General features: G+C 38.9%; 2 protein-coding genes across 4 annotated transcripts; one reads left to right on the top strand and one right to left on the bottom strand.

Annotated features, from left to right (window-relative positions):
• The first annotated feature begins 29170 nt into the window (after window positions 1-29170).
• Window positions 29171-82172, top strand: APPL2 (adaptor protein, phosphotyrosine interacting with PH domain and leucine zipper 2). Its single transcript, XM_060025528.1, has 21 exons — window positions 29171-29385; window positions 35883-35981; window positions 46632-46691; window positions 47240-47311; window positions 52064-52151; window positions 55689-55730; window positions 55847-55905; window positions 57008-57154; window positions 60498-60580; window positions 64236-64394; window positions 65862-66050; window positions 67180-67222; window positions 67304-67360; window positions 67461-67549; window positions 72670-72825; window positions 72988-73040; window positions 74688-74862; window positions 78527-78563; window positions 78779-78919; window positions 79718-79765; window positions 81043-82172. Exons 1-21 carry the CDS (start codon window positions 29332-29334, stop codon window positions 81175-81177), a joined length of 1986 nt encoding a protein of 661 aa, XP_059881511.1. The 5' UTR covers window positions 29171-29331; the 3' UTR covers window positions 81178-82172.
• A 6700-nt stretch (window positions 82173-88872) lies between these two features.
• Window positions 88873-140585, bottom strand: WASHC4 (WASH complex subunit 4). Of its 3 annotated transcripts, none has more exons than XR_009521252.1 (34): window positions 140448-140585; window positions 137112-137251; window positions 136120-136173; window positions 135958-136023; window positions 135157-135202; window positions 134625-134692; window positions 131318-131400; window positions 129649-129691; window positions 129100-129203; window positions 128381-128501; window positions 126829-126952; window positions 126597-126724; window positions 125602-125762; window positions 120639-120765; window positions 116606-116731; window positions 114455-114562; window positions 113794-113940; window positions 113590-113669; window positions 112142-112247; window positions 111467-111583; window positions 110150-110318; window positions 109719-109873; window positions 107944-108018; window positions 106142-106246; window positions 103431-103565; window positions 101424-101532; window positions 99263-99329; window positions 98676-98762; window positions 96598-96745; window positions 94210-94306; window positions 93427-93623; window positions 92984-93083; window positions 90476-91047; window positions 88873-89739 (listed from the first exon to the last, which is right to left on the bottom strand). XR_009521252.1 is itself a non-coding variant. In XM_060025527.1 (34 exons), the coding sequence occupies exons 1-33, from the start codon at window positions 140506-140508 to the stop codon at window positions 90980-90982; spliced, it is 3522 nt and encodes a 1173-aa protein (XP_059881510.1). In that variant the 5' UTR covers window positions 140509-140585; the 3' UTR covers window positions 88873-90633; window positions 90972-90979. The 3 variants fall into 3 exon arrangements, 2 of the variants coding, with proteins under 2 accessions (XP_059881510.1, XP_059881509.1); XM_060025527.1 differs by having other exon boundaries at window positions 88873-90633; window positions 90972-91047; XM_060025526.1 differs by having other exon boundaries at window positions 88873-91047.
• Between the last annotated feature and the right edge of the window lie 3594 nt (window positions 140586-144179).

Here is a 144179-nt window from a genome sequence, read left to right as displayed (position 1 = left end):
ACACTCATCCTTCCCAAGTCCCAATCTCTCAACCTTCACTACTGGCACCTCCATCCACCCAGCTTATATCAGTCCTGACTCTGCCTGCCGTTTACTCACTGCTAACGTTAATTTCTCCAAATCTCTAATGTCTCATTTGTAATATGAGACTCATAATATCTGCCTAATAGAATTGTAGGGTTTAAGTGAAATAATGTGTGTGAAGCACTCCATGCGTAGTTAATGCTGACAAAGCAGCCTTTGATATCCAGGCACTGGTGTGCTCTCCTGCTGGACATAAACCATCTCACAGGATATTAACATCAGACAAGGCCACTCTGAGACCATGATAAAGCAAGATAAATGAAGGTTGCATGTAGCCCACAAAATACCAAACATCCCCCGTCTCTGCTAAAATCAGTGACTGCTACTTCCTTACCAATTACCATACAGCTTCATCCCTGACTCTGGTCTGCCTTGCCTAGAGATAAGATTTATTGAAATGCCCAATCGTGGTATTTTGTCCCTGCTTCCTGATAGCACTCAATCTAGAGTGGGCTCTTGCTTTATCAGACCCTCCCCAAGATTACCCAACCAACACCCAAATCCTGTCATAGTTTCTTTCTAATACCCCTTACTGAGATGCCCCATGGTTTCCATGGTGTGCATTGTCCCTGGCTGCCATGAACAGTCAACCCAGCCTGTTCAACCACAGGTGTGTTCCTGATGGACTGAAGAAGCTCCTTTGGCTAAAGGATGTTGACGGTGCTCAATTAACGATAGTTATTATTTTGGAGAGTCAGTTTCTCTTCCTCTTGTGATGTTGGAACATGCTTACAAAAGGTAAACACTGTGTTTCTCATGGGTGTTAAATTGGAAAATCCAAGATAGTCTTAGCTCTATGGTTCTGAAAGTCTGTGATTCTGAACTTGACACTCCCAGAGATGAATGGAGCTCATTAATTTACTCTATATTATTTCATTTACAAATATATGAAGACCAGACCTTATTGATATGCCCACGTACAGCACTGTTTAAATTTTGCTGTTGTAAAAATCAATTTCAGAAGAATGGCTAAGGCTGTGTGTCCTACATTAAATTGATGACATTGTGGGTTAGTTTCATGAAAAAAAAAATCTTGGTGGTATTTTTAATCTCCTCTGGGATCACTGAGTGCTGGCTAAGAAGGAATCTCAAGGTATTACAGAATACTTTTCTCTTTATCTAGAATTCCCTGCATGGCAAGTGCCAGCTTATTATTTGGCTTACAATCACTCTGTCCTTGTTAGTTCAGTATGTCCCAGATTTGAAATGATACAAAGTTTTGGCCTTGTTTGTGTAAAGGCCTATTCTTGATTCAAAGGCAGTAAAAGCCCCATAGGTCTGTAGGGCATGTTGGTCCCTTAGAGCAGGGAGGGAGCCAGTGACCTTGGCATTATGAAGGTGCACCTGAAGCGACTGTCGATAGACAGCTACTACTCCCACTTTAGTTTTCCTCTCCTCATATCCACTAGAGGATGGTTAAGGTTCCTTTTAATTCTAAAATTCTATCAGCCTAATATTATACTTTAAGATCCTTGCTCTAACTGACTGCCACTTTATTTCTCTCCATCCTATAATATAATATAAATTCAGCAAACATTTTCTGAACACCTACTATATGCAAGGCACAATTTTAGACACTGTGGAGACTACAAAGACGAAAAAGACATGTCCTCACTCCAAAAGATCTAGAAAGTGGGTGGATGGAGGTGGATGGCACAAGGATACAGACGAACAGGTTCATGCAGAACGTGAAAAATGAGTTTGTGAACTCCTGTAGGGAGGAGCCCGGTTAGAAGGAAACTGAGAGAGAGAAGTTGCCATGTAAGAGCTGTCAGCTGCTTCTCCAAATGGAAACAGCAAATCATCTTGGTGCAGAGTTTCTCAGCTCTGGGAAGAACTATGTAGGTGGCTTCTCCTACCAGTGTAAATGGAAGGAAAGTTGTTACCTGTTGTCCTGGGGGAGGGTGTAACAGGACTCTGGTCTGACAAGGGCTACCCTTTGGAGGATCAAGGGTACTAAAAACTGTTAAAGAATGAATAATTTTTTTAAAGATGGTATAATAATGACTCTTATACAAACGTATAATGAACATTTATCAAAGATTTTAGTTAACTCATTAATTAATGAAGTAGCCATAAGATGTTGCAATCAGTTCAGAAGAGAATTCAAAGTATCCCACTTACATAGGTCAATCATGAGTGCAAAGATAAACTTAGAAATAGGTGCAAAACAGGCTTCTTTGGGTGAGGAAGGGGAAACAATTGTCCTTACAGCAGAGAGAATTTGCCTTTATCCATGGAAAAGTATAGTTTACATTGCTATTAGCGGTCTTCAGATTACAGTTATAAAATCCCTTAAAGACAGCAGAAGGCACAGAGCTCCCATACAATCAGATAATCCAGAAAGATGTGCCAGAAAACACCTTGTTTTTCACTGAAGACAAATAGTACTCTTTTGGTTCATCTTAATGACTTTGACAATTTTCCCTACAAAACTCTAGGACACTGGGATTGTCCTGACTGAATTCAGTACTGAGAGAAAAGCAACAAAGGCCCAAGGAAGAGCTCTCCAGAGGGAACAGGAGACATAGGCTCAACAGCCAGGTCTAGGGTGTTGGTCCCAGCATGTGGCAGAAGTGGTCCCTTTGCTCTGGAGACCGCTGGCATGGTGGACATGCTACAAGAATGGAGACAGAGTATGTGAGTGTGAGTCTGGGACCTGGAATGTTGGAGACCATGAAAGAAGTCTGTGCAGGTACTTGGGACAACAGAGGTGTCCTACAGCAGTGGACAAGGACCCCCATGACCCAGGTGGGCCATCAGTGGTGGTACTGATAATACAGAAAATTGGATCCTAAATAGACTGATTAGATTTTCTAGTTCTTCAGCTTCATGAGGCATTTGGAAATAGTCCCCTGGAGTCTGAATATTTCAGAGGAGGCAGAATTCCGAGAAACTGTAATGTTTAAAGAATAAGTAAAGAATTGCATTTACAAATTTCTTAGACAAGAGTTCCAGGAGAGTGATAGGTATAGGTGCCAGATTGTAAATGGTTGAGGAGTGAATGGGAGGTTAAAAAGTGATGACAAAATGTAAAATAGATAGGTAGTGGGAAGCAGCCGCATAGCACAGGGAGATCAGCTCGGTGCTTTGTGACCACCTAGAGGGGTGGGATAGGGAGGGCGGGAGGGAGACGCAAGAGGGAGGGGATATGGGGTTATATGTATACATACAGCTGATTCACTTTGTTATACAGCAGAAATTAAGACAACATTGTAAAGCAATCATACTCGAATAAAGATGTTAAAAAAAAAAGTGATGACAATGAGTGAAGTAGTAGTCCTAGTGATAATAATAATAATAATACAGTAGATGCCATTTTCTAACTATATAAAGCAATTAGAGCTGGTTATTGTTTAGTCAGTTAAAAAAATAACTGAAGCATGGAATCATAAAAATTAGTTCATAGAGGGCTTCCCTGGTGGTGCAGTGGTTGAGAGTCCGCCTGCCGATGCAGGGGACACGGGTTTGTGCCCCGGTCCTGGAAGATCCCACATGCCGCGGAGCGGCTGGGCCCGTGAGCCGTGGCCGCTGAGCCTACGCGTCCAGAGCCTGTGCTCTGCAACGGGAGAGGCCACAGCAGTGAGAGGCCCGCGTACCGTAAAAAAAAAAAAAGAAAAATAGTTCATAGATGCCTTAGGCATTATCTGAATTTAAAACACGTAACTGTGTATACAGTCAACAGTCAACTGATACACTATAGCCAAAATTTTTACTTGAGTAAAGGAAAGGTCTGTGATTAGAGTTCTGTATCATGTTTCTTGAATAAACCACACTCATAAACCATTTTGTGGGCAGAATCCTTCTAGAACTTTACCATTTTTCCCAATCTTTTACACTAGTTTTGCCCATCTCTAATTTTGTAGCAATTCTTTTTAGTAATTCACTTTTATCAAATCTTTCCAGAGCATTCATAAAGCATTCAAAAGACATTTCACAGAAACAACTCTCTTTTTGCACTTCTATGGCACTGGTTTAGTAATAAATATGTGATTATTATAACAAGCACAAGTGGGATATACAGGTTTGGTTTAGGAACAATTGCAACTCAAAAGGTGGGAACAGAAGTGTCCAGAAAGCCATAGGTGTGTCCTGGGTGTCTATCTGTATGTTTTAAGAGAGAATGGAGAGTGAAGTTTAATCAGATGGATGAATTAGGTAGATGGCGGTTAACAGAGCTTCTGTGAAATATAACATTGGTTGTGTTCTTACTAGGCCCAAGCATCCCAGTGTTGCTTTAGCCTTATCTCATTTAATCTCAGCAACCAATGAAGCTCAAAGAAGTTAAGTCATTTGTCCAGGGACACACCAAGTTAGTAAGTGGCAGTAACAGAATTTAAACACAGGATGTCTTACTTCAGAACTGGTATCTTAACTTTACAATATTTACAATATTTGCTTTTGAGAATTTTGGAAGTGAACCAGAGGAGAGAGGTGAGGTAGCCTCAGGGGTGTAATATATATCAACTGCTTTGCCTCTTGGGAAGAGCACCCTAATTTTCCTCTGGGATCACACCCCTTCCTTACTCTAAGGTCCACATACATCAAATAGAATTTACCTCCTGGCCCTAGCTCTAGCAATGAACATGACCCAGAAATGGCCAATGAGAGTACTTCATTCCCCTAACCACAGTGATTGGCTAAGATATGGGCACATGACTCAAGTCAGGCTAATGAGGGTCAAGCTCTAGTAGAGTACTTTTCCACACCTTAACCCCCCACCCCCAGGATCACTAGCTAGGGACCATGGCAGCAGTCATCACTGATGCTGGCAAAATCCTGTCTGAACATGAAGTCAACATAGGAAAGCAGAGTGATGAAAAGAAAGAGACCAGTAAGTAATCAGTTTTTGAGCTCCTGGATCTGGCCATACCTGAACTCTGCAATTCCTAATGATGTACAAAACCCAATTTAAAACCCAGCTCGTATCCTCAAGGAGCTGGTGGTTGAATTCAGATCTCATGGATATGTTAACCTTATATCAAACAAAAAATGTTTTTAAAATTCACTTTCCTAATCAAATGTGCCTTGTCTATCTGTCTTTATTTACCTCCCTTTTTCCCTTATACTTCTCGTCACTCCTCCATTACCTTTCTGACACACTAAGATGACTAATTATAATTTTCTTCTTGTCTGAAAATATATTTCCTGTCTAAGTCTACAGGAAGACATGCATGTAAAAAAGCACGAACATTTTAGCTGTGCAACCTCTTTTCAAATGAAATCTTATCTGGAATTCCAGGATATAAACTTGTGGCTGTTTAAGTTGAAGGTGGTACTGGGGCCCTGAGGAGCACAGACTGACAGCCTCTGCTATGACAGTGCTTTTATCCGACCAGTCTCTGATTTATAATAAATGATGATGCGTCTTGACAAAGTACAGACTAGAATTTTGACAAACCTAACAATTTTTGAAAACGCTTTGTCAAATCTTGTCAAATACTACACAGATCCACCAAAATGACAATCTGCACACTGTGCTGACATCATTACTTCTTTAAAACAAGCAGAAAATTCATTAAACTAAATGAAAAAAGAAAATGTAGAAGGATATGTCTAGCATCATCTCTCTCTCTCTCTAATTATGTGGCTTATAGGACAAAAAGTAGATATGGAACCAACAAGGTAATTTGACCAGGGCAACAATTTCAAAAAGACTATGTTAGAAAATAGAGAAGGGAGTACCTTTGGAGAGTTCAGGTCTGTATTTTAAGCACCTGTGGCTGCAACAGCACCTCTGAAAAGAAAAATGAACAGCTGTGATACATCAGTGTAGATCATTTTAAGCAGTAAATCAACAAAATCATCATTGTCACCATCACCATCCTCATTACCACCATCACCACCATCATCATCAGTAACATCACCACCATCATCCTCACCATCATTATTGTCGTCATAATCACGACCATCATCATCACCATCTTCATCATCTCTAATGTTCTGACCACCGAGCCTGTGTCAGACACTGTGTTAAGTGTGCCATGTGTAACATCTCATTTCATCTTCAGCGTGGTCCTCTGAGGTAAATACTGATATTACCCCTAAGCAATTAAGTAACTCGCTCAAAGTCACATAGCAGGCAAGGGTCAGAGCTACGACCAGACCTCAAGTCAATCTGTTTCCCAAGTTCTTCAATGCAACCTAAGCTTGTGAATTAGTCTGGTCTCCCACCTTTTTACTCACCAAAGAAAAAGGACTGTATGTGTAAAGTTGCACAAGTCTGAGATTCGTGGCACCTTATTCATGGCATTGTTTAGTTCAAAGACCTTGAGAGCAAAGATCATCTCCTTCATTTTCTCATTTTGTGGGTTAAGGAGACGTGGGTTTTTGAACTCATAGAAATAGGCAATAGAATAGACAGGTGGTTGCCAGGGGCTGAGAGTGGGGGAAAGGGGGAGATGTTGGTGAAACCGTTCAAAATTCCGTTATGAGATGAATAGGTTCTGTGGATCTAACATGCAGCCTGGTGATGATAGTTAACAAAATGTATTATATATCTGCAAGTTGCTAAGAGAGTAGATCTTAAATGTAATCATCACACACACACAAAAGGTAACTATGTGAGGTGATGGAGGGGTTAACTAACCTTATTATGTTAGCTGTTTTACAATATATCCATGTATCAAATGATCATGCTGTACACCTTAAACTTACACAATGTTACCTGTCAATTATATCCCAATAAAATTAGAGGGAAAAAAAAGGAGAGGCAGGTTTTGTTATTACTTACCTCTATCCTAAAGAAGAAAACACAGGTACAGAATATTGTGAAACTTCCCAGGGTTATATTGATACAAGGAATCCTCACCAGTAATAGTGAGTATTATTATTATTATTATTAATATTACAGAGAGTAATCTCTCTGTAATAAACCACTGGATTTCATGCTAGAAGGGACTTTGGGCCTGAGTCCTGATCTTTCTAGTTCCCAACTTGTGTAGTCTGGGGTCTAAAGGGCACCTTAAGAACATGATCATAATAGCTAATATCTTTGAGTTTTTACAATGTGCTTTACATACATTATATCATTCTTATCTTTCAGCAACCCTTTGCAGTAGGTACTATTACTTCCCCCATGTTAGAAAAGAGGAAACAGAGGTTCAGAGTGGTTTAGAAGCTTGCTCAAGATGACAAACCCAGGTGGAAGCAGAGCCAGCATTTAGAATTCAATTAATCCTACTTCCAATCCATGCTTTTAACCTGGCACAAATCAGCCACGTCCAATGTACAAAAGGATTGTGTTCCAATTTGTTTGTTTAGAATTGGAACATGTTTTCTCATAGAAACAATTTCTAAAGGGTAGGGCTCCCAGATCAACCCCCAGAGACTTATTTATGCCTTGGTGTTGTTCAAATTCTATTTGCAGGAAAAATTGCGGGAGCAAGATGTTTCAGTGATGGTAATGAAAGTAAATATAAAAGCAAATACAATGAATAAAGAATGTTTTTTATATCTTAAACATTTATCTTAGGGAACTCAAAAGTGACTAGAAAAGGTAAAGGAGGTAGGTGAAAAGTTTTGTTAGATTATGAAAATTTCTCCCAACCAGTTTCAAGCACTTTAGAATTGATTACTGCTGGCCATGAACATCTGCTGGTTATGAATTTCCTATTCCTTGGTCCTGATACACCAGCAACATTCATCATATGAGTATCAGAAAAGAGAAGGGTTTTTTTTTTTTCCAGTTTTGCATCCAACTAGATAGGTATTTGATATAAAAGAAAATGCATGAACTTTGGAACCAAACAGACCGGGATTAAAAATCAAAGTTCTGTCAAAGCAGAGAAGCAATTCAGAAATCTCAGCCCCATTTTAGTAGGGCTTAGGTAAGCTTGTAAGTGGAAAGCATTAAACTTCAGATTTTCTGGTCATTTTTCCGAAGAAAATAGGGTGTAAGACCTTGGGTACCATATGTAAATAATATGCAGTTTGATGTTATTGTAAATTGAATTATTTTCCTTAATTCTTTTTGGATTATTTATCGTTAGTGCAAAGAAACACAACTGATTTTTGTGCATTGACTTTGTATCCTGCAACTTTGCTTAATTCGTTTATTAGTTCTAACAGTTTTGTGTGTGTGTGTGTAATCTTTAGTTTTCTGCATGTAATATTATGTAAACTGGAAGAGAGATAATTTTACTTCTTCCTATCCAATTTGCCTTTTATTTATTTATTTTTGCTGTACGTGGGCCTCTCACTGTTGTGGCCTCTCCCGTTGCGGAGCACAGGCTCCGGACGCGCAGGTTCAGCGGCCATGGCTCATGGGCCCAGCCGCTCCGCGGCATGTGGGATCTTCCCGGACCGGGGCACGAACCCGTGCCCCCTGCAGCGGCAGGCGGACTCTCAACCACTGCGCCACCAGGAAAGCCCTTGCCTTTTATTTTTGTTTCTTGACTAATTTCTGTGGCTAAGACTGCCAATACTATGTTAAATAATTGTAGCGAAAGCAGGTATCCTTGTCTTGTTCCTGCTCTTAGAGAAAACGTTTTCATTCTTTCACCATTGAGTATGATGTTAGCTGTGGGCTTTTCATATATGGACTTTATTATGTTGAAGTAGTTTGTTGAGTTATTGTATCATGAAAATATGTTGAATTTTTCAAGTTTTTTTTATCCTTTCAGTCTGTTTCTGTGGTGTAATACATTGACTTACATTTGTTGAACCATCCTTGCATTGCAGGAATAAATTCCATTTACTCATAGTATATAATCCTTTTAATATTCTATTGAATTATTTTCGCTAGTATTTTTGAATATATTTGCATAAATATTCATATGGGATATCCATTTGTAGTTTTCTTGTAACATTTTTGTTTGGCTTTGGTATAAGAGCAATGGCCTTATTAAACGAGTTTGGAAGTGTTCCCTCCTCTTCGATTTTTTGCAAGACATTGAGGAGGACTGGCATTTATTCTTCTTTTAGTGTTTGGTGGAATACACCAGTGAAGTCATTTGGCCCTAGGCGTTTCTTTTTTGTGAGGGTTTTGATTACTGATTCAATCTCTTTATCAGTTATAGGTCTGTTCAGATTTTATATTTCTTCATGAGTTGGTCTTTGTAGTTTGTGTGTTTCTAGGAGCTTTTCTATTTCATTTCAGTTATCCAACTTGTTGATGTACAGTTGTTCATTGTACTCCCTTATAATCCTTTTTATTTCTGTAAGATCAGTAGTAATGTCCACTTTTTCTTTTCTGATTTTAGTTATTTCATTTTTCTCTTTTTCTTTATCAATCTAGCTAAAGGTTTGCCAATTTTGGTGATCTTTTCGAAGACCCAGCTCTTGGTTTTGTTGATTTTCTCTAACATTTTTCTATTCCCAATTTGGTTTCTCTCTGCACTAATATTTATTAGTTCCTTTTTTCTGATAGCTTTGGGTTTATGGGCTACTTATTCTTGATCTCTGCTAATGGACATTTTCAAGCATTATCTTAGATACAGTTTTCAGTCAATTGCTCAGGAGGTTTGGCACTTTCCCTGTGGAGGGGAAGAGATCCAATTCCATTACTTTTGGTAGACAGTGTAACTTCCTGGATAGAAGTCAGGAAAGATTCCTCTCTGGGACCAGATTCCAGGTAATATCATCAACTATAGCCTGGCACCACAGAAGTTACTGCTCAAGGCTTTCTTCTTCATTTCATTTTCAATCCCTTTCTTGCTCAGTATGCCGTGAAAGCCAGTGGTTCTCAATCTCATTTATCTTGTGTCATTTGAGAGATGATCAAGTTTTCTAATGATTTACACTTATGTTTTTAAATTTTAAAAGATTCAAGATTATCCTTCTAATAACTGCATTTTCACTTGTTTTCCAAAGTGCTTTCTTTAGTAAGAGAGAAAGGAATGGAATTGAAGCTAAACTCAAGGGACCTAAAAATTTCCTTAGTACGTGGGAGTGTCATGGGGAGGGTTAAGAACTCCTGGGAGGGCAGGCTTCAGTCTTATGAGGTAATGCTCAGCATTTGGGAAAGCTGATATGAGGTGGGGGAAGGAGGTGGTGTGGGAGAACCCTTGACGAATGACTCCACTTGAAAAAGTAATACCTGGGATAATATTAGGCAGACACAAAATATAAAATGCTTAAAGCAATCACATGGATTTTGGAGATGAATATAAAGTGCTAAATGAATGACTTTGTTAAATGAATGACTGAGAAATCATCCCGTTCTCCATCCCCCTTTACATTTTATGGTTGAGAAAACTGAGGAACAAAAACAAAACAAAAATCTGATTTGCCCAAAGTCATACATTTAGAATGTGACAATGCTGAACTTCAGACCAAGATCTTTTGACTTCAATAACTGGACTCTCCACTTCAGGACATATTATATTAAAGAAAACATTAAAGAAGCATTTGCATCAAACATAAATATCTTGATGGAGTATTAGAACACAATAATGATAATAGCTAACATTTCTTTGAGCACTCACTATACACTAGGCACTCATTTAATCCTCTCAGCAACCTTTGGAGGTAGGCAACTGAGACACAGAGAGGTTAAATAATCTGTCCAAAGTCACACAGCTAGAAAGTGGCAGGGCCAGTATTCAAACCCAGGATCTGCATGCTTAATAACACACAGCCCCTCAGGCTAACTGAGTCTGCCACCTCTCAACCTCTTGTGCTGGAAACCCAGGTGTGGCTCAGCTAGAGGAAGACCCTGGCCAGGAGGTTGGTGGGTTCTTAAGAATCAAAAACAAAAGTTCCCAAGGAAAGTCCAAAAGAGTGAGAGTAAAATTGTATCTGATTTATGGGATGGCAATCGTTCTCTCAAAAATGCAAAAGCAGGGCTTCCCTGGTGGCGCAGTGGTTGAGAGTCCGCCTGCCGATGCAGGGGACAGCGGTTCGTGCCCCAGTCCGGGAAGATCCCACATGTCGCGGAGCGGCTGGGCCCGTGAACCATGGCCCCTGGCCTACGCGTCCGGAGCCTGTGCTCCGTAACGGGAGAGGCCACGGCAGTGAGAGGCCCGCGTACCGCAAAAAAAAAAAAAAAAAAAATGCAAAAGCAGAAGGGAATTAAAAGTAAGTTAAAAGATAGAGAAAGAGAATTAAACCATCTAGAATACAAAACCACTGGGCAACAAGAAGTTTTATAAGTTAAAGGTGACATTTAATGTTTGGGTAACTTTTATTGCATTTCCTTGACAATTACATAGTGAAATTATTTCACAATAGGCCATTCAAGTTTATTAGCACTAAAAAAAAAAAAAAAAAACCTCCTTCACATGGAACAAAACAGCCTAACACCATCGCTACTTTAATTTTACTTTGCCCTTATTTTTCCTGCTGAGAGCAGCATATTTTGCACACGGCACCTTGTATCTTTCTCTTGGATGAACTCCGGGTTTCTCAAAGGCTCCCACCCCAACCGCAGGGAGGGTTATGTCACACTTAGCAGTGCCTTGGATGGCTGAATACTTCTTCTCTTCTTCCCTAGATTCTAATGAAATGGAGTCATTCTATGCTCTTTTAGAAAGAAGTGTCTTCAAATTATTTTGAAGCCAGTTTTGACATGTGATGGCTTCTACGTTTATAGTGATGGTTTTGTAGCATCACAATCTATGCTAATTTGTTACCCAGATGCATGATGAAAGCTTTATCAAGACATTTTTCGCAGTTAACTGTAGGTCTTTTTTCAGCTTGTACATGTGAGCTTATGTTAGAATGTATGCATGCTGGAACAAAATAGAAAACAAATTGGAATTTGAAACGTCATATGGGTTAACCAGAATTTTAGACACAGAGACCTGATTGAAATAAAAAGGTGTTTATGTGGGGTTTGCTGGGACTGCAGCCCAGGACACAGATTCAAGAAGCACTTGAATTGTGTTCTGCCAGACTACAAAATGGGGGAGGCTCATAAAGCCAAAAATCACAAGGTTACAGTTAGTTACATGAGTTATTCACCAAGAATTATAATGGGAGCTGGCAAGAAGTAAGGGTGTTTGTTAAGTAAAGATTAGTTGGGGTCTGAAATGGTTGCATCGATACAAGGGGAGACCTTGAGACCATAAGGTTGTAGCTGTCAGGTGGTGTTCTGAATATGGCCGGTGGTGTCCTTGGGTCTGGTATAGTACAAAGAAAGTTCAAGTTTTCGGTGGTACAGAGACGTATCTGAGACCAGATCCTCAATGGTCGCCCATTTCTGTCTGCCCGAACTGTGATTACTCCATAATGGAGTATTATTATTATTATATATTATTTATTATATATATAATTATTATATATCATTATACAATTGTTATAATTATTATATATTATTATTTCAATTTGTCATCCCATGTATGCAGTATAGAAAACTCCATGTCTATATTCAAAAGAGGCTTAGTAACTGAGGGAACCCGACATTGCCAGGAATGAGAAAATCTGAGTTCCTTCCACGATAAAGCCCCATGATTTGGGAAAGCTAGCTAAACTTATCAATCCATTTCCCCATTGGTAATTATAAACTGAGATTGATTTCATTGCCATCATTGAAGCTTTTCCCCCAGAGCTTTGATTACTCTCTCAATGAGATTATTTTCTATTATTTCAGCAGAAATTTCCTATTGTGCATCCATCAGCTAAGTCTGCAATGTAATACTTTTAATCTGTCTCTAAAAAGGATCTCTCCGCCCCATTCACATTATGATAAATCAGCTCTCTGTGAAAAGTATCCAGTATTTCAGGGGGAAAAAATTGGGCTAGGGCCATAAGTGTTCTAGCCAAGTTTCATCATTGAAAGTAAGGAATGATCATTGTATTCCACTCTTTCCTTCTGGTTCCTTGGGGTGCACAAAACAGGGAGGGGGAGGGTTCTCCTTATCCATTCCCTTTCTCTCTAACTCTTTGCTTGAATGTACTTTCTTGAGCCAAGCATCCCTTGCCTACAGTGGCGAATGCTCCCAGCAGTTGGCTTTGGGCTTGTATCTGCTCTCTTTATCTATGAAATAGATAAAGGTTTTTATCCTCTTTATCTAAAGATAAAGAGGATATCCTCTTTATCTAAAGGTTTTTTTTATCCTATCCTCTTTATCTAAAGGTTCTTTATCTATGAAGTTCCCAAACAAAAGTTGTTTTCTATGAGGCCTCCTCAGGACATCCCCCGTGACACTCTTCCCCAGAAGGTTTAATCATTCCTTCCTCCAAATCCAGTGACACTTTGTAACCACCACTGGTACAGCACATAAAACATTGTACTCTTTTTTATTTGGGGAGGAACTCTTCCCTATTTGTCTCTGTATCCCCCGTGCCAAGATTTATGGCATGTATATCAGTGCCAAGCATAATGTTGGGATTTATTATTGAATTTATTAAAAATAATACAGTGAAGTTTTAGGGACCTCACTTCATGTCCCTGATTATAATAAATATCATGAAGAGAAAGGTAGGTTTTCATGGCAGAGATTGTTTTCAATCTTCATCTTCCCTTTCCTCCATTGTAATAGAACACCTGATTTGTGGCTGGGCATATGGCAATGCAGAAGAAAGGCTGGGTTCCTCAGCCTCCTTTGCTGCTGGGTAAGGCCCTGTGACTCAGTTCTGGCCAATGAGATCTAAGTGGAAGTGTCATGTGACAGCTTCCAGGAATCCTCCTTAAAAGAATGCAGGCTTGCACCATTTACTCTTTCCACTTTGCCCCTTTTTTACTTCCTCCTGCCTGGAATTTAGATTTGATGGATGGAGCTGAGAAGCCCTCTTGGATCATGAAGTGACCTTTGGAGTCTCTGTATGGTGAAGCATCAAGATAGAGGAAAAACCTAAGTGTCTGTCTGTGGATGGATGAATGGATAAAGTAAATGTGAAATAGTTAAAGATATATTATTCACTTAAAAAAGAATGAAATCCTGCCATTTGTGACAACATGGATGAACTTGGAGGGCATTATGCTAAGTGAAATAAGCCAGACAAGGACAAATACTGTATATTCCACTCACATATGGAATCTTAAAAAAAAAAGTTAAACTCATAGAAACAGAGGAGAATGGTGGCTGTCAAAGGCTGGGGATGGGGTAAATGGGGAGATGTTGGTTCAAGGGTACAAACTTAGTTATAAGATGAATAGGTTCTGAGGATCTAATATACCTCATAGTGACTATAGTTAATAATAATGTACTGTATACTTGAAATATGCTAAGAAAATATATCTCGAACTTCCCTGGTGGCGCAGTCGTTAAGAATCCGTCTGCCAATGCAGGGGACACGGGTTCGAGCCCTGGTCCGGGAAGATCCCACATGCCGTGGAGCAACTAAGCCCGTGCGCCACAACTACTGAGCCTGAGCTCTAGAGCCCACGAACCACAACTACTGAAGCCCGCGTGCCTAGACCTCGTGCTCTGCAATAAGAGAAGCCAATGCAATGAGAAGCCCTCATGCCTCAACGAAAAGTAGCCCCCGCTCACCGCAACTAGAGAAAGCCCATGCGCAGCAACGAAGACCCAATACAGCCAAAAATAAATAAATAAAAGTTAAAAAAAAAAAGAAAATATATCTCAAGTGTTCTTACCAAAAAAAAAAAAGTAACTGTGTAACATGATGAATGTATTAATTAACTTGATTGTGTTACTCATTTCACAATGTATACATATATTAAATAATCAAGTTGTACAATTTAAATATATATAATTTTGTCAATTATACCGCAATAAAGCTGGGGGTGGGAATTAGAGAGAACCTAGATCCCTGAGGACCTCACAGAGTAAAATGTTATCCCGGCCCTAGACTGCCAATTCTGGGCTTTTATGTAAAGGAGAAATTTCTATGTTGTTTAAGCCATGGTGATTTGAGGTCTTTGTTACTCACCGCTGAACCTAATCCTGATATTGTATTGCATTTTGCTGCTTCCAGGTTGGCGTGTTTTGTAATAATATCTAGAAACCTTCCCCCAGAGGTTTAGATGAATCATATCTAGAATCTCTAGACTAGAAAATTAAATTTATTATATCATCAATTATACACCCACATGCCTTTGGGACATCAATTAGTAGCTTTTGTTATTGAGCTTACTGTATGCCAGATTCAATGCTACACTTTAGATGTATAATTTTATTTAATTATTTTAAAAAGCTTATGATGTAGGGACGTTTATTATCGTCTCCCTATCAGCGAGGAAGCTGTAGATTAGAGAAGCTAAGTAAACAGCTGGCCGGTAACCAAGGCAAGGCAGTCATCCCTCTAAGGCCATGTATTCACTGGATACTTGCTGCACGAGGGGCTGAGGAGAGACCCTTCCTCCACCCGCCCACCAGAGATCTTTATTTGCAAATCCATTGAACGCCAATGCAAATACCAAGAATTCCAGGAGTGAAATTCTGCTATCAGTAAGGTGACCTGGATACACTCCCGGGAGAGATCCAGAGAAAACTGAAGAGCGAGGAATCCATCTGCTGACCTCTCTAGAGAGAGCCAGAGGCCAGAGACACTCACCTCTTCATGAGTAAATTGGTGGGGGGAGTGGGAGGTGAATGCGGGATTGAGGGGGTCTCACAGCACAGACAGATATTGTATTGCATTTTGCTGCTTCATTTGGAAATGAAGTCTGAAGTCAGAATGACACAGGCACGCAGAAAAAAACATCAAATCAGCTCCATATTTAAAGATTAGAGGGTCAAATGCCTGAAACTCATATTCAACAAGAAAGGCATTCAGGAAAAAATGATTTATACCTTTTGCTACTCTGACCACAGGGGTTAACACCCCAAACATACTGAAAGAGTAATGCCAACTAAAAATTGTCACTTGCCATCTACCTCTACAAGGATTAGGTCACTAGCCACTGTAGTCACTGACCTTTAACATACTCTGAAAGGAGTTCAAGGTGGAGATTAGGAATGAGGCACTCTGTGTTCTGGGAAAAACTGGCAAAACAGTGTTTCCGATAGTTAGATATTTTCAGGAGAAGATTTTATGAGCCCAATTCTTTTATCTTCGCATATCTAGGAAAACACTAAAATCATTAACAGTGACATCTGCTCCTCGTGACCAGCCACAGGCCTCTGCCACAATGTGTGTTTGACTGCATGTCCCCCCCGCCCCTTCACTAAAATCATCTATAATACTGACCTTGTCCCAACACCTCTTTGGAGAGGTTCCTCAGAGCTATCTGAGATGCTGTCTCCCGGGGTATAGTCCTCATTTTGCCCCCAAAGAACTTAACTCACACCTCTCACGTTGTGCTTTTTGTTTTTTTTCAGTTGACAGTGATTCCTTTAATCATCCAAGGCACAAATGCTCATTCTTTCAAGAAATATGGGGTTTCCCTGGTGGCGCAGTGGTTGAGAGTCTGCCTGCCGATGCAGGGGACACGGGTTCGTGCACCAGTCTGGGAAGATCCCACACGCCGCGGAGCGGCTGGGCCCGTGAGCCATGGCCGCTGAGCCTGCGCGTCCGGAGCCTGTGCTCCGCAACAGGAGAGGCCGCAACAGTGAGAGACCCGCGTACCGCAAAAAAAAATAGGTACCGAGGGACTACCATGTGCAGTGGCTTTGCTGAGCAGGGACTGGGACACGCGGAGGAAGGAACCCTCCAGGATGGCGCTATTAGGTGGGATACCCATCTGTAAACAGATCTTTACAGTGCAGGGTGCCACACACTATCATGGAGGTATGCACAGTGAGAAGAATCCCACCTTAGGGTCAGTGAAGATCTCCAAGACGGAGCAGGAGGGATGACTAGGAACAAGTGACAAAGATGGGAGTGTACGCACCTAAGGAAGGGAAGCGCAAGTGCCAAGGCTCAAGAGAACCTGTCGCCTTCCAGGAATTGTGCTTTCTTAGAAAGCCTGGAGCCCAGGTGTAAGGAAAGAGAGTAGCACTTGAAGTGATCAGCTTTGTGAAAAGCTGTAAAAAATTTACATTTTTTTGGTTGATAGACGTTCGGAGTTCCTTCCTTTGCTTTTCATGGTATTTGAAAAAGTCGGTGGTTTCAAACTCCCCTCTTTCCAAAAACAATGCAGTGAATCACATTGTCTGCAACTAGCATCCATTCCCCTTCCTTCCTAACAGACCACATTTCCTCGTTCTTCACACAGGTCCACTCCTATCCCGCATGACTCTGGAGATGCGGATTCATCAGTAGGTTCAGGGGTGGATGCTGGTTAGTCTACGGAGATTGGTGAACTACCAGTGGTCCTGCTACCTGTTTTTGTAAATAACATTTATATGAAAACAGCCACACCCATCATTTCCTATGGCTGCTTTTGTGATACAACAACAGAGTTGAGTTACAGAGACTGTATGGCTGGCAAAATCTAAAATATTTACTGCCTGGTCCTTTACGGAAGAAGTTTGCTGACCCCTGGTCTAAGCCAATCAGAGCATTGAATTTCCCTGGCAGATGGCATTGTTCCAGAGGTGGGCTTGTTGCTTACATTAGACCATCAGATTAAAGAGAAGAATTCATATTTCAAGCTTATAACAATGATTCCCTCACTGCTCTCAGATGGTGCCTCAGCTGCTGCTAATAGCCATCTTATAACAATGAGCTGTTCTAGACACAGCAAAACCAAGAGATGGAAAGTCTGGGTCGCTGATAATGCTGTTGAGCTATTAAAATCAAGCAACCCTGAAGTCTGCCCTATCTCTGGACTTAGTGTCATGTGAGATGATACATTTCCTTATTATTTAAGCCAGTTGGAGTAAGGCTGTCTCTTCCTTGGAAGTAATAGCATCCATCATTGCTATATGAGTAATGCCATCTTGTTCAAAGAGCAGACTCACAAGAAGCTATGATACCTAAAGCATTGTCACAAACCCAGAATAAAACAAAAGAGACGGTGATAAGAATCAGCACCATCATGAATCCACACATGTTGGCTACAGGGAGAGTCAAGAGGTGGCCACACACCCTTACCCACAGTTGACTGAAATTTTTTGAAAACTAAAGTTCCCAATTCAATTAACTCAAGATGGTTTTCAAAGAATAACAGATTCAATAAAGGAAATTGGAAACTGGGGGAGTGGGGAGGTACTACCAGAACAAGTCCCTTTGACTTCAGAAAAAGTGACAGGTTACTGCCTAAGAGGAAGGAGAAACAAGAAACAGAAATGAAACAAAACAAAAAATGAAACAAAACCAAAAAAGAAATGAAACAATACCAAAAGCTCATGCCAGTTAATATACAAGCAAGAGCTTCCTACAGAGCAGCTTGCAGTAGCCCCAGGGATGACACTATTTATGTTAGATGCTCACATTTCATGCTTATATAAAAAATGGTCTTGACATACCAAGAGTAGAATTAGTTATGTCCAATCTACTCTGTTTAATAAGGCAAAGAAGATCAAAGTCTCTTTTTTTTTCCCAAGATTTTTGACCCTCCTCAAAAAAGTTTTCTCTTAATAACAAACTGACAATTCAATGACATGGGAAGCACACCCTGTTCCTAAAATGCTAGATCAAAGGAATCTTTGCAAGAAGAGTCCCAGTTCAAGACACCTCTTCACTGGTTCCTGGACCAGAGGATTGGACTTTTCTAACTATCAAACTCTGAGTCAATTATAGATTTTCCCAGAAAGTAAGGCTGAGGTATAGAATCACATTTTTGATTTGCAGGGTGGGAGTGGGAGTGCAGTGTGGTGAGCAAAGCAAATGCATTGGAGTCAGGTGGACCTGAGTCCAAATCCTAGTTCTACCTCCAAACTAGCTATGTGGGCCTCTCTTTCCAAATACATAAGACAGGAATAATGGTACATAGCTTGCATGGATGCTGTGAGACCTCAATTACATGTAATATATTATAAAGTATTAGCACACCATCTGACATATATTAGGCCTCCATTTATGGGAGCTATCATTATCTATTATTGTTGCTGTAGTTCCAGGTATTCCAAAATATTCTATTTGATAAGTGAAGTTGCTATAGTGTTGCCGAGTCCAAGCTCACTCTGCTTGCCCCACCACAGGCCAATGAATCGGGAGATGAGGTGCTGAGGCAAGGAATACGACTTGATTCGGAAAGCCGGCAGGCGGAGAAGATGGCGGACTAGTGTCTCAAAAGAGCCATCTTATTGGGGTTTGGATGCCAGTTTCTTTTATAGAACAGAGAGGGGGCGGAGATGAGGAAGTAAAGTAAAAAGGCCATAAGTTTTGCAAATATCCCCTGGAATGGCCGGCCTCGGGGAGGGGATGTGTTAATTTCTTCTTTCTTGTAACCATCCACAGGTGGACAGGGTCCGGATGTTTCCCTGAACAAAGGCATTTTGGTTTAACCTTCAGGCAGAGGGGCAGGGTTCCCAGAGGCAGGCCATTATGTACAGACAGTATCCTTTCAGTGAACAAAAGCAATGGGAAGCAAAGGTTAAAGTAAAAGAAACAGATCCAGCATGTAGTCAGATTTGGCTCTTCCCCATTACAACAGGGCAGTCTCAAGCTGGAGATGGACCAGCCCATCTGCCTCATTTAAGTCTTCAGTGACCTCCTGGGGAGCAGAGTGCGCCAAAGTGCTGTGACTGAGAGTTGAGTCCTCCATGTCGAGATTCTCCAGTGAGGATTCTGAGTCCTCCAGTGTCAAAAATAATGATTTAACAGCAGTTTATTCAGGAACAAGAATTCTATGACATCCTATTCATGGATTGGGAATGATTGCAAGTGGTCATTGGATCCAGCAACCCACTGCCACTTCCAAGTTGTCAGAGTTCAACTGGGGTCATCAGTTGAATTTAAAAAGTGCAGTGAGAGAGGGGCTTCCCTGGTGGCGCAGTGGTTGAGAGTCCGCCTGCCGATGTAGGAGACACAGGTTCATGCCCCGGTCTGGGAAGATTCCACATGCCGTGGAGCGGCTGGGCCTGTGAGCCATGGCCGCTGAGCCTGCGCGTCCGGAGCCTGTGCTCCGCAGTGGAAGAGGCCACAACAGTGAGAGGCCCGCATACCGCAAAAAAAAAAAAAGTGCAGTGAGAGGCTGAGGTAGTTGATGTGGTCAGTCTAGCCTCTAACATGCCCTGGAGGGACCCAAACTATTCAACAGTGACTAGCACTTAACAGAGGTGTGTGGAAATTAATTATGACTTCCGGAGACTAGGAAGTCCAAGATCAAAGTACTGGCTAATTCCTGGTGTGAGCCCTCTTCCTGACTTGCAGAAGGCCGTCTTCTCACTGTGTCCTCACATGGTGGGGAGGGAGCGACCTCTCTCTCTTCTTCTTATAAAGCCACTAACCCCATCATTAGGGTCCCACCCCCACCTTATCTAAGTCTAATGACGTCCCAAAGGGCCCATCTCCAAATACCATCACACTGGGGGTCAGGGCTTCAACATATGAATGGGGGAGGGTGCCTTACTGGGTCCCTAGTATGACCCTTACGAGAGTTCATCACTTAAACAGTTCCACAATTCTCTAAGTCATAAATAGCTGCTGAAAGTGAGACTGGTCAGACTTCCCCAAAATTTGTTTTTTAGCCATGATTAAGTGTGAAACATTTCATCTCAGCTAGGAGAACATGGGGAAAATCAGCTCTGTATGAGTAAGAGTTCTCTAATACAGACACTTCGTGACATTCCTCTCTCCTGAAGAACACTTAGAAATTACACAAGGGCAGAAGGTCACAGACAAGTGAAGGGAGGATGGAAAATTGGCCTATGTCACCCAGAACTCAAGCATCCAAACAGTTCTGTTCTCTCGCTCCTTAGCCTGAGCTGAGCTCTGGAGCCAACTGCACTCCAAACGAGACACACACAGTTTTGATTACCAGACATGATATATGCTACGAGGAAATAAACCTCTAATTTGTAAGAGAAACAATTAGGGGAGGGGAAGAGATTGAAAACATTGGTCTGCACTGAGTGATCTCCTTGAGCCTAAGGGGAATTACCTCTGGAGTAATTTAGTGAGAAGGCCTGAGCTGGTGCAGGGGCCAAAGAGCTGATCTCTGCTGTGGTTGAAAAAAACAAAACAGAACAAAACAAAACAGCTCTGGCAAGATCAAGCATCCATCTCTTGGTACCTGAGAGCAAAGCAGAGAAAGAGAATCCCCAGCAGAAGGTGGAAGCAGAGAAAGTCTTAAAATATGTAGGACTGATTTGGTTACCTCTTGGGAGGTGCAGAGGAAGAGAGAGGAAGTGAAATCACATTTCTCGAGGGCTAACAGGAATATAAGGTCTTAGAAAGAAGGGGGCCTGCCTATCTTGTTCACCAGTGTGTTCCCAGCTTCTATCATAGGCCCTGACATGCAATGGACACTCACTCACTATTTGTTGAAGGAGGGACAGATATGGCACAGAGTCCATTATATAGTGGCATCCAGTAACTACTTTTGAAAGAATCAATTAATTAATGAATACCTACTGTATGCCAGGCATTGTCTCATTCTTTCATTCAATTTACAAATATTTTACTGTGTGAGCTCCTATCATTTGCCAGACACTCTGCTGGATGCTGTGAATTCAAAAAAGAAAAGAGACAGTTCCTGCCTTCAAAGAGCTTACAGTCTTGGGGACATGGACCCACAGGCAATGGCGATGCAATATATAATGACCACAGGCTATATCAGAGTGCAGGCAAAAGTAGATGAGGTCTTAATCTTCCTGGGAGAGTCAAGGCAGTCTTCACAGAGGAGGCAGCCTTTGAACTGAGACTTAAGATGCATGGAGAATCTCAGACATTTCAGGCAATGAGGTTGGTGTGAGAGAAAATGATAAGTTCATCCTTGGAGGAGAATAAATTCTGTGGGGCAAATAAGTGGGAGAGTGAATGGAGAAAGGAAAGAAAGGAAGCTTCAGCCTAATTGATTATAAAGGGTCTGGTATTTCATTTAAAGCAGCTTGAACTCACCCATTGGTTTAATGCTCTGCTGTCGGCTGTCTTGAAATTCTCAATAATTTTATTTTTCTTACTTTATTTTATTTTTAAAATTGAAGTACAGTTGATGTACAATATTATGTAAGTCATAGGTGTACAATATAGTGATTCACAATTTTTAAAGGTTATACTCCATTTATAGTTATTATAAAATATTGGTTATATTCCCTGTGCTGTACAATGTATCTTTGTAGCTTACCTTATACATAGTAGTTTGTACCTCTTAATTCCCTACCCCTATGTTGCTCCTCCCCCCTTCCCTCTCCCCACTGGTAACCACTAAGTTGTTCTCTGTATCTGTGAGTCTGTTTCTTTTTTTTGTTATATTCACTTGTTTGTTGTATTTTTTAGATTCCACATATAAGTGATATATATGGTATTTGTCTTTCTCTGTCTGACTTGTTTCATTTAGCATAATACCCTCTAAATCTATCCATGTTGTTACAAATGGCAAAATTTCATTCTTTTTTATGGCTGAGTAGTATTCCATTGTATATGTATATGCCACATCCTCTTTGTCCATTCGCCTGTTGATGGAAATAATTTTATCTTTGAACTTGTGTTTTGTAAGTGAAGGCCAATAAGACAATGGAGCATACACACAAGCAGAGGAGGTATACGCAAGGTGCACATCTGCATTACCTGCTGCTTCATTCACATGTAGTGTCTGTGGTGCTCCATGAGCACAGAACTCCAGTGGGCCTACTACATGTGGGAGTTTAGTGACTCAAAGCTAGTACAAGGTAAGCATATTATGGAAGGCATCAGCCCCCACTGAGTGTTGATAGACTATGTGCATTTTAAGAAGTGAGAGAAAATAGTTCAGCTAGTTTTGTACAATGGACTATAAAAAACAAATTGTATCATTTCAGTGATTCCTCATATGAGTTAAACACTCACGTTTGCATTTAAAATGGGCATTGAACAATATAAAGATGGACAGTAAAGTTCACGCTAATCATTTCATTCAACTTTTTCTTTCCTTAGGACATTAAGTGATAAATAAAAGTATCATGACATGTTGAGAGACAGACTGCCAAAAAAGGGAAGAAACTTTATATTTTAGTAAACTTAATGACACTTTCCCCTTGCTTTCTGAACATTTTGCACCAGCCTCCACAAAGTATGTAGCTGGCCTTAGTGGAGAGCCATTAAAAAAATCCTGAGCAGGGAAGAAACATGACAAGACTATTACTTTAGAAAAATAACTCTCAGCAGAGTGTGGAAGTTAATACAGAGGGAGGCACAACAAGGAGAAAGAAGATCCGTTATCATGGTCACACTGGCAAAGGATGGTACGGTCTGTGCTAGGGCAGGGCAGGGGGATAGGGAAAAAGGGGTAGAAGTGTGAGGAATTCATGGGCAGAGTTCTAGGGCTGGATAAGTCATTCCATGGGGGAGAGGAAGATAGCTTGACTCCAGACTTCTGGCTTCAGCCCCTGGGTGAAGTCATTCACTGAGACGTGGAATAGAAGAAAGAGTGAGTATGGGATGGTGAGGGAGGAGGGATGGGTTGAAGGGGAAGTGTGGTCTGCGGGGAGAGGGGGTAGCCTCTTCATGCCTGGATCTATGCAGTACTTCTCCCTCTGCCTTCTTTCATCTCAGCTAGGAGAACATGGGGAAAATCAGCTCTGTACGAGTAAGAGTTCTCTAATATGGAGACTTCGTGACATTCCTCTCTCCTGAAGAACACTTAGAAATTATACGAGGGCAGAAGAATATAGTTCCCTGTGCTATACAGTAGGTTCTTGTTTTTTATTTTATATACAGTGGTGTGTATCTGTTAATCCCATACTTCTAATTTATCCTTCCCCTCCCCTTTCCCCTGTGGTAACCATAAGTTTGTTTCCTATGTCTGTCAGTCTGTTTCTGTTTTGTAAATAAGTTGATTTGTATCATTTTTTTAGATTCCACATATAAGTTATATCATAATAATTGTCTTTGTCTGACTTACTTCATTTAGTATGATAATCTCTAGGTCCATCCATGTTGCTGCAAATGACATTATTTCATTCTTTTTTTTTACAGCTGAGTAATATTCCATTATATATAATTCCAATCCCAGGCGTGGGATTACTGGATCGTGTGGTAAATATTTTTAGCTTTTTGAGGAACCTCCATAGTGTTTTCCATATTGGCTGCACCAATTTACGTTCCCACCAACACTGTAGGAGGGTTACCTTTTCTCCACACCCTCTCCAGCGTTTATTATTTGTAGACTTTTTAAAAAATAAATTTATTTTATTTATTTTATTTTTGGCTGCATCGGGTCTTCGTTGCTGTGCACGGGCTTTCTCTAGTTGCGGTGTGCAGCTCGAGAACGCGGGCTCAGTAATTGTGGCACACAGGCTTAGTTGCCCCGTGGCATGTGGGCTCTTCCTGGACCAGGGATTGAACCCGTGTCCCCTGCACTGGCAGGCAGATTCTTAACCACTGCACCACCAGGGAAGCCCTATTTGTAGACTTTTTAAGGATGGCCGTTCTGACTGGTGTGAGGTGGCACGTACTCTTCTTTATAGAACTTTCTTTTCCTTCTATTCCATTAACCTAAACGTAGCCTAAAGAGAATCTTTTCTGACTAACTCATTCTAGGGAATTGTGGCAGAAACGATTGTCCCTAAATTATTACTCCCTTCTCTTTTCTTTCAATAATAGAACCCCTGAATTTAAAAAATTTTTTATTTATTTTTATTGAGATAGAATGCACATATCATAAAACTCAGTGTTTTAAAGTATACAACTCAATATTTTTAGTAGATTCACAAGGTTGTGCAACCCTCATCACTATCTAATTCCAAATTATTTCATTAGCCCCCAAATAAACCCCATGCCCATTAGCAGTTTCTCCCCATTCTCTCCTCCCTCCATCCTCTCTGGCAGCCATTAATCTATTTTCTATCTGTATGGATTTTCCTATTCTGAACATTTCCTATAGTTGGAATCTTATATTAGGTGATCTTTAGTGTCTGGCTTCTTTTATTTAGTATGTTTTTAAGGTTCATTCACATTGTAGCATGCATAAGTACTTTATTCCTTTTTATTGGCAAATAATATTCCATAGTATGGGTATACCATAATACCATATTTTGTTTATCCATCTATAGTCGACGGACATTTGGGTTGTTTCCCACTTTTTGGCTATTATGAATGATGCTACCCTGAACATTCATGTACAAGTTTTTGTGTGGACAGATGTTTTCAATTCTCTTGGGTTTACACTAGGAGGGAGTTGCTGGGTCATACGATAACTTTAACATTTTGAAGAGCTGCCAAACGATTTTCCACAGTGGCTGTGCCATTTTACATTCCCACCAGCAGTATATGAGGAGAATCCTTGGTTTTTAGCTGGGCATACTAAGTCTGGGAAAAGGTCAATTTTCCAGCTTCCCTTGTAGCTATATATGGCCACACAACTAAGTTCTGGCTTATAGGATGGGATGTAAGCAGAAGTGGTATGTGCAGTTTCTGGTTGAAACATGTCCTCTGTCGCTTTCTCCAACCTTCTGGTTTGGAAGGTCGACTTAATGACTGGAAGGCCAGCAGCCATCTTGGGCCATGGAGTGACTTTGGGAAGGAAAGCCAGAGGACAGGATAGAAGGAATCTGTGACTGACACCATGGAAGGCCATGCTACCCCCTTGGGCTTTTTAAATATGGAAGAGACATAAACTTCTATGGTGCTTGACACTATTATCTTTTTCTTATTAGTTACAGCCAAATCTAACCCTAACTGATACTGTTACTGAATTCCTTCACTCACTGAGCAAATTTTCATTGAAAGTCAATTAAAAGCCAGGTCCTGAGCTTGGTGTTAAAGAAATAAAGATGTATGAAATAAGGACTGACAAAACAGAAGCAATCAGAAAAGAATTCCTTCAGCCTCCTCCATTTCATCCACCAACCTACTGTCTCATGTATCAGCCTGAATGCACTGTCCCTGCTTCCATCATGTGTGACTTGTATCCCACTCCTTTTTGTCTGCTCAAGGACTTTCATCCTGCAATTGTCCCTTCACCCTCCTGTATCTTCAATTTTCCTCCCTACTGTATTGGATTATCCTCATCAGTGTACAAATAATCTAAGAAATACAGTCTTCTCACCCCTCAGTTTCTCCCAGACTTTTATGTTTTCTTTAAGCAAACTGGAGTTAGGTTTCTGTCAGTTGCAACTGAAAAAATCCTGATTAATACAGGACACATGGATAGGTACCTATGGAAACAGCCAGTGTACTTTTCCCCATTCGTCTTCAATGGGTAAAAAGAGTATAGCTCCATAGAGTTCATCCTTTCTCTCCGCAGAGGACATGGCAACTCTAAATTGTTCATTTGTGTACTTTCTTGTCGCCAACCTCACAGCTGTCCAGGGATTTCAGATATAGTTGTGTGGATGTTTGAAATCCACCCTCACAATAGTTTAATAGGGACCAATATTTTTAATGGAACATTTTTTAAAATTTCTCATGTTTACATGAAAATTCCTCTTACATAGTTTTGCACAGATTATCTGTTGAAGAGGAGAATATTTGGCTTCAGAATTTAAATGAGGGTCATAATAAAGACAGTAAAATGAGTGAGAGATACAGTGCTTAACATCGAGCATATTTTTTTAATTATTATATTTTAACAATATATTTATATATTTAAATGAATGAATAATTGGATGAATATTTATTTATATATAAATTTATATAAATAAATAAATGAATAATATTTATAAATTATATTTATTTATATATAAATATATATATATTTATATTATTTAATATATTTATTAAATGGATGAATTAATGAATGAAATTAATTAAATTAACAGTTTGCAAATGTGTTGTATTCCCAGAATTGGTTTTGTAACTTAGTTGGTTTGAATTTGGGATGCATTTTCCCACGGAAACAATTTTATAAATGGTACTTAAGTGCCAAGAAATCCCACTAAGGCTGTTTAGCCAATAGTGTAGCAATAAAATGTAGAAAAGTAATGGCATTGTGTCAGAATGCGGTTTAAACAATTTGGAATACTGGTGATTGAGGAAAAGTAACTTTAATTAGGAGATGAGGTGGTGCATGAAAAATGTGGTAATTCCAAAGGGGACTTCTGAGACCTTTCAAGTGTTCTGGAGGGTACTATCTCCTTTTTTTTTTTTTTTTTAAGAAGATGTTGGGGGTAGGAGTTTATTAATTAATTAATTAATTTTTGCTGTGTTGAGTCTTCGTTTCTGTGTGAGGGCTTTCTCTAGTTGTGGCAAGCGGGGGCCACTCTTCACCGCGGTGCGCAGGCCTCTCACTATCGCGGCGTCTCTTGTTGCGGAGCACAGGCTCCACACGCGCAGGCTCAGTAGTTGTGGCTCACGGGCCTAGTTGCTCCATGGCATGTGGGATCCTCCCAGACCAGGACTCGAACCCGTGTCCCCTGCATTAGCAGGCAGATTCTCAACCACTGTGCCACCAGGGAAGCCCTACTGTTTCCTTTTTACATCTATTTTCAAATAAAAATGCATGCATTTCTCTCCCTTGGCACAGTCTTATACTATTCTTATCAGCATGATCATTATTGTTTGCTTGGTAGGCAATTAACAAATGTTGAGTTTCCAGTTGGATGGAAGGGTAGGAACAAAGCAAGATGGAAGGTCGAGGGAAATTTCTCTTAATTGGAAAAGAGTTGGAAGAAATGAACATGTCATAAACAGCAAACTTGTATTTGTTATTATGTGTCTCAGTATTCAGAATAGAAGGAAGGTGACACAGAGAGGCTTACTATTTATACAGGAAGTAAGACCCACACGTAGAAAGAAAAAGTACTACTGGGTAAGTCATGTTGGATGACAATCAAGGCGATGCCTGTTCAGTGATCTTTGGGGCCAGGAAGGGAGCAGGAGGTGCTTGAGTCTGACCTTGTGCAAGAGGATTTCAGTGAGAAAAGAGTTGGGAGAGTATATGAGGTGAAATTAACTGAATGGTACTTGATAGAAAATACAGAAAAAGGGGCTTCCCTGGTGGCGCAGTGGTTGAGAGTCCGCCTGCCGATGCAGGGAACACGGGTTCGTGCCCTGGTGAGTGAGGATCCCACATGCCGCGCAGCGGCTGGGCCCCTGGACCATGGCCGCTGAGCCTGCGCGTCCGGAGCCTGTGCTCCGCGACGGGAGAGGCCACGGCAGTGAGGGGCCCGCCTATCGCAAAAAATAAAATAAAATAAAATACAGAAAAAGGGTGAAACACGGTGTGAGCATGGTTCTACCCAAGAAGAAGAAAGAATACGGTGGGGAAAGGATGCTGGATGATTTCCCCATGGAGCCTACACGATGGCTCAGGAAAGGTTAGTGCTGATCTAGAGCCAGACGGAATAATGAATGGCCTTGGAGTTTTCAAGTGATCAGGCAGCATGTGATCAGACTTTCAGAGGTGTTGGCAATTCAGATTGTGCCTTAATATACCTAAGTGTTTCTATAAAACACAGAATTTGTATTATTTTACCATATTCTGACCGTTTTTGTTTGTTTTTGGTTGCGTGTCCTATTACGCAAATCTTACAGATTCCTAAAGAAGGAGATTCTGAAACCCTTGCCTTTGGTATTAAAAGATGTCAAGTACTTCCCCTTACCTCCTTCTCTTCTTTCTTTAGCTTTCTTTCGTTAATTGACTCTGACCAAATCACTTCATTCTTTGGGTCCCTGATTATTATTATTATTTAATCTCTAAATGACAACACTGAACTAGATTATCTATCCCTTCCACTTCTAAAAACTTGATTATGAAACTTTCCAAAATGACAAAACACAGCAATCGACGAGGACGAGCCCTAATCATATTGGCCAAATTAAATAGCTGTGGTTTCCCAAAAAGTTACTTCTAAATATCACAGATGATTCAGTTACCCCCTTTTTTTCCCCTAGAACTAGTTGATCTCTCTGCTCTCAGAGCTGTTACGAGGGCACTGAGATTTACGTAGAAAAAGTGGTGCGGGAAGCGCGGGATTTTCACACAGCATTTCACAGATTTTCAAATCAGCAAAACTGTTAGCTCCTATCTCCCTGACTCAAAAAATCTGGATAGCCACAAGTAGATAAAACCTTATCTTTCCGCTCTTGAGTTCCCCCTCCTGGGCTTTAGATGCATTGACCGGCATAAGATTCGGCCCCTTAACTGCTGAGCCTAACACCCTAGACGTTCACTTGGCGCCTGGCTGACCCGTGGGGGTCTGCGGTTTCCCGCGAGAGGTGGGCGCGGGGGGAAAGCGGGGCCGCCACACTTCCGGTGTCCGGGTCGGGCGCTCGCCACACTTCCTGTTGATCCGGCTCCGCTGAGGGCTGGGAGGAGAGGAGGGCCGGCGGGCGGGCGGCGGTCACTCACTGGCCAGGCGTGGGCGCACGCGGGGCCGCCCTGGGCACAGAGCGTCGTCCGCCTCGTCGCCTGATCCTCGAGCACTCTCGGCCGCCGCGTCACCTGCCCTCCGTGCTTTCGTCCGGCCGTCGGCCCCGCCGCGCGGCACCATGCCCGCCGTGGACAAGCTCCTGCTAGAGGAGGCGTTGCAGGACAGCCCCCAGGTACCTCCCGCCGCCCGGGTCCCCCTCGCCCGAGGGCTTGAGGCCGAGGAGGCCCTACCAACCCCGGGGTGGAGGCTGGGAGTACGCCGGGCCCCCTCGGGGGCGAAGAGGGGGCGGGCCCGGCCCTGTGTCTTGAGTCCGGGGTGCTCCGGGAGCCGGCATCCCTCAGAAAGGGCCGGAGACGTCGGGAAAGCCCCCCGCGGCCGGAGTCTTTGTGTCCCGACCCCTTTCCAAACTCAGCTGAAACCGAGGCTGCTCGGCCTACGCTTGGGCTCCACCAAGTGCCCCGGGCAAATAATCTTTTCTTTGCCTCAGCTTTGTCGTAAGATAGGAATAATTGTGCCTGCCTCCTAGAGTTGTTAGAATTAAATAAGGAAACGCCTGTCAAGTTGTTCGCTGGCAATGTCTGGTACAAAATAAGAAATCGGTCTTACTTATTATTACTACTACTGATACGATGGGACCTGGTGGATTTAGGACCGGAGTGGGATACAGAGAGCCTAGACCTCTTCCCCAGCGGTGTCAGACCTCCCTTTGGCCCTGTTTTCCCATTCGTGAAGAGGAAATTACAATACCTGCCCTATTTGCCGCACAGGGGAACTTCATTAGCGCACCCGAGATGAGAATCAAGCCCTTTGAGCTCTGCAGATGAAAGCTGGTGTGCAAATGTAGTAAATGTATGCAGAATGACATTACTTCATAAGTCAGTGCACCTTTCCCCAGGGAACCTTTGTTCTTCATTAACATTTCCCCAGCTTCATATCTGCCCTAGAGGCTCTGCATCCTTGGGCTATTTAAATACCTCTCTTTATTCCCTAGTATCTCAACTCTTGAAAAATTAGAGTAAGAGTAACCTCTTTTCCTTTCACCGTTTCTCATCCCTTTGTGCTTCCTTTCCATTTTCTTCTTAGTGAATTGTGCCTCCCCGGGATGATCCTCTGATGGATTTACCTACACCCACTCTGCATCTCTCCAGTTCAGAATTAGTAGTCAAAAGGACTGTGTGCTTAGTTGCCTTGTGCCCATTTCTTTGTGATCTTCTTTACATAGGCAAGTAAGAAAGTGTAAGCAAGCTGTGATTTTTTTCTTTTTTTTAATTGTTTTCTGCTGGTCTGATTGACTTCTCAAAGGCCTCTCTGAAGCCTCTAAACTTCTGGCATTTTAATGGGATCAAAACCCTGGGTAGAAGTCATTTTGTCCATCCTCACACCTGTTGCGTGCGATCTGAAGATAATATTGTGGAATTTCTAATGATATCATTTTGAACAGGGGTTTCCACTTGGTTTGTAGTTGGAGAAACTGAGGTGCAAAGATATATTGCTTTCCTAACTGGACATGGTGATGGCTGAGCCAGGTTAAAGAAGTGGCACTAACTGATTCTCCATGTTGCCTTCACAGAGGAGTGACATTTGGAATTTTTGGCTCTCACATCAGTGAATAGGCACTGGTTCTGAGTTGTTTATAGGATGTGCTCAGCAATGAGGTACGAGACAGCGGACTGGCAAACGAGTCAGGCCACTTGGGTCCTAATTGTGGCTCTAACACTAACTTATCATTTGATTTGGGCAAGTCACTCATCCTCATCCTGTGACTGGCTGGGTTTTCTCATCTGCAGAATGAGGGTCACGGAGCAGATAATATTTAAGGGGCTTACAAGTCTAACATATCTGCATGATTTGTAACTGAGCTTGTATGAGGAAGAAGAGGTTAAGAGGCATTGTCATTTCTATTTAATGTTCCTCTTTATGTAGGGAATTTGTCATTGCTTTTGAGACGTGGGTGTCACCCTGTGAGGGTTCTTGGTGAGGTTTGAATGGAAGCAAACTTCCAGGAAGGTCCTTGATAACCATCAAAACATATTTAGCTCTTTTGTATGGGGTATGTGCCTAATGCAGCTTTACTGCCAAGGAGATTCATAGACTTGTAACTGGAAGGAATCTAATCCAACTCCTTAGTTTTATCTGTAAAGAATAAAAGCAATAGCAAACACCTGTGTCATACGTGCATTTTTATGTGCCAGGCCCTGTTCTCAGTGCTTTACATATGTTAACTTAGCTAATCCTTTCAACAGTCTTTTGAAGTAGGTACTGTATTAAAATTACCAAGGAGCTGAGAAGTTAAATAACTTGCTCCCAAGATTATACATTATCAAGTGGCAGAGCCGGGATTGGAACCCAGGCAGTCGGCCTATGTTGTTCAAGTTAGCCCAGCTACCTAGCACCTGGCTTTTCTGTCATCAGTGACCTAAAATGTTTCACTAAAAGGAAGTGATCTTAAGAAACCATCTATTGTTTCCTCTTGTTTTATGTAGAGTATTTATGAGGGTTGCTCCAGTAACCTGGTTGCACAGGATTCATTAAATGAACACAAAAGCTTTTATATTTGAGCTCAGTGACCCAAGAAGAGCTGAATAGCAGTTGACTGACCTTATACACATCTATTCATGCCCTTTTAAGTTCACAGTGCTGCACAGTGTATTATAAGACAAGTCTTTGTGCATACATGTATTATTTCTGGTTACCTCTGGTGTATGAAAGATGAAATGTTTTAGGGATTAAGCTACTTGTCTCCATTGCTGTTTGCGAGCCTCTGCTCCTCGCTAGGTGCTGCTAGATGCTGGGAATGTAATGACAAATAAGATAAGAATGCCTTCCCTCCGCTGGTTCACAGTCTGTTCTGGGAGACAGATAAGGAAAGCAGCAGTTGCAGTACTGTGTGAATGCTGCTGTGATAGGAACACAAATGCTGCTTTGAGCTGCTGCAGTTCACACCTCTCCAGGGGCTTATTCTCTTTCCTGTAAGTAGTGTGCTTTTGAGATAAAGTGTAGCACTGTTGCTTGCTGTTTTGTTACGATATTTGTTTGTTTCCTTTGCAGTTGGCACAGCTGAAGCACAGAGAATTTAAAGATTAAGTTCTGAGATTATTCAGTGAGAGGTCCAGCTGGGAAACCAGGCCTTTTTTAACTCAAGCAGGATGCCTCAAAACATTACCTAGTGGTTTTGTCTTCATTGTGGAGGGCTTTTGTCCTGCTGTACTCTTTGTTTATGATACATTTTCCTTTCAGTAGGCTTGGTTCTACTGAGACATTTCTCTCCCTCTCCCACACTATGAGAATAAGAGTTTTAATTGTTTTTACCTTAAAAAATATATATATGTATAATATTTATACTTATATATGATAAATATTAAAACATTTAAAATATATTTAAATATATATAAAATATACACGTGTGTGTGCGTGTGTATATTTTACAATCACAGCTGTTAAAATTGTGCCATTATATAACTAGATGCTATTCTTAGGAGTGAAAAATGTCTAGAACTAGTTTATTAGATGACACCCAGTTTCTTTATTCTAAGATAGAGGGTAATGTGGAGCTAAGGCTAAGGTGTTTGGTTTCGTTTTTCTGTCCATGCATACTCTTGAGAGTGTAGGGTAGTAGAAAAAGGATGGAATTTAAATCTTGATTCTGCAGGTTACTCAAACACAACCGCTTGTGTTTCAACATGGGTAAAATTAGAATAAAAATAGTTGCTTAATTCTTATGAAGAATAAATAACATATGTAAAGTATCTTCATGCCTGCATATTATAGTAACTCCATAAATGATTGCTGTTATTGTCTTTATAAGTGATATGCACCAGTCTTTCGGATTTTTTTTGTGGAACTTTCGAGCAACTGGTATACCTGCCTGGTCCTTGGTCTTATTCCTTCTTTAGGTCTCCGAACATTCTTGTTCTTCCAAATATGTTTAAGCAGATGCGGAGCTGATAAATGTGGATATTAAAACAGTGTCTGAGATAGCTGGGTATATTTTTTTTCAAGGATGATCATGGCCTAGTTAAGTTAGAAAGGGAAGATGGGAGTGTTTTTGTCAGTTCCAATGGATGTCATGGTAAACATGTTCAGAATATAAAGAAAAAAAAACTTGTGATGTAGTTTTGGCAGTTATCACAGGTGAGAGCATGATAGTAGAATGACCCAAGAGAAGTCAGCTCCAAGCAGTCAGCATCCTGCCTCCAGACAGAATGGTGGGCTGTGGGCCAAAGAGCATGCCCACTGATGAGACCCACCTTTGCTAGGTGGTGGATGCAGCCTCCTGCGGTGGAGAAAGCATGGCCATTGGTACCAGCCAGACCTGGGTTTACATTGCAACCCTGCTGCTTCCCAGCTGTGGGAGGTTGAGCAAGTTTCTTAACCTTGATGAGCCTCAGTTTCATCATCTCTAAAATGGGATTAATGTAACTGTGGTGTCTACCTCATAAAATTGTCAGAAGGATTAAATGAAGTAATATTTAGTGCTCAGCACAGTGTCGGACACATAGGAAGTACAGAGTAAATGGTAGTTTTAGTTTTCTTTTTACTCTCTTTATGGAGGACATTTATACAAGCCCTCTCTTTTCATCCTGTGGCTCATTTTCCATTCTATGTATTTTATTTCTAAGAGTATTAAAAACAATAAATAGGACTCAACTAAATGGACATCAGTAGTATTTAAAAAATTAAATATCCTCAATCCAGTTGTATCACTCTTTTTCATTCTCTTAGATATACTGTTATAGCAAAGAAAGGAACGAGAATCATCATAAACATAGAAGGACTTCTCCAGCATTGGCACCACAAATACCAAAAGATTCTCTCCTATTAGATGACATTTATAGATAACTGTGTAGATAATAGTGTTGCTTTAGTGTTGAAATGAAATCGTAACATGTGAAACCCTTAGTGTCCAACATGTTATAAGCAAAGTTCATTATCTTCTTCATAATCAGCATCATCTGTGTATTAGGCACTGGTAGGCACTTTATGTAATTCATTACCTCTAGTGTTCCCTGCAAATTAGTGTTAGAGCCTAAATTTGGACCCAGGATTGACACGGTCCCAAGGGGATCCCAGATCCTTTGAGAGGCCCCAGTAGACTGTAAGCTCCTGGAAGACAGAGTTGGTTCTGATCACCTTTGAATCTCAGATCCCAACACAACGTTTCATCAAATATTGGATGAAGGCAGAAGTATATACATGAATGAATGTAGAGTGATAGACCAATCACTGTAGGTTCTCAAAACGTCTTTTAACAATCTTTGTTTTTCAAGTAGTGTATTTTAAAGAGATGTAATAAAGAATTCTAAACCAATGTTTTTCACCTACTCATTGACATCCATTAATGGGTTATGAGATCCAGTGGGTCACATCCATGATTTTTGTTTTGTTTGTTCTGATCCTTCTGTTGATAAGAATTGGTACTGAAGAGAGTACATTGGTCTGAGAGCAGGTATTTTTAGCCTTAAAGACCTCGGGCAAAACCAGGATAAGCATGTACTACTGTGAAGTCCACCAGAGTTTGTCAACAAAATCAAAGGTAGAATGATTCAAACGTCGGGGTTCCTCTTCCAGTTTATGGGGGTGCTTTTGGGTCAGTTATTATTCTCTTACCTGAGATAGGTTAGAAAAAGAAAGAAGGAATTGAAATTCATTTGCAGGAAAATAACGAACCTTAATGGATTGTTCTTTGTAAGGTGCCTTTGGTATCATCTCATTAAAGACATTTCTATAGCTTACTCTCCATTCTATGCCTAATGGGTTATTTTCTGAAATGTAGATCCCGTTATCACTAATGTAGTATTTTAAATTCCCACTGTGCTGGACACATTAACAAAAGTCCCTTGAATAGATATGGTCTCTTATGTGGTCCCTTGATACTTCTTTAGGCACCGTCCAATATATAAATATTTCTTTAGTGCTCAGAGTATCAGGCACTACGCATGAAAATGAGAGGAAATACCTTTCATCTAAGACATTGCTCAGCTGCTCTCGAAGCACTGAGTAGTCTTCCCAAAGGAATTGAGCTAGCATTCTTAAGTTGCTATTTGAGTTTTGTGCCCAGAGCTTCCACTGGTGGGCCCATGGTACATGAAATTTCCTGGTCATGAGTTTGAAAATTGGTTGAATAGAATATGACGAAAGACATGGAGCCTGACTGTAGTATCTTAAGTGGAAAGAATGACACACCCCTGCAAGACTTCCAGGATTGCAGAAAACCGGACAGATGGTTAACTGCTGTGATGATGCAGTGCTGGGTGACCACACCCCAGGTATACAGACAGGCCAGACATTGAGTACAGTTTATGGGCTTGAAGGGAGAGACTGCCCTTTTTAACACTTATTTTATTGGATGGACTTTACTGGTACTTAGGTAGAGGCTAACGTCAAGACACATAATAGCCCTTGAGTCTTCTTAACCCTTTAAAAATTGGCTTTCTTTCCCTGGCCCCAGTACTCAAACTGTATTCAGTTTGCCCTCGCAATGTAGTCTAAAGGATTAGAAAAGAAGTTCTGAATTAAAGCTCTAGGAATCAGCTTATATTAGTATTAGCAATAAAAAAGTAAAGCCAGACAACAGACATCTTCCCTCCCCATATCTCTGTGTGCGTGTGTTTGTTTTACCTCCATTGTAACTTCTCCACTTAGAAATAAAATTGACCTCTTTTCTTGCAGACTCGCTCTTTACTGAGTGTATTTGAAGAAGATGCTGGCACTCTCACGGATTATACCAACCAGCTGCTCCAGGCGATGCAACGCGTCTATGGAGCCCAGGTATCCTCCTGCCCCCTCACCTGGAGAGGAACAGAGTGGGAGCCCTCTGCCCACCTTGAACTTCTCTCAGGAGGTTGAGAGATTTGAGTCAGAACACCACCATTTAAACTTTTGAAATAAAATCACAATTGTTTTTCTTTCTGTTCACCTCAAAAAACTGAGGACAGTTCATTTTCACAGGTTAAGAAATAGGGTAATTTTTCTGTAACTAGTAGACCCAGTAGAAAGGTACCACATAACTGCTTTTTAATTTTTAAAAAATTCTACTCCAAAGGGAAACATTTGAGTCTCCTCTTCCTACTTGTGAATGAGTGGGTTCAGTATTCTAAGGCATGGCTCTTTGTCTTTCTCATAAATGGTCAGTCTTAGATGTCAGTGCAGGCGAGTAGAGATGTTTTTTCAAGGGCTTCCTCTGAAAAGACTTGAGTCACAGTTCTGGAACTGTTGGGTGGCTTCTTTGTTTTGAGGAACAAATATCTCTGCCTTGCAAAACCATGGAAAATAAATTGCTGAGTAGCAAAAGTGGATCTTTTTAAGATCAAGAAATGCCCATGTATGTTACTTTCTAAGAGAAAACTTGTGAGTTACTTAAAAATAAAATTTGTTATGTTACACATCAAAATATTATGGCAACCGATACTTTTCATTATTGATTCCTTGCTGACTTAAGCCTGTATCTGTTAATATGTTCCTTTTTCTCATTGACGATCTCTAAATAAATACCACATTCAGTATATAATAATAATATAATATATCAATAATCATGTATACTCATTTATTTTACATAGCTCTTAATATTCATATATAATCATTTATTATTATCATGGTTTTATTAATCATTCATTCATATCCTATATGGGGAAAAAACTCAGCTCTTGCCATTAGGGAGCTTACAACTGGGTTGGGAGACAGACAAAAATAATTACCAAAGAGTGTTAGAGGTGCTAGGAGAGAAGGGTCACCTAACCTGGAGGAATTGTGCTGGGCACCCAAAAGGAGGATGATTATGATAGTTGAGACTTATTGAATACTTCATAGGTTCCAGGTGCAGTTTCAGGGGCTTTTACATGTAATCAGTTCACTTCAATTCCCTAACAACTCTGAGGTGGCTGTTGTTACTATATCTTCATTTTATAGGTCAGGAGATTTAAGGATTCTGATGATGAAGGACTTTCTAATTCCACCCCATTAATACATGGTAGAGCAAGTCAACCTGAAGCCAAAGCCCAAACAATTAACTACTAAGCATAAGGGTGGTAGCCTGAGCTAGGGAAGCGGCAGTGGAATTGGGAAGAAGTGGATTGGTGACTGATTCTATGTGAAGGGGTTGGATGGGTGAAGGATGAATCAAGAATGATGCCCACGTCTTTGACTTCAATAACAGGGTGCATAGTTGGGAGAATACAGGAAGAGGAGCAGGGTGTGTGTGTGTGTATGGCAGTGGCAGGAATGGCAGGGATGTCAATCTTAATTCTTTCCTTTTTTTTGGTCGCACCATGGCTTGCAGGATCTTAGTTCCCTGACCAGGGATTGAACCTGGGCCCTTGGCAGTGAAAGTGCAGAGTCCTAATCACTGAACCGCCAGGGAATTCCCCTTAATTCTTTCTTGAGAGGCTGATTTTGAGGTGTCCATGGGGCATAAGAGTGGGGAAAGAGATCTTGTTGAAAGTTCAGGTCCAGAGTTCAGGCTGGAGATAGATATTTGCAAACTACTGTATTATAGAAGTGTAACTTGATTAATTGGAACTAATTTTAACGACCAAAAGAATCATGTGCACATTTGTGATTTTGCTCGTTTGTTTAGGTAAAACATTTAAATACTGGGACATACTTTGTCGATTTTTTAAAGCCCTATTTATTTCTATTACATGTTTTTGTATTTTTCCCTAACGATTCAAAATTTAAGAGAACAGAAAATTTTTTACTGAGCTTATACCTGCTCTTTAGTAGTTTGAATATTGTTATTAAATGATTTTTCTCATGTTTAAGAGTCCCAAGACTTACGGACTGTGACTCCACCACTCCCAAGAGTCTCTGTTCTGCCTTTCCATGTCTGTCAGAATCATTTACTTGGAGATGTCCAGATGCTCTCTTATGCGTTTTTTTCTTTTGAGCCAGAAAACTGCATTTTGCCAAAATTAAGTGGGTCTTGCATTCCAAGAAGCTGTAACCAGCTTTTACTTCACATCACATGATCATCACATGGGTTACTGGCAGAAGCCCTTCCTTCTGCCTCGGCATTTCCTGCAGCAGAAGCTAGCAAGAACGTCTGGCTAGTGCTGCCCACTCAGTGACAGATACAAGCAGTGGTCAGTGGCATTCAGGTCGGCTGGGTCAGGGTCAGTTGTTTTTCAGGTTCATTTGAACATGTTTTGTTTTGTTTCTTTTCAATTAAATTAAAAAGAAAACTTTCTAACTCCTCTTTGATCAGTTTGTTTATATGTATGAGGGTGGGAAGAAAGAGAAAGAAAGAAAGAAAAGAGTTACCAATGTTTTCATTCAACTTTTTCCCCCAAAGTTATGTTTACCTGCTTTTATTTAACATTCTTCCTTAAATATTTTACACCTAGTTGTGTTAAATTGCACTAATAGAGTTTTATAATTTCATTTTTAAAAACAGAGGCACTTAGTAAGATGTTGTTTTTCATTATTATATTTTTTAAACCAGATTTATGCTACTGATAAATGATAAATGTTCATAAAAGATACTTAAAATCAGGCCACATGGTAAGTTTCTGGATTCTGATATAGTGAATACTATTTGGACCTTAGTTTTAGAAAGAGGAAGAGTAAAAAGAACTAGAGGAAAGTTCTGTGAACAAACAGTTTTGCTGATTTTGGCTAGTTTGGGGGAGATTTTAAATTTTATTTGGCTTAAGCAGTAGAATGAAGCTATAGGCTATAAGCTGTTTTCAGCATTTTACAGCAGTCTCTGGTCACATCTGGTCTCCTAATTGTCAGATGTGCCTTTGCACATGGGGGAACTGAGTACTCCATCATGGGTCATCTGAATGAAGGAAGCCGTACACACTTCTCATGCAGCAAGAGACGGGTTACTTAGAAAGCTCTGCTATCTTTCAAACTATTGACTAAATTTAAAACTTCTATAGTGTCTGAATAGATGCATGGGTATACTTATTCAGTACTTATTCAAATTTTGCATTTAATACATTTGGTATACTTGTTTTGATTCTGTATATCTACCGTGATTTTGTTTCTTTCCTAGAGAGGTTAAAATTTTAAAAAATCTTTTCGAAATGGATTTTTTAGGGTTTTACAATGAAATTTACTTACGTAAATTTCTTACTTCTCCTCTCAGACATTGTATTGTCTGAGAAGAACAGGAAGGTCAAATGATGTTCCTAGCAGTACTAGTGAAACCTGGCATCTCCTGGAACCTGTCTTTCTCCTCCAAAAGATGACAAGCCTCTGTAGTTGGTGCCTTCAGTCTGGATGGAATTTTTTGTTTGTTTTGTTGATTTTTTTTTAAGTACATTTTGGATGGAATTTTTCGAAGTGAGAACCGTGGTTCAGGCTCTCTCACTTCCTTTCAGCAAAGCAGGCTTACACAAACACAGTCTCATCTCTGCAGCTGCTCTGAACCAGACCTTTGGGAGTGCAGAACTCCTGATCCTGAAATGTAAAAGCCCGCATTGGAGTTGGGAGTAGTATCTTTTCAAACTGGGGTGAGACCGTGGGAGGGGATAGGAGTAAAATACCTTGAAGGGAAGATATGCATAAATTTGGTATTATAAAGAAGAAAATATTTTTCTTTAGAAATGATAATATATATAGATATCAAGCTAAATAAGTTAATGTTCCTCTTGGGAAACAGAGTAGTGGGCATCCAGGAGTGTGAGCTTGTGATAGGGGAGAGAGAAGGATTTGGGAGGCAGACAGGATCAGAACTGTATATTTTAATAATAAAAATATTATTAGGCACATAAACATACCACACACTAGGCAAGGCACCACCTGTGCATAATCTCATTTAGCTTTCACAATAAAGGAGAGGTATTATTATATAAGAGAGGTTATGTAACTCGCCTGTGGTCACACAGCTGATGAGTGGCAGGAACAGAATTTGAACTCAGGTCTTTGACTCCAAAACCTCCACTGTCACTCTGAACCCCTTTGCTGTACTCTTTTGACATACTGGTCTCTAGAAATGGCAGCAGAGGCTAAGGAAGTGGGAGTCTTCAAAGGTTGTTCTTGTCACCATAGAACACCCACACTTATCAGCCTAACAGCTTTGTAGTGTGTTATGGGTGGGAGCCAGCTCCTTTTTGTATCCCAGAGTAACTTCCCTTGTTTAATTGGTTTTTATCCATAATGGTTTCAATCAGTGCATTTTAACAGCTCTCAAAAACAGTCAAATTGAGGTTTCTGTGACAGGGACAGAGAAATATGTGTGTAGCTTAAGGCATTTGGGAGTAGAGAGCCCCTGAGTGGTTTCTGGAAGCACCTTCAGAGACCTGAGTTTTTGCACTTGATTTGCATGTGGGATCTACAGCCTTCCCTCATTCTGTCATTGAAGGCTTTCAGATTAGTATGGAAGATTATTCTGGGCCAGGCTCATTCATTAGGTATGAGGTTAAGTATGTGACCTTAGATGCATCAGATCTGAGTTCCAGTCTTGACTTGGCCACTTGCTGTGTGACCTTGGGCAAGTCACGTGATTGCCTGAGTTTCCTTGTTGGTTAAACAGGCCATAATAATACCCACCTCATAGGTTGTTATTAGAACTAATACCTGTAAAGTATAAGATCAGTCCCTGGCACGAAGTGCTCACTGTTAACGTAACCACCTTCTAAGCCTTAGAATAATAGTAGTTATGATAGCACTGTACCCTGGGACTGCTAGTTGGGTTAAATAGAAGCTTGGTCCTCTGATCTTGACCTTCCTGAAGGAGCAGTCTGTACATTGCTCACTTCCTCACTGTGTAGTTGATATTTGCTCCTCAGGTATCTCAGTCTGGGCTCGATCCCCCACTGGCAGCACAGGCTGCTTAATGCCTGGTTCATAGCCTCTCTCCACCCTCCATCACAGGTAGCACCGGATGCTATTAACAATGACCCCCTCGAAACTGTCCTTCTTTGGTTCCTGTGACAGTGTCTGTCCCGAGTCTCTGCCCACCATTCTTGATTTTTCTCCTTTCCTGGCGCCCTTATGCTGCCTGCCCCTTAAGTCTTGGTGTTCTCCAAAATTCCACAGGAGTCCTTCTCTGGTTAGTCTGTACTCGTTTCCTGGGCAAGGTCACTTCTTCAGCAAAGCCTGGCCATTCAGAATCTATTTCTAGCCCTCGTCTCTAGGTCCTTATTCCAAACGACTTTTGCCTATTGTCACTGTGGAGAGTGAGTTTTCAGCTCTTACCTGGGCTATTGCAGCACCGTCCTAAGCAGTCTTCCTGTCGTCAGGGGCTTGTTTTCCCCTTCAGTCCATCCTTTACTCTCGAGCTGCCACATGCAAACCTCCCTTCCCTCCCTGTCTTCACCTGCTTCTGTGGCTCCCTGTAACCACAGGCAGAGGTAAAAACTCCTCATCAAGGCACGCAAAGCTCTTCATGAGCTGAGTTTCAGCCTACTCCTCTAGCTTCGTCTTTGGCTGTTCCAGAATGTGCCAGGCCCTCTGCACATCTCGAGACTTAGCTATGCCCTTCCTGCTTCCAGGACTCCACATGGACCCCTTGCCCTGGCAAATGGCCTTCCCAGCAAATGGCTTTTAAGACTGACCTCAGGTCCAAGGTGTCTGACACCTTTTCTTTCTTCCTTTTCTCCCTTCGGACGAAAGCACCCTTCACCCGTGTGCCCAGATGCCCTGCACTCTTGTTGGTCAGAGCACTGAGGGACAGTGGGGGATTTTCTTTCCTCCCTGTGCACTGTGAGCTCTGAGAGCAGATTGTCTTTGTCTCCAATGGCCAGCACCTTCCGTGGCCCCGCTCAGTGTTTGATAAATAGGTGTTAAATGAAAGACTGCATCCGGGCCACCTCGACCAGACCGTCGGCACACCCCCTCTGTGCGATTTATTGTCCCTCCCAGATCTGTGTCCCGTTGTCAGCACCTTAGCTTGGTGCACTGCCATCATGGGTCATCCAGTCTAGGGTCCATTCGTCTTGGACTCCCCCTCCTTCCTCATTCACTCTAGCCTGTTGTTTTTGCCTCAGCGATACCAGGCATATCTCTGCTACTTTCTGGCTTGGGCTCAGCCTTCTTTCTCTCTCACTCGACTTCAGGTGGTCTCCTGACCCTCACGTCATCCTCTTTTTCCACCACAGCCATTCATGATTTTTCTTCTGCTCACATCTGACCTTGTCATTCTTCTGCCAAAGTTCCTTGGGGCTTCCCTGGTGCTGGCAGAATAATGTCAGAGTCCTCAGCAAGCATCCCCACACGGCCTGCCCCAAACACAGCTCTCCAGCCTCTGTCCTTGCTACATTCCTCGCCACTCCCTCTGTGCACAGCCCCCCCCCCCCCCCCCCCCGCCGGGGCTCCTGATCCAGTGCGACCCCCTGACCCCAGCTTTGGGGTAGTGCTGTGATGAATCAGACTCTCAGCCACTTGGCTTTAGGTAACATTTCTGGCCAGTTGTTTAGCCTAGATCAAAGCAGTGCCTACACTGTGACTCGGACTCTAGTGGATTTCCTCTACCCCTGCTCCTGGCCTCTCCATTCCTGCCCAGAGGCCTTTGGGTAGTTTCAGGTGACAGTTGCAGTTAGCGAGCGCTCTGTGCCACCATAAGGTAAACATTCCTTTGCCCAGAGCTCAGTTTTCCTTCCGGGTTTGTTAACCACTGGTCTTTCTGCCTTGGCGCCAGCCTTGGGAAGCTCTGATGAACATAGGATATTCTGTCGGTAAACCCTTCGTCAGGTCATCTCTTAAGGCTTCCTGTGAGGTACCCAATAGCATAGATAGTAACCAGAGAGCTTTTCCAGGGTGTCGGACTCTTACTCGCAGAACTCCATTTAGAATCTACATTTTACGCCACCACTTTTGCTGGACTACAGCTAGAAAAGTATGGGATTTATGCTGGTATCTGTAGCGCCTGTGAGGCCTGCTCACTGAGTACAGTACTATTAAATACAGTTTTGGACTTCAGATCAGAATAGTATGGTGTTAAGCACTTGGACTTTAGATTTTGAGTCTGACAGATCTGAGTTGAATCGTTGCCTTGCCAGTTACTAGTTGTGTAATTATAGAAAGGTATTATCCTTTCTGAACCTTTTTCTCCTCATTTGTAAAATGAGGGTAAGAATATACCCTGCCTCATAAGTGCCTTGTAAGAATTAAATGTAATAATATATAAAAAGTGCTTAACAGCAATGTCAGGTCCTAAAAAAGACTCAGTAAATGTTAGCAGCTATCTTTATTATTGTTACTGCTAATATTTACTCTTCACGCAAGTTCCAGTTTTGCAAGTCTTATTGAAGAGATAATTAAGCAGGCTTACCTCACAGGGTGTGTATTAATTAGGTAAAGCATTTCATAAAACCTTTGTGTACAGTAGAATCTTACAGTGAGTAAGATTAAAGTTGGTCTAGTTTAAAAGACTTTTCATGTCAAGTGCTCTGTATAGGAGAGGTTCATTTCTTTTCAGGGCAGATGACAGGCCATTTTGTACATGTATTGTTTGTACCCAGTGGAATCATGCTGGTAGAACAGAATCTTGCTGCCTGAAATCACACACATCTGAAGTACATAGCACTTTCAGAAAGTATTTCTAGGGGAGACCCGGCAGAGTCCACTGTACACAGGAATTTTGGGAGCAGTTGTCTGTTGTGTGCTGTGCCCCTTCTTCCTGGCCTCAGTGGAGTTGTGCGCATGGCACACGAGTGCCCCCCATTGACCTGGGCACAGTCGGATGCCAGCAGCTCCCTGGCAGGTGTGTCCACTACACGTGGGGTGCTTGCCAGTACCTTCTAAAGGAGAGAAGAATTCAAGTAGCCTGTGGCACTTGCTTGTTATGAAAGCACGGAGGGCGGTTATCGTATCTGTTGACCGGTCTCTAAAGAATACAGATATGGGGGAGTAATATTTTAGACTTAGCTAAAATAAAGAAAAGAATGGACTAGAAGAGTAGAAACTAGAAGAGTAGAAGAGTAGAATTCAATCCTTCTTGAATCTGAAGGATTGTAGCTTCATGGAGAGCCTCCTGAGGGAGCTGTGGCAGAGGACAGCTCTTTTGAGACAGTTACTGTCTAAAGCAGGATCAGTACTTTACAGCTCTTGGACTGGCCTCTTATTTTTGTAAATAAAGTTTTATTGGAACGAAGCCATACTCATTTGTTCATGAATTATTTATGGCTGCTCTTGTGTTGTGACAGAGACTGTATATCCCATAAGCCAAAAATAATTGCTATCTAGCCTTTTACAGGAGAAGTTTGTCAACTCTAGCCTAAGGCAATGGCCTTCTCAGGTCTTTTCTCTTAGCAGGACTTGGGATCTTAGAGAGTAGTGTTTAAGAGTGTGGATTTTAGACAGACATGAATTCACATCCCAGCCCTGCTACTAACTAGCTGTGTGACCTTGGGCAGGTGGCCTAACATCTCTGTGCCTCCATTTCTTCTGTAAAATTGAGTTACTAATTAGAACATGCCTGACAGGGTTGTCAGAATTAAATGACATAATGCCTGGATTGCAGTTAGTTGGTATCTGGCATGAATTAAGTGCTGTGTAAATGTTAGCTGCTGTTGTTAGGATGATTCTGTGGGTCTGCAAATCATAGTCTACATGGGGCTGCTTGGGGAGGCAGATGCCAAGGTAACTTGAACAAATCCATCTTAAACGCACTGCTGCGAACTCAGAGAAGAGGAGATGGGGATTTTCTGATACAGCAGGGTAGCAGCTCAGTGAATGGGCTAAGACCCTTGTTCCCATGCGCCCTGATCTTCAAAACAGCACTGCTAAAGATGGTCAACTGGCTGTTTCCTGGCTGACTGCTTTATGCCGGTCCACTCTGTATTTTATCTCCCACCATTTGTGATGTTGCCTTACAGGGTTAAGAAGTATTTCTCCCCTCACACTATGATTCCAGGTATTGTTTAAAAACTTGAAATTTATATGAATCTTCTAACCTTGTTTGTTCCTTCATTCATCAAACATTTGTGGAGTGCCTGCTCTGTGCTAGGTAATGGTTGCATGCTCTTGTCTAGATCCAGGACATAGTACTTCTGGACTTGTTTGTTTGCCCTCCTCTTGGCTTTGTGACTGCCAGCTCTGGTTAGTTTTCAAAGTGGTGGCACCCCAGTAGGGTGCCAAAGCCAGGAATTATCATTATGTTTGCCTGACTTTATTCTGGGGGAGAAGAGAGAGCACCACGTTTCAGGGTCTACTGATGGCTGTTTCTTGGGGCAGATGAAGGAAGTCAGGGAACAGGCTGACCAGTTATCTGCAAAGAAGGCTCAAAAAACATAGGATTAGGCTCTGATGGGTCTTGCAAAGGAGGCCCATGAAAAATAAAACAAGCTCCAGCAGAGTTCAGGCCTTACCCCTAAGGAACAGCAAACCCAGGGGAATTAGAAAGGAAGTGGAGGCCAAGGCTGGCCAGTGCCCTCCCCTTATCTGCTCCAGGTCAGACCCAGTAGCTCCCTCCCTCTCTTAGGAATACACCCTGAACTGGAAAAGAATCCTTAACTGAGCTTTAGAAACGTAAGACACGTTTTCTAGGCTGGATGTATTGATGATGGGAGGATAGTGGTAGACAGCTGCTGTGTAGCCGGAGATCAGAGGGATAAATATGAGAAGAAGAAAGTGGACAGTATTGGTCAGTGAAAAACAGCACAAAAAGGGCCTTCCCAGGCATTGTAGCTGTGCTTCTGTGTTACCATCCATCATTACTGACCTAGTGCTATAAGTTTGGTAGAATCTGACTGTGTCATAATGTTGCTTAAATTCCCACTGCACTTAAAGTCTGCAACTGGGCCATGGAGCCCCACATGCCCTTGCTCTGCCTATGTTGCCAGGCTTGTCTCATTTCCACGCCTTGCACCCCATGTTCCAGCTATGCCCTGCTTTACAGCTCTTCAGACAGGCAGGGTGGTTTTACTACATGCTTGTCCCTTGTCCCATGGGGAAAGCTCATCCCCATGGCTAGCTCCTGGTCTTTCTCCAGGGGTCTGCTTAGAACATCTCTTCCATGGTCTTCTTGAGGACCATGCAGATCCTCCAGTCAGAGCCTCCTACTGCACGCAGTATTTCCTTTGTGGTTCTCATGCTTGTAACTATTTTTTAGTGTCAGCCTGTCAGGGAACAGGCTGACCAGTTATCTGCAAAGAAGGCTCAAAAAACATAGGATTAGGCTCTGATGGGTCTTGCAAAGGAGGCCCATGAAAAATAAAACAAGCTCCTGGTCTTGTAAACCCCATGAGGGCAGGGACCACGTCTTTGCTGGAGGTTTGGCACATGTTAGTTGTTCAGTACATTTGTTTACTGACTGACCAGAAGGAACGTCAGTTTATAAATGATGGGGAGGAAAAAGCAAGCTTTAACCTTTTAATTTGTTTTGGTCTTGTTTTCCAAATAATTTCTGAACAAAATATTTTATTATTTTACAGATACATACATATTATGTTTAAGTGAGTCTCTGAGGTGGCATTTTTCAGTGACTGTGTATGCACTGGACAAATCTTACTTGTTTTTCTCTTCTCCCTACAGAATGAAATGTGCCTGGCTACTCAACAGCTTTCTAAGCAACTGCTGGCATATGAAAAACAGGTAACTTGATATATATGTGGCATATAATGCTGTGCTTAGGACTCAAGCGGAGTTCTTATAAAGGAATTCTCTAGAGGCAACCTTTAGAGACCTTCCTTCCTTCCTTTCTTTTTTTCCATAGGCAATTTCCATTTTTTCTTTTGTCTTGCCTTTTCCTATCCACTGATAAATTCTGATGATTATCCCAAAGTTTTTATGATGTATTCTTATTAGCCTACAGAAGTAATCAACTGCCCTGAGGGTTCATATTTTCCGAGGGAATACAAGTGAATCAACACTAAGAATTCCAGGAAATAAACTGAAAGATACCGTTATATCTCAACAGAAGGGTGCTGACCGACAAAGGAATAGCCTGGGAAGGGCGGTTGACTGTGTGGCTGGGGCAGAACAAGGGGAGAGCTCTAGTTCTCCGCAGACGCTCTGACATGATGTGCTCTTGGGAGAAGAGAGGAAGTCGAGGTGGAGGGCAGGGTATTGTGGGGTAATGCTATGGTGCTGAATTCCCTAGCATTCAGTTAACACCTGCTGCTTTTCTTCTTTGGTGGTAGAATTTTGCTCTTGGCAAAGGCGATGAAGAAGTAATTTCTACACTCCACTACTTTTCCAAAGTGGTGGATGAGGTAAGATAGCCACATGGCAACATTTTGTTTGATTCTTTTTTGAACTTTCTTTCATCTTTATTTTGGCCCACTTTTTATTTTTAGATATCTACTTAAATATCTGAGAAGGTATCTCAACCTTATCTTCCAAGGTTCATTTCATAAAAGAGGTTGTATGCTGTTCCATTTGTTTCTGGTTTGAGGGGAAAGGCTTTGGTATATATATGAACAATAGACTGAAAGAAAGACTTCTAAGAATTCAGTTTCCTAAAGAGGGAGAATTAGTTTCTCAGAGCTGCTGTAATAAAATTACAAGTAGGTGGCCTAAAACAATAGAAGTTTATTCTCTCACAGTTCTGGAGGCCTGAAGTATGAAATCAAGTTGTTGGCAGTGCCACGTTCCCTCCAAAGATCTAGGGGAGAATCCTTCGTTGCTTCTTCCAACATCTGGCGACTCTGGGTGTTTCTTGGCTTGTGGCAGCATAACTCCAGTCTCTGCCCCTGACTTCACATGGCCTTCTCTCCCCACGCCACCCTCGTGTTTTTTCTCTTCTGTCTGTGTCTTTTCTTCTTATAAGAGCTCTTGTCAGTGGATTTAGGGCCCACCAGGATAACCTAGGGTGGTCTTTTTTTGAGATCTTTTATTGAATCTGCAAAGACCCTTTTCCCAGATATTCACATGGTGTTTGGTATAAACATATCTTTGGGGGGAGTGCGATTGAACCCACTAAAGAGAGATTTCTTACAACTGTTTTTGTAGCTGTATTGTATAATACATTTGGAATATTTGTGAAAAGCAGGTATTGTTATAGAAAAAGTACATAAATCGTAATTGTAAAAAACATGAGCTCATGCTACAGGTGTTGGGCAGAACCCTCTGCCAAATTAGGTAGGTATGAACTGTTTCACCTTCCAAGGAGTGTGTAGTACCTACAGTAGAATATCACCATAGAGAATAAGCAAAAAAGGCAATGTACAGGTGCCATTTCACTGTGCAATCATTGATACGAACGTAATGCTATCTTCAGTTCATAAAATGAGAAATTAACGTTCATATGAAATTGTACCAGATGCCTGTTCATTCATTCAACAGATCCATTCACCGAGGCATTATTCATTCAACAAACATTTACTGACCACCTGCTATCTAGCAGATGCAATTCTAGGCACCGGGGATATAGATACAAACTGTCCACTTCCTTGTGAACTTTGTCCTCTGTCCCACTGCTGTGGCTCTTTGAAGTGTGTGATAATATGGATGCATATCTATTCCAGAAGAGGAGGAGGATGAATGGAGAATGGAATTAGAGAGGAGCAGAAAGTAAATTTTTTTGAAGGTGGGGAGAAGAATTTTTCTTAATTAACAGTGAATGAATAACCCAGGGGGAGAAGCAGTAGTCTACTACCACTGAAGTTATGTGTTTTCTTGACTAGAGGAGATTTGCTCAGGAGATGCGATTAGTTGTCAAAACCCTAAACCAGGATTTCTACTTTAAGATATTTACTCAGAGCTGTATTTTCATAAGTGGGAATGATGATTCTTTTTTTTGAATTAATTTTTTATTGAAATATAGTTGATTTACAATGTTAGTTTCTGGTGTACAGCAAAGTGATTCAGATATATGTATCTTTTTTTCATATTCTTTTCTGTTATAGTTTAGTACACGATATTGAATATAGTTCCCTGTGCTATACAGTAGGACCATGTTGTTTATCTACTTTATATATAGTAGGCTGTATCTGCTAATCCCAAACTCCTAATTTATTCCTCCCCTCTTCCCCTTTGGAAACTATAAGTTTGCTTTCTATGTCTGTGAGTCTGTTTCTGTTTTGTTAATAAGTTCATTTGTATCATGTTTTAGATTCCATGTATAAGTAATATCATATGATATTTGTCTTTCTCTCTCTGACTTAACTTCACTTAATATGATAATCTCCAGGTCCATCCATGTTGCTGCAGATGGCATTATTTCATTCTTTTTTATGGCTGAGTAGTAGTCCATTTTGTGTGTGTGTGTGTGTGTGTGTGTGTGTGTGTGTGTGTGTGTGTGTGTGTATACACACCACATCTTTATCCATTCATCTGTCAATGGACACTTAGGTTGCTTCCGTGTCTTGGCCATGTAAATAGTGCTGCTGTGAACATTGGGGTGCATGTATCTTTTCGAATTAGAGTTTTCTGTGGATATATGCCCAGGATTGGGATTTCTAGGTCATATGGTAACTCTGTTTTTAAGTTTTTTAAGGAACCTCCATACTGATTTCTTTAGTGGCTGCACCAATTTACGTTCCCACCAATAGTGTAGGAGGGTTCCCTTTTCTCCACACCCTCTCCAGCATTTAGTGTTTGTAGACTTTTTAATGATGGCCATTCTGACCGGTGTGAGGTGGTACCTCATTGTAGTTGTGATTTGCATTTCTCTAACAATTAGCTATGTCGAGCATCTTTTCATTTGCCTATTAGCTAATGACAGTTCCTTTAGTGGGGGGTGAATCATTCCAGAAGGATGGAAGCCTAGAATTGTGGTTTAAAGGCAGTGTCATGGCCTCCTGGAAGCTTAACACTGTGAGTTTTTAAACAAGCCTCTTGATGTCAAGACCTAAGCCAGGGAAAGCAGTTAACTCAGGTGGGAAGAGTGGAGTAGCTTTTGAGGTGGTTTTCTCAAAAGGTGGGCCTGCATCAGGTTGAAAATTTTTCAAGAGAAGTAACTTGACTCAGAAATTGAAAAATCCAACTAAAAGTAGAGATTTGTGTTGCTTATATTTAATAGAATGCATTAGATTCAGGTATTCAATGTCCTAGGCATACAGAGATTTTTTTATCCTTGGTGATTGTACCAAAAGCAAGGTTTCTAGATTACTTCCTTTTAGTGCATCTGAGACAGGAAATCTTTGACATTATGGATTTCATTGCCCACTATGTGTCAGGCCCTCTGCTCTGAGTGTTTCCTATTCATGTTTTGTTTTATCGTCAAAAGAGCCATGCAAGGAAGATGCTGTTATGCCCATTTTCTGTGTGACGATACTGAAGTGCCAAGAGGTGGTCTGTGCTCTTCGCACTCTCCTCAGCAAAGGTGCTGTGTTTGGAAGTGATCATCCCTTACCTCTCAGAGCCCCAAGGCAAAAAGTTGGTGACATGGACCACTTGATCCTTAAGAAGCAGTAGTAGAGTAGCTAGGAAGTTTGCCATTCTTGAAGTGCATAACCACTGGAAAGAAAACCATTTAACCTCTCTGAGTTTTGTTTTTTTACAATTTTTTACAAAATCTGTTTTTTACAATTTTTTACAAAATTAGGCTGTTATAAAGGTTAAATTAAATAATTATATCAGAGCATTCGGCGCAGAGCCAATTCATCTAATTAACTGTTAGTAAAAAAAAACAAACAAAAAACAGTACATTTCTTATTGAAGCTATTCAGGAAAAGTAGTTAACACATTATATCCTAATGCATGTTTTGGCATGGCTGTCTTCATGTGTTCCCCTCAGAAAAAGCTGCCATTCTTTGGCTTGATTGAAAGATAGGGAGAGCATTGACTTCTTGGCCTGTCACTCCCTGGCCCGACAGATGGTTGACCTGAAGCCAGTCTTTAAGCTTGTCAGAGCAGCCTGTGCAAGCACAACCCTGAAGGACCAGATCTGTTGCGGGGAGATCCGTGTGCAGAAGGGGGATTCGGACACGTGACTGCTATCGCTGCCGAAAGAAAACTTTGCCAAATGTTTACTCCACAAGATGACTGCTGGGTGACCTCCCCTTATATACCCAGCAGGAATCCCAGAGCACCCTCACAATATCCGGAAGTCTGGGCCTTGCACTGTGTTCATTACTGACTACCACGTGTTTAAAGTTGTGGCAGCTTTGTGAGCATGAAAGACACACTCTCTTTCCAACAGTGTGTTGGAAAGAGCATAGATTTTGGATCCCAGTAGCCCAGGATTAAAATCCCAGGTGTGTCACTTAGTTGCTCGCTGGATTTGGCGATTTATTTGCCCTCCTGTAAAAATGAGGATAATAACTAACAGCCGTCTAACAGAGTAGGTGGGAACTGAGTGGTATAAAGCATGTAGAGGCGGCACACAGAAAGAGCTCAAAAGTGGTAGTGCTGATGGCGATCATTTTTATTTCTCCTAGACGATTTACAAAGGCAGGATTTAGTTAAGGCCTTGAGGTAGAAGGGGAGAAAGAATCAAGGGCTGTTAAAATTATCTAGTGAGGAGGAGCACATTTGAATACAGCTTTCTTGTGCTCAGAAAGGTCAGATGTCTGAAATCTGGCTGAGTTATTTCTGCGGGGAACATTCTTTCTCCACGGCAATTCCCGGGCCCCCAGTGTCTGTAGTTGCAGGGTTAGTAGGTTCCCAGCAGGCCTGTCTTTCAGGGGTGACTTCAGCCCCCTCTTAGGTGGGAGCACACAGAGGCCCGGCAAAGTGCTGACCTGTGCTGCCAGCACATCAGAGCTTTCTCCCTGTCTAGGTGGGTGTGGCTCACATCAAGAGCACAGAGCCACATCTTGCACAGTTAACAAACAATAACTGTGGGCTCGGAGACTCTTAGCAAACTTAACTGATGCCCCGGTCAGCTGGAAACTTGCATTTAGTTTTTAATACCTCTTAGCTTATGTCATTTACTGCTTTGTGAAGGGTATTTATTTGCTAAGGAAGTGTAACTGAGCTCTTTAACCACATGGATGTGTTCAGTGTGATCCCTCAGTGAAATAAGACAGTGTCAGTAATAGTGGGTATAATTTTCTTCAGTAGATTTCTCTTTCTTTCAGCTTAATGTTCTCCATACAGAGCTGGCTAAACAGTTGGCAGACACAATGGTTCTACCTATTATACAGTTTCGAGAAAAGGACCTTACAGGTAAAGTAACTGAGTTCAGTGCCATATAATTTAAGAATATTAATTCATTTAATAGTAATTTTTACTGCAATTATTTGTTTAACTGTGTGGATCATCGAGAAATGCCCTCTTTTTCAGCTTTTATTAAATCTTCACTATGTTCTTGGCTCACCTAAAGGAAGTCACAGGCCAATAAGAAAACAGACTTGGAAGCAGACAACTGTAATATTATGTGATGAGGGCAGCAGGACAGAGATGTACAAGGAATAGAAATGGCACACAGTAAGGCGTGATTACCCTTTGAGGATGAGGTGCCAGGGAAGGCTTCCCAGAGAAGAAGATCTCTGAGCTGTGTTTTGATAAATAAATGTTTACTAAGTAGACAAAGACGGCAGGCTTATATTACAGGTTAGGGGACATTTGTAAAGGCGTGCTGTTCTTGAGGAGCCATGAACACTTTGGAATGTAAAGTGGGAGGCTTGGAGAAGAAAGGACAGAGTGGGGACCATGCTTTATCTCTGCGAGACTCTGGGGATACAGCTGTGAACAAGGTAGATAGGGTCCCTGTTCTGATGGAGCTCCATTTTAGTGAGTGGGAGTATCTGTGACTAGTTCAGAGAGCCTAGTTGATCTTCTGGATTAATTTTGATTCTTCAACTAAAATAAAACTTTAGAATAATTTTATATCATTTGAAATCAAGGTAGTCAAAAACTAAATATAAAGAATAAATAAGGGCTTCCCTGGTGGCGCAGTGGTTGAGAGTCCGCCTGCCGATGCAGGGGACACGGGTTCGTGCCCTGGTCCGGGAAGATCCCACATGCCGTGGGGCAGCTGGGCCTGTGAGCCATGGCCGCTGAGCCTGCGCGTCCGGAGCCTATGCTTCGCAATGGGAGAGGCCACAACAGTGAGAGGCCCGCGTACCGCAAAAAAATAAATAAATAAATAATCTTGAAAAAACTTAGTTGATATTACAAAAGGGAATGCAGATTTTCTAGTCCTTTAGTCCTTTCTTATGTCATTGAAAATATTCATTGCATAGAGAATAAAGAATTGTATTTTCTAGAACACTGATTATAAAACATTGCTGACCAAAAAAGTCTAAACCTGAGTGCTGAAATATCTGTTGTTCAGTATAGTACTTCCTGTTTTAAAACAGGAAGTTTAAAACTTTCTTTTTAGGCAGAAAAGATGCAGTAAATGGAAGGCCAAATCTTAAATATGAAGCTTTTTTTCCCCTCACTTTGAGATCCCCTGTGATCATGTCATCTGCAGCCTATGGGGGAAATAGCAGAACTGGCATAAACTCTACCCAAGGGCAGAGTGATAGCACTAACACTTGATAAATAAAAAATAATAAATAATATGTAAGCTTGTATAAAGAGAAACCTTGATTGAGCAGGGCTTTTAGTGTTTTTTAGTGTTACTCGTCTGTAATTGCATGTAAAACCCAAACTTAAATGCAGTCATGTGCTGATTATCCAGTAGTAACTGAAAGCCTCATTGTGTGCATTTTTAAAAAAGATTTTCTCTAAATGAAAACATTAGAAATGTGTGGGGATATCATTTAAGAAACAAACTCCAAGTCTTTTAGAAACAAAATAATTACCCCCTAAGACTTGTATTGTCAGATTGATGTCTTTCAGGTTTGTTTATAGGAACCTAGGATTGAGAATGCCCAGTCGTGTTGATGATGTGGCCTTTGTTCGTCCAAAAGGGCTCAACTTGTGGATTAGTAGTATCAGTAATATTTACCCAGGATGATGATTTTTTTTTTTTTAAGAAAATAAAACTATCTAGTAGTAGTAAAAGGAGAAGCTCTTAGTATCTATGAAAAAAGTTAATCAAGGTATACTTTTCTGCTGACACCAAGACAGAAATTTTAAGTATCTGGCTTGGGTCATACCTGAGTCAGAATCAGAACCAAATTAGAATCTGGCATCCCCTCTGCTTAGTGGTGTTTTTTTTTGTTTGTTTTGCTTTTGTTTTTTAACATCTTTATTGGAGTATAATTACTTTACAATGGTGTGTTAGTTTCTGCGTTATAACAAAGCGAATCAGCTGTATATGTACATATATCCCCATATCTCCTCCCTCTTGCGTCTCCCTCCCTCCCACCCTCCCTATCCCACCCCTCTAGATGGTCACAAATCACCAAACTGATCTCCCTGTGTTATGCAGCTGCTTCCCACTAGCTATCGATTTTACATTTGGTAGTGTATATATGTCAGTGCTACTCTCTTACTTCATCCCAGCTTACCCTTCCCCCTCCCCGTGTCCTCAAGTCCATTCTCTATGTCTGCGTCTTTATTCCTGGCCTGCCCCTAGGCCAGGACCCAGAACCATTTTTTTTTTAAGATTCCATATATATGTGTTAGCATACAGTATTTGTTTTTCTCTTTCTGACTTAACTTCACTCTGTATGACAGACTCACTACAAATAACTCAATTTCGTTTCTTTTTATGGCTGAGTAATATTCCATTGTATTTATGTGTCACATCTTTATCCATTCATGTGTCGATGGACACTTAGGTTGCTTCCATGTCCTGGCTATTGTAAATAGAGCTGCAGTGAACATGTGGTACATGACTCTTTTTGGGTTTTTTTGGGTTTTGGGGGTTTTTTTTTTTTTTGCTGTACGTGGGCCTCTCACCACTGTGGCCCCTCCCGTTGCAGAGCACAGGCTCAGCGGCCATGGCTCACGGGCCCAGCCGCTCCACAGCATGTGGGATCCTCCCGGACCGGGGCACGAACCCACGTCCCCCGCATCGGCAGGCGGACTCCCAACCATTGCGCCACCAGGGAAGCCCCAAGACTCTTTTTGAATTATGGTTTTCTCGGGGTATATGCCCAGTAGTGGGAGTGGTGTTTTATTTTACATTTTGTTGCCTTTTTCATTTACCCACCAATATAAGTACATAATCTGAAGAGAATACAAGAGTTATTTAGGAAGCTATTTAAAATTGATGAGGAAGAAACTCTAAAACTGCTCCATCAGGAAGTAGAAGATGAGAAAGAAATGAAAAATTAAAGAAGAGAAAGGCAGAAAGCAGCCCCCTATCAGAAAGAGTAAGAAAAATGTGAAGAGAAATTTAAAAGCTGGAGGCAGTTTTGAAACAGATCGAAAAACAATGTAGAAGATGTGAAAAATGCTTTGCTCTGTTTGACAAAGTAAAAATGGATTGTTTTAGAATCGAAGAAAGTGTCACTTCCTTTTAAATATCTCTGTGTTTTTAAATTTTTAACCTTGGACAGTCATTGCTCTCACTAACTTTTTGTTTTTTTGGTCTTAGACTTTGTTAAGCCGTCTTTGTGCATGATGGGTGTGGCACCCACATGGAGTAATATTTATTGGTGTTGGCTTGTCGCAAGTACAGTATACTAGATTGCTTCAGATTTCTTTCATTAAAACAAGCATCCCCAGGCACCAGGACCCGAGGGTGCTGGCGGAGGTTCCCCTTTCCACGCACATACCTTTATTTTCTTGGGAAAGCACAGAGCTCCAGGTTAGCATATTTTATTTTTCTTTGCTTTAAGATGTTTCTTTTCTCTTGTTCAGAAGTAAGCACTTTAAAGGATCTTTTTGGACTCGCCAGCAATGGTAAGCATCTTCTCTGTTCTTGGTATGTGAGTTTAGTATGTCTGTGGGAGGAGATGCTGAATGAATGTTCTTGCCTTTCAGCCCATCTAGGTGCTAAAATATCTCTTTATTTTTAGAGCATGACCTCTCAATGGCAAAATATAGCAGGCTTCCTAAAAAAAAGGAGAATGAAAAGGTACGAATACCTACCTTCCATTTTTCACTTCATTTACTTAAGCTTCTTTTATGTTTCCCTATTGTGAATTTGTGGCATTGAGGGTGTCCTGATGAATTCTTTTTTTTCTCCTGTACATGGATTTAAAAAAATAATATATTTATTTTTGGTTGCGTTGGGTCTTCGGTGCTGCGCATGGGCTTTCTCTAGTTGCGGCGAGCAGGGGCTACTCTTGGTTGTGGTGCATGGGCTTCTCATTGTGGTGGCTTCTCTTTTTGTGGAGTATGGGCTTTAGGCGTACAGGCTTCAGTAATTGCAGCACGCAGGCTCAGTAGTTGTGGCTTGCGGTCTCTGGGGCACAGGCTCAGTAGTTGTGGCACACGAGCTTAGTTGCTCCGTGGCATGTGGGATCTTCCCGGACCAGGGATCGAATCTGTGTCCCCTGCATTGGCAGGCAGATTCTTAACCACTCTGCCACCAGGGAAGTCCCTGGATTTTTAAAATATTTATTCCAAATCTCATAAGTAGACTTCTTCTCTGTTCTAGCTTTTTTCAAACTGGTTTATTAAATGTCAACTTGGAACCATTGTAAAATGATAATCACATAATGATTCTAACTTAAGCTTGATAGCTCATATGGTTATCTGACTCACATATACTTGGGCACTTGAACTCCTTGCCCTGAATGTTGACTCTGATTTTTTAACTCATGCTCTCTAGCTTTTTAGCTGCTATAGATAATATCGAATATTTTCAGGCATATAGCTTTTACTTCTGTTCCATGATTTCCTGAGAGTACAATCTTATGAGTGAACCAAAATAGTTACGGCTTCGAATGCACGCTGCCATATTGTTTTCCTAAAGGATTGTAGCTCTTTGTAGTGCTACCAGCAGAAAGTATTGTCTTCACCCCAGTGCAGCCTCACAAACACTGAGATGCCATTAATTTGGTATTTTTAATTTGGAATTTTTAAAAACTTGAGGTGGAATCTCATCTGTTTTTTATTTGTCACAAAAATTGTTCTAATGAATAAACAAACATGTTTTGAAGTTGCATGCTCTTACAGAATTGCCACTTGCTTTGGACAACTTGATGTTTGTTTTCCTTTCCCCTTTTAACCAGGTGAAGACTGAAATTGTAAAGGAGGTGGCAGCTGCCCGGCGGAAACAGCATCTTTCATCCCTTCAGTACTACTGTGCTCTCAACGCGCTGCAGTACAGAAAGCGAGTGGCCATGATGGAGCCCATGCTAGGCTTTGCCCACGGACAGGTAGGGTGATCCCTTTCCCTGAGGCGTCAGACCTAAGCCAGCTGTGGAGAACAGCATAGCATTCTGCTGATGTAGCCCTTAGGAGATACTGAGGCATCATCAGAGAAAGAAACACAGGTGCACAGCCTCCCTAGAAATTTCTGAGATTCAGCACTTGGAGAGCTTCCAGAGGGGCTGGGTCATCATTAGTTGGACTTACTAGGCTATACGTGCAGGAAATGATGGCTTTGATCTCAAGACTCCTATGGGGAGGAGCTGGCATGACCCTTTGTGTCGGATTCAGATGAAAGCCAGGCCTGGTCCAGTTTCCTGAGAAGCAGCTGACTCCCAGGTTGGTGGAGCTAGGCCTACAACCCAGGACTCCGCACGATCCTTTGCTGCTCGGTGTGGTAAGGGTCACCCTCAGCTGGGCTGTTCTTTAAAGATACGTTGCTGAGGTTATTGCTGGCACCTGGGCATCTGGGGCGTGGGGAAATGTTGCCATTGCCTGGTGAAGTCTCTGTAGAATATTTATCTGGCTGCTTCCTCCCATTTCGTGGGCTACTGAACGTTTGTTTGCAGGGAGGCTCCAGTTTTGGGATGGGCCCTTGACCGTGCGGCACTAGCCCTCACCCTCCATCCCTGCCCTGCTTTAGCCCCACTTAGGTTGACCCCACTTAGGTTGACTTGGGCATGTGAGAAACACAGCTGGGAACCTTCTCTCAGTTGACAATCTAGGAACAGAAAGGAATGTGAGGAAGCAAAATGTTGAGAAGAAAAAAAGCAACTTAAAAAAACCCACATGTGAGCATCTATTTTTTTAAATACATTTTAAAAATACATATATTACAAAAGAATACAGTTTCATTCAGGGAAAAGGAGAACAAGAGAGGATCTTTAAACATCTAAGCTCAGCTGTCTGTCTTCTTCATATGGTTATTTTATTGTTGAGTGATAGGGACACTAAGGTCAGCTTGGTGTCTTTAGAGGTAGTGTTTAACTAGAGCAATAAAATCTTTCTGTGTCAGCTGAGTAAAGCTGGATTAAACCAGAAACTAGCACTGTGCAGCTGTGGGCTTCAGTCCTCAGCAAATCCTTGGGAGCTTCCCCTGCTTCCTCATAATGGGCACTGTGTCCACACGTGTATACTCGCTCACTCTCTGTCACCCTCCCCTCTCCTGTTGCACCTGTGCCCCTGCCGATGTCCTTGCTTTGTTAGAGAATGCCAGTACTCCTTTGCTCTCTGTGATTAATACCTCCTTTCACATCTGTCCTCCCTGATTGACATTTCTTGCCTTTGAAGCAGTAATTCCTGCTCAGTTGGAGACCCTGAGTCAGGGAGGGACCTGGACTCAGCATCTCAGAAGGATGAACTGCTCCAGGCCTGATGGATCAGTGCTTGGGGAGCTTGGTTGTTTAGAGGAGGGTCTTCACAAGTCCTAAAGGATGGGTTTGATACTGGCTGGTTTCACTCGCTTCCATGGCCAAGGACTCCACCACCTCTCCCAGCCTGGACACAGTGGGGAGGACAAGACATTGGGTGCATTAGCACCAGTGTAGCCCCCGTGCCTAGGAAGTCAGAACAGAGCACACCGTCGTTGTTGGGTGGTGGCAGCAGCATTTTTGAGGACCGAGGATGGCATGTTTCATTTTTCATATGAAAAGTATGCAGATTTCAAGACAGAAGACCAAATAAAAATCTCACCCTGCAGACTTTTTAATCCTGATGAAAACTATAGTTCCTTCCTAAAGACCAGGTTGTTGTCTGACACCATGAATCTTTGGGATGATTCTAAAGCATTTGCTGTCCTACTGCCTCATCAGCCCTCTTTAACCAATGCCCATTGAGCATCTACTTTGTCAGTTGATGGTCATATGACCATAGTACTTCCTGCTGTTCACAAAGGGCCATGAACTTAGGTCTTTGGATGATGTTGCACTGAACGAGACTTCTCAGCACCACCCACCTTAGTGGAGGTGGTTTGACTCCATTTCTTCCTTCCGTGGCCCTCATTAAAGAGGTTTCCAGTTAGACCATGATTCATTCCTCAGGCCTTCATACAAACTGAGGTTTTGTTATCTGTGTACAGGTTCATGAGAACACAAAAATGAACCCTAGTGTCATATTTACAGGGTAAGTACTACATAATGTGGCTGTAGAAGCCAGTGTCATATCCCTTCCTTCATCCGTTCATTCATCAGGTTTTTTTTAGGGATTGCATGAGCCCCTGCCCTAGGCATTTACAGAGTAGTAGAGGAGCTAAGACATGGACTTAGAGTATAAATTCCAAGGAGTTCAGGGAGGGGAAGGAGAGAAAAAGCCACCTTGATGTTGTGCACTTAGAAATGTAGAATGCTTATTTAACAGACCTTGATATTCAACATTTCAGGGACTCAGGATGGCATTTACAGTGTTGATCTCTGTATGGTTCAAAGATCATGGGGCCAGAACATCTCCCTGCAGGTATACCTTGCATTAGGATAATCATGATCATCGTGTTTCTGTACTGTGAAAACTAAGTACCTTGGTGTACATACTTCCCCAGGGTGTCTGGGGAGCCAGGTGTAAGGAGTCAGACTGTGCTGATGACACCTACTAGCCTTCTAGAGGTGAGAGGTCGATCTCCATGCCCACCACCCAGGGCCAGGGCTGCTTCCAGATCAGAATGCTGGGGAGCAGCAGGGGCCTTGTCCCCCGTGTCCAGCACCTGTGCAGTCCTGCTGTGTCCTTCTCATACACAGTCACTTTGAAGTTGATGTCTGGGTTGGAAGAGCCTTTTAAGGATCTTCTGCCCGGTCTTCCCTCTGCAAGATCGCAGCCAAACCGCCATCCACACAGCCTGTGTTCAGAGCCGCACGTGGCTCGATGAGCAGGGGCAGTCGGTGGTGGCCTTCACTTCACTGAGAGCCGCACGCTGCTTGTCTGCTCCTTGCTGGTGCTGTGCATGTCATTGGTCACCAGTTTAGCCCCTGGAGATGCAAAGGTGAACAAGACCTAATCCTTGCCCTCAAGAAACCGTTTACTGTCTAGAATTCACACAGGAAAAAGGCTGCTGATGATAATATCAAAATAATTATCAGTAGTAATTATGGATGAGGTGGTATGTACCAAGCACTTATATTATCCCTGGTCTTTACTGCCTTGCAGCAAGTTAGGAGGCTTCACCCTCCTCCCTCTACAGATACACCAGGGGCTTTGGGAGTCAATCTCAGCCAGTGAGGTGGGGCTCAGCAGAGAGGCAGCAAGTGCGTGAGGCGGGGCCAGCCAGTGTCTGCTGCCCCTGTGCTGTTAGTCTCACATGTCATGAATTCATCGATCACCTTTCTTAGACAATTTTCAGAATATCATAATTATATCTTTCAGATTAACTTTTTTAAGAAGGGAGCAGAGATGTTTTCCCAAAGTATGGACAGCTTCTTAGCCTCCGTTGCAGACATGGTTCAAAGGTAATGCTGCGCTCCGGTTTACATCTCGTGTGCCTTTTGCCTCTCCTGCTGAATCAGTCTCTCTGGGAGGTGGGGGGAGGGCCCCAGAGAGCCCCCTGCCCCCTCCACTCCATGAACGCTCAGAACAGCGCCCTCCTCTTAGCTGCTGCTCTTGGTGTGGTTGAAAAGTCATGATTTCTGCAGTTCTTGACCCGTGTGGAGCCAGAGTCCTATCTACTACATTAAAAGACTAAATAAAAGATTATAATGTCCGCAGGAGTACTTTCCCATTAAGTCCAAGTTCCTATTCTTAGGATCTCCTTTTGTTAATATTCACATTTCACATGCTATAAGCCTATGAGTCCAGTTTAGAAGAGATGCTTGCTTTTTTCTTTGAGAGCTAATGGGGTTAGCGGCCAGAAGTGCTGCAACTTTTCAGGAAACTTAACATCACATTGATTTATAATAGATAAATAAGGCCTTAAGCCTTTTTTTGAATTAATTTAACAAACTGCAGTTCAGCCTTGCAAATGTTTATTTTTAACAAATACAGTGTCATCTCTGCAGACTGTCCTGCCCACGTTTAATTAAGGCTGGGGCTGCCCTGAGTCTTCTTGCTTCCTGTCATCAGCGTCTGCGGTACTGAGCTCGCGGGAGGCGCCCAGGCGCTGCCAGCACCAGGCTTATTTCATTAACAGCGCAGACGTGTGGTTCCTTGAGTACTCCTCATGATTCCTGGAGTATAGAAATAACGTCTCTCTGTATATACGTGTGTAGTTGATAGGTAAATATACAAAACAAGTATAAGTATAGGATTTTGTGTGGAAAAATGAAGAGAAAGTTGTTCATTTTCTTGAGGATGTTGCATTTCAAAATACCTTAAGGAGGCCAAGCAGTAAATTTATTTAGACAGAAGTTTCCGTAAAATGCTGAAGATAGAGAATGAATCCCAAGGAAGACCAGTGCTGAGCATCGTACAGGCACGAGGGGAGAGCTGTGGTTTAGGAAAGCATATATTCCTTCCTGAAAGTCCCTGAGCTGTTTTCTTCCTGATCGTTGGATGCAGGTTAGATTTATAATTATGCTAGAAGGCAATTTGTGAAATCCGAGCTCAGTTTCCTGCCTTTTAATTTGATTGTTAGCCCCTGGAGGGTTAGGAGAAAGTGAGAGAAGGGAGCCTATTAAATTGTCATTTAAAAACCCTCTCTCCCTTGTCTCTCACTGTCTTTCTCTTACCTTCCTTAACTCTCAGAATCCCATGGTTTTTGTTTCTGAGAGAACTACCTGTGCTTCAAATTTTTTTCATGTACTAGATTTTTTTATTAACTGGTGGCAGGACATTCATGCCCATTTCCGAGATGCTGCAGTGTGTATCTTTCCACACATCCTGCAGCCTGTGTCCTCTCTCCTTGTCAGTGTCTCTCTTAGCCGTTACTAGGCCACCAAAGTGCAGCACCGGCTGTTTCCACAGTTCTGTGACTGGCGTTGAAAGCCCCGGCCACACAGCCTGCTCCCGAGGGCCGGGTCTAGTTCTGTGAGTCGTGCTTCTGCTGCCTGACCAGGCACATCTTGTTACAGGGGCAGCAGGCAGAGCTCCCAGTGGAACCTGGGAGCACAGGAACCTCCTGGTTCAAACGGCTGAAGCATTCAGCTAAGAATTCTAGTTTTCTTATCCCTTACGTTGTACCCTGGTGAGTAGATAAATACTGCTGCGCCTGTGCCACTAGGTGGGGTCTTGCTGCCACATTGCTGGGCATCAGCAGCCAGCCAGCCCGAGTGGCCAAGGAACAACGTCTAGTGGTGGCTCTGGGCTCTGCAGTCCTTCCCCGGGAGGTGGATGCCTGGTCTCACTGCGTCAGGGTGTGAGAGGATTCAGAACCCAGCCTAAACCCAGATGGGTGGCATTTCACACCACCCCACAGTTCCAGGGGCTTTTCTTTCAGTCCCTACTTCACAGTGATACACTTCAGGCTTTTTTCTTGGCTCCTTCACACACACACACACACACACACACACACACACACACACACACACACACACACACACGCACTTTTTTTTAATTAAATGAAACATGATTTAAAATAAAAATCTTCGAAGGGAACAGTTGAAGGGAGTCACTTTTCTACCCTGTTCTTTGAGTTCTGGGAGGCTTGGATTAGCTCAGAGTTTTTTGTTTTTTTTGTTTTTTTTTCGGTACGCGGGCCTCTCCCTGCTGTGGCCTCTCCCGTTGCGGAGCACAGGCTCCGGACGCCCAGGTTCGGCGGCCATGGCTCACGGGCCCAGCCGCTCCGCGGCATGTGGGATCTTCCCGGACCGGGGCACGAACCCACGTCCCCTGCATCGGCAGGCGGACTCTCAACCACTGCACCACCAGGGAAGCCCTAGCTCAGTTTTTGAGCCTCCCTGTATGGATCAGGGAGCAGAGGGGGTACAGTTACTAAAAACTCCCTGGAGTTGTGTGCATGGTGTCACGTTGGTTCACATGAGGGCTTTTCTGGGGGAGACAATCCTTACCTTTCATCAGATCTTCAAAGAGGCTCCTCACAAAAGCTGAAGGACCTAAGCGGTTCTGTATACTTCTGGCTCCCTCCGTCCACCTCTGTACAGCTTAACTTCTTTTTTCCCATTCCATTCTCAGCCTTGGCAATGACAACCCTGTTAAACTAATGAAGTTTGTTGGTGGAGCCCCAGATTGTTCCATTCAAACATCAAAATAGCCAAAATTAACTTGGACTGACGGCTTGCCTTAGGGTCGCATTAAACAGGATACAGGTGGTATACACTGTGAACCTCTAAGAGGAGCATCTGGAACACACAAGCCCAATCTCACTCACCTACAGAACACTTTTGAAAGGAAATGCTGAGGAGCTCACTCTGTAAAACACTAGACTCCCTAGCCCCTAGGGTGCCTCCCGATTTCAACATCGGAATTCAGTCCTACCTCCTTTACACAGTGGAGAAGTGGAACAACGCCTCTAGAGTTTGTTTTCTCGGATGGAGGGCGCATTTTGGCAGACTATGTTTAGGACTGTCACCCAGGCTGTCACCCCTGGGTGGGGTAGCTGTTGAGGCCTCACGTTATGGGGAGAAAGGGCAGCTGCTTATTTCAAGCTAAAGCTTCCAGCTTTTCCACGCCTCAGACCATGGGCAGACGGGCCGGCCAGCCTGCACCGCCTCAGGGCAGTTGTGAGGCTCTCATATAAGGAAAAGCATTGCTCTTGGCTTTGCTGTCGCGCCTTGGTACCACCTCCTGGTCACCTTCCGGTCTCCAGTGGCCGTCCCCACCATTCCTGCCTAAACCTGGGGGTGGGGGCCACAAATGACTGCCATTTCCTTCTTGCCTTTCTGGCTCTTTCACAGGCTGCCAGCACACGCGGCTCCTGAGGATGGGTTCATCTTCTAAAACTTGCATCGACAAGTCTGAGACTGGATACCACTGTGTCAACAGAGAAATTATTTAGCTGGGTTCAGGCATCGTCCAGTGGTATTCGTTATGCTCTGTTTGAAAACAACAGTCATATAAACAATTTGGTAGCACAGACCGGAGTCCCTGTGATCTCCAGCTTTCAGAGCCTCGGAGGTGGAGTGTCGTGCCCCCCTGTGTGAGGCAGGAAGCCATGGGGAGGCTCCACCATCTGCTGTGACAAGTGACTGACCTGAAACCTTCTGTCTCAAGCATCCAGGTGGAACTGGAAGCGGAAGCGGAGAAGATGCAGGCATCCCAGCAAGAATTACTTTCTCTTGAGGAAGCTGTTTACACTCCAGATTTCGATGTGGCTGCACCCCAGATCAACAGGAACCTCATCCAGAAGGCTGGTTACCTTAACCTTAGAAAGTGAGAGTTCATTGCCTGCCTCCTTTTCTAAAATCTGTGTTCCCTGGGAGTGGCTAAAAAGCACCTGTTAAGTGCCCCATCAGAGGGCGGGGGTGTGTGAGGTTGGGTTATAGCTCCCGCCACAGCGCCCCTCCTGCCTGGGACATAGGAAGTGTCTGGGCCGAGGTCCCAAACTGCACTGAGAGATGGGGCTTGAAACAGTCGTGTGAGTAAGAACCCAGTCAGTGCGTAGACTCCCAAGACACCACAGGCCGCCCCTCCCTGGTCACCGTGGCCGTTTGACATAGACTGCTCTTAACTGTCACCATCCTAGACCATTGAGACCCTTCCCCAGACCCCCTGATGGGTGAGAGCAGTGTGCCGGTGATGCAGCACTGAGGCCAGAGCCTGAGGGCCAGGAAGCTTCCAGAATCATCTAGGTTCATATAGACTGAACCCCATGTTTAACCCTCAGGTTTCAGATGTTCACTGTGAATTAAAGAGGTGCCCAGGTTTGACTGTGTCTGAGAGCAGGTGGGGTTGTTGTCAGGTGTGGTGGTGAGCTCTGACTTTGGTCAGACATCCTGGCCCAGCTGGGCCCCGCTGCCCCGGCATTTCATCTGTAAAATAGAGCTGAAGATTGCACCTACTTCATAAAGTTGTCTCAAAGATTGAGTGAGGTAATTCCTAGCAGGTATAAGTACTCAAATGTTAGCTGTTACCATTATTGAGGCAGGAAACCTAGTGCCCCATACATGGTCGCTACTCAGTAAATACCAAATCAAATAAATATATTTGATATCCCCCAAGTGGAGGATGTGTGAAGAGGAATTGCCAGCTGTTTTCTTACCAGGTTAGAGCCTTTCAGAGGTCTGTAAAGCGCGTTGAGATCACAAGCCAGAGGTCTCCTTTAGTTCTGTACAGATAGAAAACTCCACAAGGTTCTGGTTTTATTTGCCAGGAACTAGATTTTTCTCTTGTAAACAGCCCACAGAAGAAGCATAACATGTAGCTGGAGCAGAACCCAATCTGGTATAAAGTGCCCAGGATTCTGGGGTGTGCGCTGTGGCCGGGGTAACCCTGGTCACTCTAACTAGACTTAGAGCAGTTCAGCTCTGTGTCTTAGAGAAATGATCTTCCAGGTTTTCAGTTCCCGATGGTGATGGACTAATTCTGTTTCCAGATCCTGGCTTTAGAAGCCAGAGACTGGCTGCAGTGGGGGTGGGCGCCCCCTGCCCCCACCCTGGAGTTGGCTGTGGACCAGCCTTTCCCGTCTGAGCAGAGCCCATCAGCTCCCAGCTCATTCAAGCTAACCTGTGCCTCTCCTGCTACTCTTTGCACTTGAATTCTTTTCAGAGAAGTTTTGCTTTAATGTAAAGCAACACATTATTTCTAAAATGCTACCAATACCCATAAAGAGGCAGCAAGACTGAGGTGCCTCTTATGCTTCCTAGGACTAACGAGCTTTTCACAACACAATTCTTACAGTAAAACAGGGCTGGTCACCACCACCTGGGAGAGACTCTACTTCTTCACCCAAGGTGGGAATCTCATGTGTCAGCCCAGGGGCGCCGTGGCTGGAGGCTTGATCCAGGACCTGGACAACTGCTCAGTGATGGCGGTGGACTGTGAAGACCGACGATACTGCTTCCAGATCACCACTCCCAATGGAAAAGCGTAGGCCACACGGGTTTTATGTGGGAGGAAACAGGTGCAGTGACCCCACTTCTGCCAAGGGCCTCCTAGGTCACTCCTCTGTGCCAGCCCTCCACAGGGGAGGCCCTGTTCTGGGTGGTGTTGACCTTTCGGGAGGGTGGTTTTATGTCCTCTTTAAGCAAGCACACATGACCATATGGAATCCAGCCTGCCTTATCTAAGAGGTCCCAGAGAGGATTTGTCTGTGGCTATGGAGAAGAGGTGACCTCCACGTGTAAGACGGCGATAGGAGCTGTTTGTCAGCGGAGACTCAGAGAGGGGTGGGGCCATAGCCGCTCCTCGTCTGTTCTAGACAAGCCTTTGTGTCCACATCACGGGGTCTGGGGGCTGACGGGGAGAGTGGGTGCCTGCCTGAGGAGTCCGCTTCCCCAGCTGACACAGGAGATGTGAACAGGACATGCCGCTGCAGCAGAGTTATTCTTCAGCACTCTGTCCCCACATCTGCCATGCACCTTGGGCCCGGGAGAGGCCATGTTTGCAGAATGGCAGCCGTGTGTCATCACAGTAGATCCCATCCCAGGGGGACCCCCTCTCACTTAGAGCAGTGGTTTCAAACTGCTCCAAGGAGTTTGGAGCCCCATGAAGTGCTCCAGGCTTCACCTGCTTGAGGGAGAGGAGTGGCCCCGTTCTCAGAGCTGCTCTGCTTGCGTTTGCTTTCTCTGTTGGGTTTCTGAGTTGAGATTTTATTTGAACAATAGCACATTCTTGGGGGGGGGGGGGCAGCGTTGGTATGATGTAGACCATCTCTTCTCCCAGAATGGCAGAGCATTTTTAGACATCATCCTTCCTCTCTGGGTGATGGTAAATGACCTGGGAACGAAGCTTCTGGATTCTAGTCACAGTCCCAGGCAGTTACTTAACTCCTCTGGGCCTTGGTTCCCTCAGATAAGAAATAGGGATAAAGTCCATGTTCCCCACCTCCCACAGATGAGATGAGGAACAGAGGGACTGGCAGGTGTGGAGTCCCTTTAAGAGTGACGCCTTCGCAGAAGTAGAGCAGAATTGTTTGTGTCTTATTCCTGGCCCGCTGCATGCAGATATTCAGTCACTGAGGTCCAGGAAGCACTTACTTAGATGTACTTTATTTCAGGGGAATAATCCTCCAGGCGGAAAGCAGAAAGGAAAACGAAGAGGTAAAGTTTTGTTTGTTTCACTTCTGTTCTGGTATAGTGGGTGACTTTGGGATTCAGCACTTGTTTTAATGTCATCTACAGTGGATATGTGCAATAAACAACATCTCCAGACAGATCTACCTGACTGACAACCCAGAGGTAATTCACAGCTGCCCTACATGCGTCTCAGCTCTTTTCTCAATGTGAAAGGTAAGCGTCCACCTCTTGGAACTGAGCCTGTCTTCCTCTGGATTTTTAGGCAGTCGCCATCAAGTTGAATCAGACGGCTCTGCAAGCAGTGACTCCAATTACAAGTTTTGCAAAAAAACAAGAAAGCCCTTGCCCCAGGTAACTAAAGGACAGAAAAAAACTAGCTTTCGTGGAGCCAAACTGTGTATTAGGGATTTCATCTGTACTAGGAATTTCATCTTTACAGCACTGTGGTGTTCAGCCCTGTTGTACAGAAGCAGTAACTCTGACCAGGAAAGGGTAAATACTTTGCCCATGTTCACACCACAAATGAGGGGCCAAGTCAGAATTCAAAGCTGTCTGCTTTCAATGTCCACCTCCTTCCCCTGGACCATGCAGCTGCAGCCTGAGCACATAAGACATGCACTGAGTATCCTGCTAGTCAGGAGTTCTCCCCACATTTCGTATCAGCATCAACAAAATCACGAAACCAAAACAAAATTTTTTTTAAATAAGGAAGAAAATCACCTTTTATGTGTCCATGTTATGGTGCAGGGCTTATCATATGTGCATTTATTTCACATATATATTTTCACATTTTTCGTAATTGTTCCTTTACACACTATCCATCATTTATTATTATTGACTATGTGAATATTTAGTTTGCTTCCCCTTCCTTTGTTTGCTCTTGTTGTTTATAGTGAGCATTTTCACACATACAGCTTTCCTCTTGTTTTGAATACTGCTTTAGGATTTATTCCAGGAATGCCATCTTAATGGGAGTTTCCATTTGATTAAATAATAGAAGGCTGTATTATCTGTTATGCTAATGAAAGCATGGCATCACAGGGCAAGTTGAAATCATGACTGTATTAGGCCTCCATCTTTAGTGGCATGGTAGAAAGAATCCCATTACATGTTTTACAGATACTGTCTGATGACTCCAGAAGAAAGTTGTCAGAAAGCTCAGAGTGGTTGAGTAACTTCCCAGGGTCTCAGTGCGGTGCAGTGTGGAGCTAGCGCTCGCACACCCAGCCCTGGGACGCCAGGAGGAACGGCCCGAGAGAAAGCAGAGAATAGGCTGAGTCCGATGGTGAAAGAACTAGGTGCCCTGCTGAGGAGCCACAGGCAGGGGAACAGAACTGCAGGCTTTGACAAGAGGGGAGGCATAGTCAGAACCAGCTGGAAAGACTGCTGGGCGGCACCTTCTGGGAGAGAGCGGGTGGGGCGGGAGAAGGGAGGGCAGCGAGGCCCCACGGGATGTCCCTGTGATAGTAGCTGTGAAACAGAACATGAGAACCTGAGCAAAGGGAATAAAAATGGGGACGGGGCAACAAGTCTGAGAACACTCCAGTGCCATAATTTAAGGGTAACAGTTTACACAAAAGTAGCATGTTTACTAAGTGCAGCTTTAAAGAAAGCACTTTATAAATGGAAATGGAAATACAGATCCGGCCAGTGGGGCTAACCTGTGAGCATTGTACTGGCTAAATGTGTCTGTCTTCTCTCTGTACAGCCACACGAGTGTTAGAGGGACATAGTGGAGAACCCTGCACTAGACTTGGAGTTAGGAGACATGGTCTTAATAACAGCTCTGAACACAGCTAGATGTCCTTGAGTGGGTCGTCAGCACTCTGGGCCTCTGTCTCCTCAACTTTGTGATATAAGATGAGAGAAATCAGACCACCTCCAAGGCCTCTTCCAGCTCTAAAATGCTGTCTTTCTGGGGTGTAATCAGAAGGTGTGATTGGTTTTCTAAAAAAACAGTCTGCAGCTCAGATTTATTTATTCAGTAACTGATTTTTCTCCTCTGTTCTACAATAGAATAAGTAAATCACATGCTTAGAAAGGAACCCATAGAAGGGATACAGAAGAATCCCTAGGAAAAAAAAAATGACTGTAGCCAGACAGCTGAATCAATGCAAAGATCGGAAGGGTGACAGATGTGGCTGCCAGATGATGGCCCCAGAGCAGTGGAGGGCCGGGCTAGCATCTCTCTTAGGGTCAGCTCATTAGGAATAAAGAGGTGTTTTGATGACAGTGGGAGAATGAAGCAGAGAAACTCTGTTCTTGGGAACAAACTGCCGTTCACTTCCAAGCAGATTTCCTACGTGGCCTTCCCTCGTTCTGCGGTTACTTATATGTAATATTCATTCACTTAATCCAGCTGTTCAACAGATGTATGTTTCCAGGCGCTGAGCTAGATCGTGAAACTTACAGACTTGTAGGAGAAGACAGGCAAAAGGTAAACAAATAGTTAAAATACAGGAAAGCACTATTATGTTAAAGATGAGGGTGCTGTCGTGGAGAATAAGGAGAAGACCTATTTAGGGCCTGTCTGTAGAGATAATTAAATTGAGAAGTAAGAGATGAGAAGTAGCCTCTCTTGCAAAGAGCCAGAGGCAGTGCATTCCTGATCCCAGCTGTGGAGGCTGAATGGCAGAGAAGAGCTTGGTGTCTTTCAGGAACTGAAAGGAGATCACTGTAACTAGACAGTGGTCGGCAGAGGGAGGTCATAGAGCAAGATGAGGTTGGGAGGGAGGGGGGTAGGGACAGATCATGAAGGAAGTCAGGGCAGGGGTTTGGGGAGCTCTGGAAGGGTTTTAGAGGTAGGGGTGTGTGTGTGAGAGAGTGAGAGAAAGAGAGATGATCCACTTTACATTTTCCACGGTCAGCTCTGGCTGCTGTGGAGGATACACAAGGCAGAGCTGGGCAAGCAGGTGTCCAGTGAGGAGTCTGTAGCAATAGTCCAGGAGAACACGATGGTGTCTTAAACGGATCATGGCAGAGGAGATGAAAAGTAGGTGGATTGGGGACTTACTTTGAAGGCAGAATCTGTAGGACGTTTGTTATGTGAGATGCGGAGTGGAAAGAAAGGAACAAACAAAGGATGACCACAGTCTGGGTTGAACACCTTGGCAGTTGGTGGCGATATGACACCACCATGAAGACATGAAGAGTTGGTAGTCAGTATCAGGAGTTCGGTTTATGACAGAAGTTTGAGAGGCTTGTGAGACATTCCAGTGAATTGTCAAGTAGTCAACTGATATATGTCTGGAGGGCAAAGAAAATGTCTGGGCTGAGTCTGAATTGGGAGCCCATCAGCACGGAAGTGGTGGTAGAAGAGGTCAGCTAGGGAGAGTGTAGAGGGAGGGAAGTGGAGCCTGGGACAGAAGTCTAAAGAGCTCCAACATGTGGATTAGAGGAGGAGCCTGCAAAAAACACTGCAGGAACAGCAGAAGAGTAGGAGGAAAACCTATAACGTGTGGCATCAGCACAAACCAAGAAGGAGAATCTCACGGAGGAGAGGTCAGTTATGTTAGATGCTTCGGGAGATCAAACGGGATGATGATCCCAAAGTGTCCATTCGAGTTGGTGACATGCAGAGCACACGTGATGCTTTAATTTCTACCATTTCACTCCTCTGTTCAAAGAGTCTTCAGTGGCCGCCTACATGCAGAGTCAAGTTAGACCTCACCCGATGGTGTTAACAGCCCGGCCCCATCCTGTCTTCCTTGTGTGGTCTCCCCTCATCCCACTAGGGAGCCAAAATCTTGGGACTCGCTTCCTTCCCTTGAAGCTTCTACTCACCCCTTCCTGCAGTGCTTCACTTACTGTGTCATACTCCTCTCTTAAAGACTGGACCATAGAGCAGATGTGATTGATTTTGGTTACTGAGGCAGTGTGACACTGTGGGAGAGCGCTGTGCTGGCAGTGAGGAGACCTCAGTTCTTAATCTAGCTGACCCCAGGTAACTGAGTGCCTTCAGGATTACCACTCAACTTCTCTAGAGGCCTCGGTTTCCTTTTCTGTTAATAACGGAGGTTAAAACTAAGCATCTCTCCTTGCAGTCTACCATTCTGTCTATTGTGCTTGTATCCATTTTCCATTCATTATGCTCATTCGTCAGCTGATGCTATAACAGTTCCATACAACCTATTTGTTTTTAATTAATTTATTTATTTATTTTGGCTGCATTGGGTCTTCGCCGCCGCGCATGGGCTTTCTCTGGTTGTGGCGAGCGGGGTCTACTCTTCGTTGTGGTGTGCCGGCTTCTTGTTGCAGTAGCCTCTCTTGTTGTGGAGCACAGGCTCTAGGCGCACGGGCTTCAGCAGTTGCAGCACGTGGGCTCAGTAGTCGTGGCTCGTAGGCTCTAGAGCGCAGGCTCAGTAGTTGTGGCACACGGGCTCAGCCACTCTGCGGCATGTGGGATCCTCCTGGACCAGGGCTCGAACCCGTGTCCCCTGCGTTGCCAGGCGGATTCCCAACCACTGTGCCACCAGGGAAGCCCCATACAACCTATTTACTTATTGACATACTTGAGAAATTTGCAATACTGATATACAAAATATCAAATGAATGGAAAGATATTGAGAGTCTTCTTATGGTTCAAACAATGTAAGAAATCAAAATACTTTTACACGATTTGCCCCTCAAAGGTTTTTACACTCTAGCTGGGGAGAAAAGATTATAAACATGAAAGGTTAAATTACAGCATTCTGACACTGGAAGAGAAACATGGAGGCACATTAATTACTACAGACCGTGCTCTCCTTTTACGTGCCACAGTCTCAAAACAGTACATGTGGGCACAGTGCTAAGCTCAGGAGGCACATAGAGATCCAAGACTGTCCTCGTGGCTTACTGAGAAGAACCACAGGACTGCAGAGGAAGGAGAGGGTCAGGCTGGCTTGAAAGGCCTAGCGGATGAGTGGCGATTTGAGCTGGTGTTTGAAGTGCAGGAGAGAGTGAGTGAGCAGCAGACCTGCGATGGAGCTGGAAATGAGAAGCACGTGCGTGTTTGGTGTAGCTCTAGTGGAGGATGCATTAAGGGAGGGGAGAGGGAGACCTTCAGGAGAAAGGACAGCCAGGTGGTTGAATGCTAGGCCAAGATGTATTATTCATTCAGCTAACGGTTTTGAGTACCTACTACGTACCAAGTAATAAATATGATTTAGCTATATAGCTCCCACCCTCAAAAACCTGTCTCAACGAGAGAAAGATACAAACAGGAAATTAACAGGTAATATAATAAGTAGTCTTAACAATGCAGAATGCTGTGCACCAGAACAAGCTATAGGTAATGTGGAGATCTGAGGGATTTTAACCATGGACGTAAATGACATTTTACGAAGATTTATTGGTAGAGTGGGTTAAATCTTCTCCCTTATCTACTTGTAAAAGTTACATCGGCATTCAACAAGTATTCATTTGATTGTAAAAGCTTAAGGTTAAAAGGGATTTAAAAAAAAAATTTTTTTTCCTATTTTGTACTCCAGCCAGAACATGAAAAATTCAGAGGTGGAAAATGACAAGATTGTTCCCAAAGCAGCAGTCATACCTGAAGCTGAACAACTAATTGCACCTGGAACACCTATTCAGTTTGACATTGTACTTCCTGCTACAGAATTCCTTGATCAGAACAGAGGGAGCAGGTATGGGCTAAGGGGGTTTATCTCTGGGAGAACTGAAAATAAATTTAACATCTCGTGTCCCTACCCACCTCCAGAGACTATCACCTTCTGACTTAGAGTTCAAGTGTCACGTGTCCCTTTAGCTGAAACTGTCAGGATGTTTGACTCTGGCTATTCCCCTAGGCGTATCAACCCTTTTGGTGAAACTGAGGATGAGACGTTTCCAGAAACAGAAGGTAAGTGGCTAGTTCTGTGTTCTTATTCTTTCCCCGGCACAAAATGACCAGGGCCATTGAAATAAGATGTGAAGTCATGTTCTAAAGAGCTTTGACTTGAAATATGAATTGAAATTATGATCCACAGATGTGTGTTCTCTGCAGACTCACTAGGACACATGCAGTTAGGACCATCCTGGCATAAACACTAAGGGGAGGCTGACAGATTTCCTGCAGCTGTCGTACCATCAGCCACATCCATGCCCTTTTTGTAGCTCCTGCAGAGAAATGCTGCCAAATCTAAATTTGCTATAACATTACTGCAAAACAAAGTCCAAGAGGATAAAATCTGGGTGAGTCACAGACTTGCTATTTCATTTTAGAAAACCAAAAACACAAATAACTCATTCTTAAATTTGAAGATGACATGAAAAAAATATGGTATTTAATTTGTTCAAATTCAGATTCTGATTTTTGGTGTTTGATTTACATTCTTACAAGGTACATAAGAACATACTCAGTAGAGCTGACCAAAACCTGCTACTCCCAAGAGCTACACTTCCCAGCCAAGGCAATTTAGAAGTGCGGGCAAGACCTCATTTTAACACAGCCCTTGACTGAAGCCTGAGAATGTCATTAGAATGAAATGCCACTTATTTAAATTTAAAAGTAGGACTTGAGAACTGGCATTCCTTACAGCTTTAGGTAAAAAAAGAAAAAATGATGTTAATAGGCTCTGCATCAAATCTGACTCTCTATCTAGCTGACTTCTCACACAGTCCAGTTTCTTAACTGTCTACATAAAAAACTTTCTAACTTGTAAAAACGAGCTTCATATGGGAGTAACCATTTACAACATATCAGTTATATTTTCCTAATAAGTTTTTTTAACCCTTATTTTTTAGGGGCAAGGATACTCATAGGGAGAACAAGTGAAGAAAAAGTAGCCTTCTTAGTTTCAAATGGTGGATAAGTGAATTACTGTTCTTACAGAAAAAAAAAAAAAAAAAGGATCTTTTAAACCTTCTTCATGATCTTCCAGGTGTGGCTGCTGTTATTCAGTTTGTCAGGTTACGTGCCATTATCAAGAAGCCAATACTGCCAGCTCATTAGCATCAAATGAGCTGATAGTTCTGCATTCTCCATTAGTTTATGGAACGTCATCACTGCCCTTCAGTAATAAATGATGTGCATGATTTGAATGAAACCCAACATCAGGTCTTATTTCTTCAAATACATTTTCTTCTGTAAGAGGACTTTACAGCGGGCCAAAGTAATGAATGAGTTTTCTATTGTCTAGTGGAAAAGCTCTTATTTTCAGAGAAAAAGTAAGATGCATATACTGCCACTTACGTGTAGTCAACCTAGAGTTTTCATGCTAGAAGGATGTTCATGTGGTTTCATTTTATAGATGAAGAAAAAGAGGTGCTTTTCTAGTCTAATGAATAGTTCCAAACAGACAAAATATGGACAATAGGAGATTCAGAGCTTTGGCAATTTGTGGCTTATATAAAAGCAGAGTATTCAGGAGTTTTGGTAGAAAGCCCTCCAGAAAGCAAGGCAAACCCTAGGTCTTCAGCCTGTTCTCAGACCAGCACATGTGCTTCTGGTATGCGCATCGACAGGCAGGAAGTGAAATGATCCTGAGCAGAAAATGCTCTCTTGCAGATTCTCTTTTGCAACAGATGTTTATAGTTCGGTTTTTGGGATCAATGGCAGTTAAAACAGACAACACTACTGAAGTGATTTACGAAGCGATGAGACAAGTATTGGCTGCTCGGGCTATTCATAACATCTTCCGTATGACAGAATCCCATCTGATGGTCACCAGTCAAGCTCTGAGGTACATTCAGTTTCGTTTTCAGATTTTCTTACAGCTTTGACTGATTCCCCTTTGAAAGCACATTTAACCATCGAGAATGTTCATAGTAAGTAAAGATGCTACTCATGTTTCTGCTGTTTTTTACATTTTGGTTTTATAAGATACATTGGCTAGACGAAGTGCCCTTAAAGATATGAGCTGATATTTTTAGCAACTGGTATCTTTAGTGGTGAGTGAATTCTACCCTGTTGGGCGTAAAGACGCCATCACTCGAGAGTTACTCTCTGTATCTCAGAGGTTGCAAGTGGAAGTGTTTTTGTTTTTTCTCTTCCATCTCTGAGAGTACTATTTATAAAAATTAAAAACTATGAAAACAGAACATGAGCCTGCCTGAGATAACTAGACCACCACAAGGAAAATCTGATTAATGTTTGTTGGGCTGAAAATAAAGAAGCCAAGTCATGTTAGCTACATGATTTGTGGTTTCAAGTAATAAGATCCATATGAATGATGGCAAACGACAGTCAAGCTGTGGCTGCCATGGGCATTAAGACCTGCGCTGTACAATACTGTAGCTACATGTAACACTTGAAACCTAACTCATCTGAATTGAGAAGTGTTTTAAGTGTAAAACACATACCAAACATTTAAGATCTCATACTATCCCCCCAAAAAAGAATGCAAAGTAATTTTTAAATTAATAATGCACCTAGCTGGTAATATTTTCAACCTATTAAAGTGTATTAATTTCAGCTGTTTTCACTTTTTTTGATGTGGCTGCTAGAAATTTTTAAATTACATATGAGGCTGACACTAAATTTCTGTGGGACAGCAGAGCAGCACTGCTTTAGAGCCTTATTCCTGACTTCGGCATTTATTAGCTGTATGAACTTGAGCAAGTTACTTAACCTTTGTGCCTCGGTTTCTTCAGCTATAAAATGAAAACAACCATATCCACACCCCATAGTATTGTCATGAGGAATAAGTGAGTTAATTCATGTAAAACACTTACAGCTGTGATGGGCGCACAGAAAGTAATAAATGATAGTTTCAAAAAAGTTAATGAGCAGTTTGGCAAAAATCAGAATATAGTTTCTTCCATTTATTAAAATCAGTCCTTTTCATTTGTTATAAACCTTTTACTGAGAATGAGGTTCTTATGAATAAAGCCTTGTATTTATTTAAAGATTTTCTCTAAGTATGTCCTGGACCTTTCATAGGCATTGAAAGCTTTCATAAGCTACAAAGCTTATGATAATCTTTCTTAAAATCACCACCAAAAAGATCAGAGTAAATATATGTAAAAGCAATGTGAAAAACCATAGTACATCAAACAACACTATCCCCAAAAGTGCAAGGACAACCCACAGAATGGGAGAAAACGTCTGCAAATCATTTATCTAATAAAGGTATAGTACCCAGTACAAAGAACGCTCACAAATCAACAAAGAAAGAACCCAGGTAAGAAATGGAAGAATGTCTACTTGAGTTGACATTCCTCCGAAGATATATAATTGGCCGACAAGCACATGGAAAGATGCTCAGTGTCATGAGTCACTAGGGCATGCAAATCAAATCCAGAACCACTTCACACCCACTAGGATGGCTATGGATTTTTTTTTTTTTAAAGAAAGTAACAGGTGTTAGCAAGGATGTGGAGAAATTGGAACCCATTGCTGGTGGGCATATAACATTGTTCAGCCACTGTGGGAAATAATCTGGCAGTTCCTCTATAACTTAAACATAGAATTCCATTCCTGGGTAGATACCCAAAAGAATTGAAAACAAGTGTTCATATAATAATACTATTCGCAGTAGCCAAAAGGTAGAAATAATCCAAACGTCCATCAAAAGATGAATAGATAAAATGTGGTATATACATACAGTGGGATATTTTTCAGCCTTAAAAAGGAATGAAGTACTGGTACATATTACAACATGGATGAGCCTTTAAAACATTATGCTAATTGAAAGACAGACACAAAAAGCCACATATTGTACGGTCATTTATATGAAATATCTAGAACAGGCAGATCTATAGAGACAAAGCAGATCGGTGAGAAGCTGCCAAGGGCTGAGAAGAAAGTTGAATGGGAAGCGATGCTGTAACAGGGATGGAATTTCCTTTTGAGGTGCTGAAGGTGTTCTGGAACTAGATAGTGGTGATGGTTGTACAACGTTGTGATGTGTTAAATATCAATAATGGTAATTTTACCATACATATCCTTGTATGGGAATTCATGTTTTGAGACAATTTAGAAGTCACACAGAAAATCAGACCTTAAGCAAATCCAGGTTACCTGATGTAGACAGCAAACTTAAAAGTTACTCACAAAATATGATATGAATGGTTTAAATCTTCATTTATAGAAAAATTTTACAAAATATTTAAAGTTATCCCAACTTGAGGGAAATTGTTGATTATGTAAATTTTAAAACTCATTAAATTCATACTCATTTATAGGGACATAAAAATTTATTTATTTAGCTTTGTAGCTTAAAATTCCATACACATTTTCTCGTTTTCTTAACCACCTCTTTGAAATATGGAGGTTCTTATCCCAATTTTACAAAGCAGTTGAGAGAAGTCAGGGTGACTTACACAAGATCATAAATACGTAGCCAGGTTGGAATTCAGTCTTAAGCCCTCTGATTATAAAATACACCATGCTTTAACAAGTATAACTGCATACCTTTCAAATTGTAACCATTTGGGGGGGGACAGCTTTATTGAGATATAACTTACATACTGTACAATTTGCCCCTTTAGAGTGTTTTTTAGTATATTCAGATTTGTGCAACCATCACCACAAACAGTTTTAGAACATTTTCATCATCCCCCCGAAGAAAACCCATACCTGTTAGTAGTCATTCCCTTTTCCCCTGCAACCTGCTCAGCCCTAGCCACTAATCTTGCTGTTTCTATAGATTTGCCTATTCTGGACATTTCATTTAAACAGAATTATAACCATCTTTTTAACAGATTTTTTGCTTTCACTTACGAAACTTACAGCAAATCAATAATAATTTATATACACAATATCATGTGTTAGAAAGTAGAAATTTTTATCTATATATAAAATAGTAAATTCTCTAATGCAGTTAATTTTCTCAGAGACACTGATGATGCTTAAAATGTTGTTAAAGAATTTATCTAGAATACCTTCTTAAAGTTACTCCTCCTACACCCAAACTGATAGGGAATAGTTTTGTTAAAATCCCTTCACTGTTGTCTCACCTCTACCCCATGTTTAAAAAAAAAATTGTTAAACTTAAAAGTATTCATTTATCCAGTACTTTAAGGGAAACAGACTGATAGTAAGTGCTGAGATGGAGGCTATATGGAATAAGATCCATCCACATTAATTTTCTGGAGAATTTTCTAGAGAATTATAATGCAGCCTTTTTGGCTAAGCACTAAAATACTGTGAAATTCTCTATTTGCTATAATCTTCCATTAAAGATACCCTCAGGTTTAACTACACAGGTTCAACAAAGGCAGAAATCATGGCACATGCTCCCTTTGGATCGTCACATGGAGCGATCTCACCTCGCCCTCAACTAGGTCTTATATTTTCATATTTCGAGGGGTTTTGTGTGATTTTATTCTGAACTTGTACAAACTCATCTAAGGATATAATTTTATCCAACATTTGTGATAACAGTGAATCTCTTAAAATTTCAGGTTGATAGATCCTCAGACTCAAGTAACAAGGGCCAATGTAAGTACCCTCATGCATGCTAATTTTAGTGATTACTCCTTAATTCACCTTTGTAGCCACCTGAAATACAAAGTAGGCACTTAGTAAATTTTATTTGCCAAATTAAATGTCACTAATAGTGTACTTTTTTCATGACTTTTGCCATGGAGAATGATCTTGTCTTTTTTAATTCCAGTTTGTTGTGTGATATTAGGTCTATTCCTATTTTTTTCTAGTTTGAACTCACCAGTGTCACCCAGTTTGCTGCTCATCAAGAAAACAAGAGACTGGTTGGCTTTGTGGTCCGCATGCCCGAATCCACAGGCGGAGAGTCCCTGAGCACATACGTTTTTGAAAGCAACTCAGAAGGCGAAAAGGTCTTGTTATTTTCTTCATCTTAAGATTCCATAATATTTCAGCCCAAACAAAGATACTTAAAGGGTTATTTTACACAACCTCCTTGGATAGTTAGTTGACTATTCTTCAGGTCCCCATTGAGTAGTTTAGATAATAATACCTCCTAGTAAGACCCCACCGAAAGAAAACTAGAATATAATTTCCTTGTGGAAAATACATATCAACCAAAATAGAGTGAATGAAGAACTTAATGGTGAAATATAAGTGTTTAGTAGAGCTATCCGGAAATGTTTAAAGCAGTTCCCCTCAAATTTATTCTTTTTTAAAAAATTAAAGCAAAAGTTACAATGGAGAAAATCTATTCTCAGAGAGCAAACCAAGGAAGCAGGTGTCAGGAAAGTATATCTAAACTGTTCTTTAGTGTGAAAAACTGCATTCACTACTTAGAATTAATCAAAATGAATCAACCCTTCTTTCAGGAAGTATCTGTTTACCACTGTGTATGAACGTGCAGTGGTTAAATATGGTTAAGAGAGAAAGGAAAAAAGTATCCCGGTAAGAACTTTAAACGATTTAATACCTTCAGTTTTCACTTAACCTGGATATTCTTTGTACGCACAAACCGGCAACAGGAGACCAGGACGGGTGGACGCTAGTGTTCAGAGCCCTGTGTGATGAGTCTCCTACAGCCAGGTCCTTTGTCCCCATGCTGACGTGAGCAGACAGTGACCTCGTTGTACTCTCATAATCACATTTCTTTCTGAAATTCTTTATCCTTTTCTGCCTTTGCCAAACACTACTTTTCTTGTCTTTTGCAGATATGTTATGCTATTAACTTGGGAAAAGAAATCATTGAGGTTCAGAAGGTAAGGTGCATTTTAGTGCTGGTTTAACAACAACTCAAAGGCTATCTTTACACCTAGATAGCTCTCAAAAAGAGAAATGGTGCTCACTAGGCAGGGTGGCCAAGTTTGGGATTTCCTTTTAAGCCTTCTAACTACCAGGCATTTTTGATCAGCTAGTTCCATGGTCGCTGGTAACACGTAGAGTTCTTAGTAAGTATCACTGCTGCACCTCCTACTGTTTTATCAGTTTTTTTGTTGCTGTTGTTGTTGGCTAGATTTCCTTTCTTTCAAATGAAGCTGGTACAAACCTCAGCATCTACCACATGCTCTAAGGCCTTCCTCCTCAGAGTGGTCACAGGCCCAGCAACACTGAGACGTTACCTGGAAGCTTATTGGAAATGAAGACTCTCAGACCTATCAGCAGTTTGCAATCTTTCATTTACCCAACTAATTTTTGAGATTCAATTTTGTATAAGAAAACCCCTGGAATTGCAGCAGTGAACAGGGGGCTTCTGGTTCAGCACTGTCCAGTAGAACTTTCTGCAGTAATGGAAAGGATCTATTTAATATGCAGATTGAAATGTGGCTAGTGTGACTAAGGAACTGGATTTTAAATTTTTAGTTAATGTAAATAGTAACATGTATTGAATAGCTAGTGGGTATCATACTTGTGCAGTTCTAATCTATCAGGGAGGGGCAGAGAGATCAAGGACTAAGACCAACATAATGAAAATACAGCAAGCCCTGCAAGTTTGTACTTTATGGTGTAGATCAGAGTTGGCAAACTTTCTGTAAAGGGCCAGATAATAAACCTTTCTCAGCTTACTGTCTCTGTTGCCAACTACTCTACTCTGCTGTTGTTAACACAAAAGCTGCCATAGTATGTAAATGAATTGGCATGGCTATGTTCCAGTAAAACTTCATTTATAAAAACAGGCGGTGAGCCAAATGGCCATAGTTTGCCAACTCTTGGTATAGAGTAAAAGGAAAAAAAGGAGTTTAAAGACAAGGTCAAAGTTGTGAGGGAAGTTCCTCTCTGGACTCTTTCCAGAAAGATGATTCTGAGTTGGCTCTGTAATGATATTTTGGCTGAGAGGTAGAAACTTGGCCTAGTTTCTGGAGGAAGTAATTCAACTGAGGGTTTCTTTAGAGATTCAAGGAGACCCAACTGAAGGCGCACATAGACGAGTCAGAAGGAATGAGGCTAGATTACAGAACATAGTGACAGCCAAGCCAAAGGGGTTTTAAGTGCATTTTAAGCATTTTCTTTTCTCCTTCTTAAACTCCCATAACTTCAGGATCCAGAAGCATTGGCTCAATTAATGCTGTCCATACCACTAACCAATGATGGAAAATATGTACTGTTAAACGATCAACCAGATGACAATGATGGAAGTCCAAGTGAAAATAGAGGCGCAGAATCTGAAGCATAACCTTCTTGCGCCTTTGGGTGAAGAGCACCCAGGAAGGAGAGCTACCTCCTTAAGGGTTTTCAACTTCTCTGATACAGGCACACCACTTGGTTTCAGAATGCTGACAGCTGCTTGTGGAACGTACTATTGATGCCTTGATACTGAGACTTGGGAGGGAAACAGTAAGAAATGGTTGACAACATACCCATCTACAAATGTTATTTTAGGTGCTTTGTGGTAAGTCCTTTTCTTAGATTGCATTGTTCAGCGCTCAGAATGAAAGCTATGGGAAAAATGCATTGTTCACTTTATTTCAGTGTCATCTCTTTTCAGTTTCCATTATCTTTCCAAAAAATGGTAAAAGCCTAGATTTATAATTTGATAAACACTAAATATTTCCTATTAATATAATCTATTTTTGTATTTTACTTAATGAGCTTTAAGTGCCTGTCATTCTGAAAATCGTATATTTATAATCAAGTCTGTCTCATAATTGGACCTAACAGCATTAATTTGTGCAGTTAGGTGATGAGCCCTGTGCTTTGAGGCTCAAGCACTAGCAGAAATGCAGGTCTAGTTTTGGTAATTGTCCAAACATCATGCAATAAAAAGACAAGCAGATGAGTACCACAAAAGATGTTTAGTTTTACAGTGGAACCTTAATGAACCAGCATTCAGAAGTTCATGGTCCTTTAGATACTGTTTTTAGGGGTGGATCACCATGGACAGGGTGCAGCTCTACCAATTCCTGTTTCTTCTGAGCCAGACCCTCCTTAAAGAAGGGATCAATTAACTTTAAAACTCACTTGAAGCACAGCTGGCCATGGGGCTTGGTATAAAAGTTCCAATTTCCATCCTGACATAGACGGTTCCAGGCATCCCAGCCCACTAGGAAACAAGTATAATGATCTTTAATTGGTACAGTATGTTTAATTATAATGAAGTTCAACAGTAATATCACTTTCTTTGTAATAATAAATTAACCTAGCAATAAAAGCTAGCAAATAAAAACTATCTTTCTGTTTCTTTTGCTTTTTGTGGTTATTTTCTGGAACATCCCTGAAAAAAAAAACTAAAGTTGGTTCTGTACCTTTAACAGTTAATTCCCAAAAGAAAACCAGGACATCATAATGAAATCACAGCAGAGGGGATGTACTATGCAACATGAGTGGAATAACGTGATCTCAATGCCAAGTTTTTAAAAGGTGCTGCTCTTAAAATGGTGGATTAATAACTTTTGCAATTCAAAATTAGGTTAAAGGGTTTAACTGAGGAATCCACTTCTATAATGTGTGCACTGTCAGAGACACAGTGAGCTAGTCAAAACAGTATGAAATTATACACCATAAAATCATCAGTTCGGTGTTAACTAATATCTTATAAATTTCTATATCGTAATCACAGTAGATCAGTAAGTTCTGACAGGCTTCAAGAGCCACAGTCCCCTGAATTCTTGCTTAGGATTGTTCAGGATGGGAGGAGAACAACATTGTTAGAAACTACAATCAGTTTTTTTAATTAAAAGAATTTTAATAATGTGTGGCCTATGGAAAACAAAAAGACTAAACAAACAGAGCTACCATATGATCCAGCAATCCCACTCCTGAGTATATATCTGGAAAAGATGGAAACTAATTTTAGAAAATACATGCAGCCAGCACTATTTTCAATAGCCAAGACATGGAAACAACGCAGGTGCCAGCACTATTTTCAATAGCCAAGACATGGAAACAACGCAGGTGCCAGCACTATTTTCAATAGCCAAGACATGGAAACAAGGCAGGTGCCATCAACAGACAACTGGCTTAGAAAGATGTGGTGTGCATACATATAAATACACACACACAGTGGAATATTATTCGGTCATAAAAAAGAATGGAATACTGGCATTTGCAGCAACATGGATGGACCCAGATGATATTAGACTTAGTGAAGTCAGTCAGTCAGAGAAAGACAAATATCATATGGTATCACTTATATGTGGAATCTAAAAAATAAATCTATAAACAGAAAAAGACTAAGACAAGAAAACAAACTTTACCAAAGGAGAAGGCGGGGTGGGGTAGACAAATTAGGAATATGGGAATAACAAATACTAGTATATATATATAACTACTATATGTAAAATAGATAAGCAGCAAGGATTTACTGTATAGCACAGGGAACTATATTCAATACCTTGTAATAACCTATAATGGAAAATAATTTGAAAAAAAATTGGTATATATAAATGAATCACTTTGCTGTACACCTGAAACGAGCACAATATTGTAAATCGACTGTATTACCAAAAAAAAACAAAACTGTGGCTTAACTAAGCCACAAAGCCTGCAAATCATGAAAAATCAAAAGACTGAAATCCAATACATTAAAACTAACTTCACAAAAAAACACAGAATGAAAACACAAAATTAACAGCATATTCAGCAAGCACATATGACCAACAAAAATCAGTATCCAGAATATACAAAATATTCCTACAATTAGTAAGAAAAAGATAAATTGAAAGAAAAACAGAAGTCATGAAGGCATTTTATGGAATAAAAAAGGCTCTTAAACAGAAATATGTTCAATCATATAAAAATCAAGGAAATGCAAATTAAAACCACACAGATACTGACTACAGACTGCAGAAATTAAGCTGCTGGTAGGGATGGAACAATGAAGAATAACCTCACCTACTGCTGGGATGGGAGCACGGTTTTGCATTCTCTCCAACGACCTTGCAGGTACACCTGGCCCTACCACCTAGGAGATTCACTTGTGACACACACTGCAGAAACTCAACACACGTACCCAGAGACATGTACAATGACGATTACAGCAGCACTATTCATAGTATCCCAAATTTGGAAATAACCCAAATCTTACCTACAGACTAAATATCTGTGTATTCATGTAACACAATATGAGGGAAATACAGCTAAATAAACTATATAGCTATATGCATCAACACTGATGAATTTAAAAACTGACAATGAATTAAGTCAGAATACATTTATATTAACTTTACAAAAACATGCAAAACACCATCATATTGTTTTTAAAAATATAGATGGTTGTAACCCCCAAGAAAAGCCCAGTGCACTGTGGTTTCCTCTGCAGTAGAAAGGGGAGCCGAGACCTGAGGAGGAATGATGGGAGCACCTAAGGTGGTAGCAATAAGCTCTTAACCTACCTGGTGTCTACACAAGCATTCTATTTTCATTCACTAAACAGTACATATTATATACTCTTGTACATGCATCATGTTTTTAAATAAAATTTTTAAGTTTAGAAAGAGTGCGTGACTTTCAACTTAACTGAAATGTGTGTTAATGCACATTAAGGCCCTCTGAAGATAAGTGCCATGTAAATGAAAGGTGGGAGGGTGGAAAATGAGTTTTTTGAAGACTTAAGCATGCATTTTATTTTTAATAGATCTTTCTTTATTGGAGTATAATTGCTTCACAATACTGTTAGTTTCTGTTGCACAACAAAGCGAATCAGCCATATGCACACATGTCCCCATATCTCCTCCCTCGAGCCTCCCTCCCTCCCACCCTCCAGGTCATCACAAAGCACGGAGCTGATCTCCCTCTGCTATGCACCAGCTTCCCGCTAGCCATTCATTTTACATTTGGTAGTGTATGTATGTCAGTGCTACCCTCTCACTTCGCCCCAGCTTCCCCTTCCCACTCCCCATGTCCTCAAGTCCATTCTCTACATCTACCCCTTTATTCCTGTCCTGCCCCTAGGTTCATCAGAGCCTTTTTTTTTTTAGATTCCATATATATGTGTTAGCATACGGTATTTGTCTTTCTCTTTCTGACTGACTTCACTCTGTATGACAGACTCTAGGTCCATCCACCTCACTACAAATAACTCAATTTCGTTTCTTTTTATGGCTGAGTAATATTCCATTGTATACATGTGCCACATCTTCTTTATCCATTCATCTGTTGGTGGACATTTAGGTTGTTTCCATGTCCTGGCTATTGTAAATAGTGCTGCACAGACATTGTGGTACGTGACTCTTTTTCAGTTATGGTTTTCTCAGGGTGTATGCCCAGTAGTGGGATTGCTGGGTCATATGGTAGTTCTATTTCTAGTTTTTATAAGGAACCTCCATACTGTTTTCCAAAGTGGCTGTATCAATTTACATTCCCACCAACAGTGCAGGAGGGTTCCCTTTTCACCACACCCTTTCCAGCATTTATTGTTTCTAGATTTTTTGATAATGGCCATTCCGACCGACATGAGGTAATACCTCATGGTAGTTTTGATTTGCATTTCACTAGTAATAAGTGATGTTGAGCATCTTTTCATGTGCCTCTTGGCCATCTGTGTGTCTTCCTTGGTGAAATGTCTATTTAGGTCCTCTGCCCGTTTTTTAACTGGATTTTTTGTTTTTTTGATATTGAACTCCATGAGCTCTTTGTATATTTTGGAGATTAATCCTCTGTCTATTGTTTCATTTGCAAACATTTCCTCCCATTCTGAGGGTTGTGTTTTTGTCTTGTTTATGGTTTCTTTTGCTGTGCAAAAGATTTTAAGTTTAACTAAGTCCCATTTGTTTATTTTTGTTTTTATTTCCATTACTCTAGGAGGTGGATCAAAAAAGATCTCGCTGCTGTGATTTATGTCAAAGAGTGTTCTTCCTATGCTTTCCTCTAATTAAGAGTTTTATAGTGTCTGGTCTTATATTTAAGTCTTTAATCCATTTGGAATTTATTTTTGTGTATGGTGTTAGGGAGTGTTCTAATTTCATTCTTTTACATGTAGCTGGTCCAGTTTTCCCAGCACCACTTACTGAAGACGCAATTTTTTCTCCATTGTATGTTCTTGCCTCCTTTGTTGTAAATTAGGTGCCCATACGTGTGTGGGTTTATCTCTGGGCTTTCTATCCTGTACCATTGATCTATATTTCTGTTTTTGTGCCAGTACCATGCTGTCTTGATTACTGTAGCTTTGTGGTATAGTTTGAAGTCAGGGAGCCTGATTCCTCCAACTCCATTTTTCTTTCACAAGATTGCTCTGGCTATTTGGGGTGTCTTTCGTGTTTCCATACGAATTGGAAATTTTTTTGTTCTAATTCTGTGAAGAATGCCATTGGTAGTTTGATAGGGGTTGCATTGACTCTGTAGATTGCTTTGGGTAGTATAGTCATTTTCACAATATTGATTCTTCCAATCCAAGAACATGGTATATTTCTCCATCTGTTTATGTCATCTTTGATTTCTTTCATCAGTGTTTTATAGTTTTCTGAGTACAAGTCTTTTGCCTCCTTAGGCAGGTTTATTCCTAGGTATTTTATTCTTTTTGTTGCAATGGTAAATGGTAGTGTTTCCTTAATTTCTCTTTCCGATTTTTCGTTGTTGGTGTATAGCAATGCCAGATTTCTGTGCATTAATTTTGTATCCTGCAACTTTACCAAATTCATTGATTAGTTCTAGTAGTTTTCTGGTGGCATCTTTAGGATTGTCTATGTATGGTATCATGTCATCTGCAAACAGTGACAGTTCTTCTTTTCCAATTTGTATTCCTTTTATTTTTTTCTTCTGATTGCTGTGGCTAGGGGACTTCCAAACCTATGTTGAATAAGAATGGTGAAAGTGGACATCCTTGTCTTGTTCCTGATCTTAGTGGACATGCTTCCAGTTTTTCACCACTGAATATTATGCTTGCTGTGGGTTTGTCATATACGGCCTTTATTATGTTTAGGTTCCCTCTTTGCCCATTTTCTGGAGAGTTTTTATCATAAATGGGTGTTGAATTTTGTCAAAAGCTTTTTCTGCGTCTATTGAGATGATCATATGGTTTTTATTCCTTCAGTTTGTTAATATGGTGTATCACATTGACTGATTTGCATATATTGAAGAATCCTTGCATCCCTGGGATAAATAAGCTAGCCTCACCAATTTTCATTTCCCAGCATTGCCTTTGGTTGTTTAGCCACCTGTCAGAATTACCGTTAGGGAAGAGCAGGACCTGCCTTACATTGTCAACACTTAGCTGAGCCATTTAAGAAGAAATAGTTTTTATGAGACCAACTCAAATACAGACAGTTTATCTTCAAACTTTTCAACAGCTAATAATTATATGCCAAGTGTATTTCTGCTTGTAAGAGCAATCATAATAATAGCTAATATTTATAGTAGTTTCCTAATAAAGTACTTTATACAAATTAAATCCTCAAACAATCTGTGAGCTATATTATTACACCATTTTATGCCTGAGGAAATGAAGCACAGAAAGGTTAAGTAACCTTGTAAGCAGCAAATCAGGATTCCAATCAGTCTGGCTCCAAAATCTACACTTCTAACCACGATGTGCTATACTACTAGCACACAGAGAAAGCCAGAGACAAAGCGATCTCCAAATGCTTCTCTCAATACATTAATCTTTGAAGATTATTCTGATATTCAGTAATCACATCAACTTAAAAGTGCATCTTTAATGCCTTATTACCTTTTGTACACATTCTGAAATGATTACTGTAATACTAATTTTATATAGTTGGTGCTTCTGGGTACAGAAGTGCTAACTTTTTTTCCCTCACGTTAATGACAATGAGGGCACTACCAAAGAATGTGTCAATACACACAGATCTTACCTGCACTACAGAATGTACAGTCCTTAAAGGTGGTCCCAGAATTACGACATCAGATCTGCACTGATTGGGAGATAAATTTCATCTACTTTCCTGAGTATGTCTCCACTCATAGGAACAACCGGCGCTATCCGGTAAACTAGGTGGTAAAGAAGAACCAAACTATTACAATAGAGGGAAATATCCATATACTTGTCCAAATCGACCTTTCATACAGTATATAAGAACTTCTCGTATAAACCAAACTCTCCTTTTACTGTCGCCATCTCTGAGTTCACTGCACAGTCCTATGACTTCATGTAATCTCTATAGACCCACTTATTCTGGATTCCTTTTTTAAAACTGAAGTCTTTGACAACCTGTTAAATTGTTCCTGATATCTAAAAACAAAAAACTGTAGCATTAAGTCTCTGTTAAGAAAAGGTATACCATCAGTCTGAAACTTCTGCACCTTAAGCTGGAAGAACAACTAAAATTATTAAAATTGGTTAAAGTCTACCTTTTACGTTTGGCCAATCCAACAGAAAAGAGTAACGTGACAATGTATGTGATGGTATTGTCTCATCTTTCCCACAACCTTACAAACTTTTCTCCTCAGAAGGAGCAGCAATCAGACTTTCTGAGCAAGAACATTTTTCTCCAGCACAGTATTTAAAAGGCTTTCCTTTATTACGACTGTTTCAGTTCAAGTCATGACTGCAAATGGCACTACAGCATTGCAAACTAATGATCCCTTCCCAGGATTAAGATTTAAAATTAAACATTCATGTGGGTTCTTTTATTTGAAAATAGCAAGCAATAGAAAGATTAAGAATATAAAAAGGAAAGAAAACAAAAGTCCACCTGGGATACACAAAGAGGAGCCAGTACCAGTTTTATACTTGAAATTTTGCCTATGTGCACGCAAGTATTTTTTTAAAGAGATTCCACACACTATTAGATAAAAGGAACTCCAAAAAGATAATATAAGAACTACTGGGGTTAAGACATTCAATTTTGAACATAAACATCCAGAGGAAGTAAATTTTTGAAATTATATTTATTAATGTTCTATTATATCAATGCATATTGTATTCTCTTAGAACTGGGGAAGAGGAAAGCCCCACTTAACGGAGATAACAAACTTGCCATCTTTTATAAAATTTAATTAGAACTGACAATGTTATGGTTAGTCCTTAATTCCTGAGAATTTGAACATTAAGTTTTCTGTGAGTTTACAACAAATGCTCACACTGATTTTTAAACTGCAGTATGTCTGAAAAAATGAGAATATTAACAATACATCAGCAAGGAAAACTGTCATCTAAATGTGTACATCAACTTAGGTGTAAAACACTCAAGCCCTGTTGCTCTGCACTTTTAACAGCATTTAAATATGCTTAATCTTTTCAGAGATTTTATTTCAAATAAGTAAACTTATTATACCTCATCCGGACTGCAGTGACATTATTTTGAACTAAAGGCAAAATAATAATCTGTCACATTTTTCTCAATTGTAGGTATCCATGCAGTCAGCATGTGAACTCTATCTAGTATTGATAAAATAACTGACATGTGTGGGGATAATGACAGAGACATCTGATTCTCTTCTATTTAGAATTTCTATCTCTATTAAAGGAGATGATTTTAGGGAAGTTAGAGAAGAAAAACAGAAAAAACAATACTGTTGCTATGAAATGGTGACCAATTTGATACAATCAAATGCAAGATCATTAATATAAACATTTACAATAATGAAAATATAAATTATTAATTATGCAGCATGCTTTAGGGCCATTTCTACAGTTAGTACATATTACAAATATTAAATGCCTTTAATCCATCCATTGTACATAACTCTGTAAATCATGTTTACATAATAAACAAAAAACACTTCCTACCTATTCTGTTTCTTCTGAATTTTAACAGTGAAAGTGTTATCTTGAGCTGGGAAAGTTACCCTGACCGTGATCAATGAATACAGACAGGGCATTGTACACCCGTTCCAAAAGCTGGAAATCAAACAACAATGTTAGAATTACTTGCAGGATTTACCCAAAGAAATGCTTAATAGGCAAGTGCAATGGAAAAATCAAGTATTTCCTAAAATGATGTCAGTATTACACATAAAGTTTTAAACCTTTCTGTTTTCACTGTAAAGGTATCACTGTATTATATTAAAAGATTATAGGCCATGATTAACCATTTAACTGATACAATCTTTACAAAAATAAAGCTAATAGCTTGCCAGGAACTAAATTTACTCAAAATCTTTCTGTACCTTTTAAATCAGTAAGTGGTTTAGTTTATTAGAACTTTATTCTCACAGTGGTAATTTTTTAAAAGCCTGCACAGTGCTTAATCTGATTTCTTAGATTATACTTGGTTTAAAGAAAAAGTCTGCCCAAACCATCATCAAGACTTCAGTTCAACCTAATGTAGAAGAAACCTGAGTTTGGATGTAGAAATAAGAATTCATTCAATTTTCTCTGCTATCATACATAATGCCTTCAACCAAAAGTAAAGCTTCAAGCAGGACTCTATGGCTTTATCTGTATTTTCTTCCCCCTTGAGTATTAAGTAAATCTTAAATTTAAAGCAGTTTTTGGAGGTTAAATGTTCTCAAAGCAATGTAAACTAGTTATAAAATATCTCACCACAGACAGCAGCAGCTCTAGTGAGCCACATGAAATTAACAATGAATCAGTTCACACTGTACAAAAAGGGTACATAACACTTATGCCTCACCTCTAGTATCAAAACCATCTTCATATATCCCTTTTATAAGAATATTGATATGTATGCTTCATGAATTTCAGGCTCAATTCCTTTTGTTTAAACAATACTGGCTGTACATAGTATATGCACTGAATTTCCAATGACTGAGACAAATATGGATCAAAGACCTATACAAATACAAATTATAAACATTCATGTAGATTACAAGAGGTCTGAGGTGGCAGTTTAGGAATTTAAGTTAACCCTTCTAAAACTTCATTTCAAATAACTGTTCCCAGGCACATCTAGCCAAAGTCCAGACAAAAATCTGATTTTAAAATCTCATTCTCAACCTTTGAAAAGTAGAGCCTTCAGAAGAAGAATGGACTTAACTTTAGAGCACTGCCTTAGAGAGTTGCAGCATCTAAATATTTCCCAGAGATGTGACCCAGGAAACACTTGGTTATTAGCTTATTAACATCCATTTCATATACAATTCTGATGATTTCATAGGGGCAACGCATACCATCAGTATCATTTGACAACAGGATCTGCAGACACAGTGCTGTCGGACAGGTCTCCGTTGCTTGTTTTAGTCTCTTCTGGAAGCATGAGTGAAAATAATGGACATATTTATGTTCATTTTAAAAAGTGAATTAAGTAAATAAGAAGGACTAAAAAAAAAAATTAAGGACTATACTGCTAAATTTCAAATTAAGAAAATGCTACATCCACCAAATGTTTCTCTAATATCACAAATTATATGTAGTTTATTTACCTTAATTTTTTAGAAATCTAGGCTAAATATTGCAAATGTAATTGTTTTGACTGGTTTGTAATAGTGGTAGAGAATTGTGAGAGAGCAAAACTGCATCTGAGGTGGGTTTCACACTGCACCTTCCCCCAGCTGGGCCAAGAAACTGTAGTGCTATTATTGATAGAAACATGGTTACAAATTCACATATAAAATTGTCCAGAATGAATAACTTTCCAACTGTATTTATAATTTATTTTTAAATGCAGTTTTTATTATGACTGTGATAAAATGAATTTCTGCCTTTTGTGAAAAATGTCATATATATATATATATTTCATTAACAGAGAAAAACTAATGTTTTCAGCAACTTTGACAACATCTCTGAGCAAACTTTAGCTAAAATAGAGTCCTAAAACAGAACCACCACCCAGCATCAGGCACGTGGGTGACATACATTACCCAAAACCCTAGAAAGCTCCTTAAGAACAGCAGTCCAAAGCAAGGAGCTCCACTGAGACTGAAATGTCTGTTTTGTCTTAATGCTTTAGGCCTTAAGGTAAATGGCCAATCCACCTGCAGAATATTCCCAGTTACCTAGGCTGGAGACAAGGTTCTGGCATCATGAAAGGCCTGAGCAGAACGTAAGCAATAACTCAGTTTCTTCACAATTTAGATTATACTGACTCAGATTCTTCCAGATGGCTTTGCTAAATATTATTTTTAAATGAACCCAAACATAACACATATATTTTTTTATTTAATAAATATTTAGTATCTTCCAGGTAACAGCCGGCAGTCATTCTTCAAGAACACGATTATTATTCAGTCTAGATTCCAAAAATGCCTGCACATGCTAATAAGTAATACTGATGGAACATTATCAACAGGGAATAGGGTAACTGATATAAGTGGTCTACCCAAATGAATCACCTCTATTCAGTGTGAAAAACATATTTATTTTAAAATCTAACTGGCAAAATAAGATTAATAAAAACATCATGTTTTATGAAGTATCTTTTATTCTTGATTTGTGAAATACAAGTAAGAAAAAGGAAAAAGAGCAAACATGAAACCTGTCATGTTGCTGTACCTAGTTTTAAGCTTCCAAAGAGGAAACCTAAGTTACATAATTTCCATAACAGAAAAAAGGAAATATCCATTCTTCAGGGAAGACAATTGTTGCTAAATTTCAAATTTGAGAGAAATGTACCATGAGGGTCCCTTGAGTATGAAATGCTGAACGATTTACACCCACAAAGAATGTAACGGACAGAATCCTCTCCTTAATGACTATCAGCTGTTATGGCTCTACTGCTCTCTAATGCTCCAAGGCATGGCTATGGAGGAGCACAGGAGGCTATTACTGTGACACTAAAATGGCCCTGACTATTTTATGTCTCCTTAATCACCTGTCCCATACATTCAGTCAGTGTCTAGTCATCAGCAGCTCTGACTTAAGCCAACATTTAGTCTCCTCCTCTAATTTGTTCCTTCTTATCTGATACAGTTGAAGGGTGAAAGAAAAAACCCTAAACTTGGTAAATTTTTTTTAATTAAGAGATGAACTGAATAAAGAGTTATCTCAGAATGAAATGCATAATCTATGTTACATTTCTTTTCAGTTTCACAAATGATCCCCTTAGGCTTTACTTCTTTAAAAAGACATTTCTAGGTCTATATTATTTTTCAAAAATAAAAGTCTGACTAGATAAAATGGGGTATTCGTGTCTACTACTAAAGACAGATTTATTGGTCTTTCCAAATTTAAGCCACTCACTGACCTTCTTTCTCTTTCTTTTCTTGGTTTTCTTCAGCTGCAGTCTTGTCAGCTCTGAAGAAAATTCTTGCACTGCTCAGTGAGAAACAGAGCAATTCAAATTCCTAAGTAAATTAAAAAAATTAGAAATAAAAGCTGAAAATACTTTAGTAAAACATCAAATTTATATTTAATATCTCATTATTTCTAAAAAGCTCTAGTGAGTGCAAATCGCAAATACAGAAACTGAACTGTGTAATCCACCCATTTTTTAAGATATGAGTCAAATGGCTTCCAAATACCATTCATTTAAAAATATACTCTTATGACCACTATTCATCTCACTTGTTAAAATGGGAGTTTCAATATGATTTATGTTTCTTCAATGATCAAGTAATGGATATTAAAAAGTCAAAGCAAAAAAAAAAAAAAGAAGTCAAAGCAGATCTGACTGTTACTCTCGTCTACCTGTAGATAAACATCCAGTCGCTTCTGAGTGAGATTCATGGTTTGTAGTAGTTTTTCATCCTGACTAGTTGACTGCACATTCTGTTGCTTAGCAACTGCTCTTATCTCCTTCAGGTACTTCTCTCTAACAGACTGGAACCAGTGAAGTGAGTCAAATTCCTGGTACTGATCCAAAAGCTTCAGAATATAAGCCACACCTAGAGTCACCAGCAAAACCAAAACGAAATTACAATGTGTAGACAAGTTATATTCTACTCCACCAATAATTCCTAAAATTAAGCTAACCATTTTGAATTAATCCTCTTTCAAATTACATTTTACAGCACAAATGAATAAGTTTAGCAACATGGCTTAATTCCTCCTTAAAAACATATAAAGAACTAAAAAAAAGGCCAATCAAGAAGAAATAACATGGCTATGAAAATCACCTGGAGATAACATATGGCTGTAAAGGTGGGGAAAAACTTCCACTGCTGAATAGACAACAACTAGGAAGCTACAGGAAACTAAATACAAGATGCTCAAACTGTAAATAAAACCACAACAAAAACAAAGCCTAAATAATTAGGTCCAACCACTCTAAGTGATTAGCAATACCAAAGGAGCATGAACAACAGTATAAATAATGGTCAATCAGATGACCCAGCCAAAAAATACAGTAAACACTGCTCATGAAAAACAAATCTACAAAGAGCACACAGCTCTATTCTCAAGCAAACATTCTGAAAAATCCATTGTAAGGTAAACATAAAATTCATGAGAAAACAATTCCACTAAGCTTACCCATGGCAAAGCCATCATCAGTAAAGGCAGCTCCAATTTTATTTTTTTTATTCAATTTCTCCTTGCAACTAATGGAATGCTCTACGAAGTTGAGGGTCTAAAAAGATATAACAACATATTAGAGAAAGAACTGTGCTAAAAAATCTTCAGTTCCTAAAACAGACATTTCAAAAATTATAAACAGGATCTCTTCTAAGCTCCTGTCCTTTTGATTTGAAACATTTCCCTCGTATAAATAGCCTCTTGGTGAGGTCATAATCTGTGTAAGTATCTCTTAATGGCTCTTCTTTCCAAGTCCTTTAAATATGAGCACTCCCTCAATCACCACTTAACCCAAGCACAGCGCTTTTGTGTATGGTTCATTCTAAAATATTATGCACATTTAACAAATGAAGGCACTGAGACTTGAGTGGTTTAGTAACTTGCCTAAAGTCATACTCTAAATCAAGGTTGTAGTCAGAAAAGTAGGCCTGCTTTACTTAAAAGCTTAAGCACTCTTAAGCATGGCAGTCCTTACTTCTGCCCACCCAATTCATTTTACAATAGTAGTTCTTACCATATTCTCAGTTTAAAAGGCTTAGTAGTCATTTGGATAAACAAATTCCCCCCAAAAATAGCACTTCCCTAAAAGTTTAGCTCCTCTGAAATACCTTATCTAATCATAGCATTTATTCAACAAATATTTACTGAAACTTAATAATAATACCAGGCATTATTAAATAATTACAATAAAAAAATGAATACCATCAAAGAGTTCACACTCTGCAGAGCAGCACTCCTGGCAATGACAGAAATGCTGTGTATCTACACTGTCCGATACAGTAAGCCACCAGCCACTTATGGCCACTGTGCACTGGAAATGTGTATGGTAAAACTTCAGAACTGAACTGAATTTCTTCATAAAATTCTAACTAATTTACACTTAAGTAGCCATTAGGGGCTACAAAAGGATAGCACAGCACTGGGATATAGAGAGACCTGTTTAAAAATAATTATGGTACAGTGTGGTAAGTACTATAATAGCCTACACTGTAAACAAGATTATCAAGTTCCACTTATTTTGCCTGTAAAACTTACTTGGCAATTAATGACATTTTATAAAATCTTTGTCAACTGTTACTCAAATCTTTAGATATCTTATTTATGTTTGTCTTCTTTCTGGAATTAGATTATAAACTCAAGGACACAAGAATAGTGTCCTATACTTCTCTTCTTTGTAGTGTTCGTAATCCCTCTTGTTTTCTCCATCACTAACTGAAATCTGACAGCAGCTCTGCAAAACTAGACTCTTCCTCAATCCCACAACGGTTTGCCATTGCTGTTTACCATGACTTCAAATTAAAGAAAGATGGTGAGAACTCACCATGAGTCAACTACACTATTATCAAAGTATAACTAAGATAGACTCGCCTCCAATCTGACACTTCTATTCATATCTGAAGGTGAAAAGATAATGCCTATCAGATAACTGTGGACATTTTTGCTACGTAACAATTATTATAAGAGAGCATTAACAATTAACGTATAAAAAAAAACAGTAGAAAGGAAAATGCGTGAAGAAAAAAGCTGTCCATAGACCATCAGCTGCTTTCAATGGATAATAATGGTTCAAATATGTTAGAACATATGTGTTAATTCAGGCAGCAACGTGAAAAGTTATAACTAGATCAAAGTTAGATGTAATCAAAAGCTACGTCTGCTCAGTGATATTTAGATTTTAGAGCTATCCATTTACAAATTTTTTATGAAAGAGCTTTGTTATAGAAACCTTTATAGAAAAATAACTCTTATTGCTATATATACCTCTCTCATCTCTTAACTCCATTTTCCCCACTGTGACAGTTGTTTTTATATTGCGATTTTGGTTAACTTGAGCTATTTTTAAGATGCCAACTACAGAATTAGAGCAAAACATACCATATACTACAACAAGCACTAAAATTTTAGCTTAGATGTTCATATTTACTACCAAAAAGAAAGAAGTTGTCCTCAAATAGTATGCTTTTAAGAAATACTTCATATTGTAACAGTCTACACTAATCACTTAAAATGACTATATGGTATAATTCAGCCCAAAGATTATGTGTGTGTGTGTGTGTGTGTGTGTGTGTGTGTGTATAAAATAGTGTATGCTCAAGTAATTTAAATCACACTAGGATTTCTCTGGCTGTTATGAACAAATAAGAATCTATCTGAACTATGAATAAGTCTCATTCTACATAGCTAATAAGTAAAAATTCTAGGCCGCATTCACTGAGACCACATTTAGTTTTATCTACAGCCAGAAAGTCAACAATACAGTCTGTTTGCATTTCCTGCTGTAATAAAAACTGTATCTATTTATTAATACTTTTTCAAAAAATTCATTTTGGGTACTAAAATACTCACTAGAGGTGGAACAATGATATAGAAATTTCGGAGATGTATATTCTTCGGCCTTCGAAATTCTGGAGCAAAAACATCCACAAGCATTTTGAAATACTCTGTGCCTTCGGCAGAATTTCGTGTGTGATCACTGAGGACGGAATCCAAATGCCTAAAATGCAAAAAAATTATTTACTTGGTTCCTTTCTCAAAAGAAGATGTGGCTTTTAAAATCCACTTCTCATTAGTTTAGATGAGAGCACTCAAAAATGTGAAATATAAGACATCTCTAAGTAAACTTCCTTGGGGTTCAGAATGAACTCATTTTTTTATGGACAGAGGCTAATCAATGATTTAATTAACTTAGTCCCTAAAACAGAATATGTAGGGCCTCTTGGAACTTTATAGAATTTTCTATTTCTTCTTCTCACAATGAGCCCTGTAGAATTCCATTTCATTGTGAATAAGTTCGTTTTCATCTTAAATCTCTTCACTAACACTTCTTCTATACCTCCTTACCTCAACTGAAACCCATCTCCTTTTGAAGAACTTAGCTTCCCACTTAACCTTCAGAAACATTAACTGCTTTTTCTCCTACATCCCTTATGTATAGCTATTACCACTTTCAAATTATTATTCCCCCACCACTAGACGGTCTTAGAAATCTCTCCTTTGAGACTCATGATCCAACTATATCCAACTACCCCCTCCTGAAAGCAGGCATCTATAACAGTTTTAACCACTGCTCTACATGTGTTTATCTTGGACCATGAGACCTACTCCAGTTCTCCTCATCATTCTGGAAGACTTAATGTCCACTTAGATAATCAATTCATTATCATAACCTCATAACTCCATGACTTCACCTGCCATGAACTTTCCTTCACTTGATGAGTAAATATTTTGGGCGAGAATACAAAATAGGTACTTGCCATTACATTACATCAGGGGGCCCTATAATGTCAGCATGTCCTGTTACTGGTGATGCTAAGTTTGATCACTTGGTTAAGGTGGAATACATCAGTCTCTGCATTGTGAAGATGTTTTTTCCCTTTGTGATTAATAATCAATTTCTGAGATAATTTTTTCATAGTGAATGAATACTCTGTTCTCCAAAAATGTTTGAGAACCCACTGACGATTTGTCTCATTTCAAGTATTACAGTGATGGTTGCAAAACTGTTTTTTTCCCTAAATTTTCTCATCCCTTCTGTATTTACTAGCTGGCTAGCACTGTAAAAAGGAACTTTCCCTCTGCTTCTCCAACTTTTCTTATTATCACTATACTCACGGTTTCTTTTTTAAATTCAATGTATTATAAGCAATTTCTACCATTATTCTTTTTGATATTCAAATTGTCTCCACTTTGCCCAGTGGTGCTCTTTCATGCCTGACTCAATAAGTGTTACAATTATTAATACTACAACTTAGTTTTCTAAAGACTTTCTTAACAATTCTGCATGCCTCTCTGAAGTTTTAAATTGTTTACCAAAATCACCATTTACTCATAGTCTGTAGATCTGCACTGTCCAATAAGATAGTCATTAGCTATTTAAATTTAAATGAAATAAAAATTTTAATTCAGTTCCCTAGTCCCATTAGCCCTATTTCCAGTATTCAACAGCTACATGTGGTAGTGACTACTGTCCCGGACACTGCTGCTACAGATTACATGAAAGGAAGGACTAGTATTCTAGAAATACTAGTTGGCAAATAGAAATATTTAAAAAGAGTAAAAAGAAATAAGTGAAATGAATTTTATTAATGACATATTTGGCATTCTTTTTTAAACACTAAATCGTCAAAATCAGTTATGAACTTTACACTTTAGCACATTTCAATTCGGACTAGCCACGTGTCAAGTGTTCAACAGTCACATGTATTAGAAACCCATGGTCTAGAAGATTCCTTTTAGGGAAGTTGGAAAGGCATCAGAATACTGTAGTCTTGAAAAAATTATATTTCATAAACTGAGACCATTACTTGCAGAGTAAAAACACTGACATATAAGTTTATATATTACCCTCTAGTCTTGTCTTTAACATTTAAATGAACATATACTTTTCAAATCTCCAAATTTAAATTATTCCAAAATTAGATTACCTAGCTGCTTTTAATGTTTCTTCTGCAAGACCTTCTTCTTTTACTAGTTCTTCAAAATTTACAATATCTTCAAGATCAGGTACAAATCTACATAAGAATTTGGGAAGGAATTTATTAAGTTAAATATGTGCAACTGACACAGATATGAAAGCAGTACTGTAAGACTCTAAATTTTTCAACTGTATCTTTGGAAAGAATTTTGCATTTCAGTTATATTATTAATATAACCACTTTAGTTCCACAATTGAATTTTAGATATATGAATAATCAAATTATCCTTAAAAATCATGTAATCTATAGAACCATTCACAAACTGTACAAATAAAAGAAATTATAACTTTAAGTTAACTATAAGCTTTATTTATAAGTTAACTAAATAAAGCTTTTCAACAGTCTGCTGTAGTCTTAAAATTTGAGAAAAAATTTAACTAGTACAACTAATGATTTTCTTCCATATTTGACCTCAAAATGTATCAACAAAAAAGAAAAAAACCCTCTCTACAATATTACTTATAAAAAAGACATATTTAAATGACATAAAATTTCTAAATGGCATAAACAAGGCAAAAATATGTTTGCATCCATACCTAATGGCATTGCTGCTACAATGAAGCCCACCAGATCTTATCATCCGTACATAGCCCATAGCATTACCTTAAAAACCACACACAAAAAACATCAGATGTTTATACAAATAACTCTAAGTTCTAATAATCAGGAATACAGTTATTTATAGCAATTACAAGGTTTCCACTCCTAAGTAGCAAGAGATTTTGCTGTATTTTACACTTCAGTTTTTGCTCCATAAAAATAAAACTTACATATTTGTGCACTTAAAATATAAAGGTATATATATACATCTATATTAAATATTTTTAAAATAAATGTAACTTTCACTTGTAAAGTCATTAAATGCTGACTACATTTTAAAAAATCACTTTAATATATTACTATATCAATAATTTCTTCACTCACATTAAGTATGTGTTTGTGTCTCTCTCTCACTCTCATACACACACACAGATGGAAGTGATATTCAGAAATCCTTATTTGATGCCTCCCAAACTAATATCTCCAACCTGGGCTACTCCTCTAGGCTTTTTTATCCAATGCCTACACCTACATGTCTAAGAGAAATTTTAATTTAGTAAGTTCAACTCAAACTCAAGATCTTCACCCCCAATTATATTTTCTACCTTAGAAACTGACAATTCTATCCTTCCAGTAGCTCAGGCCAAATGCGCTGAAGTCATCCCTGACTCTTTCCCTTCTCTCACACTTTATATCTAATCAATGGGCAAATTATGTTGGCTCTACCTTCAAAATGTAGCCAGAATCCAACCAGGCAGTATTCACATGGGGGAAAAAACTCATACTGGTGTATGAATTAAGTGAAGTTTTAAGTAACACTGCTCCAGAAAAACAGCTCTTAATTTGAGGCCCATGGACTCTGACTTTGAGCATCTGAACTCCAGTATACTATACTCAAAAATGTACGTGAACGTGCATATGGGCATTGTTCTGGGAAAAACAAAAATCAATCCAGAGTTTTCATCAGATTCTCAGAAAGGGTTAAAAACTATTGCTCCAAGCGTTTACAATCTAATATGTCATCAAATATTACTATGAATAAAAAAGTACTTATTTGACTTCATTATTAAATTGTTTAAAATTAAAAATTTACTAAGGTAAAATTCTCTAAGTTCTTGTACTAATACAAAATAGAAAGGCCTAATATGTAAACCAATTAATTTATAAAACTTAAGCTAGTGCTCACTGACTTTACTACCTAACTAAATGCTTATAACACCCTTCCCACTAGTAAACTTAAAGCCCCTTAGAACAAAGGCTATTTGTATTCTCAGCATCTAGAAAAATATCTGGTATAACAGAGCCTTTATAAATGTTTGATAAATGAATGAATGAATCTCAGGAGGCACAATTTTACCAAATTATAGTCAGTAAGAATTTACTAACTGCTTGGTGTCTGCAACTGTGAAGAATACAAAACACCTTTGGACTTGGAGCCAAAAAAGTCCCAGCAAAGCCACTTATCTCTCTTGTGTTTCTCTTTTTTCATCTTTAAAAACATGACTACGTGCCAATCTCAAGGGTTACTGTGTGGATATTAATAGAGATAATACATGTGAAAAGCTCTAGTAAGCATAAAGTTTTTTTAATCTAGGATTATTTTTAAATGCAGTTCTTGTTTTTAAATATAGTATTACACATTTCAGAAGACAAGTTCTACTTGTAAGCAGAAGGACAACTCAAGAAATTATATATAAATATGAAATGATGTAGCATAGAAAAATTATTAGTTAACTTTTCACATAAACATTTTACACCTTTGCATTTAGGCTTAACTTTTAAAAGTCTAAAACAGTGCCTTGAACAGAGTAGGTACCCAATAAATAGTTACCAGTTGACTATTTACCATGAGTATGGCCTTTGAGATGAGTTATTATATTTTTAATTTAACTGAAGAGCTTATCCACAAAAATATTTATATTATTTTATTTATAAATATTTCATTTATTTAAATTAATCCACAATCTCTTAATTATTATGCACCAACAGTCTAATCATACTTGAAAAACTTTTAGTAAGAAAAGGAAATTATTAGTGGAATAAAGCTGAACTCAGGCACTCACATACTGAAGTTTATTCGTATGAGATACTTAAAATACGCGATAGATTCTTGGGGTTTGTACTTTATTTCCCAACAACACTTTTACAATAACTTACCAATCTGGCTGATGAGCTGCCTGAACTGATCAAGGTAGCTTTGTCCCTCTGGGGTTATTCCAAGTTTTCTGATGCCTCGATTGAATTTTTCTGCTCTTTCAAAAGGATACTAGAGAGATAATTTGAAGACTACCATTATTAACAAAGACCCCTAAAACATAAAATGCCTACCATGACAATACCACTGTCCTTTCTAATTTTGTATTTCCATTGTGCTTAAAAAAAGTCACTGAAGTCTAATGACAAAAAATTTATAGCACAAAAACTACCAATATTCAAGGTAAATACAAATTAAATAAGGAGAATAATTATTAATGCCACCAACTTTAGGTTTTCCACCAACATTATTTGTCGCCCTAGACCCAACAACTCTGTCAGATAGATAAAAGAAATCAATTCCTCCTAGAAACATTTGTTCAGAAATGTGTGACCAAGTTTCCATGGCCTGAGAAGTATCAGGGGTTTATAATTTTTCAAGTCTTAGCCCATTAAAAGATTTAGAAAATTAATCATTTTATATTAATAAAAAATGGAAACAATACTTATCCAACAACAGTATTATTATTTATTTCTCTAAACACTAGTAACTTCTGTTCCAATAAAGATGAGTGAATATAATTTTGTACTGATAACTGTAATCTGTAATTTTAATAATTATTTCACCAGAAAGTAATATTTTGCCGCTCTGACACTGAAAAGAACTAAACTAGTGTATAAAAGGGCTGGAACTAGGTGACGCTTAAGACAGTTCTGGATGCGGCACATCAAACGTTAAGATCCATCTAAGCCTGTTGGTTCTCCATCCACATGGCTATATGCCTCTGTACTGTTACCACTTGCAATTCTTCATTTCACTATGGGAAAACTTAGCCCTGAGGGTGAAGGGAAAATGACATTCTTATAAATTATAGATGGGACTGTCAGTTGGTACAGTATTTTTAGAGTACTTGGCAATATGTATCAGAATTTTAAATACTCATATTCTTTGCCCTTTTCCTCTTCAAGGAATCTTTCAAAAATATTTGAACACACAGATAAATGTTCGAAGATGTTATGTGTAGCACCATTTGTAACACAGAAAAAACTAAATATCCACTCAGTAGGAGAAGGTTAAAGGAGTTACAGTATACATCTTTACTATCAACTCTTTAAAAGAATGAGGTACACCTATAGGTACTGACATGTGATAAGCACACCGCAGAACAGTATGTTTAGTTTTAGTCCATTTTTGTTAAAAAAAAAAAAGCAGTATTTGTAATGCACAAATACATGTTTATCACACAGACATCTGGAGGGCATCACATGACACTGTTAATAGCAACTGCCTCCAGAAAATGGAACTGGAAGGAAAGAGAAATGAAGGAGGAGATTTAGTTTATGCACTCTATATTGCCTAAATGTTTCAAAATGAGTATGTTCTGCTTGTGTATTATTTTAAAAGAAAGAAAGGTAACACCTGACTACATTGATCATTTAATTTTTCCTTACACTTTTGTTTACAGTGAATGCAAAGAGTAAGAAATTGCAAGGGAAAATATAGAAAATAGGAAGCCAAATCAAGGAGACGTTATGTGAAAAATAATAAAGAAAAAAACAACCCAAGAGAAGAAAAACCCAAAATGAATTTTAGCATAAACATTTGCCATACAGGCAAACCTTGGAGATACTGCAGGTTTGGTTCAAGACCACCACAATGAAGCAAATATCGCAATAAAGTAACATGAATTTTTTGGTTTCCCAGTGCATATAAAAGTTATGTTTACATTGCACTGCAGTCTATTAAGTGTGCAATACCATTATGTGTAAAAAAATGTACATGCCTTAATTTAAAAATACTTTATTACTAAAAAATGCTAACCATCATCTGAAAACACAGGTTTGCCACAAACAAATTTGTAAGAAAGGCAGTATCTGAGAAGCACAATAAAGCAGAGCACAGTAATATAAGGTATGCTTATATACTCAACAGTTAAATCAAACTACCTTAAAAAGAAGATGTAAAAATACCTTATGATCATTTTGGTCCTTGATTTCCCTGAAAAACCGAATATCTTTAATCAATCTGGATTTGATATGTTCATCATACATAAATTGGCTAAATATATAGAACTTCTTTTTCAAAAACTGGTAGGTGAAATTAACCTATAAAATTAAAATTTCAAAAATTGGAGAATGTTATGAAAATTAATTTCAAATCAATATTACTGAATAAAATAATCTATTTTTAAAGTCTAATTCATGTTGGACCTGAATTATTTAAATAAATGAAGTTTTTTTTGCCCAAGTTTACAGAGCTTTCTAAAAGCTCCCCTTATTTTTATGACACAAAAGGAAAAAAGAAATTAAAAAAATGGAAAATACTTTCATAATAAGACTAAGAGCTATAGTGAGAATCATAAACCAGATTTGACGCTCTAGTTTTCAAGTCATAAACCACACTCAGAAGCTTCTATGTTCCACCATTCATAAGATTACTTATTACTAATCTACATGTCTAAAACGATACTAAAGTAAGAAACATGGTGCAAGAGACCTTTCCTGAAGGAAGAGGGTAAACATTCAATTATTTATCCATAAATATTTTGAGCACCTCTTATGTACAAGGCAATGTACCTGCTCTCATGCTAGACATGGTCATCATCATGAAGTGTATATTCTAGCAGGACAGGCATTTTAAGACAAGTATATGTTAAATAAACTATTATATCTCAACTGCAATAATTTCTAAAATGAGAAGTATAGGTGTTCTGAGAATGGGTTAAAAGGCCCTGACCTAGACTCAGAAAACACTGGAAAAAGTAGGATTGGAGCTGAGAGTAAAGTCAAAATAACAAGATTAATTCTGACCTATAGATGAAAGCCTTGTACTGATTTCCATCCCCACCACCCTCAAATATTACTAATTATTTTTGCACAAGTATGCCCTTTTTAACAGTCTTCATCACCCAGTTATATAAATGCGTGCTTTCTCAGAACTTTTCTTGTGGCTTAAACATTGCTTTTTCTTGATCTCCTCAGCAGTAGTAGTCTTAGTAGTCTCTTCTTTACCCTTTCCATTCTTTTCCATACACTTATTTATTTATTCATTCATGGCTGCGTTGGGTCTTTGTTGCTGCACGGGCTCTCTCTAGTTGCGGCGAACGGGGGCTACGCTTCGTTGTGGTGCGCAGGCTTCTCATTGTGGTGGCTTCTCTTGTTGCCGAGCACGGGCTCTATGGTGCGTGGGCTTCACTAGTTGTGGTGCACGGGCTTCAGTAGTTGTGGTGCACGGGCTTAGTTGCTCCGCGGCATGTGGGATCTTCCCAGACCAGGGCTCGAACCCGTGTCTCCTGCACTGGCAGGCAGATTCTTAAGCACTGCGCCACCAGGGAAGCCCATACCCTTTCCATTCTTAAGAGTGGGTAACTCTGCCAGGTAACTCTTATTTCTTCTATGCTCACCTCATCATCACCAGACATCAGGAATTTACATTCATTAGTGTGGTTAACTGATTAACAACTGTTTTTCCTGCTAGAGTACAATTACTATGACAGCAGGAAATGTCTGTTTTTCTTATCCCAGTGCCCAGCACAGTGCCTGAGACACATAAAATATGAGCATAATTATATCTGTTACATGAATGAGTGTTTGACAGATGAGGTCAAAGAAGAGTTTGATCCTTAAAGGTTCAGAGTTTATTCATCCTGAAAGGCTCAGACATCTCTACATGGATAACTCCTTGTTTTAAATTTGAAACTCTGACTACCTATGGCCCCTTCCTCTATTGATAACCACTAACAGAGCTCCAGTCACATTACTTATCAGCTCAAAGACTTCAATGGCTTCCCCACTACACTAAAATGGTCCCTATGTAACTTTCCAGTCATGTAACTTCTCCCTATTCCCTTACTCAAATATGCTTAAGAACACTTTACTGTTTAAACATTTGCATTCTTCTTTCCTCAAGGAGAAACTGTGGCCTGAAAACCAGGTAAATTTAAAGACTTCTCTTTTTCCATTGAAGGAAACATAGCATATAAGCTCAAATGATTCTTGCAAGTGACTGAATGCCCATTTCTAAGAAGATTCAAGATATTTTTTCAGAAAATTGCTATTTTTATAGATATCAAATAACTAGTAAACGCCCTCCCAAAAAAAGAACATGACTGATGTTAAATAAACTATCAATGATTTGCTTTCAGAAGCAACTTACAGAAAATATCAAACAATCCACCCAGATATATACTTAATGCTGATGTCCTCAAATCTCCAATGTTATTTATAATGATGATCTTAAGACAGTAAAACATTCTAAAGTGCCTTTTTTTGTTTTTAAGATTTTTTTGATGTGGACCATTTTTAAAGTCTTTATTGAATTTGTTACAATACTGCTTCTGTTTTATGTTTTGGATTTTTTGGCTGTGAGGCATGTGGCATCTTAGCTCCCCGACCAGGGATGAAACTCACACCACCTGCATTGGAAGGAGAAGTCTTAGCCACTGGCCCGCCAAGGAAGTCCCTAAGGTGCCTTTTGAATTACAAAGCTTCCATGACATCTAACACAATTTCAGTGACAGACATTTTAATTATACCAAACAGAAAAATGGAGATTAAGGTATAATATAAACAAGCAATAATGTATATTTACCAGAATATTTGATGAAAAAAACTACTTTTCAAACTACCAAATTCAACAGGGGTCTATTACCCACACAACCTCCCTCCCAGAAGGTTCTTACTGTTGTATTCATGATTCCTGTGCCATGTGTTCGAATTGAATTAGCAATATGCCGAATGTTAATAGTGTTCAAATGTTTGTTATTGCTTGTTCGTTCAATAAAAATCTGTAATGAAACAAACACAATCAGTAGCAAACACTGGCCAGTTAACCCAAGAATTTTACAATTTTATTTTATTAAAGATAATTGAAAAGTCATTCAAAATGATAATACAGTCAAAGCAAAAGAATAAACAAGATGATCTCTAAACAATTATTTTTTGTCTTCTTTATTTTACTAACTTGCACTATTGAGAATCAATTCTTTGCCCCTCAGCCTTTCTACATTAAAAAAATTTTTCTTGCACGCACATTATGGTCACCTTATCCTTGACAAAAGAGGCAAGAATACACAATGGAGAAAAGACAGCCTCTTCAATAAGTGGTGCAGCTACATGTAAAAGAATGAAATTAGAACACTTCCTAACACCATACACAAAAATAAACTTAAAATGGATTAAAGACCTAAATGTAAGGCCAGACACTATAAAACTCGTAGAGGAAAACACTCTGTGACATAAATCACAGCAAGATCCTTTTTGACCCACCTCCTAGAGTAATGGAAACAAAACCAAAAATAAACAAATGGGACCTAATGAAACTTAAAAGCTTTTGCACCGCAAACGAAACCATAAACAAGACCAAAAGACAACCCGCAGAATGGGAGAAAATATTTGCAAACAAAGCAACTGACAAAGGATTAATCTCCAAAATATACAAGCAGCTCATGCAGCTCAATATCAAAAAAACAAACAACCAAATCCAAAAATGGGTGGAAGACCTAAACAGACATTTCTCTAAAGAAGACATACAGATTGCCAACACACACATGAAAGAATGCTCAACATCACTAATCATTAGAGAAATGCTAATCAAAACCACAGTGAGGTATCACCTCACACCAGTCAGAATGGCCATCATCAAAAAATCTACAAACAAAAAATGCTGGAGAAGGTGTGGAGAAAAGGGAGAGAACTCTCCTGCACTGTTGGTGGGAATGTAAATTGATACAGCCACTATGGAGAACAGTATGGAGGTTCCTTAAAAAATTAAAAGTAGAACTACCATATGACCCAGCAATCCCAGTACTGGGCATATACCCTGAGAAAACCGTAATTCAAAAAGAGTCATGTACCACAATGCTCACTGCAGCACTATTTACAATAGCCAGGTCATGGAAGCAACCTAAATCTCCATCAACAGATGAATAGATAAAGAAGATGTGGCACATTTATACAATGGACTATTATTCAGTTGTAAAAAGGAACAAAACTGGGTTATTTGTAATGAGGTGGGTGGACCTAGACTCTGTCATACAGAGTGAAGTCAGTCAGAAAGAGAAAAACAAATAGCATATGCCAATGCACATATATGGAATCTAAAAAAATGGTACTGATGAACCTAGTGGCAGGGCAGGAATAAAGACACAGACGTAGAGAATGGACTTGAGGACATGGGTGTGGGGGGAAGGGGAAGCTGGGACAAAGTGAGAGAGTAGCACTGACATATATACACTACCAAATGTAAAATGGATGGCTAGTGGGAAGCTGGTGCATAGCACAGGGAGATCACCTCAATGCTTTGTGACAACCTAGAGGGGTGGGATAGGGAGGGTGGGAGGGAGGCTAAAGAGGGAGGGGATATGGGGATATATGTATACACATAGCTGATTGACTTTGCTGTATAGCAGAAACTAACACAACATTGTAAAGCAATTATACTCCAATAAAGATATAAAAAAATTTTTTTCTGAAACTCACTCACTTGATTGTTGAGATTATAGAGGTATCGAGACACAAATATATGAATGTTTCTCATAATTTCCAAGACATCTAGGCCCTACAAAACAATCCACAAAGAAGTTCTATTATTATTAGTTTAAAGTAATCAGACATATCAACATAGTGACTTACTGCTTATACCAAGTCTCCCAATATTTTAAAATTATTTTAAAGAACTATACAAAAAGTACAACCAAAGGTTAAAAAGAGCCTTCAGACATGTACAGTTAGGACTATCTGCTTGGGGAAATCCGACTGCTTGTTATCTTATTCCTTTTGTGTAGACAGGAACAGTTAAATTTAAAATTTCAAAGATCCATGACTCACAATCATTTTGCCACCACTCTTGAGAATATTTGTCTTCCCAAGGATCTTTTCTATATTTTTTGCAAAGTAAACTAACGGCCAGATTATAAAAATAGATTTTAGAATCTATTTTAGATTTTAGAATTTTAGAATTCTATTTTAGAATTCTAATTATTTTAAAATTCTATTTTAGAATTCTAATTATTTTAGAATTCTATTTTAGATTCTAAAAGATTCTAAAATAACAGCCAGATTCTGGCTATTATTCTATATATAATAGCCAGAATATGTGTATTATATATAAACAGTATACATTTATAAAATATATACTATTTTTCAGGTATTGTGCAAGGTTCTTTATATGGAATTCGCCAATATAAGGTATTATTCTTAATTCCACAGCTGAAGAAAATGAAGCTAAGGGAGTTCCGCAAGGAAACTAGGAAGAGGCAGAACCCAGGGATTTAAAAAAATCTAATTCCAAATCCTTATGCTTCTTTTAATCATACTAGACCACTTTTAATATACAAGTTACCTAACAAGAATCCTTCTTTCTTCAGTTATTACTCTAATACCTAATGGTATCATACAAACTGTTCCACAGCTTTTCTAATTGGGGGTCAAAGTAATATCACAATACCCCTTTGATTAAGCTTTTATTATAAATTTTCTCATGTTTTAATCTAAAAATTCATTTACTCATTTTTTTTCTCCCACATGAGCTGAGACTGTTTTTATTTATTTTTGTATCCCTAAATGTAGTTCAGTGTCTAGCATGTTTTCAGTAAATATTAAATTTATAAATAAATGAATGAAAGGATATACAAACTGATCCTGCAATTGGTCCCTATATATGCAGTAAGATGAATGAAAAATTATGATCTTCAACTTTTGGAACTGAATTACGATTTCTTGGTAAATATTATCTGGATTATCTTAGAAAGAATTACATGCACATTAACTGAAAACAAACCTTTGCACTCATGAGATACTGCCATACTGTAAATCAGCTTATTGAATTAGTAAACCTAAATACTTGTTTGCACTCCTCATTTTAAGACAAATACAATTACATAAATTTAACCAATTTTCTAAGACATTAAAGCTTATATATTGTATTTAGGTTTAAAATCCTTAACTGTCACCTTGATTAAACTTTTTAAAATTCGGCAGAAGTCACTTCACTATCCCGACACGTTTCCGAAAAGCTGTATATAAATCTATGTATATTTCAAATTTTCAACAAAAGGAAAAGTATAAACATTTGGAAGGCTGTGGTAAATTCTTTCATAAAGCAATTTAGCACCATCTAATTTTTTATTCTTCTCAAGTGTGAGGTTTTTTCTTGGAATATAAACATGTACTAAATAAAATAAAAAGAAAGAATTTTTCTTAGAGAAATACTGTTATCATGCTACAATCAGACTATACCAAGAACAGTTTATACTATACCTGTTCCAAAGTCTGACTAGGAAGATGTGCCTCGGTCATAACCAATCCATAACGCTGAGTAGCTAAATTTCTCATTTCACTGTAAGTGGCCCAGTCGTGAAGAGCTACTGTCGTTAGATTGTAGAAAGTCTTGTCTAGGTAGTGAGTTACATAAGCTTAAAAAAAAAAACCAATCAAAACTTTTCTGATTCATGAACAGCAGGAAAGGAAGAGAAATGAAACTAAAAAGGAAACAACCTGTCTTTGAACATTAAATTTCTTCCTTTAAAATAAGGTGCTAGGAAAATAAAAATGAAGAAACAAAAAGGAATTCAAGAATAAATGCACTAATACAAAGAAAGATTTTCTCAAGGTTTCGTTTTTGTTATTTGCTCTTTAACAGGGCAAACAGATATAGAATATGACCCTAAGAAGGAAACCAGAACACTCACCTCGAATGTCAATGAAACGATTGAAAAACCGAATTGGATTCAGAGAGAAAAAAAGGGCCAGGTCTTTCATGCCAACTTTGAAAGGGTTTCTGTCATCCAGCTTTAAATGAGTATGCACAGAAAGTCGCAGGTCCTTCTCTATTTCTTTGCACAACTTGTCCAGCAAATGCTATTCACAAAAGAATCGCTATCTTAATTTTTCAAAGTAATATTCTAATTGTATTATTCTTCTAGGTGTCTATGTTCTCACTGTTAGAGCTTTAATATCTGTGCAATGATGAAAAAATGTGTCAAACTGGTTTAAGAGTCTAAATACTCTATGGTAAAATATTATTTTATTGGGAGAGTGAAATTATTTTGCTATTGAAATCAATGATTATTTTTGACCAGGGAGCAGTTAGATGAGTTCTAATGAATTCATTAGTATTTTAAGTATAACACCCTTGAAAAAGCAATCAAAAGCTAACGTCGGATGGCTTCATTACAAGGAACATGAATATACAATTTAAAGCAAAAAATTTATAGAAACTGGCAACAAAGGAGGAAAGGTCCTGAGAATATGCAAGAGAGAAAAATTTTTTAAAGCTTCCTTGTAATAATCATTAAAAAAAAATCACAAAACTCATTGAGCTAAAGGCAATGAAATTAATCATTTTTTCTGGTGTACCACGGGGTTCTAAGTACTGGCCAGACATGCATCTTATTTTCTAAATACAAGTATTTAATATGAGAAATTATATTTAAAAATTGCACAATTTTATCAAACTTATATAAGGTTTATATTGTGAAGTTTACTCATTTTTAATTCCTCCCTCCATATAAAAATACTGCTAGTTGGAAATTTAATTTTAAAGATATCAGTGTTTATAATATACACTTCATTAAAACAGGGACGGATGTACTATATTGCAAATTATCTGTTACACAAGTAATAGGCTTTATACTTTTAAAGATAAAATATTTCAGTCATTAGCTTTCCAAATGAAACTCAATAAAACATTAATAGTTAAGTTACCTTAACTATATGACCATTAGCTGCAGACAATAGTCAAACCAACTTTTCCATTTGTATTCTTCTAACAAACAGAACTTTAAATTCAAATATACTACTTACTAAAGTAAAAAAAAGTTTTCCAAATTCCTGGATTTCTATATTAAAAATTAGGAATTAAAGACCAATTTAGCACAATAGTGATAGTTCCTTTGTGATTTACAATAATAATCTTAAATTTGTGAAAGCCTGCTTCAATCCAAAAAGTTTTTCTAAACATTGCATTCTAGACATGTTTTAAGCTTTTCAATCTCAAAATATGTTACCTCATTTAAAATTTCCATGATTTCCTTGTCATAGCAATCCAGAAGTACTTCATAGGACTCTAAATGCCTTGCATGCATCATAGCAGGTACACAGTCACGTAAAGCACTGAACATGTACTAAGATGAAAAGTAGAATGTACATGAATTTAGAAAAATTACATTTCTAAATTATATTACAAAGGTTAATCACCTGCCTTAAAAGACAAAACCTCAATCTGAAGGCTTTTTTACACATGACTATCTTACTTTCCTAAGTAAGAGTTGAATTTTATTCTCAGAAGCATATACTTTAAGTATACAAAAAATGCACATTAACTTATCCTTTTCCTACCTTGATCATTCAAATACACTCATTTCCATAAAGAAATGGAAAGATCTGAACAACATATAACTTACTGACAAATAAGTCATATTATTTTGACACAAACTAAAACCCAGTGCAATGAGAATGATTAGGAATATGAGAAGAGTGAAATATATATTAATTTATTAGTAGTAATATAAAATTTATCTAAGACTATATAAATTTTATTGAATATGCATAGCACTATTAAAAAACAGCATCAGCAGTTTTAAAACAGTTTATTAAATGATCTATTTTAAAATTAATTAAAGTGGTTTACACAGTGACAAAAAAAAATGATGGGTTTATTCTTTACATTATTCTTTACTTACATGTAATCTGGCTGCATCAACAGCATTTTCATATACATCGTCTAAATAAATTGGGAAGACAGCTCGATGCCAGTATAAAAAACAACAGTCACATTGTGTTTGTACTCTACAATGTAAAGTAATAATTAGTGGTACCAAAATTGAAGTAACCCCAAAAAATAATAAGAGGAATGACATTATGTATCATAAGGGTAAAAGCTCTGTCTTACTCTTTTGTTTTCCTTACATCATTTAACCCAAAATTAGTATAGAAAAGCCACAAAATAAGTATTTTTCAAATTGAACAACAATAACAAAACACTCCAATACCCGACACTGTCAGAATTCTGCAAATACACTTCAGTTTTAAAGCATACTTAAGAAACAATATAGGGTGGGATAGGGAGAGTGGGAGAGAGGCTAAAGAGGGAGGGGATATGGAGATATATGTATACTTACAGCTCTTTCACTTTGTTGTGCAGCAGAAACTAACACAACATTGTAAAGCAATTATACTCCAATAAAGGTATTAAAAAATATATACAGATAACTTTGAGTTTAAAACAAATTTATTTTCAATATTATTTGATATGACTAGACTTACAAGACCTGCATCACATGCACCTGTCTCAAAGCTGAAACGGAGACTTTTCAAAAAACTGTGACCAAAACAATGACAACAACAACAAAAACCAGTCGCACTCAACCTGTCTATAATCTGTGCTAAGTGACTATCTCACACATTATAAGGCAACAAAATGATCATTAAGTATCTTAGAGTAAAGAAGGCTCAGTATTTCTACCAAGGGTGGAAAGTTAAATGCCACTAACTACAAAAATCTGAGCTTCTCAGAACAACAAAAACATCATGTTACAAATATGAGCATTAAATACAAATTGTGCTGAAACCTTAATTCGGCTGGGAATCAAAATTCAGAAGACCCACTTTCCCATTAAGAAACTTACTGCTTGCTTAATAAAAAGAAAACAATAAAGCCACAGGAGCTATATAAATAACGCTTCCAAAACCTAATTCATCTTAGTGATTGGCTACCCAACAATGTAATTCAAATTCATGCCCCAAATAAAATTACAGAAGACTATGTCAGATGGTTCTAAGTCTCTCACAAATAGATGAAGTCTTGTTATAAAGCAGCAATTTTAAGTCCATCACAGATACACATCACAACAATCACAATAATGTTCCAGGGTCTGCCAGATGCTCTAAGGGCTATATCATATTTTCTCATGTGAGTTCTTCCAAAAGCTACATCCTTACTGTAGAAGCAAAGTTAAAGAAATATGATCGCTTGTCACAGTCTACTTTTAGTCACGCTAAAGAAGTTATGAAAAGGAACTAATGGTCTACCTAAGTTATATTCCTTGTCTTGCTATCCTTAAAAAAAAAAAAAAGCCCTGATGTTTCCATTACCCCTATCTTTTGAGTATCATTACATATACCTACTTACCTTTCTCTAAGTTCACTGATAAGATCCAGCTTTTTCATGACTACTTGAAGTGGAAAGAGTTCTTCATCTTTAAATGTTTTCTATCAGGGAGGGGAAAAAGGCAGAGAAATTGCACTTGTAAGACAGGTTTCTTAGGTCAGTAATAAGGGAAGTGTGAAACCTCAGATCTCACTTTTATTCCATAAATAATAGCAATACACTTACCATTTGTGTGCCAACACTTAGTGCCAAAGAAACAATAAGTCGTCGTTGCTTTGTGCTTGGTCCATTTAGAGTGTTTTCAGCCAAAACTAGAGCAGAGAGCACATCAAGACGCTGTTCACTATATTTTTTGTCAGAAATTACTCTTTTCTTAAAGATAAAAGAAAACAGGAAATATCAGCTTTAAATCCGAGGCAATAACAAAAGATGCAGAAGAAAAATTTCTCAGTTATCTTTTCCATGATTCAATTTAAGAGCACTTAGACAAATACTTTCCCCGTTCAGCTTCTTGTGATAATGTTAGATGCTTTACTGCCATAACATTATCGCTGAGCACTGTCAGGGACAGCAAATTACTAGGCATACTTCAAAATTACCGTATTGATGTAATAAGAAAATCATTTCTTAAAAGAAGATGCATCATATTTTAAAAATGCATAATATGTCATTTTTTAATAGAACTGTATTAATGCTACAAGTTCAGAGTAAAGATAACCCTGATCACTCTAAGCAAAATCATAAAATACCATGGAGATAATAACCAAGAATACTGTGTTTGAAGAAATGGAGTACACAGGTTTAACTAGAAAACACAAATAAAACAACAGGAAGGGCAAAATAGAAAGATGATATAATTATGCTGAATACATACGAACTTTCATACCTTGGCCACGGAAATAGAATTAAGAGCCTGATGCTGAAGGTGCTGTGTTATATGTGAGACTGAATCAGCCACAACCAGGCTTCTCCTGTAGAACATATGTTCTATCGCCTAAAAAGAATCACAAGTGATTTTATGAAAATCAACTCAAAACGTTTAGGTAAAATTATAGCATATCTTTATAACCTTGAGCTAGGTAAGACATTTGTAAATGAGATGCAAAAAGCACTACCATAAAGGATAAGACTGGTAAATTCAACTATATTAAATTAATGATTTCTATTTATCAAAAGTCACTATAAAGAAAATTAAAAGACAAGCCAACGTATGAGAAAATATCTGCCACACACAAGGGATTAGTACACAGAATATGTAAAGACACCAAACAAATTAAACACTTTTTTTTAAAAAAGGCAAAAATTTCAATAGATAACTGAACAAAAGACATGAATATATTTTTCACAAAAGAAACACAGTTAACAGTATTAGACAAGATACCATCATTAACAATCAGAGAAATGAATGTTAAGTATAAAATCATTTATAAACACCAATGTGCACGTGCACACACACACAAAAGGCCGATGATACCAATGTTGGTCAGTTAGGGAACAATGGGAAGTCTAATATATTGTGGAAGGTGTGTAAACTGATAGAACTACTTGGGAAAACAATCTGGCATCATCTTGAAAAGCTGATTATGTACATATCACAGAACCCAGCAATCCACTCACAGATATACAATACTTCAGAAAAACTTCTGCACAATTACACCAAGAGACATATACAAAAATGGCAACATTTTTATAATAGCAAAAACTGGAAAAAAACCCAAAAGTCCATCCCTAGGAAAGCTACACAGTAAAGAAAATTAATGAACTACAGCTATTCATCCCAACATGGTTAAGTTCAAATAAAAAATTTTGAGTAAAATGAACCAAGCCAAAGAATACATGAAGAATACATTAATACAAATTTCAAAAACATAACTAAACAATGAATGGTTGACAGATTCATTCATATGTGGCAAACTAAAAAGAAACAAGGGAATGATAAAATTCAGGACTGTGGTTCCTCTGAGGAGGTAGGATAGGATGCGATCAGGGAGGGACAACACAGGGGCTTTGAAAATATTGGTAACATTCTATTTCCTAAGTGGGATGATAGGTTTTTAAGTGTTTATTATTTTTAAAATTATGCTTATATATTAGATATAAGATATATATGCATCTATACATATATATACTTCTGTATTTGTATTTCATAAAAAATAAATATAACTGGTAATACCTTAAAGAAAAAAATGCTAAAAATCTAAAGACACAATCTCCAAACTATCTTTATTTCCTAAGCAAATCTAAAGCCACTATTAGCAGAAATTTACTAGCAAATCTTTATTTCAGTTTTTACAAAAGGTTAAAAGTGGGCTCTCCTGCCTGTAAGGAGTTTCTTTCTTTTATTTATACAGAGTATGCTAAGAAGCATTTTACCACATTTTCAAAAGTATTCAAATCCCAAAATTATAACACTTTCTCTAAATTACAAAATAAACAGCCTCTGCTGACTAGCCTCATATGCATTAGAATACTATAGAATAATATTAACGTCTCATGTTTTTTTTTTCTTTTCTTTGCGGTATGCAGGCCTCTCACTGTTGTGGCCTCTCCCGTTGCGGAGCACAGGCTCCGGACGCGCAGGCTCGGCAGCCATGGCTCACGGGCCCAGCCGCTCCGCGGCATGTGGGATCTTCCTGGACTGGGGCACGAACCCGCGTCCCCTGCATCGGCAGGCGGACTCTCAACCACTGCGCCACCAGGGAAGCCTGTCTCATGTATTTTAAAACTCATGCAACATGCTTAAAACTTCCGTGAGTAAAACTTTACCAATACTTAGGCTAATACCTTTTCATTTTCCTTCTTTTCTCTTTCACTACATGTTAACTTTTAATAAAGTTTATTGGCCATTCATAGAAAACTACTCAGAAATTTCTTTCAGTGGCTAGTTCCGTTATCCAACTGAGAGATGAGTACACTTTTCCATAATTTTTTTATTCTCATAATCAAGAAGTCAAATCTTAACCAAAAGAAAAAATCCTGCTTTAAGCTCGGGTCATTTCTCAATTATAATGGCAAGGTAAAATAATCTAAAACCTACCTTGAGAAGTTCAACAAGCCTGCATAATGCCTTAACTGATGTTTTGGTCATTGGCTTTTGCATGGACATGTAGAGATTCATTGTGGTTTTAATAATGGTACTAATACTGTATGCATATAAAAAGCCCTATAAAAAATAATATAAAACATTGATTATAATCACAAGAAAAGGTTTCATTTCTTCAAGAGTTCATTCTCTATGTAATAATAATTCTTCAACTTGCCAATAACTAGTGTTTTTAAAGTTCACTTTAAAGTCAGCTCTTGAGATTTTGAAATATTCTTTCTTACACAATGTTATACATGGTTGTTAAGTTTCAAAGCAGCCCTTAAAAGTTATGTAACCTATCACTTACCAGAAGTTTAGTAAGGTTGACATTACAGCATATAATCACAGTTAAAGAATCTTTCCATTAAAACAAGACTTTCAGAGGAATGATTTGGATGTCAGGAAGATATCTATTCATCCTTATCTTACCTGCCAGGCAAGAGGATAAAGACTCCTATCTGCTGCAGCTTAAGACAAGAGCTGAGGACTCTAAGGAAGTAGGAATTGAAAAATGAGAAGGAGAAAGAGAGCTGCTCTCTGGCCAGTACAGATATCCAACAGTATTTCTCAGTTCCAAGCGAATCCCCGTTTCTTTTTCATCCAGGACAATCCCTACTAGCCATCTGCTACCATGTCCCTGCTATGCTGGTGCTATTCAGTCTTTCTCTCTTTCCAGCCCAATAAGAACAGATTCTCTCCTATCCTTCTATTTATGAAGGAAGCCACAGGTCTTCTAAGGTTTAAAAAAAAAAATTTAGTGCTAGTAAACCCAGGGAAACAGTATAGAATACAAAACAGGAAAAAGGGTATTACCTCTCACATATATTTTCATTTAGATCCAAAAAGGACACAGAGAAACATAACGATGGAGATTCTTTAGGTTTATAAAGAAGGACCAAAAAAAGATACATGTACAGTTTAGAGATGAACTACGTTATTGTGAATATATCCAATGAGCCAGGGCAGAAGCTATATGCCAGTGATTCTCAACCTTTTTCTCCTGCTCTACCATCAGTAACAATGGCTCACTAAAGGAGTGATACCCAATGGGGGGAGAGGGGATTTTTGTGAACCAGTAATAGCTCTGTGGTGAAGAGATGTGATAAAATTAAGAGAACTAAGAAATGAGAGAGAAGGTAGCATCCTAAGAGGTGACAATAAGACCAAAGCTTGGGGCATACATGCAGGAAAGAGCCACAAGTCTTACCTTGTCAGCTACAGGACTATTACACCAGACTCTGCCCTAGCGCAGCACTGGGAAAAGTTAAAAAGCAGAGACAAGGAACAGCAAAAGTATAACTCTAAGGCAGGTAAAAAAAAAAAGAGAGTTTCTTTTTTGTGGGGGAAAGGGGGCAGAGAACTCACAGGCCAATACCACACCATTCCTTGATGGTCATTAATTTGTGAAGGACATTGACAAAAGATGTATTTTAAACATCTAAATGGGGAGCGGGAAGGTCTGGGGTCTGTTTCCGTTAACTGCAGAATAATTTGGACCAACCTTTCCACAGAAAACAACTAGGAAATCTGGGCAAAACATTTTTAAAATCTCTTGAAAAGCATCAAAGAGCTATCAAGAAAATAAGAAAATACAAGGCCAAGACCTGGGAGAAGACAGAAACCCAAAGACATGAGCCTGCCATTTGTGGCTGCTTTCCCACAGAGGCATCTGCCCATTCCCAAAGAGAGTAGTAAAGACAGAAGCCAAACCCACAAGGGAAGGAGGGTAAAAATATGAGTCCATGGCCCATCAAGGAGGGGACGGGGTCCTGGCAAATCACCTAGGCTCTGAGTTGGGTTCTTAAAAACTCCCCCTAGAAAGTAAGCATGAACTAGAAAAGACAGCCATCATAGAATTTAGGTCCCACTTTAAGTCATCTCAATCTATGACTGGGCTGAGGTGATCTGGGTGCTGCTACTAGCTGTGTATCAGAAGCAAAAATTAAATCCTCTCTGGAGGAAGAAAAACAATACCCAGATCCTCAATTATATCTACAGTTTTTCCATGTACAACATGCGTTATTAAAAATAACAAGGCATACAAAGATATAAGACATATCCAAAAACAAACAACAACAAAAAATAGATAACAGAAAGACCTAGATAATGAAATTATTAGACATGGGCTTCAAAATAGTTATGTTGAATATGCTGAAGAAATAAAACACAAAATTATTTCAGAAAACAACTGGAAACTATAAAAAAGAAACAAACTGAAAAGTAAAATAATTAAAATTAAGAACTCAGAAAAAAATAAGTCAGCAGATGGGTTTAATAGCAGGTTAGATGTAACTGAAAAAATAATTAGAACAGAAAGAGAACAGAAATAGTACTTAAAGAGTTAATGACTGAGAATTTTCCAGAAGCTCTACAAATCCCAAGCAGCACAAACACAAAGAAAACCACACATAGGTTCATCAAAGTAATAATATCGCTAAAAACCAAAAAGTAAATCTTATAAGCAATTACACAAAGACACATATTGAAAAAGCAACAAAACTAACAGCTGACTTCTCAACAAAAACAAAATTAAATGAAATACTAACAGGTATACTGCAAGTAGAAAGATGAGGAGACGCAGGAAGGATAAAAAACAACAGAATGGGTAAATACATGGGTAAATCTAAATGAATACTATTAAAAACAACAGCAACAATGCCTTATAAGATTTAAAATATATACAGAATCAAAATACACAGCAGCAGCACAGGTGAGAGAGGGATAAATAGAATTCAAGTGGCTTAAGATCCTTATACTGTCTGGAAAGTGGTGAAACTACTAATTTATATTGGAGTTGAATGTTCAATAATGCATCTTAATATCTCTACATTAACCACTAAAAAAAGAGTAAAATACTGAATTAACAAACCAATAGAAGGAAGAATGAAATAATGAAAATAATTCAAAAGAGAGCAAGAAAGGAAAAGGATAGGGACACAGAACAAGTGAGACAAATAGAAAACAACTAATCAGGTGCTAATTTTAAATCTAAATATCAGTATTGACATATACAGAAAACGGTTTTATTGGGGAGAAATACAGGCTGCTTATAGGAGACACACATTAAATAAAGAAGTCAAACAGGCTGCAAGTAAAAGGATGACAACAGATGGACCATATAGACCTTAATTAAAAGAAAACTGGTACAGCTATGTTACTATCACACACAAAAGACCTATGACAAAAAGCATTACTAGAGATAAAAAGGGACACGTCACAATGATAAAAGGTTTGACTCACCAGTAAACTATAATAATTCTAAATGTTATGCATTTACTTCGTCTCAAAATATATAAAACAAAAGCTGACAAAGCTACGAAGGATAAATAGAAAAATCCACAATAATAGTGGGAGATTCTAACCCAGCTGCCTCAGTAACTGATAGAATATTCAGACAAAATCATTAACAAACATGACCCTACTTGATATATATAGAACACCACAACCAACAATTCTTTTTAAGTATACATGAAATGTTTGCCAAAGCTGTCCATAGGCTGGGCCACAATGGGCCTCAACAAACTTCAAAATACTGGAAGTATCTTAGTACTGCTAGAAATCAATAATAAAAAGATAACTAGGAAACCCTCATGCATTTAGAAACTAAGAATTCTATTTCAAAATTACCAAGAGAGCAAAGTAAAAATCACAATAAATGTTTTTTAATATTCTGAACTAAAGAATAATAAAAATACAACACATCAAAACTTATGGGATAAAAAAAAACAAAAAAAATCTTATGGGATACAGCAAAAAAGTCATGCCTTGGAGGGAGTGTAGAGATTTAAATGCATATATTAGAAAATCTAAATTCATTAATTAAAGTCAAACAGATCCAAACATACATAACCAAATCAATTTTCAGTTTTAAAAACAAAAACACATCCTACCCTTTACAGTTTTTTCAAAGTGCACCTTCTGTACACTGGATTAACAAAGAAATGACCCCCCCCCCCAAATATTCTAAGTAAGAAGATGCAACTACCTGTATAAAAACATTACATCTATTGGTGAGGTCTTCAGCAAATTTATCCATTCTCTGCTCTTTAGATAAAATAGATTCCATTTTCATCATCCATGAGCTCACAAAGACGTAGTAAGACTGTACATCTCTAACAAAGGAAATATTGAGGTTATTCAGCATAGGAAAGAAAATTTACTTCCATTTCTTCATACTGGATGGAGTATTTCTCTGCAGCAGCCACTTCATCTTTCTGGTTTTCAATATATACATATATCATATATACAAATATAATTTACTCAAGCAGCAAATATTTACTGAATGCCTATACATGCCAGGCACTGTTTCTCAGTACTAAAAAACAAAAAAGGGCAGTGAACACAATAAACAAAAATCTCTGCCCCCACGAAGCTTACATTCTAGAAAGGAGACTTGTATAATAAAGAAATCAGAAACTGAAATCTGTAAGATGTCAGATATGTGCTATGGAAAAAATATAGCAGGGAAAAGAGCCACTGGGGTGGTAAGTACAATTTTAAACACAGTGATCAAGGTAGGCCTATTGTAAAGCTGATTTTGAGCCAAGATTTGAAGGTGAATAAGTAATCCATGCAAATATATAGAGGAGAATTTTAGGAAAGTAAATAACAAATGCAATCATCCCAAAACAGCAGTCTGTCTGGCATGTTCAAGTAATAACAAAGAAGTCAGTATGACAGGAGATGAGAACAGAAAAGATCAGAGAGGTACAGGGGTCGGGGGGGTGGAGGAATAGGAAAGTGGAGAGTGGAAAGGGGATTTGTGTAATGCCTGGTAGGGCAGTAAGGACTTCAGTGGAAAGCCTCTAGAGGATCTGGGCAGAGTGACCTACTCTAACTCTGAAGAGGATCAATATCACTTTGACTGGTATGTTGAAAATAAACTATAAAGGGGACAATGGTAAAAGCAGGAAAACCACTTAGGAAGTTCCTGTGATAATGCAGGAAAAAGGGGATGACAGCTTGAACCAGAGATGAATGGAAGCTGTCAGAATCTGAATATAAAAGCTAACATTTACTAAACGCTTACTATATGCCCAGCCACTGTTATAAGCACTTTACACAAATTAACTCATTAAATCCTCACATTAACCTTATGAGGTTAAGTATTACGATCTCCATTTTACAGAAGAGGAAACTGACACACAGAGAAGTAATGTGCCCAACATCATATAACTAGTACACAGCCGAGCCAGGACTTCAGCCCAAATCTAGGAAGCTTTCCCATCGTGGAAAAACTAAATCAATAATATAATTCTACTATGCAGGCTGCTTACTAACAATAAATCACTGTATCAATGCATTTCAAATTACTCAAGATGAGAACTTTTAGCCCACAAGCTATTTAAGCTATACTTCTTTTATTTTAAAAACAATTAAGTTTGGGCTTCCCTGGCGGCGCAGTGGTTGGGAGTCCGCCTGCCGATGCAGGGGACACGGGTTCATGCCCTGGTCCGGGAGGATCCCACATGCCGCGGAGCGGCTGGGCCCATGGGCCATGGCCGCTGAGCCTGCGTGTCCGGAGACTGTGCTCCATGACGGGAGGGGCCACAGCAGTGAGAGGCCCGCATACCGCAAAAAAAAAAAAAAAAAAAATTAAGTTTAATTTTAATTAATTCAATCAAATCTGAGAAAAATTATTTCTTCTGAGCCAGGATTCCATTATACAAAAGACACCAATAGCTGCACTTCTGCCTTTGCCTCAAATGGCACTAAAATGTATTATTTGACTTGTGGATGATTTGATTTAGAAGTCTGGAACGCAGAGTAAGAGCAGAATCTTAGGGCAATGCCTGCACTTTAAGGAAGAGGCTGTGATCAGGACCCAAGCAGGGATACCATGTACAGAAGGGAACAGTAAAGTCACAAGCAGGGACAGAAGGAAGAGGCCTACAACAGCAATCAAGTTGATGGCAATCCAGTCAGTAACATTAAGAAGGCTAATACACAGTCAAGGGCAGTCAAGAATCACTGAGTTTTAGGTCACACTACACAGGATAAAGCAGAGGTCTGTCACTCCCCCCATCATTCCTACATCCAGACACCAGATAATCTTTATCTCCTGTAAATATATAAAAATGAAACTGCTTCAAGTTTTAAAAAGCCAAGTTAATTGACAGTGAGTCCAAAAAGGGTCCTGTCAGATTGTCAGCTTCATTTCAAAGTACAAACAGGAGTAACACTAGGGAGAAAGAACAAATCTCCTGTCCTAATATAAAGCACTCAACAGTGTCAACACTTGTACGTCAACTGGAGGTTTGAAACAAAGGTTCATACCTCTACCCTCCAAGGGCAGTATCCCCAGCATCAAAATGGTTGTGAACAAAAAGCAAAGTGCAGCAACCTACAAACCTTGGACCCTAGTCAAAGAGGTGGCTGGGGGCACTTGGCCACGTGGGGTCTAATGTATGGTGCGGAGGCAAGAAAACTGTCCCCCACTGTTTCCTCTTCCTCCATAATGAACTCTGGAGCCTGACTGGGACAGCCCTTAGTCACTTCCTCAACTTCTTCTAAAATGTCAGACAAAGCTCATGCTGATCACACCATCTCCTCTCTCCTGGGTTGCATTTTAGTGTTGTGAATTTTAGGATTCTTTGGCAGTTAATGAGGAGAATGAAAAAGACATTGCCCTCTTCAGCTCAAAGGAGCTCTATAGTGACCGCAGAGAGGTATGTTTTTGAAATTAAAGAATTTAGAAATATTGAAATGTTATCACATGGGGGAGGGGGGGTTGTCTTTGAAAGTCAACTTATTCAATCTTTTACATAATAAGACTCAGTTCCTCCAGCACCCTGGACTGATGGTCATCTCTATTCTGCCTGCATAGCTCTAGTGAAAGGGTACATTACCTCTCAGGGCAGCCTACACAACTCTGTCGCAAAGGCTCTAGAGTAGGATGGGCGTGGGTTTGCATGCCTTCTCTGATACGTACCCAGCTGTGTGACCTGGCAAAGTTCATTTCTCTAAGCCTCATTTTCCTTACCTGAAAATGGGATAAAAATATAGAGAAACACTATAGGGTAGTGTTAAGAGCTTGTGCTCTAGAGTTAGACTTCCCAGCTCTGCCACATATTAGTTGTTTCAATTTGGGTAAGTTCAATCCCTCTGTGTCTCAATTTTCTCACCTATAAAATGGACATGACAACAGTACCTACCTCATAGGATTTTCTGATGATTAAAAAAGATGATACACATGAAGTTCCTGGAATAGTTATTGGCTTATAGAAAGCATAGGGTAAATACTAGTTGTGACTTTGTTATTTCCCATATGAGAAGACTGTTACAGGGTTTACAAAAGACAATGTGTTTAAAGCCTTTAGCATAATGCCTACTACATAGTTACAAGCTTGATAATGTTGGCAATTATTATTAATATCTGTCACATTCATCTTTTGGTTCTAATTCAACTTCTTGGAGCCACAGAGATCAAATCTGTTCCCTCTTCAACCTGAATGCCCTTCAAATATTTAAAGAAATCTAATACATCATTCCTCAGATTTCTCTTTTAAAGGCCAAACTATATAGAGACTTTTCAGTGAGTCTTCAAAGGTCATGGTTCTCAGATCTAACATCCTGATCAGGTTCGTCTGAAGATGCTACCGTTTGTGACACTCTTAAAATGTGGCACCACCAAACACTCATTATAATCTGACCAATAAGAATTTAATGGAACTACCAATTCCCCTAGCCTAGATATTATAACTACTAGCTTCCATAACTTGGGTATAGTTATTAATGTAATCTAAGTACAAACTGACAGTTTTAGCAACTGCATCATACTGTTAAAGAATATGAAGTCTCTGATAACTAAAACATACACATCTTTTTTTAAATTACTGCTACCAAGCCTGGTCCTGTCTCTCCATCCTACTGAGCTCATCTCTTTAATCTAAATCCAAACTTATGTCTTTATCCCTCCTCAACTCTGTTTCAGAGTGTATTGGAGAGCCCTGAAATCTCTGCCATGAGTAGTCCTGCCTGAATTGACTTGTCACTCTCCACTAACTTTAATTATAGGACTTGGGAGTACTAAGAGGTGCTTTAGGGGATCTCGTATATTCCAGATATATTCCTCTTTGCCCCACTGTACAGAAGTGACCCAATTTCCCCTCAATAGTCAAGATTAACAGAAAGTAGGTAAATATCCCTATTACCCTTTAACCATGTTACAGTTAAAAACTGTCCAGTACAGGGCCACTGGCAGAGTCCTGTGTCACTTCACTTAAAATCTTCATCCCAATCAATGTGAAATTTTAGCAGTATACTCAAGTGACAATGTACAGTAAATTTAATCGTTAAGGCTATGTGATGAGAACATGGGGGCTCATTATACTATTTTCTCTATTTTGTGTATATTTGAAATTTTACACAGTAAGATAAGCTAAAAGATGTAAGTATCAGAAGAAACTAAGAGTTAAAAGTGTTCTTTTAGGAAGCAGGACGAAGGCACAGGGGGGAATGGGGCAGAGGACAATCATTTTTTTCCTCTGAACCTTTAGTACTTCTTAACTTCTTAAATATGTGCATACATTACTTTCATAAAAATAAAAAAAAGGAGTGCATTAAACTAAAGTCAACTCCTGCAAAAATCAGCATTGAGTCATGTACACACAATGTTCTAAATGTCATCAACTGGCATCTACTGCAGAGACTTCACTTTACACACAAAAATATTTAATGCACCTGACAGAAAGTATATGAATGTATGCACACGTATCTATATTTCCATAAAGTATAATTTGCCTACATCTTAAATTGAGTTTAAGCCTACAACATTTAAAACAACACTCCTAGAAAATAAATCTTGAGACTGCCCAACGTTTCCTTTGGTAATGAGTAACTATGTCTGATCTTATAATTCAAATGCTTTCTGCATATTTAGAATCAGTATAAAATTTGAAAATATAAACTATCTAAATATTTACATTATGGGTACTTATAAAACCTACTTGGTAAGTGACTGAGCTTTCTGCTGTAGGAAAGTATCTCTGTATATTTTAATGGCTTGAAGACTTTTTCTATCCAGTAGTTTGGCAGCTGCTGGTATTTTCTGGATCAAAAAATTGTCGGGAAACCAAATAATATTAGCAGTCAGAGTGATGGCTGGTACCTGAAACAGGAAATGAAAGAGGAGGAAAATCATTAAATGCAGGTTAAGCAACAAACTGTTTAATAATCCTACAACATGCAATGGAAAACAACCTATTTCAAGAAAAATAATGATAAAAAGATACTCAATAATATGAGATAAATTATGTTAATGTGGCACAGAGTAAAGGCATTCCTATATCTGGTGTGGAGCATGACACTAATTTTATTCTGTCTAAATATTAAACAACACACACTCACAGATTTTCAGATGAACAAAAATATGCAAAAATTAAACAGAAACTTGAGTCTTCATGACCTTTACTTTCACTCTATTTTAGTGAAAAAATACAAAATAAATATCCAAGATGGCTGGGTTCTCATGGTCATATATCACTTGATTATATAAACCATCTAAATTTTCAATTTTGAAAACAGGTGCCACATCATGGAAACAGCAAAGACAGAGAAAAAAATTGTTTTAAATTTCTTCCTACTTCAATAATGAGAATGGGTGGCAAGAAGAGAAAGCGAAGGAAAAGAAAGAGAAAAAAGTAGTAATAGCAAGTTAATATACAGGAAAAAATGTGGAAAAGCATCCACTAATATGTATTTATACAATGTGGAATTATGGGGTATTTTCATTTACTATGTTACTTATTTCTGGAATGCTTAAATATTTTAAATATTCTTTAAAATGAATATTATGATATTATTTTTGTAATTATTATTACAAAATATTACAAAAATTATTATTTTTGTAAGCAGGAATAAAATACATTTTAAAATACCCAATTTTATCCCAAATCTTTTCCATCTATTCAAATTGAAAAAAATAGAAGTTCCAAGTTCTTACCTTCTTACAAATGTCCAATAAAGACTTATAAAACTTTTTATCAACCGTTCGAAAAATTTGAAAGTGCAATACAAAGAGTCCACAAATTCCTACATACTTGTCTCTCTGGTCAATTTCAGAAGGTTCTCCTTATAAAACAATAACATGAGAGAAAAACAGAATATACTTAAAATTCTGCTTTAAAGGAAGTGAAAACTTTTAAATGAAAACCAAAAAATGCATGTTACATTACCAAGTTTGGCTTCTACATTTGCAAAAATTGAGCGAATACTATGTGCAAATTCTTCAGCAAAAGTGCTATTTTTTGACACAGATACTCCTCCATTGAGAGAATCAAACTGCTGTTCTATACAGGCCTAGACAGGAAACATTTAGAGAAATTTACACTCTCATAAGCTATTATGACTTAATATGCTTTAAACAGATTTAAATATAGAGTGATAAACTCCTACATTCATCATTTTGATTTTACTAACACTGAGTCTCAGGTTTTTAACCTTAACCTAATATCTAAATCCTTCTGAATGGGAAATGTATATGTACTTACATATTTGAGTACCCCTTATGTGAAAGTAATAAAACTGAATCAAAATCTATAATTCTACATGAAGAGATACACACAAGTGATGCTTGCTGATGTATAGAAGGTGTATCTGATGAAGCATGGGAAAGCATGCTTTATTATTTTAATTTGCAATTTTAAGAGGAGACTTTTTCTGTTTACAATTACTTTCCTAACACTTTATTACATTATGTGTAGAAATGACTCCTGGAAAAAGAATCAACAAAAAAATTCTTCTGAAATTAACAGATTAACAGTTAAGTTGGTATAAACAAGAGTTGTGATCATTCTGTAAAAACTGTGATCATCTAAAATATAAATTAAAGGTAACCTTGAATCAGATTTTAAATGGAACACACAGTTGACACTTGAACAAGTGGGGGTTAATCCCCGTATAATTTAGAACTAGCCCTCTGCATCCACGGTTTCTCCGCACACTTGCATTCAGCCAACCGTGGACTGTGTAATACTATAGCGTTTACTATTGAAAAATATACATATATAAGTGGATCTGTGCAGTTCAAACCCATATTGTTCAAGGGTACTGTAATGCAATTTCTGGTGGATACTACCCAAAACTGTGCCATCCAACAGAACTTTCTGTGATGATGAAAATGTTTTATATCTGTGCTGTCTGATATGATTGTTAGCCACAGCTGGCTTTTCTCCCAGCTTTACTAAGATATCACTGGCATATAACATATATAAGTTTAAGGTGCACAGTGTGATAATGAGATTACATGCAGCTATTAAGAATTTGACATGTTGCTAGTGTAGCAGAAGAAATGAATTTTTTTTTTAATTAATTTACATTTAAACAGCCACACGTGGTTAGAAGCTACCTGGATTGTGCAGATGCAAATTATATTCCGAGTAGGAAATTAAAACAGACTTATAAAAGGCTGTCTTACAAACCTAAATCTAGAGGTTAACAACAAACAAAATGCTTGACACAACTACTCAGATACTAACCCTTGAACAGTTTTATCCTTTTACATAATTTAAAAAACCCTTATCACAAATACAACCAGTATACTATTAATTTCATTTCCTACTAGATACTGATATAACTATATTTTAGTACATTAACCATGTTTTAAGCCTAAGCACTTTTAAAGAAAAATATAGTCACAACAATATGCTATAAAAGTGGCCCACTACAATTCTGAGATGGGTCTACTAATATAAGCCCATTTACTATAGCCTGATACAGCACTCATACCTGAAATATCATTCCATCAAGTAACTGTCCTTCTAGCTTCAGCAAGAACTTTTCAAATGGCTTTAGTTTTTCTTCCTGAATTCCAAATTTTGAAGGGTTGTGATGGACAGATTTCAGTAACCTTGTAGAAAAGTAGGAGAAAGACCTTTGATTTGCCTAATAAATTATTGTATCAAAAATATTCCCAGAAATCAAAGTTTTATATTTGTATCACTTGTTTGGCTCTACACATTTGAAAATTTGAACAAAAACAATCCTAACATATTTAATTTTCTAATCATACCTTTTTATATCATCTTAAATTCAGATATCTGGTGCTCTCTAGACAACAGACATTTAGTGAATGCTTATAGATTGAATAAAACAAAATGCCTTGACTTTTAAAAGTTCTGGAGTATAAAACAAAATAAAACCAAGCGGAGAATAAACAACTATCATTCGTATAGAACAAGGAAAAAATGAATCTGAGTCCTAAGATAGTCAAATTAACAACTACACTTTAAGAATTAGGATGCTTTGTACAAGTATATCATACACTCAAAAAGCCTACCTGAAATTAAAAGAATGGTTACTGTCTTCAAAGAAAATCTGACATGAGATCCTTCTAAGTACAGATCTTCAGGTCTCCTAACGGATCTGTTCTATTTATATTTATTTATTTTTTACTAATACATTACCTATACAAAGTAAGAGTATTTTAAACATTGTAATTGGCTCACCTTTTGTACATAGTCCAGTGGTCTTTCAGTGTGATATGATTGTCAATAATTTCATCCAGGGTAAGCAGAACTGTTAGCAGCTCTCCCAAGTGCTCATACATAGTCTGTCAAAAAACCTTAAATGATTATCATTTAATCACTAGTTAGAAGTTAAGCTTCATGTGGATTTTTTAAGTTAAACACACTTGGGCTAATTACTAAATTAAAGTAGTGGGTAAATTAAACTACAGATGAAACTGTTAATCCTCAGATGGAACCATCAGCCTTAAATTGGGAAACCCTTCACCCAATATTTCATCCTTGATCATGATACTGTAGATTCTCTGAAGAGACCACTTGGAGAGTCTGCATTGGGCGAATACTAGGAAGAGTTACACTGATAGTGGGTCAGTAATGCCTCATCAACTTCACAGATAAAAGAGAACAAAAGCAAAAAAAAGAACTCCTTTAAGAGCCTTGCAATAATTGTTGTACTCCCCAATCATACAAACTCCAAAGTAAAATATACTAAAAATTACAATTTTACAGGTCAAGTTAAATTACTTTTACCTGAAAATGAACTCCAGTTGTCTCTATAATTTTGGGTGCAATCCTGTAATAAAATAACACCCAAGTTTAAAAAAAAAAAATCTCCTTTTTTGTCACAGTTCATGTTTAAGGAAAACACATAACAGCAGAAGCTCTTGGAATTTTAATATGTATTTATTTTTATTTAGGCTTTAGTCACTAAAATTTACACGACCCAAAGAATTATTATCGTATTCCACTTTCCCAAGCAGATAACTTGTACATACAGAGTCTGGGCTCTCCTTGCCTACACCCAACTCCTCAGTGGGTAGGTATATGTCAATAGGCAGCCCATGAATAACCCTTAGCCATTCAAACCTAAAGGATCTAACTTGGGATGGAGCTAAAGAAATAACAAAACTGGTATTTCTTTCTTTCTAAACTATCAGAATTTCGCAATTTTCAACTAGAATCTTTATCCCACCCAAACTGGCATTTGGGAACTAGACCTCTGTTCAGTTGGATTTATTGCTAGCATTCTCATTCCTACTGAAAAAACAATGCATACAAATGGGATTATACCAAAGTCAAAAGCCCCAGGATAATTCAATTTTACTTCCTAGAGAGTCAATCTACTCAACAGTAAATAAATTGATACTTATCAAAGCATATATAAATATCCCACAAGATAGAATATTTAAAAAATTAAACACAAAATTCAGACAAATTTCCTCTTTCAAGGGCAGCAGTGTGGTAGTGGGGAGTCTCTTTGAATTACACACCAAGTACAGCAGGGGTTGGGAGGAGCTGTGCTCTCATTCACTTCTGCCATGAGGAGAACCTCAGTGAGAGCACAGAACATAAAATAAATAACTGACTGACTGGAAAAACATGAGAATGAGAAACAGTTAACACAGTCTTTCACTTTATAAAGAGAGTTGAGATGCAGCATGGTATACTAAGAACAACAATGAATGGACTGGTGACCAAAAAAGCAGTACCTAACTTGCTATGGAATCTTGGCAAATAATTCCTTTGGGCTTCAGTTACCTCTCTTCTCATAATTGAGACTCCCTAGTCATATACCTCAACAAAGTTTTGTAACATTATAATTAAGTAGTAAATGGGAAAATTTTTAAATATACAGTTTTAATCAAATGCAAGATATTACTTTGTGGTGGTTAAGAATACTAAGGGCTCTATGAAAATGTGGTCTTTTTCTTGATTTAGGGCAGTGGTCTCCAAACTTGGAAGAGCATTAGAATTACTCACAAAAATTTTTCAGGGTAGATTACCTAGCCCCACTCCCCAAGATTCTGTAGTTTAAGAAAAGTGTCACATGATTCTAATCCAAGGACCCTTCAATGTAAAGGAAAGGGGAAATAAGTAGAGACAACTTGGTACATATACTAATTCTATATTAGCCTTTTCTATACAATCAGATTTCTTTAAGATTATTGTCAACATTCTCGTTCAGACAGATAATGGGCTCATTCAGCATGGCAGAAACTGTCTTACTAACCTATGGATTACACACATCAAGTAGTGTTTAAAACATCATGAGTGTTCAGAGAACGCTGAATAAGTGAATGAAGGAATGAGTGAATAAGTGAGTGAACAAATGAAAAACTTTCAGATATTTAGCTAGTTTAAGAAAAACATTTCCTGCATCTCTATTAAAAAATGTAAAAACATTTCTAAAATCCATTACTTGTTACTGATATAGAGGGCAGCCAACTGATGGACTACATTCATCACCACTTCATAGCACCTCGTAACAAAACAAGACAGTTCCTGAAATGACAAGTTGAGTATATGTTACAAGTTGAGTAAATGTCACTATTTCTGACTGAATTTTTATGGTAACAATGCTAAACAAAATAGTTTTCTATTAAAAATCTCCAGTTAACCTGCAGAAAGACAACTTCAAGCATCCTTCAAGCAATCAGTTCTTAATTCACCTCCCAACGTTATTTCTACCTCTTTGCCCCTACAGCATTTCATTCATCCTTCTATTTTAAGTCTTGTTTTCATTACTCATATAACTCCTAACTGACAGAGACTGTCTTATTCCTTCTTTGAATGGCCACTGCCCAGTATGGTGGCTAACCCTCAACTGCTTCTCAATAAATGTCTGCCTATTAAATGAATAAATGAGTGAACATCTGAATGAATGAAGAAGCTCAGAAGCTGCCAGTTTAGAAAGCATGACAATGAGGGGAAGGGGTCTTCAGAAGTCACTCTGAAATAACTTCAAATGTTTATTACCTTGAACCTTATCTATGAACAGGCTTGGCACACATCAAGTGAAATATTAATTATCCCAGGAATATGTTTGTCATTAAATAGTTAACTCACATCTATCCTAAAATATTTAGAGCCTAATTAAACTTATGGCTGCTGTAAACTGTAAGCTCTATGAGGGCAGAAATTTCTGTTGGTTTTGTGCACTGCTGTATCCCAAGCACCAAGAACAGTTTCTAACATATGCTAGGCTCATAAAACATTTGTTGAATGTTTAAAAATGGAATCATATGCAGCTGTTAGATCCACAATTTAAATTTTTTGAAAGTGAAAATAATACATTTCAATTTTATTTAAACAGCTCCAGTTTTACATTTCTTATTAAACTTCTATAAGTCTAATAAAAGCAGAGGAAAGAACAGAAAATGCAGGACAAATAGAAAGCACAAAACAAAAAGGCAGAAATAAGTCCAGATACATAATACACTATTTATATAAGACAGAAATAGAAATAGAATTAACCAATTAAAACACAGAAATTTTCAGATTATATAAAAAAGCAAAATCCAGATAGATGCAGTTTTAAAGAAACACAACTAAAACATAATGACACTGAAAGGCTGAAAGAATAAAAAGAATTTTTAAAAAAATGCTAACTAAAACAGAGCTGGGGCAATGATATTAATATCAAACAGATTTTATTAGCATTACTATAGCTAATGACCATATATGTAACTATATATTACATACATAATTATTATCACAGCTTAAGAAGATCACCACACAATAAAAGATTCCATTTACTGGAAATTATGAACAATTATAAACTTGTATGCACCAAATAAAACATCCTCAAAATAAGAAATGCAAAATTTGACAAAACTAGAGAAACTGACACATTCACTTCAACCTTGTAAATTAACATTTCTTAGACTCCTGCCCAGCAGGCTTCCTGTTAGGTTCTGCCAACAGGTGGCATTAAAAGCAGACTAGAAGGCAGGAAATGGACATCCTTCCTATTTCTTGCTGTTTTTATCAACATAATCCAGGCAGGAGCAGTTCACCCCAGCAATGGCAGCTTGCCCCAGGCTCCTCCCTTCTTTCAGCACTACAGAACCAATCTTCAATTTTAAACTCTACCAGCAGCAACCAGGCAGCACTGCTTCCTCAGAGGTATGATACTAATTCCCTAGGGCTCCTCCTCCTATAGCTCCCAGACTCTGGCAACCCGAACCTTTTCCCTTTTTTACCCTAGATGTAGAGGTGATATCTGCTTCCTCTGGCTTACCTCACTGTTTTTTCTTTCAGCCCTCCAATTCTTATGGAACCAATTCTCTATATTAAATCTCCTCATTTTTTTCTCTTTCTTTCTTTAATTGAAGTATAGTTGATTTATAATACTGTTAGTTTCAGATGTACAGCAGAGTGATTCAATTATATATATTTTTTTCAGATTCTCTTCCATTATAGGTTATTACAAAAGATTGAGTATAGTTCCCTGTGCTATACAGTAAATCCTTGTTGTTTACCTATTTTATGTATAGTATTGTGTATCTGTTAATCCCAAGCTCCTAATTTATCGCTCCCCACCACCTTTCCCCTTTGGCAACCATAAGTTTGTTTTCTATGTTTGTTTGTTTCAGTTTTGTAAACAAATTCATTTGTATTATTTTTTAGGTTCCACATATAAGTGATATCACATAATATTTGTCTCTCTCTGTCTGACTTACTTCACTTAGTATGAAAATCTCTAGGTCCGGCTCTGTTGCTGCAAATGGCATTATTTCACTCTTTTCTATGGATGAGTAATATTCCATTTTTGTATATATGTACCACATCTTCTTTATCCATTCATCTGTTGATGGACACTTAGGTTGCTTTCATAACTTGGCAATTTTAAATAATGCTGTATCACTGGGGTGCATGTATCTTTTTGAATTAGAGTTTTTGTCTTTCAGAATATATGCCCAGGAGTGGCATTGCTGGATCATATGGTAGCTCTATTAAATCTCCCCTTTTGAAATACCTCATGTGATTTGTTTTCTGGACTGAACCCTGACTGACACAAACCATCATAGAGGATACTTTCAACAAAATGCTCTGTTAGGTAAGAAGACCAAAAAAAGTAGTAAAGATATAAAAGATTTGAATATAGTAGCGTGCGTGATTCAATGAAATATATCAAATCTTATATCCAACAATCAGAAGGTAAGTGAGATTATGAGTACTGTTCCCTTATCTCCAATTTTTGCCTTTGTCATATTATATAAGCATTGCTTTTATAACAGAGAAACAGAAGTTATTTCATTCTTTTGATAAACCAAAAGACCTAGAATAACTAAAACTTTGCAGTGATGAAAAGCATATCTAAACTGAAACATCTGGTTAGAAGCATCATGTGCTGCTGCTTTTAAACCTCATCATAGCTCACATAACAGCTTAAAGATCTCCATTAACAACTTTTTCGAACATAAAGTATCCTTTCCTACCAGGTACAAAATTTAAATTATTTTAAAAGGCATGGTGATAAACTGTCCATAAATGAAATTATACAAAGAAACTTATTTTGATAGCTTATCTTACTAAAAATGCTATGAAAATCTTCCAGGAATTACAATCTCCTTAACTATCAATTTAATCCATCTCCAACTAAGTATCTTACCCTCACAGTACACATTCTTAGCATTTGAAGCTTTCATAACTCTTTTCTGATTGTGTGTGATTTACTCAAACTTTTCAAAGAAAAGGCTCAATAAAAAGTAAAAACCATTTACCTGTAAGAATGAAATAAATCTCCCCATCTGAATTTGGCAATCGCCTTCCACCATGCTGGAATCCGTAGCTTTAAAAGGCAACATGAAGAATATTTCAATTTTTTATTTTAATCAACACCAAAAGAAAAAATGTGATTTTTATTCATTAGGACATCTTCTAATCTGCATAGTATTGAAAACAGAATTTTTACACTGAAGAGAAAAATGAAACAATCATTAATCACACAATTAAAAGTAACCATCTGTTTCACTATTTAATGAATTCAAGGAAAATCCTCATCTAGCTACAGTGCTTTGTAATTTATAAAAATATCAAAATAAACTTCATACAGAATTTGCTGCTGCTTCATCACTGAGGTTTTTTTTACCTGTTTACCAAACAAAAATATAAACCGACAAAAAATCTGAATGTTAATTTTCTCACACTAATACTTCACATGATCATGACAGTCCTAGAATTGCCAGTTAACTTTTTGTTCATTTCAATCGCAAAAAAAAGCATAACATTACAATGTGAAATTTTAAAACTTACCTCCTTCTCCATAAAACAAGAGACCATTGTAAAATTTAGTTTCAGCCTGTTTAAAAAAAATTAAAATAATTTTATAAGGTTGCTATTTTGTTTTTAAATTCCTAAGCTCTCTTAGTTATCCCTATTTAATAGTAAGCAGATGACTACATCACATACATAAATTCACTTAAATTCAAAAACTGCTTGCAATATAGGTAAATGTAATTTATCTTTAGAGTACCAAAGATATTACTGATACTCAACCTTATTTCTTGATTTCTTTAGCCTTTACTTTGTCTTATCTGACCACTCTGTAATTTCCCACATCCTCCCACTAGTTCATGAGAGAAAAAGCAACCACATAGTATCAAAAAGGTAGAGAAAAAAAGATGAAGTTTACCATCTTCTACCAGAGTTTTAATGGCTCATGGGTGAGGAAACACAGAACATATTAAAAATGCAAAGCTTTAAAAAAAAATCAGTTATATCCAGAAAGCCATTATATATGACAAGTAACACAGAAGGAATGCAGACCCAGACTCAAACCATTATTACCAGTAAAATGTTAGGTTGAGTGACACTCTTTCAGCTTCGGTTTCCTCATCTATTCCTCACGTACCTCCTGGGTGGTTATTAGCATTAACGGGGTTAGCATGATGTTTGGTACACAGTAAACACCCAGTGAATGGTACTCATTATTACTACTATTATAAATATACAGTTCATTCAACATTCACTAAATATTTATGCACACTGTACACATATAAGCACATATTTGCTTTTAAATCATGTTTTTAAGGTCTTAAGAGTACAAATAATTACCTCATATTTTAATTTCTTGATTTCACAACAAAGTGCAGCATAAACAGTGATGACCTTGTTTAAGACCTAGTTTCATGAGTAAAAACACAAAAGGAAAAAAGTAAATTATAGCAGATAACTAAAGCATTTTAAAAATAGATTTTTAGGTTTAGGAATCTGTACCTTGTTTTCAGTCTTTATGAGTTCCAAAAGGGAAGACTGTTCATAAGGCAAAAGCTATAGAAACAAAGGAAAATAAAATTTCTTTTTAATTTGAAAAAAATCATGAAAATTCTAAATACACAAACTGAGAGACTATCTCTCTTCTATGGAAACTTGTGTTCGACCCTGTACTCAGCACTAGCACCACACCAGACGGGCAGTGACTGCTAATGGCTATGGGATTTCTTTTTGGGCTGGTGAAAATGTTCTAAAGTTGACTCTGGTGATGGTGGCACAATTCTATGAATACAGTAAAAACCAAAGAATTGTACGATATATGAATTACATCTCAGGAAAGCTGTTATTAAAGTAAGTCAACATGCGACTTAGGACAGTTGTCTAGCACATAATAAGTACTCAATAAATGTTAGCTATGACTTAAGCGCCAACAGTTTCAAAGATAAAACAGAACTACCTCAAAATGGAACAGAGCAGGAGTGACTTATTTTATATCTTAAAAAAATCACTCCCATATTAAGGTCCCCTAAATAGCATAAGGGAGCTTTTGGGAAATCATGGAAATATTCAGTATCTTGATTGGGATATGAGATACATGGGAATAGGTGCTTGGTAAAATTCACTGAACAGTATTTTAAATCTATGCTTCTCACTGTATGTAAAATAACCTCAATAAAAAAAACAAGTAAAGTTTCAATATGCTATTCCAATCCTCTTCATTTTCTTGATAATAAAAAACAAGTTAGCTCAAAGAGTTGGGGTTCGTGTCATTCTTTGACACTGAAGACTTTGAGTTTGTGTCATGCTTTAAAAAGGAAAACAAAAACACATGCGTGGCTTAGAGAAAAGGAAATTAACCATTTTTCTCCAAGTTTATTTTAGTTCTTTTAGATTCCAAATAATAAAAATACATATCCCAATTTTGAAAACTGTTTTCAAGATACAGTATGTCCTTAAAAAGTATACATAAATTAAAAAATAAAACAAAATCAAACCTTTAATGCTATAGGATCAAGATTGAAATCCCAAACATCTCCAATTGAATCATCCAGTGCGTCCTCAATTCTTCTCAACTGAGAGGTATACTCCTCAAGAAATTTCCCATAATTCTTAAGCTGGACTTCAGCATGAATTTCTAAATTTAAATTTTAAAAGTTTGTAAGAAGTATAAGTAATGAATTACAAGACATTTACTTCAAATAATCTGAAAAGTCACAGCAAAGTAGATACTAAGCATTGTTAATGTATCACTTCAGAATGTCTGGACTTCTTGAAAATAAAGTTTTAAAGTTAAACAATAACTGAACTTTCAATCTTTTCCAAACAGATACGATAATTGTAAAAAACAGTAGATGTTACCACTTAGAGATATCATCTTAAAACTGCAACTTTAAAATACTATGAAAAAGTTACTATACCATTTACTCCAAAATCTAAAATATGTGAATAATGCCTTAGACAACTCAATGTCCTGATTCTATGTTTCAGTCATAAACAACTTTTTTGTGCAAAAAAAAAACATGACCTGATTTAGGTGCAAAAATCTGTGTTGTCATAGAAGCAAAATTTTAAAATGTAATGCTTAATTACACAGTAAACTACATCTAAAAATACACCTAAATATTGTTTTTTAAATGGTTTTAGACCTGCTTCATCATATTATTCCTGTAAGGCCTCAAATTTACCAAGATATTTTGTTTTAATTATTTAACTATCATAACAGAATTGGAAAAGCCACTAAAGGACAGTGAGTACAGAATACTTTGCTGATATTTACAGAATTTACACATTAATAGATGACTCTAGGAACTCACTGGAATAAACTGGACAATAAAAGTTTGCCTACTCAGCAAAGTTAATGACAGTAAATATTCCACCTTATTAAACATAAGAATTCATTACTCATTCCAAAGGCAGCAAATTCAACTCCAACTCAGTTTCTTTTATTGATGTGAATTACTTTATTCCATCGCTGTCTTCTAAAAAAAAGTAAAAATTTTCTCTCCTCAAATTAGCAATGCCAAGCAACTCTAAGATAAGGTATGTTCTAACTCATTAAGGATAAAGACCTAGCTTCACATTCTCCCCTATTTTGCAACTAATGCTCCAAATCAGGTGGATCAATTAGTTCATTAAGGTTCCCATCTCATTATAGTATTAACCTAGGCAATTCTGGAAAGCAATTAGTCTAGATATGATTCATATTCCAAAAATTAATGAAAACAAAGCACAGAGAAGTCCTCTCTTCCCTACAGCTTAAATTTTTAAAACTGCATTAAGATTCTCGAAATCCCAAGTACATGTCTAGTTTTCAGTTACGTGGGAAATGACCAAAGCTGCGTTTAAACAGCAAATGAGTTCTTAATGGCAATGCTAGAAAAACATGCCAATGAATTATTCATTTAGTCTGTTTGGAAATTCATAAAGTAGCAGGCAAGAGAAAACCTGTAATAACATTAACGTTCCTTGCCGATAAATTTTTAAGTTGGTAAAAGTTAAAATAAAAAGATTTGAAATAAGAACTCCATAATGATTCTTCAAGAGTAAAAAATGCAAAAACCTATTTACATGCTTATCTCTTCCAACAGACTTAATTCCTTGTTTTATCTTTGTATCCCTAATACCTACCACAGTTCCTGGCATGTGGAAAAAGTCTTTTGAGTGAATCAGATCATTCTGATTGAACCATTTTTCAAACCCAAAACATATTTTCATTCCAATATTTTGCAGATACTAAAGTAGGGAACCTCTGTCCATAAAACTTCATACATGACAAGGTACAGTTCACTTTAACAGTAAATACAGTTATCTTCTCTGTAAACAAGTTGAAAGATTCAACACCACCAGGATCATTTTTTCATGCTGCATAGGAGCTTATAACTTATGGAATGTTTTGTGAAAAACTGCTAACCATCCTGAATTAAGCTCATGCTTCTATGAGAGGCTAATAAAACCTAATTACATCTAATGGGCCTCTGTCTTTTGTAAAATTATGCAAAATATACACGTAATTTTTTTAAATAAATTTATTTATTTTATTATTATTTTTGGCTGCAATGGGTCTTTGTTGCTGCGCGCAGGCTTTCTCTAGTTGCAGCAAGTGGGGGGCTACTCTTCTTCGTTGCGGTGTGTGGGCTTCTCACTGCAGTGGCTTCTCTTGCTACAGAGCACGGGCTCTAGGCACGCGGGCTTCAATAGTTGTGGCGCGCAGGCTTCAGTAGTTGTGGCTCGCGGGCTCTGGAGCGCAGGCTCAGTAGTTGTGGCGCACGGGCTTAGTTGCTCTGCGGCATGTGGGATCTTCCCGGACCAGGGATGGAACCCATGTCCCCTGCATTGGCAGGCAGATTCTTAACCACTGCACCACCAGGGAAGCCCTACCCCTAATTTTTAAAAATTACATTCACCTTTTGAGAAAACTACATTAAAAAAACAAATTCACAAGCAGTATGTTCCAATCTCTCTTATATCACCTACGCAGATTCATATCACCAAAGGTCAGAAACAGATCACCAATTTGCATTCATCTTAGGTAAGGTTTCACTGAAATAGTTTGGCCTCTAAATTTTGCTGCGTGGAACTGAATTTGCTAGGTTAAAATGAGACAATCCAATTTTATTAAGTAAAATCGGAAGCAGATTTGCTGTAATTTCTGAAACCTTTTTAGGTGCGCTGGAAACTACAGGACATCACTTTTGAAAAATACCACTTAACGTAAATAAAAGGCATGGGAGGAGATAAACTTGACATTCACGTGTTTATTTTTTTACCGCGAAATGAGTTCTTTTTCGCTATCTTCTAGAGAAGATAAGCATATGAATATGAAGGTAAAAACACTCAAACTTCCAAAAGTTGGTTTGGGAGGAAAACGAAGAAAGACAGGAAACCGAAACAGGAACCTGGACCTCAGCCTCACCTACCACTGCACGCTCTGAAGATCTGGCGAAAGCCCCGGGCGGCCAGAGACAAGGCAGCCTCCGCTCCCCGGGCTGCGGGCCCTCCCCGGGCGCGCCCCGCCCGAGCCCCCGGCTGCACGAAGTGGACGCCGCGCCCCCCGGGCCACAGCGGGCTCCCCAGGACCACAGCGGGCTCCCCAGGACAGTCACCGCCCCGAAGGCCGAGCCGTGGCCGGGCCTGACCCAGCATCGCCGGGGATCCCAACCCGGAAAGTTAGGTTCGCGAGCGCGTCCCTCTCACACCCCGAGGCGCAGAAAATGTCCCGAAGCGGACGGCTGCGCGCCGACAGCGACGCAGAGCCCTCCCGCAGGAGCGCTGCCGGGGCTGAGGCGGGCCGGGGAGCGTCCACCCGCAACCCTTGCCTGGCGCTCCCTTACTCTGTGAGCCGTCGTCAACGCGGTCGAACTCCCAGTCCGGGGACAGAGTCTCCACCGCCATCACTCCGGTGCCTCCCACAGTCACAGCCCCAAACAGCCTTGGCGACAACGGCGGCCTCACCCGGGCGGCTGTAACCGCACGTGACTTCCGGCTTCAGTCCCGCCCCCACTCGCGAGGGCCGGCCGGGCTCTTTGCCCCGGCGGGTCGCGGGGGCCGCTGGGAAAGCGAGTCCTCCGTGGTGGCTCGAGGAGGCTGCCCCGGCGCCGGTGGTGGTCCTTGCGGTGTCCTCCCGTTCCTGTTTGGGCCTCGCCACCGTTCAGTTCACTTTTCACGCCACATCAATACCTTCAATTTCGCTCTGCTATCTTCGGGCCATTTTTAATACTAGGAGAAGTGCTCCCTCAGTCTAGCCTAAAAAGGGCAAAATTGATGGGGTCGGGGCTCAGCAGACGCGGTTCTCTAGGACGTCGCCGTCCAGGCACTTCTTCCCAGAAGCCCGTTTATCCTACGTCTTCCCGGTAGTCACCGTCCGATCTCTTGTTCTGCACGTCCTATGCAGATTGTTCTTGAGAAAAAAAGCCGTGTGCAAGAGGAGGAGTTTACTTTACGAACACCTTAAGCGAGGAATTTTACTTCTCTGCTAATATTGCGCTCACCGGCTCTCTACCCACCTCTTCTTAAAAAGGCAGGGGGGAAGAAGAAGCGCTGTTTAAGTGGGTTCTAAAAGGTACCTACCCACTAACTGGCTTTTCGGTGAACAAGGATCCGTGTTACCCAGTAAGGCTACATGTCTACAAGTATTTGCACAGCAGTGTTCATTGCTGCATGGTTTTTAACAGATACTAGTAAGAATCCAGGTAAACGTCCATGAATAGGGAGTAATTACATAAAGTTTAATATGGCCATACTACGAAATACTAGATAACTGTTAAAAGAAATGAAGTAGGTTTATAGAGACATGAGAAACTGACAGGAGAAAAATGTGTATTTGTGGTTACATTTGTATATTTATATAAACGTGTACTGCCATATATGCATGTAGATGCATAGAAGGAGAACTCAGATCACACCAAACAGGACAGTTGTCAACTGGAAAAGAGTATGTGTTGGTGATTAGAAAGTGAATTTTCAAGTTTTATTGTGTCTACTTACATGTTTTTAAATCTTTAACAGTGAGAATTTATGAAGGTCTTCTGTAGTCTTAAAAAGGACCAAAAATAACTAACTTAATCAAAGCTAGTAAACGGCCTCTTGAAAGAGCATTCCCTGAGGCCCTTGAATCTGCAGTAGGTCAAATATTTGAGTGCCCACTAGGTACCAGGTACCATGCTAGATGCAGAGATTATTATGAAAAAACAGACAAGAAAGGTGGGTCCCACCCCTATGGTGCTTGCAGTCTTAGTGGGCATTTTAGAAAGGAAAAAAGAAAGGCAACTTGAAAATGACAGGTAACATCAGTGCCTCACGGTTGGCAGACATTTTTCCTTTTACTTATGTGTGATCATGAGTTTGACTTTGCTGTATTCTTCACATTTGTGTTAATCACTGTAATTAATCTCCCAATAGCTCATTATGATACATTGAAATTACAGGTCAGAGCAATTTGAATCTGCATATCCACTAATCTATTAAATCAGTGCAAGAGGCAGTGTCATGTAATAATCAAAAACACAAGTTTCTACAGTCAAATTATGTAGGTCCAAATCATAGCTCTGCCACTTACTAGCCATGGGGTTTTGGGCCAAGTAATTTAACCTCTGCTTCAATTTCCTCATTTATAAAGTGGGAATAATAATAGTAAACTCCTCATAGGATTGTTATGAGGACTAATTTAGTTCATACATGTAAGAGGCATAGAGCAATGCCAGCCACATACTATAGAAATGTTTGCTGTTCTGACTCATCATATCCTTAATTTTAAAAGAAATCTCAGGGATTGCCTCTTTTTTTAACTTTTTATTTTATATTGGAGTATAGTTGATTAATAATGTTGTGATAGTTGCAGGTATACAGCAAAGTGACTCAGTTACACATATACAGGTATCTGTTCTTTTTCTAATTTTTTTCCCATCTAGGCCATTACATATTATTGAGCAGAGTCCCCTGTGCTATACAGTAGGTCCTCAGTTGGTTATCCATATTAAATATAGCAATGTGGACATGTCAGGGATTGCCTGTCTTGAACTTACATATCTTTAAATCAAATTCCATGCCTAGAATTTACAAATGTATGAGAGAATTACAAGTTAGATACTAAATCTAAAGCACATTCAGGGACTTCCCTGGTGGTCCAGTGGGTAAGACTCCGCGGGGGGCCTGGGTTCAATCCCTGGTTGGGGAACTAGATCCCACATGCATGCCTCAACTAAGAATTCGCATGTTGCAACTAAAGATCCCACATGCCGCAACGGAGATCCCATGTGCTGCAGCTAAGACCCAGCGCAGCCTAAATAAATAAATAATAAAAGTAAATATTAAAAACGGTCCACATCCTAAATAAATAAATAAAGCACATTCACTATAAACTGAAATGTGCTCTCTGAAAGTTATTTATTACAACAGATGTTCTATATTTCCCAGGCCTAGGCTATCAAAGGCAAATAATCATTTTGAAAAATTAAATATCCTTCTTTCTACTTTTCTTCATTCTTAACAGTACTTTCTGAAAGGCAAGCTTGGAACTAGAAGGGGAAGTATTGTGCTATTTTGAGAGCTTCAAAGAACTTTAGAACAGTTGCCTTCAGAATGTGCCTGCCCTCTGGCACCTTGCCGTTAACCCTTATACCCACAACTTAAGTACTAGTTTATTCTGTACCAAAACATAGTGAGTGTGTGTGTGTGTGTGTGTGTGTGTGTGTGTGTGTGTGTATAAAACAGTGCTAAGGTCTTGGTGAACTTGTTTCTTAATATACATTTAAAGTATGTTTCCTACAATAGAAAATCTATGGTAATAATTCACTAAAGGCATTTCTCTTAGTAATTTGTCAGAGTCCTATGTGTATCTGTCAAAAAGATACCTAATATGGTAATTCATATATTTCTTTACAAAATAATCTCTCACCTGGACAGGAGTCTGAGTCTTCCTAAACCTATCATGACAGATCTTTTCTTTGCATTGTCCACACCACTGAGTGCAGTTTCTCAAAACCTATCTGATCAGGGAATGCCCCACTTTAAGTCCATCAATGAATTCCATTGTCCTTGGCATGGAGTTTACACTTCATAGGATGGAATACAAGGCTTTTTCCGATCTGCAACAGAGCACATATGGCCTGCAAAGCCTAGAATGTTTACTGTCTAGTCCTTTACAGAAAAGATTTGCCAACCCCTGGTCTAGAATCATACAGTTATACAAAGTTTATTATGAAAAACAGCAAAGTCTCACCCACCCCCTCCCCCATTTTCCTGTCCCCAAAGGCAACCACTTCTATCTCTCTTAGTTGATTATTTTAATACTTACTTCCATTTCTCTAAATAGCATAATGACAATATTCTTTAATTTTCAACTTTGGGAATTATATATTGTCTTCCCACTATGGGAGATGAGGATGTAACTATCTTTATCCCCTCACCCCACCATCCATATCTCTGCCATCCCACCCTTTTTCCAATATAGCTATATAATAATTTTGGTAGGTCAATATTCAGCGTTAGGACTCTATTAACGCAACTCATAGTTGAGCCATGTAGTAGACTATGATATTTTTTCCATGCAAAGCTTTTTGTTTTTC

The sequence above is a fragment of the Delphinus delphis genome, chromosome 11 (genome assembly GCF_949987515.2).
Source record: "Delphinus delphis chromosome 11, mDelDel1.2, whole genome shotgun sequence".
Taxonomy (NCBI): Eukaryota; Metazoa; Chordata; class Mammalia; order Artiodactyla; family Delphinidae; genus Delphinus; species Delphinus delphis.
This window is presented reverse-complemented; position numbering and strand designations above follow the sequence as displayed.

Bases quoted from the DNA above. Each gene is read 5' to 3' on its own strand.
- APPL2 (XM_060025528.1), top strand. From the start codon at position 29,332: ATGCCCGCCGTGGACAAGCTCCTGCTAGAGGAGGCGTTGCAGGACAGC. The intron at 73,041-74,687 runs GTAAGTGGCTAG...GCTCTCTTGCAG, and splicing joins GACGTTTCCAGAAACAGAAG to ATTCTCTTTTGCAACAGATG. The intron at 78,564-78,778 runs GTAAGTACCCTC...ATTTTTTTCTAG, and splicing joins CTCAAGTAACAAGGGCCAAT to TTTGAACTCACCAGTGTCAC.
- WASHC4 (XM_060025526.1), bottom strand. From the start codon at position 140,508: ATGGCGGTGGAGACTCTGTCCCCGGACTGGGAGTTCGACCGCGTTGAC. The intron at 129,204-129,648 runs GTAAAAGTAATT...GTTTTTTGACAG, and splicing joins CAACTGGAGTTCATTTTCAG to ACTATGTATGAGCACTTGGG. The intron at 112,248-113,589 runs GTAAGTAGGTAT...TTTACATTGTAG, and splicing joins ATCAGTGAACTTAGAGAAAG to AGTACAAACACAATGTGACT.